At 36.8% G+C, this 144179-nt stretch overlaps 3 protein-coding genes across 5 annotated transcripts in view; 2 read left to right on the plus strand and 1 right to left on the minus strand.

The window, feature by feature from the left end:
• Positions 1–10505: 10505 nt before the first annotated feature.
• Positions 10506–28986, plus strand: ARG1 (arginase 1). The gene is made up of 8 exons (XM_027848543.1): positions 10506–10653; positions 18914–18986; positions 21118–21292; positions 23939–24098; positions 25694–25788; positions 26400–26504; positions 26891–27027; positions 27349–28986. The coding sequence occupies exons 1-8, from the start codon at positions 10597–10599 to the stop codon at positions 27492–27494; spliced, it is 948 nt and encodes a 315-aa protein (XP_027704344.1). The 5' UTR covers positions 10506–10596; the 3' UTR covers positions 27495–28986.
• An 82-nt stretch (positions 28987–29068) lies between these two features.
• MED23 (mediator complex subunit 23) lies at positions 29069–88816 on the minus strand. 3 transcript variants are annotated; one of them, XM_027848540.1, is made up of 30 exons: positions 88717–88816; positions 86901–86932; positions 86613–86700; positions 83190–83314; positions 81953–82064; positions 78657–78755; positions 77548–77649; positions 76951–77020; positions 72786–72898; positions 71956–72051; positions 71307–71324; positions 65651–65851; positions 64875–65018; positions 61863–62008; positions 60789–61034; positions 59462–59604; positions 53841–54015; positions 52997–53160; positions 51459–51583; positions 49674–49879; positions 49403–49583; positions 45031–45201; positions 44412–44628; positions 43478–43714; positions 42459–42624; positions 41972–42044; positions 39767–39981; positions 36628–36748; positions 33618–33749; positions 29069–30216 (listed from the first exon to the last, which is right to left on the minus strand). In XM_027848540.1, exons 1-30 carry the CDS (start codon positions 88762–88764, stop codon positions 30043–30045), a joined length of 4140 nt encoding a protein of 1379 aa, XP_027704341.1. In that variant the 5' UTR covers positions 88765–88816; the 3' UTR covers positions 29069–30042. The 3 variants fall into 3 exon arrangements, with proteins under 3 accessions (XP_027704341.1, XP_027704343.1, XP_027704342.1); XM_027848542.1 differs by lacking the exon at positions 88717–88816 and adding an exon at positions 88398–88668; XM_027848541.1 differs by lacking the exon at positions 71307–71324.
• A 26446-nt stretch (positions 88817–115262) lies between these two features.
• ENPP3 (ectonucleotide pyrophosphatase/phosphodiesterase 3) overlaps positions 115263–144179 on the plus strand; it is a 114700-nt gene continuing 85783 nt past the window's right edge. Inside the window, exons 1-6 of the mRNA XM_027848671.1 lie at positions 115263–115406; positions 116187–116408; positions 125075–125147; positions 140333–140455; positions 141264–141389; positions 142887–142947. Coding sequence (XP_027704472.1) covers positions 116328–116408; positions 125075–125147; positions 140333–140455; positions 141264–141389; positions 142887–142947 — 464 coding nt within the window. The 5' untranslated portion in view covers positions 115263–115406; positions 116187–116327. The remainder of the gene's footprint in view (positions 115407–116186; positions 116409–125074; positions 125148–140332; positions 140456–141263; positions 141390–142886; positions 142948–144179) is intronic.

Consider the following 144179-nt stretch of genomic DNA (forward strand, 5'->3'; position numbering starts at 1 on the left):
GTTGCTTGCCTTATCAATGAGGGTGGGTGGGGAGGGAGGAAGGGAGAAAATTTGGAACCCAAAGTTTTAAAAACACGTTTAAAAAAAAAGTTTTCACATGTAACTGGGAAATAAGAAATACAGGAAATGGGGTACAGAAATCCATCATGCCCTACAGGAAAATTGAAGGGGAAGGGGATAAGAGAAGGGGGGGAGAGATAGAAGGGAAGGCAGACTAGGGGAAGGGTATTCAGAATGCATGCCATCTTGGGGTGGGGGGAGGGATGAGATGGGGTGAAAATTTGGAACTCAAAATCTTGTGGAAGTAAATGTTGAAAACAAAAAAATAAATTAAAATTACCATAAAAAAGGTGTGACATCATCTGCTCTGAATGGCACCATGTGTTTTTTTTCTAGACCTTCACCAACCATCCCTTTAATAATGTGTTATAGAATTTTGCCAAGAATCAAACTCAAGTTCTTTTTTGTAGTCTCCATTTTCTTCTCTTTCTTGAAAATGTAGATATTTGTCCTTCTCTGATCCTACAATACCTTTCCCATTCTCATGATCCTTCCAAGATTTCCAACCATCAGTCACTCAGCAATCCCATATACCAGTTCTTTCAGTGCCTAAGGATACAGTTGTCTTGGCCTGATGACTGGTTGTATTTAGGTGGCCTAGTGAATAGAGCATTGAACTTTGAGTTAAGACATGAGTTTGAAATCTTCATTAGGCACTTACTAGCTATGTGACCCTGACCAAGTGATTTAACCTCTGTCTGCCTCAGTTTCCTGAGAGCTAATGAGGATAATGATTGGGAAAATATTAACACCTATTCGGGGTTCTTGTGAGCATCAAATAAGGTACTATTCTTAAAACTCTTTGCAATTTTTCTTTTTTTGGAGGCAACCAGGGTTAAGTGACTTACAGAGGGTCACACAGCTAGTATATGTCTGAGGCTGGATTTCCCACTGTGTGATGTAGCTGCCCTCATTTTGTGAATTTTAAAGTACTATCTCTTAAGGAGGCTAGCTACTCTCTTGCTATCTCCACATTCATTTGGGACATCCTTTTTAACCATTTTTGTTCCTTTTCAATACAAAAATGATTCTCCTTGGTCTAGAAAACAAAAGAAAATAGGAATAGAATAACTAGTTCCTTTTTTCCATCAATGGTATCCTTATCTTGAGACACTGAGCATCAGTTCTATCCCCATTTTTGACCTTCCTCTTTTCTCTTGATTAGCTAAAAACAAAAACAAAAACAAAAAAGCCTTTTGTTGTCCTTAGCTGTCATTCTGGATTGGGAATTTCTTTTTGTCATAATTAGTTTTTCCTCAACTCCTTCTAAGCCATAGCACCTTTGACTTTATTCTTTTTTTAATTTTAATTTTTTTTTTAGTTTTCAACTTTCACATTTGTAAGATTTTGAGTTCCAAATTTTTTTCCTCCCTCCCTTCCCTTCCTGCTTCCCAAGATGGCATGCAATCTGATATAAGCTATACACATACAATTATATTAACATATTTCTACATTAGTCATATTGTGAAAGAAGAATCAGAAAAAAAAGGGAAAAAACCACGAGAAAGAAAAAAAAGGAGAGAAAACAGTGTGCTTTGGTCTGCATTCAGACTCCACAGTTCTTTCTTTGTATGTGGACAGTGTTTTCCATCTTGAGTCTTTCTGAATTGATTCATGGGTTCCCAAAATGGGTGATACTGCCCTCGGGGGGGGGGTGTGCTAGAATGATCCAGGGGTTCAGTAGTAGTCTTGGGTGCAATTGGGGGATGTTGAATAAAAATAAGGGGATGGTGGAAGCATAAGGAAAGAAGAGAAGAAAATTTTTAAAAACCATTTGTACATGTTTCATTTGTTGTGTAACAGAGTTAAAGTCATAGTGATTACATTATTTTCCAAATAAATATGCAAAATGCAAGTTATAACTGATCAGTGGCCAATTCCACCACAGTCTTAATAAGCAAGTGTTGGCAGGCGAGCTTTTGGGAAGTCCAGCATGCATTGGCAAGAAAATGTGCATGTAATGACTTGTTTACAATACAATACTATGTGGTTACATGACATAATGTTGCATCATAAAAATTTCAATGCAGGAAAAAAAATCACAAATTTACAATAAATCATTAAATTTAAGATGTGTCATTTTAAAAAATTACATTTTTTAAATGATTCAAATAAAAAAACATTAAAGGGTTAAAGAAAGTATATTTTCAGGTGCTGAGTAATTTTTTTTAAAAAAGAGGATGGTAGGCCAAATAAGTTTGGGAACCTCTATCTTAGATCATTGTATGAGAAGAGCTAAGTCTGTCAGAGTTGGTCATCACACAGTGCTGCTGTTACTGTGTACAATGTTCTCCTGGTTCTGCTTACTTCACTCAACATTGGTTCATGTAAGTCTTTCCAGGTTTTTCTGAAACCATCCTGCTCATCATTTCTTATAGAACAATAGTATTCCATGACATTCATATACCACAACTTGTTCAGACATTCACCAATTGATGGGCATCCCCTCTATTTCCAGTTCTTTGCCACCACAAAAAGAGCTACTGTCAGTATTTTTGTACATGTGGATCCTTTCCCCTTTTCTTACAGTCTCTTTGGGATACAGACCTAGTAGTGGTATTTCTGGATCAAAAGGTATGCACAGCTGTATAGCCCTTTGGGCATAGTTCCAAATTGCTCTCCAGAATGGTTGAATCGGTTCACAACTCCACCAACAATGCATTAGTATTCCAATTTTCCCATGTCTTCTCCAACATTTTCATATGCATTTTTTATATGACTATATATAGCTTTAATTTCTTCATCTGAAAACTGACTGTTCATATCCTTTGACCATTTATCAATTGAGGAATGACTTGTGTTCTTACAAATTTGACTCAGTTCTCTATGTATTTTAGAAATGAGGCCTTTATCAGAGATACTGGCTGTAAAACTTGTTTCCCAGCTTTCTGTTTTCCTTCTAATCTTGGTTGCATTGGCTTTGTACAAAACCTTTTTAATTTAATGTAATCAAAATTATCCATATTGCATTTCATAATGTTCTGTATCTCCTGTTTGGTCATAAATTCCTTCCTTCTCCATAGATCTGACAGGTAAACTATTCCATGCTCTCCTAATTTGCTTATGTTATCACCTTTTATGTCTAAATCATTTCTGACTTTATTCTTACACAATTGTTACCTGCCCTGTTTTTCATCTTCTGTAATTTAAATATATATATACAATATATATACATATATGTATATGTATGTGTGTGTATGTGTGTATGTGTGTTAATTGATGAGTTGTGCTTATTTATCTGCATCTTTAGTCAATTTCCCTTGCCTGTCTTTTTTGGAATTGTTTCTTTTCATGTCTTTAGAATTTCATTCTTGAGCACTTTCCATCTGTCCTAAGTTGATTTCTCCCATAGAATGTCAGGCCATGAAAGCCTACTTAACCTTTCTCTGGACCTTTGAAATCTGCTCTCTTAAAAGCTAAGGGTACATGTTAAGCTATGCCTATTCCCTACCATCTCTATCGCAAATTCTAATAGGGAAATTTGGTCTCTCCCAAAATTCCCACCAATACTTTTCTTTTCTTAGAATTTATTCCATTTAAAAAATTCAAAACTTAACAAATCCCAAATAAAGATCATTCCCATAGACACAGCAGAACAGAAAGAGGATTTTGCATAAATCTATGAATCTCTTTTATATATAATTTGCTTTATGTAAAATAAATTCAATATGTAACTTTCAAAGCTGTCCTGCTTGTCTGTGCCTCCTCTTGGCCTTCTGTTACTTAAAAAATGTTTCAGTGATCTTTTCTTTATTTTTCTTTTTGGGAGGGAGAGGTTTCTATTCTTAGTTTCTTTCTCCCTACCACCTCTTCTTAACCAATGAAAAAAAGAAAATCAAATCTCTTGTAACATATATGTATAAAGATATTTATACATAACAAAGCAAATCCAATTCCTACGTTGTCCATGTCTCAAAATGTATGTCTTGTTTTGCATTTTGAGTTCATCACATTTCTCTCAGAAAGTCATCATAGGTCTTCTAAAATTGTAGTTTGGTTACCATCATTTCCTTTACAGAAATCAGTTCCTCCTTGTTGATGAGAATTAGAACCAGACTATAATGTTCTTTCATTGATTCCCCCAACTTTTGAAGAATAAAATTATGATAAAATGGTTTCAGAAAAACCTGGGAAGACTTATATGAGTTGATACAAAGTGAATGCGTGGAACCAGGAGAGCACTGTACATTGTACCAGTACTAAAATTGTATTATGATCAACTGTGAGTGACCTGGCTATTGTGAGCAATATAATGATTCAAGATAATTCTGAAGGACTTACAATGAAAAATGCTATCCACCTCCAGATAAAGAACTGATAAAGTCTGAATGCAGATCAAAGCATAATTTTTTTAACTTTCATTTTCTTTTTTCTTTTATATATATATTTTATATATATATATATATATATACATAAAATCTATATAAAATTACTTGCCTTCTCAAGGGGTGGGGAGAGAGGGAGAGAATTTGGGACTCAAAATTTTTAAAAAATGAATGTTAAAAAATGTTTAAAAATGATCATCAAAGCAAGTCAAGATATTTATTGTTAGCTATTCTGCTTTTGACATAATGATAGCTCTAAGAGATACCTGAAGAATTAAAGTCTCCTATCATTATTATACTGTGCTTCTGTTCCAAGCTGATGGTTTGTTTCCATCCATTCTTTCCCTCTGTCCAAGTAGTCAATAATATACTCTGAGGTCAATATCACTTCTCTTTCTGATTCTGTTGATTTTCGACAAATGCTCTCCATCATGCTGTCTCCTCCCCTACCTGATTCCTGGATCTCTTTACATGAGTATAACATTTTAATACTTATTTCCCCCTTCCTTTTTTTTTTTAAACCTATTCTGCTTTTTTTCTATAAGGTATGCATTCCCAGAACCATGTTCCAGTCATGGAATATGGTCTTATCTCACCAAGTCTCAGTAATACTTGTGGAGGTCCAATTTGCTTCCTTTCAGTAGGATCTCTGTTTCACTTAGCTTGTTTCTCTTGAACAATCTATCCCCAAATAAAACCCAACTACTGGCCATTTTCTGAGCATGTCCTTGGTTCCCTTTACCCATTCCTATCTCATAGGTGGAATGCTTCTACTCCCTTCTCCCTATCTTAGTTTGACAATATTTTATCCAGCCTTCTAGGCCCACCTCAACTGCTCTCTGCCCTCATAAAAACTTCCCTTATCTTCCAAGTCAGAAATAATTCCTTCTTTGTCCTTTCATAATGTATTATTAGTTATTGTATCTCCCTACATATCCACCATATATTTATTTCAAATGCAATAATATACAAAGTGCTTTGCATAGCTTCATATGTTATATTAACCTATTGATGATCATATCAATTTACAGACATGTCTTATTTCTTCACTAGATTTTCAGCTCCTTTTGGACAGGGACCATGCCATATATCTTGTGTAGGGTTGGAGTATAGGAAGACTGAAGTTTTTCATTGTTATTGTTTTGTTTTGCTTACCAAAATACAACACCAAAACAGTCAGATTTGGGGGCTGACAGATATGTATAATAATGTGAGCTAAACTATAGAGAATAATTGCTTTGCCTTCTCAGTTTGCCATTTGTTCAAGGTCCAAATTAATTTGCATGCTAACCCAAAACCCAATCATCTGTAACAAAGGGTTTTAACCTCCACCCTTACTTAGGGATCTAACAGGAAAAGGAAAAGACGAATCTTAACCAAGGCATTCTCCTTGGTTTTTGGTTTTTGTTAGCTGGGTGTCATAGCTATGACTAAAGAACTGTGAGCTGGCATTATCTGGTTCTAGCCAGGTTCCAATATCTATACACTAGTACACAAGCTGAGATGGTTTGACTTGTCTGAAACAGATGAGCCTGGAGACTAACTAGAAAGGAGTAATGCCTCAGAAGAATCCCAGAGCACCATTCACCATTCTGCTGGGAACCAGCGGGGCAATGCTGCCAGCAAAGAAGCTCAGAGGCCAGCAGAGACTATGGAACCAGCAGAGATCAGTGGAGTCACATGTCCAGTGGGGAACAGTCAGGTGAGAGTGGCTCAGTGACATCACCTCACAATGTTGGCATCTTGAAGTTTCAGGACTGTGAGTTGTCCTTCCATGCATATATTCCCCAAATATGTGTCCCTTCGCTGTGATCCCTGTGCGTGCTTGATCTCCCCACTAATGAGGTGTGTGTTTGTGGGTAAATGTGTCCTAGGTTTATTGGGGAAAAGAAGAGAGTGAATATTCCATTGCAAATGTCCTTACTATATTATTTTATTAAATGTCTTTTCTTTGAACCAATGATATCCTCTGGTTGGTTAGAGAAAGAGTATACATATCAGTTGGGGCTCATGAGTTTTGGTCTTGAGTAGATGTGGTCCCATGGAATATTTTAAAACTGAGATATCTTTTCTGGGGGCCCCGTGAGTAAAAGGAGAATGCCGTAGGTACTACATTTATTTCCCCACTATGCTTAAAACAATGTTTTATATATAGTGAACATTCAATAAATGCATACAGAATTGGATTTCCTGCTCTTCTTTAACCTCATAAGCTACTTAGTGCTTAGACTTAGCGTCCAGTCTTGTCCTGGCTCAGCATTATCTCAGTGGGGCTGGCAATTTGCATCTGCACCAGGGAAGGAAGGAACCAAGTCTTTGTAGAATTGAACAGTGTGACCCAGCTGCCTGGTGTAGTCCCACCAACTGACTATCCTTTAGTGAATACCAATCATGGACAACAGGGGAAGCTGTCCTTCTAAAGTGAGAAACAAGGCTCCTGAGGGATGGAAAAAGCAGGGTATCCTTTCTTAGAATTTATCTAGTGGTTTTAAACTGGCTGTTGCATGCTTCTTCTAAACTAGTTGCACGATCACTAAATAGGCCGATTCAATTAATCACATTTTTATTTATTTACTTTTGGCTAGGCAATGGGGTTAAGTGACTTGCCCAGGGTCACACAGCTAGTGAGTGTTATGTGTTTGATGCCGAATTTGAACTCAGGTCCTCCTGACTCCAGGGCCAGTGCTCTTTCCACTTCACCATCTAGCTGTCCCTATTAATTACATTTTTAAAACAGTTAGTATGTACTTCCTATGTATAAGATTGTGGGGTGAATATAGAGAAATGTCCTTGAAGTTAAGAACATGTAGGTTCAAGTTTTGCCTTTGACACATACTGGGCTGTGTAATCCTGAACAAATTACAGCCTCTCCGTGCTCTAGGCTACCCTAAGACTGCAAGTTGCAAAGATGATGATGACATGCATTGGAAGACATGCATTCCTCACCTGGAATTTCTCTATACTAATGAAATTACAAGTCCAGTCCTTATGCCTATAGATGACATTAAAACTAAGCTAATTCTAGGAGATAGTCTGGTATTAGTGTAAAATACACTAGACATGGAATAAGATGAGTTTCAATCCTGCCTCTAAAACTTATTAGTTTTATGAACATGGGCAAGTTGTCTTCTTTGAGCCTCAGTTTTGTTATCAATAAAATGGGGCTAATAAAACTAGTGCTTCTTACTTTTACAGGATTGTTGTAAAATGTGGAAATCATTTTGTAGTGTTTTTGCATCTGCCTGGGTTGAGTGAGAATCAGATAGTAAAGATAATCCTGAGGTAATTGGAAGGATGGTATTGCCTTCAAGAGTACAGGGGAAGTTCAGAAGATAGTGGGCAGGAAGAAAGATAATTAGGTCTGTTTTGGACATTTTGAGTGTGAGATGCCCATAGGATATTTAGTTGAAAGTGTCCATTAGGCAGTTAGTGATGCCACATTGGGGTTTAGGGGAGAGACTTGGGTTGGGCATGTAGATCTGGGGGTTATCTACATAGTGATGGTAATTGAATACGTAATAGCTGATGAAATCACCAAAAGAGAAAGTATAGAGAGAAAAGAGAAGAAAGTCCAACCAGAGTCTTGAGGATACACCCACAGTTAGTGGGCTTGGCATAAATGATAAATTAGCAAAGGAAACTGTGAAAGAGTAATTATATAGGTAGGAAAACAGGATGAAGCACTGTCATGAAAAACCAGAGAGGAGAGAATATAAGGTAGGGAAAGTGTGTCAAATAATGCAGGAAGGATAAAGTTAGAGAAGAGGCCACTAATCTTGGCTTCACAGAGATTCTTGGTAAGTTTGGAAAGGCAAGTTTCGTTTCAATGAACAGGTCGGTCAGATTACAAGATTACAAAACATTGTGAAGAAAGTGAGAGGAAAGGAAGTGGAGCCTTGGAGTATAGGGACCAATCTGCAGCTGGGCTGGTTCAAACAGATTTCTTGGTTTCTGGATCCTGACAGACCTGGTTGATGCTGGACTGGACAAGTGGGCAAGTTGCTGGACTCATCTGTTTTGAGTTGGGCCAAACAGGTCATGTGGGTAGCTAGGTAGAACAGTGGATAGAGCACTGCACCTGGAGTCAGGAAGACCTAAATTCAAATCAGGCCTCAGGCACTAGCTGTGTGACCCTGGGCAAGACACCTCACCTTGTTTGCCTCAGTTTTCTCATCCTCAATGAGCTGGAGGAGGAAATGGCAAACCACTCCAGTATCTCTGCCAGGAAAACCCCAAATGGGGTCATGAAGAGTTGGACACAACTGAAAAATGACTGAACAACAACAAAAACAGGTCACTTGGCCATTGACCTGATGCTAGACAGACACAAACAGGCCACTTTGTCTTTGGGTGGCTGTTGCCAGCCTGGGCCAGGCAGACCCACTCTGCTGCAAGACTTTTCTCAAGGCGTTTAATCTCTGGGAGACAATCCTTCCACTAGTGTCTCTGGGCTTCCTCTTTGATGGGCAAGCTTCAGTCTCCCACCGCCTTCGGTTCCTGGATTCTGTCATCTCCAAATGCTTTTACTGGCAAAATGCTACTGTGATTTTTCAGTTAGGACAGCAACCCCGTCTAAAATTGGCAGAAGCCTGTCTTTCCCTCCAGAGGCTAGTCATCTCCTGGTAGAATATGGAAGGAATCTAGCTTTCAAAGTCAGATTGCTCAGTAATGTATTCTTCCTTTAAGTTTGGAGATCAGTCCCAATTCAATCAGTTACCCTTCTAGATTCCTCTCATTATCTCATGCAGATGAGTCGCTAGAGACAATGATTGTGGTCTGTGCACTAGCGGCAAGTTCATTGTCTCCTGGTTCATTCAAATACAATTGAACTCTTCCTAAACCGTGGAATGTCTATTTTGTAGAGGAAGACTTGCTTTCCATTTCAATGTCTATCTTGTCTCCTTCAGCCAACCCCCACCCTGCCCCTCCTGGGTTTCCCAGCCTTGGGTTGTTCTAATCCACTTTTCACATAGCTACCAAAATAATCTTCCTTAATCCCAGGCCTAACAAAATCATTCCCTCATTCACAAACTTCCAGTTGCTTCCCGTGCCTATGATATAAAATAAAAAGTCCTTAGTCTGACATTTAAGGCCTTTCATAATACACCTCTAATTTACCTTTCTAGCCTTATTTCACATCATTCCCCTACATGCATTGTCCATTCTATTCTGTAGAAACAGATCTATTGTTTCTAAAATTCAGAAGTGCTATCTCTAGTCTCCATCTCTGAATCCAATGGTTTAAGCGGGGTACATGCCCCGCTACTCGATCCCCCTTGCGGCCCACACCCATTCTTGGAATGACTCTCTCTTTATCTTTTCCCAACAGCTAGTGATTTTTCCCAAACTACATTGCATTTAACTATTTTGTACATATCTTTGTATGTGCTTCTTGTCTCTCCCATTAGAATGTGAACCCATTGTGAGTAGGGATTATTTCATTCTTTGTACTCATATCTCCAGTACCTAATACAGTGCCCACCATATAGTAGGCACTTAAATAATTGTGGATTCATGGAGTCAGTCTCTACCTCTCAGAATCCTTCTCTTCCTTCAAGGCTTATTTCAGGGGTTACCTCCTCTGGGATGCCTTAGATCCCACCACCTAAAAATAAGTTCAGAATTTCCTAGCACATTTTGCCTGGATTTCTCCTTTGCGCCCATCACAACTTACCATGTTTTATAGATGTAATAGGAGACTGGGCAGAATGCAAGCACTTTGAAGACAACAATTTGTTTTGCTTTTGTCTTTGTATTTTGAGTATCTTGCTTAAATGAGTACTTAATGAGTATTAATTAAATTAAAATTTAATTAATTAACACAATAACTAGTTAAACTGGTTCATCAGATTCTTTGGTGCTGAACATGTGCATTCGATCTATTTGGGAAAGTATAGCTAACCATTTTGCTGGGTAAAAATGCATTAGGATGATTTAAATTAGTTAGATTCCTGCAGTTATGTTCATTCCACTCTATGGTGAGCTCAAGGACAACTAGCTGGGATTGGGGAATTTTGTTGACACAAGTGAAATCCTTCTGTTCCGGAGGCGGAGAGAGTTTCTTTCTCATCAACATAAAGGTAAACAGCCTCAACCCTATTATAAATGGAGCCTAAAGTGCCCTCTGTCACTCAGAGCTGCAGCTGGCACGGGGAGAACTACCTGTCTGTCCCTTTGGAATACAGATAGACAACAGGAGGATCAGGACAAAATGAGTTCCAAGGCAAAGTCAGTTGGGATCATCGGAGCTCCTTTCTCAAAAGGACAGGTGAATAAATAGCCCATTTCTCATTCTCATTCTTTTAAATGTAGAGCTACAGTATGGATGTTGTTGAAGGTTTTTTAACCTTTAAAATTGATGTCTGATGCTTTTGATGGTCTTTGGCTATGGATACCTGCAGAGTTATTATCAAAAAGTCACATAATTCTGTGGAACGTTGTTGGAGTTGGGTCACAGCCCAACTTACTCAGCTGCTTTTGATCTTTGCCAAAGTTATTTATATTTGAACCACTCTCTTTTTAGTCATCAGGTATTTAAAAATGGAAAATACGTAATTTCAATTCAGTTGGAATGAAATCTTAGCACATTAATTCTCCATACTAAAGTGGATTTTTTTTTAAGTTTTAGAAAATGTTGGCTTTAGTCATTTAATCAATGTCTAGAAAAACTCATAAATTAAGTCATCCTTTAGACTCTTAATTTGCATAATTTTAGAGCGATTGCTTTGTACATAGTGCATTTTTTCAAATTTAAATGATTCATCTTTGACATTGGACTTCAATGAGAATTGTTAACTCTCAGACCGCTTGTCATGTAGATGGAATCTTTTATCAAATAATAGAATTTCTTTTCAGAAAACACCAATGGTAACATAATGTTCCAGGTTGGTCATTGGGAGCTCCATTCTAATGCCTTTTGATAATTGCATCATAGATATAGAACTGGAAGGTACTTTAAAAGCCATCAGGGTCAACTTCCTGATTTTATGGATGAGAAAACTGAGACACAGAGAGGTTAATTAACTTGTCCCCTTTCCATTTTGTTTTAATAATAATAATATTTACATATTGTACTTTAAGGCTTACATTGTGGTGCATCCATTTATTATTTAAGCACCTATTAGGACAAGACACCTTACATGGACTATCTTCCCTTCCCCCATCCCCCATCCACCAGGGAACTTCAGTGCCTCCCACTTTGTAATCTATCAACAAGGTAAGAAGAACACGCTGCTGTGTGAATTTTTGAAAACACTATCTCAGCTCAGGTGGATAGTGTTATATAGACAAACCTACAGTCAGTTGTTACCTGCACTTCACCCAGATATTAGGTCACTAATTCAAATGGGAAAAAGATAGGAAAAACTGAGAATGAACAAAGAAAGAGCAAATAACAAAGAAACTTTTATGTGATGCTTTCTCTTAAAAGATATTAATGGCCAGGAAGAGGAGATGCACCTCCCATTCTCCCTTCTTTGCAAGGGTGGGGGGTCATGGGTGTGGAATTTTTTTTTTTTTTTGAATATTTACTATTCAACTCTCTTGATGTGTTGATTAGTTCTGCTGACCTGCTTTGTCTTCTTTCTTTCTGTTTTTCTCCTTTCTTTCTTTCCTTCTTTTCTTTTTTCTTTCATTCTCTCTCCTTCCTCCTCTTCCATCCTTTTTTCCTTCTTTCTTTTAAAAAATATTTAGATAAGGAATGGCTTTCAAGAGAGAGAGAAGGGAAGGAAGAGAAATATTCAGAAACTAAGGTAACATAAAACTAAAAGATATTAATAATAATTTTTTAAAAAGACATTACTTTTAGGGGTTCTTCATTCCCTTTCCCATGGCTTGATTGGTTTTTCTTGTTATCAGGGACTTTTTTTTTTTAGTTTTGATTTCTCAATCATAACTTGCATTTTTCATGGTCAAGCTTAACATCGGCAAAGATTATAAAGTGCAGAAAGCAATAGCTCCTGCTAAAGGAGTGTCATGATGGACAGTCAAAATTATTTCTATTTTTTTCAAATACCCCTATAATTCTTTTTTCAAAGGTTAGGGAGACTGACAAAGGAGAAAAAGGGAATGTTTTGCAGAACCAAGAGGGTTTCTTGAGATCATATATTTAGAACTATAGGGAACCTTAGCAGCTTTCTAGTTTCTTCATGTTAAAGATAAAGTAACTAGAGCCTGGGGTGTTTGGTGGGGGTAGAAATATTTGCTCTTGGCCTTAGCAGAGTCAGGACCCAAACCCAGGTACTCTGACTCTACATGTAGTTCTCCTTCCACCGTACCATATTAGGAAAAGTAGTAAAAATAGACTGTTCCAATGAAAACACAAAACATAATTCTGTTTCATGGAACAGTTTGTATGAAAGATTTAGTTCTATTAAATAAGCCAACTTTGGCTTCCCTGGGTGGGCATGCTGTCATAAATCTACCACAGTGCTTTGACTTCCCAATCAACTAATTAACAGGAATTTGACTAATTTTCAGATCTGCTAGTGCAGATTAGCACTAATACTAACATATAGATGATGGGCCTGGCCGATTTTTCTCCTATGCTCTGGGGGCTGCGCCCAACCTAGCAAAAAGTAGATTTATCCAATGAAGATGTCAGCAAATTGGTTGGGGAGGGTGGAAAAAACCTCTAATACAAATGGATCCAAGAGGGAAAGACCAAAGAGGTGTAAATGGGATTGATAATCTTTGAAATTTGAAAAAAAATTAAATAAGAAAAAAATCACATGCCGTATTTTAGCAAGTAAATGTGATTCTTGCCAAATTAGAAGTCTAAACCATGTAGATTGGTTCTAATAATGAGAGATGAAAAAACATTTCAGGAAGGAAGTTGAAGTTGTGACAGAGTAGCTTTCATTTTCCTTGAAAAGAAATATTAACTTATTTGAGTTCATGTGATCTAGTCCTGGGGAGAGAAGTATGCATCTTTATATAGAACTTTGCAGTTGACAAAAGTTGACAATAGTTTTCTTTCCTGAAAAGACTTCTTGGTAAACGGACTATTAAATAAAATAATAACAATTTAAGGAGAGAATCAATTACCCTATTCTTTTATCTAGGTTGTGCCATTTTGGCAGCATCGTTAAATGTATATTGGAATCTCTTATCCGTTTTTATACAAAATAAATTAAGCAAATGGACAGACTTGTGGTGTCTTCATAGCTGAAATGCTTGTGGGTGCATTCAAGCAAGTTCTACGAGTTCTGCATTTTTTTTTTCCCCAACCCTAATCCTGGGAGTGACTTGTAGCATCCTTGGAATTTGTCCTTTCTATCCCTGGCCCAGCTTCAGTTTCTGATTAATAGAGCAAGCCCTAACCCTCCCCATCCTAAGCAACTTCTTTGAACCAGTGCTAAGCAGTTAGGGTATCAAGGGTGGGTGGGGCGGGTGTCTTATCTTAAAAAGGAGGAGCCAAGAAAAGAGAAAGTGAGATAAGTGGATCTTCTTTTGTAGATCTTGAAAGCCTTAAATTGATGCAGGAAGGTCAGTTGTTCTTATTACTGCATGCTCAGTGACAGGATCCAAAGACGTGTTGCTCAGAGTTCTCTCTGCTCTCTGACAATCTACGAGTAACTTGGGCTCAGGGTCAGGCAAATTTGGGTTTGAATTCTACTTCTTATGCTTACAAGCCTGGTAAGCACTGGCAAATAAATCACTTAACATCTCTGAGTTTCAGTTTCCTCATTTTTAATGTGAGGACAATGACACCTGTGTTATTTTTATATCAGAGTTGTTTTTTTTTTTTTGGAGGTGGCATTCAAAGGCAAGTGCTTTGCAAACTTTAAAGTGTTATATAAATATTTAGCTATATTTGTGATTAAATCCTTACAGTATTTCTGAACTAGAATATGAGGGAGGTATTCACAGTTTAGCAGGGAGAGGATAAAACGATTTATAGAATTTAGAGCTAGAAGAGACTTTAAAAATCATCTAGTACATCCCTTCCTGCATTAGATGGTTAAAGTAACTGAGGCACCATTAGAGTAAAATGACTTGCCCAAGGTCTCATAGGTAATTACATAGAAAAAGGAGTGATTTGAACAAGTTCCTTTGACTTCAAAGCCAGCACTCCTATCACACCACATTTGAGCCAAATAACCTCATGTTATTATGTAAAACCAGCACTACACTCTATTTTATGCATAATAGGACTAAAACAAAAAAGAATGAGATCTTGTTTATATGACTACTGGTGAAACAAGTTGGGATGACAATCAGGGCCAACCTGGTTTTGCAGGAGCTTGTCTTAATGCTGATTGTCAGAAAGAAAATGAGTAATTGCTGTTCCTAGCTCAGTTCCTACAATATGAGTTTGTTTCTTCTTGCGTCTCAAGCCTCTTGCATGTTACTGTGTGAGCTCATTCCCCTGCTGCGTACACACCAGATATGGGAATGGTGCTAAAAGTTTACCTTCCATTAAATCAGTGTTATCATTACCCAGCAGTGAGCTTGATGGGAGAAGGTCTGAGCACCTAGTTCTGATTTGGCAGTGTGATGCTCTGGACAGAGTAGGAGGAGGCCAAAGGGCCATTGTCAGCACTTGAGATTGGCCTTATTCACCTCCACACCATTAGCCAACAAAATACACAGCTATTGATTAACTTGTCTGTTTGACCTCTACCCAATAGTGGAATAGGGTTTGGCAGGGTCAGGTGGGAAAGAGAGGGAGAAAGATGCACTATTATGAACAAAGCAGTACCTTTCTCTCCAGTGAACAAGCAGGGGTACACATTCAATCAACTGATAGTGGATGTATACAGCTTTCTTGAAGTGAACATAAACTCAATTGGAAGAATGTTGCTCGTCTCTCGCCAAGGAAAATGTAGGTGGTAGTTTTGCTGTTTAAAAAACTTAAGTCTAGAGTTGCCTTTTAAGCTTTGGGATTTCTGCTTTTGGAACTCAGAACAAGTTTATATCCTGCTGTTCCTTTTCCAAGCATGGTTGAGATGTCACTCCATAATCTACTCACTGGAAACCTGTCCCGTTCTCAATTTTCTCCCTGTCCTTAAATTACCGGAAGTTTACTTACCTTTGTACATGTTTTTGGCCTCATAGTAGTGTGCAAACACCTCAAGATTAGAGTCTGTCTTTTCATCTCCTGCACCAGTGGGTCCAATCACCAAACATAGGACCTTGGCTCATAGCACGGGCTTAGTGAATATATGCAGCATTGAGATCCGTTTAAGACAAAATTAAGATACGTGATTTTTTAAAGTTTCTTATCTTTTATTGCAAGGCACACCCCACAAAATGTTGCCCTAACCCATGCTGTTTTATAACCCTATTAACATGTTATAAGATAAACCTTGTCTTAAAATCCACAAACCCTGCTTGTTAAAAAAAAAAATTGTTAGATCAGTTGCCCAATTGTGACACTATTCTTAAAGAACTCATTGCCCCTGTAACATTGTTTCACCTAACAGCTTTTTTTCCCCAGAGCCAACGAAGGGCATGGTGTGGGAAATGTTACTATAGTATTTCTCCAGTCTGGGCAACTAGGTGGTACTGCGGATAGAGGGCTGTGCCTGGAGTCAGGAAGATTCATCTTCCTGAGTTCAAATGTTAGCTTCAGGTATGTATTAGCTGTGTGACACTGGGCAAGTCACTTAACCCTATTTGCCTCAGTTTCCTCATCTGTAAAATGATCTGGAGAAGGAAATGACAAACCATTCTGTTATTTTTGGCAAGAAAACCCCAAACGGGTCATGAAGAGTCAGACATGACTGAAACAACTGAACAACAATAACAACAACACCTTGACTTTATTCAATATATGGAAAGTAGTTTGCTCCACTATTAGAGAGAGACAAGGGATGAGGAAAGCAAAGTGCTTCCCTCAAATCCCTTCACTGTTATACTGAATGTAGTTGGTGGTAAAAGGAAAGCTTTATTGAGATGATCCTTTGAGTGATTTGAGAGGCTGAGGAGAAAGTAGTGGGTGAGAAGGCAGTAGGAACAGTTAGATAAATTGCTTTTCTTGTTTTTGTTTTTTTGGTTGGGTTTTTGTTTCTTGGTATGCCATAGGTATCAAATAAAAAAAGTTTGATGCTTAAAAAAACTTCAACACAGCTGTCGTTTCCTAATGACTTCTCCTGCTCCTCAGAGAACCCTTCCTTGTAATAAAGAGGTATACAGTATATGAACCGCTGAGGTATTTGAGTGAAATGGAATATTACCTTGCCACAAGAAATGACAAGTATCAAGAATTCAGAGAAGCTTGAGAAGACATATCAACTGATGCAAGGGAAAGGAAGCAGAAGCTAAAGAATAGATTACACATGACCACAATAATTTAAAGGAAATCAGCTTCTTTTCCTGCCATTGGCATCAGCTTTCTTCCTCTCCTTTCTCCCTTTCTTTTTTTCAGGCTTTATTCATGTGAGATGGTAGAAGAAGAGAAAGAAATTTTCCACTTTAATTGCTTTTCTGCTCCTCTCACAATCATTGGCTAAGGGAGAAAAGAGTGAAGATTGACACTTGATGGAAAGAAAGAGGAGAGCAGTAGGAAGTAGAAAGGGAGGCAAAATTATTAGATTCAATTTAGCAAACTTTTATTAAGTATCTGTTATGTGCAAGACTGAATGCGGGAATTACCAAGACAAGTAGGAAACAGTTTCTGCCTTCAAGATCTCTGCATTGTACTGGACAGAAACAGTAAACAGGAAAAAAAAATAATCAAAGAAGGGAGCTGGGAAGACGGGGTGTGTGTGTTGGGGGCAGGGCGAGTTTGGATTTATGACTATAAGTTGCCAACTGCAATTAAACTAGTGTGGTTTGTTTAGGGGATGAGAGTTTTCCTGTTGAAATGATTCATTAAGGGTAAATCTAAATTACCACAGAGGAGGACTGGCCTGCTAATTGACTGTTATTTTTGACACATTTCATAACTAAACTCCTTGAGGGCAGGGGAAATTTTAGCCTTTGTCTTTATACCCCCAGTGCCTAATACAGTGTCTGGTGCATAAGAAATGCTCAGTAATTGCTGGTTGGATGATCTGGTTGATCACTATAGTTAAGGCAGATGGTTTTGTATAAGCAAAGCCACTAACAGTAGACTGCTCAGTAGCATAGCCTCAGAGGTCTTAAGAAGCCCAAGATATAAAATAGAGCTTCTTAAATAGAGTCCTTGAACTTGCTTAAATATTTTGACAACTGCATTTCAATCCAGTTGGATCCTTTGTAAGCCTATGTGTTTTATCGTATGTATTTTAAATCAGAGGATAAAAAGCTCCTGTAATCAGTCAGGGGAAAGCTACAGGTGGAGTTTACTTTTCTGAAAGGTAAAACATTAGAGGAGTCCATAGGTCTTATCAGACCAACAAAGAGTCCATGGCAAAAGGTTAAAGACCAGGGCAGCTAGGTGGGGTAGTGGATAGAGCGCCGGCCCTGGATTCAGGAGGATGTGAGTTCAAATCCAGCCTCAGACATATAACACTAACTGTGTGACCCTGGGCAGGTCACTTAACTCCATTGCCTAACTCAAAAAAAAAAAAAAAAAAAGGTTAAGGACCCTTGATCTAGAGAGAAATCTAGTAGCAGTACCTTCCACAAGTTTTGAGGAATAAGAAGCTAGAATTCTCCTGGGCCTCAAATCTGGACTTATATCACATATAAGTGTGGAAAGGAGAAACTGATTACCTCATGGGTCCAAGAAACACACACTTCGGTTCTGCATCTCAGGGCAGGAAAAGAGGGCCCCCTTGTGGACAAAATAGCTTTGCTCTGGTGCCATTTGTTAGCATCCCAAAGCACAAAAGAATAGTTGAGAAAGTAACCCAGTGTGCTTATGATCAAACACATCAGTTTGTTACCTTTCATGACTTTCTTTTATTTACTTTGACAGCTAGAAGGAATTCCTACAGAACAGTATAATTTCTATGAAATTTCTTGAATCACCTCCAACACCTTAGTATACTGTTCAAAATGCCATTTTTTCCCAGTCAACACCTATTTGGGCTTCAGCTAATTACCTACTGAGTTGTATTTATGTATCCACATAAAATCTTCAGAGAAATTTTTTCACTATTCACTCTCCAAAAAATGAATCTTATATAGTGAAAAAAAAAAGGTCCCTCTCCTTCCTATGTAAAGGTAAGAATGCCTGTTCTGGTCATATTCTCATGATTAGTGAGTATAGAGAGAAATCTTGAGATTTCAAAATAGGGCTAACATTAAGCAGTACAGAAAATAAAAGGATCCTTTGTAATCCTATGTTGGTCAAGTCAAGTCATGTCAACATGTACTTATTAAAGGAAGCTCCTACTATGTGTCAGACTTTGTGCTAAATACCGGGGATACAAAGAAAGGCAAAAACAATCCCTAGCCTCAAGGAGTTCACAATCTAATTGAGGGAGACAACATGCAAACCTATATGCACAAGCAATAATAACCAGAATCTACATAGCCCTTTCTATTCAAGTATTTCAAAAAGTTCATATGCAACAGGTGACATCTATTTCTTTTCAGACTGATATATAAAAATGATTAGCATCTGAATAAATTCTTTTTTTTTTTTAAATCCTCAGCCACGAGGAGGGGTGGAAGAAGGCCCTGCAGCACTGAGAAAGGCTGGCCTAGCTGAAAAACTTAAAGAACAAGGTAACTGCCATCACAAGACTGAGATCATTCTGATTTACTCTCCCCTGTGAAGGGTAAACAAGTTCATGTCAACGCACGATGACTCGGGGTAGATCTGACATTTTCTCCCTTCCAGTTGAAGGGCATAGAGCCTGAGAGACTGTGCACAACTTGAAAAAGAAGTATGAACTGGGTAGAAGACAGAAGTATTCAATAAGCATGTGCTGAATGAATGGATCATCCGGGGTGAAGCCCATGATCAGGAGATGGATCCCTGAAAATGACCGTTTATCTCAACATGGGTTGAGATAAAAGATTAGCAGTGGTCAGGACATTATCTGATGCTCTTTCTGTATAAACCCACCTTTTGTTGTTATTGTTTAGTTGTTTCAGTGGTGTCCAACTCTTTGCTACACCATTTAGGGTTTTCTTAATAAAAATACTAGAGTGGTTTGCCATTTCCTTCTCCAGCTCATTTTACGATGAAGAAATTTAAGGCCAACAGGGTTAAGTAACTTGCCCAGAGTCACACACCTAAGTAAGGGTCTGAGGCCAGATTTGAACTCAGGTCTTCTCGACTCCAAGGCTGGTGCTGTATCCACTGCGCCACCTACCTGCCCCATAAGCTCACCTGTTTGGGATAGAATCCAGGCTGAAGATTGGGGGTAGATGTATTTTTCACCTAGATCTGAGAGAATCAGGTCTAAGGACAATACTAGTCTTATGCTAAACTTCCTCCTAAAGAACAATTTTTTTTTAATGGCACTAATAGGGGTTTATAAATCTAGACACTTTGCTGTATCCTATAAAGAGCTAACATGTTACACTGTAGAACTCTTGAGGTTATATAAGAACCTATATGACCTGCCCAGGGTGATATAATGCAAGCTTTCCATGCAGCCACCCCTCACTCTCACTACATGATTAGCCCCTTTTCCCCCCTCTAGTTATACATATAACTCTGATGTTATGTTTTATGACACTTCTCCTCAGCAATTCTTCATCGTTAATATGCTACAGTCTACTTGTGTCAATCATGCCCCCTAGGCCACAGTACTTACCAGAAACAGAGCTTTTATTTCGTGGTACCACTCTCTAGAATCTAAAGTCTAGGTAGAATGGCCAAGTCTATCCTCATGCTTGGGCCTCAGTAATGTGGACAAGCCAAGTGAAGTACCTAATATAGTTTTTACTTCAAATTACTCCTTCAAAGAAACAAGTCTTGGGGTTGTTTGAGTTGTGGTCTTAATTTAGTCTATGCTATGAACTTCTTTATAACACCAAAATTTCTACGGTTTAATCAATCGGGGTACTTTATTGAAACAGCTCTTCCACATAATAATTTTATGAATTGTTGTGGCCATTCTCCCTCCCCTCTGCACGCCCCCCCCCCCCACAACAAAACAAAACAAAACAAGAAGAAAAACTAATCCCTGGACACCAACTTTCTGAGGAAAGAGCAACTCAGATTTAGCCAGAGATGAAAGTCATCTTGTTCTGATATTTTGTACTAAGCAACTAGGGGTTGCAGAGGATAAAGCACTGAACTCGGTGTCAGGAAGACCTAAATTCAAATGCCACCTGAGATATTTACTATGTGACCCTGGGCAAGTTACTTAATCTCTGCTTGTCTCAGTTTCCTCAACTATCAAATGAGGACAGCAAAGGCACCTACCTCACAGGGTTGTTGCAAAGATCAAATGAGGTGATATTTGTACAGTTTCTGGCACATGGTAGATACTATTTAAATGCCTGTTCTCTTCCCTTCCCATTGTCTTTGATCATTGAAAGAAGTGATCTTGTACTGGATCTTTGGGCCCATACTCAAAAGTCTCTCCTGGACTGAGTACCTGTCAGATCTTGTACTCTAGTGACTTATTCTTCAAGATGCCATAATGAGGAATCAGACCAAGACTTTAGCTCTGTAAAGCATACATATTTAGAGTGAGCATGGACACAGATTAAAAATAATAACAATCTATAGGGGTTGGGGGAGTAATATTTCCTTATAGCATAACAAAAGTGGACCAGGTATTATTGTTTCAGAAAAAAAAAAACCCAGTGCAGTAGCCTTATGCAGTACATTTTAAGGAGTATAGGTCTAGAGTTGTTGAGGGTAACCTGCATTTTTGTTTGTTTGTTTCCATTGCAGAGTGTGACGTGAAAGATTATGGGAACTTGTCCTTTGCTGATGTGCCAAACGATACCCCCTTTCAAATTGTGAAGAATCCAAGGGCTGTGGGCAAAGCTAATGAGCAGCTAGCGGAAGTGGTAGCAGAAGTGAAGAAGGATGGGAGAACCAGCTTGCTACTTGGCGGGGATCACAGGTCTCAATTTATAATTGTCACCAAGTCCCACAGACTTAAATAGTTGTGACTCTACTATTCTAAGAAACAACATCACGTGTGGGTAGCTCTTGAAGGTTTTTAAAGTGTCGCCCTCACAACTCTGTGAAGTAGGCCGTTTCAGTATCATTCCCCTATTGTTCAGATGAGAAAAAGTGAGGGGTTGAAGTGGTTTCCTCATTGTCTCATAGCTCTTAGGTGTTGGAACCAGAATTTGACTCCATATATTTTGGCTCCAACATCAAATGCTTTTTGAGCTCTAAACATGATGCCAAGAGAAGCTGGGAAGTTAATATTGAGTAGAAATCACTAAGTGAATAGGGATGGGAACAAGCATTTATATAGCACCTACTATGTGCTAGGGCAACTAGGTGGTGCAATGGATAGAACACTGGGCTTGGAATCAGGAAGACTCATCTTCCTGAATTCAAATCTGACCTCAAGATACTTACTAGCTCTGTGACCCCGGACAAGTCACTTAACCCTGTTTGCCTCAGTTTCCTCATCTGTAAAATGAGCTGGAGAAGGAAATCTTTGCCAAGAAAACCCCAAATGGGGTTGTGAAGAGTTGGACACAACTGAAAAATGACTGAACTGAGCTTCAATGTGCCAGATACTGTGCTAAGTGCTTTACAAATAAGATCTCATTTAATCCTCATAACAACAGGTGCTATTATTAGCTCCCTTTTACAGTTGAGAAAACTGAGGCAAAGAGAAGTTAAGTGACTTGCCCAGGTTTACATTGCTAGTAAGTGTCTCAGATTGGATTTGAGTTCAGGTCTTCCTGACTCCAGCCAGGCCCAAAGCTTATCCACTGCACTACGTAGCTGCCCTAACCAGTTAATACTTTTATCTTTTTTTTTTTAATGTCCATTAGGGTTAGCAGAAAACTTTTTATTCCAATATTCTCAGTCATTTCCCCCTATTTTCAACACTTGCAGTGTTTGAAACACAGCTTTGCTACAACAGTAAGTTGTATGACTTTGGATAGGTCAATCCAGCTTTCTCAGTGTTTCCTCATCTGTAAAGTGGGGATGGCAATATTTGCATTAATAATACTTGCAATAATACCATACCTTGTGAGAATAAAATGGGATAACCTACAGAAAGGTATTTTGTAAAACTTGAAGCACTATATGAATACCAATTTGTCAGAGAACCTGAGGATTGTCCTAAAATCTTACAATGTTTGTATTTTTTAAAAGACTCTCTCAAATCTCTTGTTTATTAAACAAGCTAAAAGCCAAACCCAAGCTAGCACTTCTAAACTTTCTTGGAGAGGTGACAGTCAGTTTAGGATCATAGGATTTAGAACTGGAAGGGACTTACTAGACCAACCAGATAATTGTACAGATGAGGAGACTAAAGTCCAGAGAAATTGAATGAATTGCCCAACTTCACATAGTCAGTTAATAAAAAGAGTTGAAAGGAGACCCTGGATCCTCTGACTTCCAATCTGACTTGAAATGACCACTTTATCCTGCTCTAAATTCCTTTTGAATGTCCATACATCACAGGACAGGTGGGCTGTCCTAGGGGTTTTCTTGTCTAATTTCCTCATTTTACAGATGAGAATATTGAGACCCAGAGATGTTAAGGGACTCGCCCAAGGGTCATACAGGTAGTAAATCACAGGGATTCAAGTCCACTCTTCAGACTCCAGTGCCTTTTCCACCATTATACCCCGTCTCTCTGTTGCTGAATGATAATTGAATTGTAACAAGAGGGAAGTGGACTTGAGTCTTCTGTATTTAATTAGATCCCTTACTTTTGTCCAAGATATTTCCTGATTCTTCCATTCATATAGATGTCCCAGGACAATTGAGGTGAATAGATGTTAGAGAGATTGATTATGTCAGAGGGACAGATGATAACACCAACAATATGAACATGGCGATGGTTACCCATTGAGTTGAAAGGGAAGAATAAAAAATTTAGGCATGGAATTTCCAAGTGGAATAGGACAAGAGGTCATCATCCAAGCTACATGGGCTTTCCGGATACTCAGACCTGTCCATCTTACACTGCAAAAAGTTGAACCACTTAGCATTTACAAGGAAGTAGAAAGTATGAGTTTAATAAAAGCTATTTAGGTTTTCAAGGCTCATAACACCTATAGATTCACCCTTAGGTAACTCACATTAGGGACTATAATATTTATTAAGCAGGGTTGGATGGGATTAGACAATAAGCAAAAAGCTAACCTGAGAATAAGATTTATTCACAGAACAGTTTATTTGCATGGTTGATATTCTTACAAACCCATTTTCCCTAACTCAATTTTGCTGAATTTTAGCTGATACTATATTTGGACAGTATTAAAAAAAAACAAAAAACCAAAACCTGCCATCACACAACGTAGTAACTTCAGGGTCAACATCAACATAAATAATTACTATTTAGCACCAAGTGTCATGGGTAAATGACATTGCTCCACACTATTATAACTGTTTTGTTTTGTTTTTTTTTGATGTGTCATTTGTTGCTATGACCCACTAGACACTGCTTTTGAACATCATTGTGATGTTTAAAGGAAAGGTTAGTGGGGTCTTTCAAAAAGTAAACATGTCACACATTGTGTAAAGATGGTGTAATCTCTATACTTACACAACTTTTCTGTTTCCAAAGTTTGGCGATTGGAAGTATCTTCGGCCATGCCAAAGTTCATCCTGATCTCTGCGTCATTTGGGTAGATGCACATAGTGATATCAACACTCCTCTGACAACCACAACTGGCAACTTACACGGACAGCCTGTGTCTTTCCTTTTGAAGGAACTAAAGGGACAGGTAAAGAAATATGTTTGAATTCTGTCATCTGAATTAGTTTTTAGAAACTTGGACAGATGGAAGGGAGAACTAATTCCCCTGTACCATCTTGTTTTTTAGAAGGGCTCTTAACTACCATGGTTTTTACAATGAGACAGGTGGCATAATGGTGGGCCTAGAATCAGGAGGTCCTGAGTTCACATTAGCAACGTAACTCTGGGCAAGTTAATTAATCTCTGCTGCCTCAGTTTCCTCATCTGCAAAATGGAGATAATAGCACCTATTTCCCAGTGTGGGGATCAAGTGAAATAATATTTATGAAGTGCTTAGTACATTGCTTTACACATAGTAGTTGCTTAATAAATGCTCTTCCTGCACCCTGCCCCCAATGTTTAATCCAGGTGGTTGAGATTTTTACAAATCCAGATGCATCCTCCTAAGTGCTCAGCCCTTTCCATGAGATCTGTCTCAGATGATCCACTTGGATTAGATGTATGTAGATTTATATTAAGGTAGCTTTAAGACCAATTGTGTGTTAAGTCTCTGGAAAGTGTTATTCCTAGGAGGAATTATTCCTTCTCAAGGAACTTATGAGATGGAATTACATATAGATTTAATTTTTTGCTGCTAATGCCAATTAAAACTTCTATTACTTAAATATTAATGGTACAATTATTATTTAATTTTATACTTCACATGAAGCTGGTCTTAATTCATTTAACAGGTTGGCTATTGCTGGCTGAGTATTTTCTAATAATACATTGATAGAAAATGTAGTGATACTCGATGCCCAGAAGTGAAGTCTTATAAACTGGCAACCAAGTGTTCGACCAAATCTGCAAAACACCTGATTAATGGGGCAGCTAAGTGGTGCAGTGGATAGAGTCAGGAGGATCTACCTGAGTTCAAATCCAGCATCAGACACCTGACACTTACTAGCTGTGTGACCCTGAGCAAGTCACTTAATCCCACTGCCTAGCAAAAAAAAAAAACAAAAAATAAATAAATAATAAATCTGATTAACATGGATGAAACCAACTGATTGTCAGGGCAGGTCTATGCAGAATAGATGACTTTCTATAAAAAATGCTTTTAAGGACCCCCAAAAAACCCAGTTGCTTCAAAATAGCTGCCATACTGCTTGGATTCTATTAATCATTATTTTTTTGGTTAAGGGATTGTGCCCAGAAAGTCCAAGTTTAAAATCCACCCTAGAGGGGCAACATTTTGGACCCTTAGCAGTAAGACATTCATATGGACTAGATGATAAGACTGAATGGGTTAGTTTATCAATCCACTAGTTGTCACATTGGAAAATAGGTGCCTGAAGGAGATGGGATGTGTAAATTTTGATGAGGGTGACAAAGTGTGTGGGATTCAGAATAGTTAGTGCCACAGAATTCCTGAAGTCAGAGTCCATGAAGGAGTTAGAGATATTTCTCACATACTATTGTTTAGGACCACTTCTTTTATACATACATACATACATACATACATACATACATATATGTAGCATTTTTTGCATTCTAAATGTCATCCTGTCTATTGTACTTATAATAGTAAACATGCTTGATTATGAAAGAATAAAAATAAATAGAAGCATCATTTTTTTTTAGATCCCTGATATTCCAGGATTCTCTTGGGTGACACCCTGCTTATCAGCTAAGGATATTGTATACATTGGGTTGAGAGATGTGGATCCTGGTGAACAGTTAAGTGTATTTATTTCTTAGTCCTACTATTTATCATAGTTTTCTCTACTGATAATTTAATAATTCCAATTTAGCCAGATAAAACAATTCATAGGATATAAATGTTTCATGTTTTTAATTGCATGGAACTTCAAAAAACAAAAACCCAGGCAAAGGTGGAAACAATCCTAAGCCATCCTTCTATGTAAAGTAACTGTTAAAATTTTTCTTGAAAATGTAGATTTACTTCTATTCAGCTATTAAGAGAACAAATGCTTCTGGGATACTTGGATGAATCTGTGATCTTATTGTATATGCTCCCTCTAGTGGTGCAGTCTTCCCATTCCATGTGACAGGCCCATGACCAGTAAGTTTCAAATAGGACTCCACCTAGCATGCCGAGCATTGCTCTCCTCTATCCTTCATTGTCTGAAGTAACAGTGGAACCCAAGACTGGCTAGTGGCTTCTCCCTCACTCTTGCTGAATGACTGGCCCCATTTTTTAACATGTCTGATGATTATTTAATGCCAGTGCTCTAGGACAAATCTTAATTGGTAATACGCTGTAGCCCACTTGGGCCCATCATGAATTTCTCCATTGACCTAGATCAATTATCTTTTTTTTTTGCAGTCGCATCCTTAAAGATCTGGGTATTAAATTTTTTTCAATGACTGAAGTGGATAAGCTTGGAATTGCCAAGGTGATGGAAGAAACACTAAGTTACTTAATAGGAAGGTAAGACTTCAGTTTTTTGTAATGTAAATACTATTAATGATGTTGTTACACACAGGAACTGCCATTATTAAATACACAAGAAATCAATACAGAAAATCCTCTCAGGAAAACAACTTTTGGGGCAGCTAGGTGGCGTAGTGGATAGAGCACCGGCCCTGGAGTCAGGAGGACCTGAGTTCAAATCCGACCTCAGACCAAACCCTTGACACTTACTAGCTGTATGACCCTGGGCAAGTCACTTAACCCCAATTGCCTAAAAATTTAAAAAGAAATTAGAAAACAACTTGACTTCAGATAAAGGTAGTGAACTGTAATGGGCTAATAGGTACAGTTCCTTATCTACTCAATGTTAACATCTTTCAACGTTTTTTTTCTTCCACTTGAAGGAAGAAAAGACCAATTCATCTGAGTTATGATGTGGATGGACTGGACCCATCGATGACACCCGCTACGGGCACACCTGTCCCTGGAGGTCTGACTTACAGAGAAGGTCTCTATATTACAGAACAAGTCTTTAAAACAGGTATGACCAATATCTGAGAAAATAGAAAATGTAAACTTAAGACAAATAAAAACCTCTAGGGGAGAAAGGGGTTAAAGTTAACTTACAGAAAAGGTATTAACATATTTCTCCACTTTAAAATTGTCAGTATATTAAAAAAAAATTCAACATCTTATGTATGATACTTGTAAGAATACTGTTATAAAGATTGTTGAAGTATGCAAAAACTTGGCAAACTATCCTTTTCTTGTTTTTACTCCCTTGGGTTAGTCCCCTCAGCTTTTTATTGAATTTAAAATCTTGACATCTTATAAAATGTATTTTTACCACCTATTGTTACAGGGCTCCTCTCGGGATTAGACATAATGGAAGTCAATCCATCCCTTGGGAAAACACCAGAAGAAGTAAAGCGGACAGTGAATACTGCTATTGCATTAACTTTGTCCTGCTTTGGAGTAGCTCGAGAGGGCAATCACAGTGCCAACTGACTGTAAATAAGTCTCAATAATTCTGAAAAGGAATTGGGGGGGGGGGGGCGCGGTAGTAGGAGGGAAGAGAATTGATATTCAATGCCTGGCTAACAATGAGCAACTCTAAAAATTGTGCTTAAGCTTACACTTTCCCCAAAGCCTTTTGCCAAATTTTAATAGGTAAATAACTAAAGTTCTAATCCCTTCTTTAATGTGAAATCAAAGTATTTTTGCTTGCCCTTTAGCTGTAATCAAGGGGAAAGACTTACAGTGACTCTGGGGAAGAGAAATGTAAACTTGAGGCTAATTCATTAATTTGCTGTTAGCTGGTTTAACAACATAAACATGTATATAGTGAAAACTGGTAACAGGAGGCAAACAGCATTAATCTGTTGTTTGCCACGTGTGCCTGTACATGAAATATAGCTAGAGACCAAACTTAAGCTAATACTAACAGGTAACAGCAAGGACCACGTTCATCCATCTGAGTTTTTAGTTCTTTTTATAAGGAACAATAGCTGCATAGACTCTACTATGCCTTCCCATTCTTCCACCAGTAATGCTGAAGATTTATTTTTATGAGAGATCTTAACCTTCTGAAATATTTGACTGAATAAATTTATGTCACTAAGTCTGTGTAGGAAATGCCTTGTTATGAAGTTTCTTTAAAATGTCTGACTACTAATAAAAATACTTGGTCAAATTTATTTTGACACTGAAAAGTAAAATTTACTTTCATCTTTGAAAACTGGGGACAGAGAACTTTTATGAGAACATTTATGTTTGGTAATATACATCCATTTAAAGTAGAGTAAACACTCTGAGGAAGAACATTCTTCCCATATTATCATTTTCATTTTGTCTTTATTCTACTCAATGACTATGACATGTAAAGGATTGTATCATATCAACTTTATCACGAGTACAATAAAGTATCATCTCCCACCAAAACATCACTCTTGAAGTATCATCAACTGAAAAATACCAAAGATCTTTTTTTTCCCCAAAGAAAGATTAACAGATTCCTTAACATAGGTTTGAGTAAAAAAAAAAAAAGCCCAGATTCTACAGTATAAATACCAAATACTTTGATGATTTCACATGAACTTCAAACGTTTGGGGAATATGGTCATTTTTGGTATCCTAAAAGGTCAAACTCCTGGATGCTAAGCCTGTGGGATTCAATCTTATGATTTCACTATAAAAATCTGTTTACTTTTTTAGAGGCAAAATGGGGTGGCAGAGTTCTGAACTTGTTGTCAGGAGACCTGAATTCAAATTCTGGCTCCAATATTATCTAACAGTTACATGGCCGTGGGCAAATTGGATCGTCAGTTTCCTTCGAAATGAGAATAATTCTTGTATACTACCTGCTTTAAAGGGCCATGACGGAAAAAACAAAACAAAAACCTTTATAATCCTTAAAGTATAAGTATATACAAGTCATCATTATTATACAAAATAACCTTGGGGAAAATTGAGACCCTATACAACACATACAAGAATGTCTTTTTAGGGTATTAGATTCTGTTTCATCAATGGTTCTTTCAAATTTAGTCACTTTGCACTAAGAAGTAAATTCAAATCACCAATTATTAATAAAATTTCTTTAATTAAACAATATTTTACACTTCTTACAAGTACTGGTTCCATTGTTTGCTTGTCAAAGTTAAACTGCATACAGCACAAAATCCAACAAAATTTTCATCATACAAATATAAAGGTTTCAACATTATACAAATTTAATTAAGACTAGGCAGGACAGTCATACCATTATCCAGTTGCGTAAGTCAACCTCGAAACTTAAAAGCATGAATTATTCCTCTTTGAAACATGATTTTATTTGCAACGTCAATGAACCTATTAGATTTTATTCTCTTTGGTGCCTTCCAATCACTCATAGAATAACTTTGGGTCCATGGATAACATTTTTACCAATCTATCTTCTTTATTGGAAATAATAGAATATACAAATGGAAATTTACAATGATCTTTTTTTTAAAAAATAAGAATAAAAAACTTGTTAACCCCTCCTTACCAAATACAATTAACCAGAAAAGGAGTTTATACAATTACCAATTAAACCAGTTTAGAAGACTAAGGGGAAGGAAATAAGAATTTATATAGTGCCTACTATGTTCCAGGCACTGTGCTAAGTGCTTTACTGTTGGGTACCCCTTCAGACAATCCAGGTTTGAAGACTGAATATGACACTGAATATAAAAATTAAAATAAGCAACCAATAAATGGAAGACTTGAAGATCCTAATAAATTAAATTCAACTCATTATTATCACCACTATGTTCCCACTGTGCCACTGATAAATTATTCTGGATAGCATAACATGATTCTTCCTCTATTCTCTTGAGGTAAGTCCAGATAAGGAGGTGGTAATGATAGATGTCCAGTAGATTTGCCACATGAATCAAAATTAATATGATTTTGAATTTGTTTTACTCTCTTCTAGTATGGTGCTATGCGATAGAAAAGTGTTCAGACCAACTGGGTTTTTCTCACCATTTCCAAAGTAATCAGTGCTCCAATTTTTACCATGGGGCCATTGGCTTTACTGAGTTACTGGCAAAGCCACATTGACTGTCACCTGAGTAGGCTGAGGTGCTGGGGACCCACTGTTTATGGTTTGTGGAGGTACTGCAGCCGGTTCCATTTTGCTGATATGTGTTATGAATCGCAGTCTAAGTTTTAAAGCCGGTCTTAAATTGCAGATAATTTTCTCTACCTAAGAAAAGGGAATATATACAAAAACATTAGATGTCATTTAGACCCATAAATTTTAGACAAAGAACTACAACCTATTAAGTAATATATTTTAAGAGGTTAGATCTGTATATATCCTTAATCACCTGACCAGGAAGAGGAAGGATGAAAGTAATTTTCTCTCCAAATAAAAGCAGAGAGAAAATATTCTTCTTGCCTCCTAAAGTACTAAAAAAAAAAAAAAAAAAAAATCTAACAATCAAAGACCAGGCAAAATTGCAAGAGACTTTATTGTCTATCAGGTTTGTCTTTTTTGTAATTTTTATGTATAATTTATAATTTTTAATAATGCCATCTTCCTGAGAAAACGGACAAGGCTTCATATTCTACAAGGTTCCTAATAAAAATGTATCATAAACAAAATTTGCTTAGCAAATTATTTATTTGGTGTTGTTTTGGCTTAGTATTTAAATGAAATGGGAAATTTTTATTCATAGCACTATGCCACTGTGTCAAAATTTTGTCTATTACTACTCTTTAAATCCAACTCAAACTCTTTTCCTTATGTATTTAGCTCAACTTCCAATTACGTTTAGAAATATGCTCCTATCATATTTCTCCCTTTCTCCTATCCATCTTTTCCCTAATTTGAAAGAAAAACTACTTCTAACCTACTTTAGAATATAAAATCAGTTTCACAGCTTTTCTCAGTTTTAATGGCATTTGCTTAGTCTTTAAAAAGGCAGACAGATAAATAACAGTGAGAGGGAAAGAGATCTAGACTCAGCTTAATTACCACTCTCTTCCTTCTTTTATATGTCTTCCATCCCTGCAAGAAAAGACACTGCCAGAAAATAGTAAAAGAATGAGTCAACATTCAATTAAAAAAACTATGTTAACTGGGTACATATACAACATATGCAGGCTTTGAGAGAGATACAATAATAAGATAAAGACTCTACCCTTGAGAACTTAAAATCTAACAGACAAAACACATAACAATTACAGTACAAACTGAAGTGTGGTAGGTGCATAAGAAAGAAATAATATGACTTCATAGCTCTCAACAGGCTAGGTAGAAGGGGCTCTAACAGAAGCAGAAATCAGGAAAAACTTTTTTGAACTGGGGAGAGTGAGATTTGAACTGGTCTTTGCAGATGGATAAGATTTTAGCAAGTGCAAAACTTGGGGGAGGGCATTCCAGGTATAGGAACTAGAGATTCAGATGTGTTAAATTAAGTAAGAGTGTTTGGATGACAATAATTCATTTTGGCTAAAGTTAAGGTGAGAAGTACAAAGTCAAGGAAAGGAAGGTTGGTGGAAGACTCTGAATTAATGAATTCAACAATTACTAAGTACATATTGTATATAAGGACAACGCAAAATCTTAACAGTGTTTTGGGAACAGGAGAAAGAAGAGATCAAGACACATACAAATCAGTCAGTTCCAGGCACTGCTAGGTGCTAGGGATGTAAAGAAGGGCAAAAATACAATCCCTTCATTCAAGGAGCTCATATTCTAATAGAGGAGATATCATGCAAGTAACATTATATACACATAAGATACATGCAGTGGAAATGAAGAGTCTCAGAGGGAAGGTGGAAATAAGGAACATACATGGGATATGGTGTCAACACAGAAACAAGACTTGACAACACACTGGATATGTGAGATGAGTATGAGTGAAATGGCAAAGGAGAGATCCGAAAAAAAAGTGATCTAGAAACATTTGAGAAGAGATATTTAGCTGTGGTGGGGAAGAAAGCTTCAAAGGACATAGCACCTAAGCTGAATGTCATCTGGTTCAAATGTAGGGTGTAGGAAGGGGTGTAATCTAAAATGATCGGAAGTGGAAGTTGAAGTTAGATGACCAAGGGACTTAAACATAAATCTACGGAGACAATATTTTATCCCACTGAACATTTATGATGAGGAGAATGACACAGCGAAGGTCAATCTTCCAGGATGTATCTAACAGAAGAATTAAGACCCGAGGCAAGACAAAGGGGTTTGCCCTTTGATAGACAACAGGAAATCAGTCAACTTTTTTTTTTATTAGTGGAATGACATGATTAAGGTTGTGCATTAAGAAGATTAATCTGCCAACAATGTATAGCAATAACCAGGGTTGGTGGTGGGGACAGACTGAAGGTAGAGAGATGTATTAGGAAGCTAAGGTAATGCTAGTCTGAAGGAGGATGACAGAGGGAATAAAACAACAGATGAAAGATAGGATTTGAGAATGTATTTATGGAGAATGAAATAATAGGACTTGATATGACAGAAAAAGAAGAGGAAGGAATCAAAGATGACAATCACGGATGACTGAAAAAAGTTGCAGAGCACAAAAGAGAATCCTGAAAAATAAATAAGCCCACAGCAGTCCCTTTCCCTTCCCCCAAGCATTTAGTAGCAGCTGTGAGACCCTAAGCAATTTCTTTAACATCTCTCAGTCTCAATTTCCCCATCTGTAAAATGAGGATAATAACAGCACCTACCTCACAGGGTTGTTGTGAGGATCAAATTAAGTAACACATGGACTTTAAAGTGCTATATGAATAATAGCTATTGGGGCAGCTAGGTGGCGCAGTGGATAGAGCACTGGCCCTGGATTCAGAAGGACCTGAGTTCAAATCAGGCCTCAGACACATAACACTTACTAGCTGTGTGACCCTGGGCAAGTCACTTAACCCCATTGCCTAGCCAAAAAAAATAAAATAAAATAAAATAAAATGAATAAATACTAGCTATTATTATAATTATTCTCCTCTACCTACAACTGGCTCAAAGGTGATTAAACCTAAATCTGAAACCAGAAAAGTATTTCTAAATGTAAAATACTATCTTATTTTGTACCATTTCCTCATCTAATACATTTTCTGGGTCACAAAGATATTAGATTCATGTTTTCTATTCCTCTCTAAACAGCTTAAGACTAGTGTTATGGTGACAGAGATGCTCACAAAATTCACTTTCTCCTTTTTTTTTAGTTAAAAAGAAATAAGAGGGAAAAATAATAAACAGCTGTGGATATTCTGCACAAAACAAAACAAAAACCCATACCAAAGCTTCCCAAGCACATTCTACCTCCCAGTTTTCTTACACCTAAATAATTTCCTTAAAATTTCATTTCAACATAAACTAATTTGCTTTGGACTAATAGTTACTCTTTTAATAAAACAATGTGGAAAAAAAATTTATATTAGCATACTTCCCTAATTCTGCACAGCAGACATTAGAAGGGAATACAACTCTCTAGGGAAGGCAGAAAGCCAGAGCAAAAGCACTAAGCTGGAAAGTCCTGTGTAAAGTACTAGTAAGAAAGCCAGCTGGGCTAGGTAACATAATCTGCACTGCATTACAGAAAATCTTTTGTTTTGTGTTCAGTAGTCCAGAAATGATTCACATAAAATATTACTTACCTGGTCTTTCACACTGTCACCAGTAAACATATACTTCATATGATATAAGAAATCACAGATGGGATCCATGTAGTGTAAGTGGGTGCTACACTGGTCTACATTCAGAAGCATATCATAAAATGCCACTCCAATCTGTTTAATAAATAAAGATAAACTGATAAAATGTCTTGAATTATCTGACAGATCTATTTATTTCAGCTCAATTATAGCATACATGAGATAAAATTCATGTTTTAGAATGTCTGTATTCTAGTGAGAGTTGAATCTACACTGTGATAATTCCAAGTATCTGTGATCTCCTCAATACGCAAACTCCCTTAACTGGTACAGATCACTACCCATTCACATGTCATTCTATGTGTCTTATTCATGTTCATCCACAAGGGGTTCCAGTAACATAACCAAAACAACTTCTTTTCCAGTCTTGATATAACACCTCACTTCTTGGGCAAAATTCCCCATTGAAAGTATGCTGTAGCCTACCCACACACCTACATGCAACCCACTCCATTTCCTTTTGGCTAAGTTGCAACTTTAATTCTTTGGAGACTGGTATTCCACGGCTTGTAGTCATACATCATCAGTGATGCTGAGAAGACAGCTCTTTCTTTCAGTGAGAAACAAATCTGACCCAATAGGATTTCATGTTATGAAATCAATGATGGACAATGGCTCTGGAAAGGTATACATTATTTGAAAGAAAAAAGAATATAATTTGAAATGTAGTATAAGTGCATTCATAGCACTACAATACCATTTATGACAGGACTTGGCTTTATTTCTTTTTGTATAATATTTGTCATTTCCCCTATTTTTTCATTTTAAAAAGTACTGTAAAATTGTTTTCTCACATTTCATTACATGTAATTTTAAAAAAATAGACCAAGAAAACTTTGGTAAAATAATTACAGAATCAAAGAATCTAAGAGCTTGATGGGAACTCAAGACTTTATCTAGTCCAACTTGTACCTCTGTGAGAATCCCCTCCACAACATCTGATGAGAAAATATCTAATCTATGCATGTCTGCAGACAAATCTGAAGACATCGCCAACATCTCCCCTTAGGATAAAGCAAGCTGGAAAGGTCATAGAATATTCTTGCCAACCAAATAATAATGTAGTGGATTAGGTACAATGACCTCAAGTCCCCCTTCCAGTTCATGTTAATAGTTCCCCATTGCTGGTTCAGGCCAATCATAGTTCCTCCATGTACTTTTTTGGTTTTGTTTTACAATTTCTTGATTTCTCATAGAATCATTAGTGTCCATGTGCTCCATTCTAAATTTTAAGGAATTATTTTCTTCAGTGAGCTTTTGGACCTCCTTTTCCATATGGCTGATTCTACTTTTTAAGGCATTCTTCTCACTGGCTTTTTGGATCTCTTTTGCCATTTGGGTTAGGCTATTTTGTTATTTAGGCTATTGTTATTTTCTTCAGTATTTTTTTGGGTATTCTTTAGCAAGCTATTGACTCATTTTTCATGACTTTCTTGCGTCACCCTCATTTCTCTTCCCAATTTTTCCTCTACTTCTCTTACTTGATTTTCAAAATCCTTTTTGAGTTCTTCCATGGCCTGAGACCAAATTCATATTTTTCTTGGAAGCTATGGATGTAGGAGCTTTGACTTTGTTGTCTTCTTCTGGTTGTATGTTTTGATCTTCTTTGTTACCAAAGAAAGATTCTATGGTCTGACTTTTTTTGCACAGTTTGCTCATGTTTCCAGTCAATTACTTGAGTTCGAAACCCTTTGTTAAGGTGGGGTCTGCTTCCATTGTGGAAAATGTACTGTCCCAAAATTCAGGCGTTTTGTGCAGCTGTTTTCAGAGATACTTCTAGGGACCTGTAAATTTTCAGTTCTTCCAAGGTGCTATGATCAAGGGCTAGGTGTTTACTCCTTTCCTGGTCTGTGCTCTGGTCTATGAGTGACCACAAGCACTCTTTTCTGTCTTGGAACTGTGAGGAGGATTTCCTCTCCACCGCTACTACAACCTCTACCACGCCAGCATTCTCTTCGCCCCATTTGGCCAATTTTGCTTTTCAAGGCATTCTTTTCCTCATTGGCTTTTTGGACGTCTTTTGCCATTTGGGTTAGGCTATTTTTTAAGGTGTTATTTCCTTTAGTATTTTTTTGGGTCTCCTTTAGCAAGCTGTTGACTTGTTTTTCATGATTTTCTCACATCACTCTCAGTTTGTCCTCTATTTCTCTTACTTGCTTCTCAAAATCCTTTTTGAGCTCTTCCATGACCTGGCACCAATTCATATTTTTCTTGGAGGCTTTGGATGTAGGAGCTTTGACTTTGTTGTCTTCTTCTGGTTGTATGTTTTGATCTTCTTTGTCACCAAAGTAGGATTCTATGGTCTGACTCTTTTTCCGCTGCTTGCTCATGATCTCAGCCAATTACTTGAGTTATAAACTCTTTGTTAAGATAGGGGTCTGCTTCCAGTGTGAAGAATGTACTGTGCCAAGCTTTGGGGGTTTTGTGCAGCTGTTTTCAGAGATACTTCTAGAGACCTGTAAGTTTTCATTTCTTCCAAGGTGGTAATGATAAGGGGTGAGGTGTTTACTCCTTTCTTGGCCTGTGCTCTGGTCTATGAGCACTCTTTTCTGTCTTGGAACTGTGAGGAGGGTATACTCTCCATAGCCACTACAAGTTCCACCACGTCAGGGCTCCTCCTTGCCCAGGACTGCCACCCAGAACTGTGACCCAGATCCAAGCATGGGTAAAGCAAGAGAATCCTGCACCAGCAAAGAGATCCCTGCAATCCCCCTCTGATCAGCCACTTGATTCTCCCTCAGTCTATGGGCCAGGAAGTTCAAGAAGCAGCCACTGTTTGTATTTGGAGGGGTTTGGGGGTGAGCTCAAGCAAGTTCCTGCTTTTACTCTGCCATCGTGGCTCCGCCCCAATTACTCATGAACTAAGTGACTATCCTGATGCCCTCTAGCTCTGATTCTAGTTTCCTAGATATCATATATGCAAGAAGAAGTCGAGACAAAAGTCACATATTACCTCTATCATGCACCGAGTTCTCTCTTGCTGAAATCTTTGTAAAAAAGGTCCTACAAGGTGATACACATAAAGTAACTGGAATTCAGTCTTTACTATGGGAAGGAGTGCTTCAGTGAGGAATCTAGAATTCAAAGATAAATCGACAAACATTCATTAAGTGCTTGTTATGTGCCAGGCACCATGCTCTGTACTGGGGAGACTTTGGGTGTATAGAATATACGCAAAATCAACACAAGGTAGTTTTGTCACAGGAAGCACTAGCAGGGCATGGGGGTAGAAAAACAACAGTAAAGGCTTCATGTAAAAATTGGTGCTTGAGCTGACTCTTTAAGGAAACAAAGGATTCTGTGTAGCAGGTATTAGAAAGGAGTACCTACTCCAGGCATGGGAGAGAGCAAAAGAATAAAGGCACTGAGCTAGACTGTCGTGAGTAAAGTACCAGTAAGAAAGCCAGTGGGGCTAAGCCAGAATGCAGGAAGGGGAATGATGCTTGATAAGGCTGGAAAGAAAGGTTGGGATCAGGTTGTAAAGGTTCTTTAATGCCAAACATTGGAGTTTATATTTGAGTTTACTGAAGTAGTGTAGTGACTGGTGAGGCATATATATTTAAAGGAAAAGTGACAGTTATGAGGAATGGAAGAGGTAAAAAAAATTGAGGTAGAGAGTCCAATTAGAAGTTAAGCATGACTAAAGTGGTGACTGATGAGTACTAAGAAGGTGGATATAACAGATGTTGCGGAGGTAGAAAGATAGTCAAGATTTGGTGACTGAATGGACATAAGAGACAATAGCCAGTGAGGAATCAAGAAATGACAATGAGTGTTCCAATTTTCCCACATCTTATCCAACATTTATCATTATCCTATTTTGTCATGTTGGCCAATCTGACGGTTGTGATGTGGTACCTCAGAGTTGTTTTGATTTGCATCTCCCTAATCATATGACTAAAGATAGCTTTAATTTCTTCATCTGAGAGCTGCCTTTTCCCATCCTTTGACCATTTATCAATTGGGGAATGACTTGTATTCTTATAAATTTGACTTAATTCTCTATATATTTTAGAAATGAGGCCCTTATCAGAGACACTGGTTGTAAAAATTCTTTCCCAATTTTCTACTTCCCTTCTAATCTTGGTTGTATTGGCTTTGTTTGTGCAAAAACTTCTCAATTTAATGTAATCAGAATTATCCATTTTGCATTTTGTAATGTTCTCTATCTCTTGTTGGGTCACGAATTCTTCTGTTCTCCATAAATTTGATAGTTGAACTATCCCTTGCTCTCCCACTTTGCTTATAGCATCAGCCTTTATATTTAAATCATGAATCCATTTTGACTTTATTTTGGTATATGGTGTGAGATTTTAGTCTATGCCTAGTTTCTGCCATACTCTTTTCCAGTTTTCCCAGCAGTTTTTGTCAAATAGTGAGTTCTTATCCCAGAAGCTGGGACTTTGGGGTTATCAAATAGTAGATTACTATAGTCACTGACTACTGTTTCTTGTATACCTAACCTATTCCACTGATCTACCACTATTTCTTAGTCAGTACCAAGTAGTTTTGATGATTGCTGCTTTATAATACAATTTAAGATCTGGAATAGCTGGGCCACCTTCCCCTGCATTTCTTTTCTGGGAAAATTGGAACACTAATGCATTGTTGGTGGAGTTGTGAAATGATCCAATCACTTTGGAGAGTAATCTGGAACTATGCCCAAAGAGCTATAAAAAATGTGCATACCCTTTGACTCAGCAATAGCACTTGTAGGGCTGTATCCCAAAGAGATCACACAAATGGGAAAAGCACCCACATGTACAAAAATATTTAGAGCAGCTCTTTTTGTGGTGGCAAAGAACTGGCAGTTGAGGGATTGCCCATCAATTGGGGAATAGCTGAACAAGTTTTGGTATACAAAGGAAATGGAATACTACTGTGCTATAAGAAATGATGAGCAGGCTGACTTCAGAAAAACCTAGAAAGGCTTGTATGGACTGATGTTGAGTGAAGTGAGCAGAACCAGGAAAATGTTGCACACAGTAACAGCCACATTGTGCTATGACTAATGTTGATAGACTTAGCCCAAGTGCTAAGACATCTCCAAAGGTCTCATGACGGAAAATGCTATCCACCTCCAAAGGAAGAACTATGGAATTTGAATGCAGATCAAAGCATACTATTTGCTATTTTTTTCTTCTGTTTTGTTTCCTCTTTCTTGTGGTTCCTCCTATTGGTTCTAACTCTTCCTTACAACATGACTAATGTGAAAATATGTTTAATAGGAATGTATAAGTATAGTCTATATCAGATTGTGTGCTGTCTTGGGGAGGGAGAAAAATTTAAAACTCAAATGCTTATGAAAGTGACTGTTGATAAATTAAAATAAATTAATTAAAAAAAAGAAAAAAAAAGAAAAAAAGAATTGACATTGAGGATGCAAACCAGGGTGACAAGAATGGTGGTCCCCTCAACAAAAATAGAGAAGTCTGAAAGAGGGATAGGTTTTGGGGAAGAAAATCGGACTTCAAATTCAAGAGAGATCTGGATTAGAATTTCAGCTAGCTACGTATGACTTGATGAGTCACTTCAACTCTTTGAAGTCTCCGTGTCCTCACCTAAAAATGGCATTAATGCCAGCCTTGCCACATTCAAAGGGAGCCTATAAGTAAAACATTTTACACACTCTGAAGTGCCATAAAAATAGCAATTATTATTTTTAGTTAATGGAGGGATAAGGGCAACTCCAGAGATTAGGTGCTCAAATCAATTTCTGATATCTCAGCACATTTAGTACCTTATATATGAAAACGGGTTGAAAGAGGACTCAAGGGACTGGAAAACCTGAAATATCACTAAAAGAATTATATTCAGTTATATCAATCTATCTATATCTATATTTATATCAGGAAAGTTAGATAAAATTTTGACACTTTCCCATGTCAATTTAAAAATATAAATATATTTTAAATAATATAATAATTTTAAAAATAGAAAAATATAAATACATTTTCATATGTAAAACTTTTTGGCTAATATGAAAATCCAATTCATCAGTCTTCAGAACACTATGTTCCCAGTTAATCAGGTTTTTGCTATATGCCTAAACAAGACTTTTACTTAACTACTAAAGCAGTTAGACCACTTACTTGGGAATGAGAGAAAGTTGTCCAATGCTAGAATGATGCCACACGGCATGTGCCAAAGCCAAAGTGTAGCTGCAGCTCATCTCAGAATAAGACTGGTGACAAGCAGTAAAGTCAAAAAGTTGAAATGGGTATCCAACCCATTCAGTCTCAGAGATGAAGCTTGGGCTGTTAATAACACTCACAATTCGAACATGAAGGACAATCCAATATGGCTCCTTAAAAAGAAATACCATGAGAAAACACAAACACATTCCATGAACAAATAATTTACTCTAATATTTCATGCATTCGACACTTCAATCCAAAGATCTTAAAAGACATAATCCTTATAAAATCCCTCTAGCTTTCCATTCAGTCTGAATGTCCTTAATAAAAAGTTCATGAGTTGGAATTCCTACGGACACACAAGTCCTAAAATGACTTTTGAAGGACTGTCTTAATGGTCACTGATATAAAAAATATCACATCTTTCTATCATCAAAATCCATTCATAGTATTACATGATGATGAATTATGAAATACCATGATTTCTGAAGAATTAAAATTGTAGGTGACCCAAAAGACAAGAGAGATGCATTGTGGATATGAATAGCAGATCCCCAATCATGACTCTTGCTGAAAAAGCAGTATGAAAGATAACATACAAGAAATATGTAACTGGAAAAGGAGATGGGATAGTCATGTAGTGAGAATAAGAAAAAGGATGACTAGCCAGAGTGCTATACTGGTTCTGCAAAGACAAAAGAAGCAGAGAGGCACCCAACATTTTGGTTGGATAGAAGTAATTAGCTGTAACAGTGTTTCTGTTTTTAGAGGTAGTAGAGCATAGCGGGAAAAATTCTGGTCTTGGAATCAGGAGAGATTTGTCCCTATTTCTAATCCATGTCTCCTATACTTACTAGTTGTATGACCATGGGTAGTTATTTACCTCCCTAAGCCTCAATCCTCTCATCTGTAACATGGAAATAATCACAGTACTTTAACTTTTATTGGTTAATTTTAAGCATCAAATGACATAATGTTAAGTGATATATACATGTATGTCCCTCCCAGGTAAGCTCCTTGAGGACAAGGACTATTTCATTTTTCTTTCTTTTTTTTTTAAAGGTTATATATGTGCAATTAAGTAAAACATTTCCATATTAGTCACTTCATACAAGAAGACTCTAATAAAAGAAAAAAAATGAAAGAAAGTGAAATAGAGTACACTTCAGTCTGTATTCAATCATTATCAGTTCTTTTTCTGGAGATGGATAGTATGCTTCATATTAGTCCTTTGGGATTCTGGAATCATTGTATTGCTGAGAATAGCTAAGTCACAGTTCTTCACCATACTATACTACTATTGCTATGTACAACATTCTCCTGGTTCTGTTCACTTTGCTATGCATCAGTTCATGTAAGTTTTTCCAGGTTTTTCTGAAATCATCCTGCTTGTCATTTTTTATAACACAATAATATTCCACTACAATCACATATTATAGCTTGTGTAGCCATTCCTCAATTGATGGGCATCCTTTTGATTTCCAATTCTTAGCCATCACAAAAAGAGCTGTTATAAATGTTTTTGTACAAATAGATCCTTTTCCCTTTTTTAGGATGTCACAGTTTTACAGCCATTTGGGCATAGTTCCAAATTGCTCTCCAGATCAGTTCACAACTCCATCAACAATGCATTAGTATCTTAGTTTTCCCACATCCCCTCTAACATCCAACATTTTCCTTTTTTGTCATATTAGTCACTCTGATAAGTGTGAGGTGGTACCTCAGAGTGATTTTAATTGGCATTTTTCTGATCAATAGTGATGTAGAGCATTTTTTCCCATAAAACTATAGCTAGCTTTGATTTCTTTGTCTTAAAACTGTCTGTTCATATCCTTCGACCATCTATCAATTGGGGAATGACTTGTATTTTTATGTCACTCGGTTCCCTACATATTTGGGAAATGAGGCCTTAATCAGAACCAAAATTATCTATTTTACATTTTGTAATGCTCTCTATATCTTTTTTGGCCCTAAATTCTTCCCTTATCCATAAATCTGACATATAAACTATTCCATGCTTTCTTAATTTGCTAAAGGTTGGATAACCACTTGTCAGGTATTTTGTACACAGATTCTTATTCAAGTACAAGTAGTGCTTGATATCCTTTTAACTTTCTGATCTATCTCGCTGATATGTACAAATTAAAAACATTAACTCACTGGTAAAGCAGTGATGATCAATCCTATTGCATTCATCCATGCAGTAATGTTCTCCCTTCGTACTAAAGGCTGACTGTAAGCAAAAAAAAAAAAAAAGAAAGAAAAAAAGACAAAGGTAAATTTTCACCTATGGAACATTTCAGGAATAGGAGAATGGCATAGTCTAAATATCTATCTGATCACAGCCTGAAAAGTAATCTATGTCAATCAAAATGAGATTATTTTATTAGATTACAATTTCTTTTTTGGTATATTCTTTGGTAGAATCACCTGAGTGGAAAAATAATTGTGACAGTTACTTGCACATTTTCCCCTGCCATTAGCATCCATCTTATGACCATCATTATAAAGGAAGACTAGATAAATATTGACTTTGGTAGGGATTATATGTAAATAGTACTGGTAAATCAGGCATGCAGACTTAACACAAATGTTATTTTATTTAGAAACACTTTGTGCTTATTGAACCATACAATAATTTACTTGCCTCTTCAGGACAACATTGAGAAGGGCATTTCCAACATCTTCTCCTGGAACAGCCAAAGCCATTAGCTCCACACAGGTTACGTGAAGAGCATGGGCAGCTGGATTGGGAAACTCATTGAATCTCCAATCACAGTTTGGAAATGGACCAGGAGATTTGCCAGCCATAGGTGTGATCAGTCAAGGAAATAATACTGGAACCCAGTTTAGTAAGACTCAGAAAATGTGTTTAATACATATAGACAACATACAACCAGGTCGTTTTTAAAAATAGGTCTGTTCAATAGCATAGAACAGGGGTAAGAGAACTGAATTTGGACCTACAGTACACAGGTGTGAATCCTGGCTCTGTCACTTACAACTTATATGATTTTACATAAGTCACTTAAACTCTCTGGGTCTATAGTTAAATTAGATGTGGATGGAAAAAAATACAAAACAAAACCACACGTTAACTTCTCCAAATCAACTTTAAGGAGTTCTGCCACAATACTAGAGTCTTACTATAATGGGAGAGGTATTTATTCCTTACAAAGAAGTATTAGATCAATGAGACACATACACACCTGAAGCTCCCAAATAGCATGGAATTTTTTCTTACCTATTTATCGACTACATTATTTCCTAATGCTCTCAGATGAAAACTCAAAAATCTATATAACACAATAGCTTATTTATTCTATTCCCTGGTACTAAAGAATATAACAAACAGAATGAGCCTATTTGGAAATAAAAATAGACTGTTTGATATAAACCTAAAAATTTCTATAAATCTACTTTTAAATGCATAGTTTTCTAGCATGAATTTAATGTTATTTTTCAGAGGATATTACCATATCAGGTTTTCAAAAGGAATTCAAAAACTGAAAAATAAGTAGATCACTCCAGAAATTCATGCCTTGAGAATAAGTAAAAATATCTCCTTGAAAAAGGGGAAAAGGCTTTTTTACAACTGAAAACACTACTACCCCTACTGAAAAACACACACATACATACACATAGACACATCATGAAAAAGGATATTATCTACTAGTCTGCCAATAAGTCTGCAATAATAAGAGTCATCTGGGATCCACGGGTTTTCTTCTCGTGTATTCATAGCGAATTTGAGATATGTATCACTTAGACACCAGCCTTGTGGCCGATTATCTTTTAGTGAGCCAATGATAGCATGGACAAGCTTCCGTTTGAGGGGTGTGCGGTCTCTCAGGTGCCTCTCATAGTAATGCAAAGTGTTATACAAGTAAGTTACCGGACGATCTGCCAAGAAAGAAAAATGTAATCACAGCAGCACTTCCACTTAATTAATGATTAATGACTGAGAAAAAGCTAATTGTTCTGCTTAAGGCAGCACTTTGAAAAAAAGAGCTCAGAAGCAGATAAAGTAATTTCTGGGAAAAAAAAAAAAAGGAACATAGCAATGGATGGTTTTTAATCATAAGGCAAAGCAATTATGTCCCAGTGAAGAAGTGGGAAAAACAAGATTGTGGTATCTATTTCAGAAGGATGCTAATATCCATTATCTTTTCAAATAATTTGTTTTACTTCTCATTGGAACTGGAAACCAACTCCTCTTCTAAAACTGTGTTATATGAAATATTTGCCCATTACCATGAAAAAAGACCATTTTGCTAAATTAAAGTTACTCTTTCTGTTTGGCTATGCCTGGCCTACAATGTTTATGGACTCAGAAAGGGAGAAAGACTGGACTTGTGATTTCACTGATAGAGAAAGCTTCCAGATGAGGAAGCTCCCTCTACTCATGCAAGTTGGCAACTTCGCTGCAGCTTGCTCTGAGAGGTTAAGGGATTTGCCCAGAGTAACAAAGTCAGTCTGTGTCAGAAGTGAGACTTGAACCCAAGTGTTCCTGGCTCCAAGGTCATCTCTTTATCAACTATAAAACACTTGCTCTTGCTATGGAACTAATAAAATACATTTACAAATAAAAAGAGCTCACCATGAAACTTGTATAAACCTCCCAAGTGATCCAGAAGAGTCTCCAGTGATTTGGATACGGGCAGCAATTCCAAAAATCTGTGGATAACTATATCAAATACTGGCAGGAATCGGAGACACACATTTCCAAAGTAGATTGGAAGATAGGGGAGTTGTATCTGCACAGGAGGATTGACCTGTTCTGCTAGGCCCTCAAAATACAGCTTCTCTGGATATTTCTGCAGGAGTTGAATAAATGCTCAGATTTTCTCTTTTAAGAAAAGACTGAATAAACTCAAATATATTACAGTATTTAAGAATCTAATTTGCTTAAGAAAACATTTTTAGTTTTATTCAAGGGTAACCAATTACTTTTAGTTTAGTTTTAAAGAGCTCTGTAATCTTATTTCTAACATATATGTATGTATATGTGTATATGTATATGATAAATATATTTGAAATGCTAGCTCAATTTCTTAAAAGTCTATAAAACAGATTAACTCTCAAAATTCTTCAAGGTATCATAAACTGATTATACGGAGGGAAATGATCAGACCATACAGCAAAGAACACCTTTACTGTTTACAAAATGATGAATTTGAGGCTTTCATTTAAAATGAATAACACTGATTAAAATGTACCTTGTGATAATTCATATGCTTGGTATGCCAGTCATTCTGCAGCCAGTGCTCTGGAGAGTTCTCTTTCACAAAATCATTTACTCGATTTCTAAAATCATTTGGCTTCAGCAACAGCAACTGAATTATAAAATAACAGACCTGAGCTTCATTTCCTTCATGACTACGCATGGCCTTTGGTGAATCAAAGACAGAAAAAACATCGATAAAAGGAAGATCTCCAAATATCATGGTTCAAGAAAGTCATTTGAAAACTCAAATTACAGAGAAACACACCTTAAATATGCAGGCTAATGATGGGAGAAAACTTGCCTAGAATATTCAATTACTTAAAGTGAAGCTGTACAATAAAAAACCCCTCACTTTATTTTTTATTACTTTCAAATATTTACATATAAAAAGTATATGATATATGTGTTTACACATTTCTATACGTATATAGTAACTAGAATTGTTCCCAAATATAAGTTGGAGTACTAGGCTGCTACCTCGACGAATATGACCCATCAAAATCAGTAAGATTCATTTTCATTCAATGTACTAACAGACATTAAGTTTCTTTTAAATTCAACTCTGTTGATCTTATTTGCAACATTAATTGTAGCAAACTCTCTCTATCTAAATAATGCTAAAGCAAAAAGGCAAAGGATCACAAAGTCTTAGTTAAAACAAACAGTTGCACTTTCTAATCTTTCTAACTCTGGCCTTCAGGTGAACTAAATGTCTACTTCCTGAGACTAAATTCACTTCACACTGGTTCAACCTGCATAGCACTAAAAAGACTGGTGTTCTTAAGTTATGAATTTGATTATGTCACTGTTATGCAAAAAAGCTTTCAAAGGCTTCCTATTACCTTTCAAATAAAGTCTGAAATTCAAGGATCCCCAAACTGGTAGTACCAAGGTACATATCCCCCCCGTCCCTTATGTAAACCATAAGCTTTCAGCCAAAGAAGACTCAATTCTCTGAACAGTCTATGCTTTCCCACCTCTGTGCCTTTTCTCATGACATTCCCTGACTGGAATGAATCTCACTTCCTTTTATATTTGTTAAGAGCTAGCTCAGATATCATTTCCTTCATGAAAACGTCTCTGATCACACGTGTATGAAGTATTCTTTCCCAATGAATTCTTGTAGTACTTTGTACCTTTTTCATAATACTGTTTAGATACTGATTATATAACATCACATCACATCTCATCTTCCCTACTAAGATGGTAAATTACCTGAGGGTAGGGACTTTTTCACTTTGTATCCTGCCTAGTGCCTATTATAGCCTATAACACATATACCTTATTATAGGTGGTCAATAAATGTTTGCTGAATGAATGTATGAAAGAATACTGCCAAATCTCTCTATTTCTTTTTAAAATCAACCAAAATGTATTAAGCACCTACCACATGTGAGGAAGGATGCTTGATAGGCTCCTGTGAAACAAATGCAAAAAGGGAATACAGTCCCTACAATAAGAAGCTTACAATGAATTGAGGGGGCACAATAAGAACACAAATCAAGTACAAGGAAAACTTAGGAGATTTGTTATAAGAAATGGCTCTCTTGGGAATGGAGAATTATATAACTGGAAGAGAAGGTGATGGAAAAACAAAAGTTATGATTATCTTTAAAGAAATTTTAGGGAGAATGAACCAATATGGAGAAAAGGAGAATCAAGGAAATCTTTATGGAAGAGGCATTACCTCAAATAAGTCTAAAAGGAAGAATAAGATTCAGGGATAGAAAAGAAGAAGGTGTGCATTCCAAGCAAGGAGAACCATATGTATGAATAAACAGAGGTAAAGGAAGAAGCAGCACATTCAGGAAACAATTAGTACCCCAATTTGGCTAAAACAAAGAATACCTAAAAGAGAATAGTATGAAATAAGGATGAAAAGTTAGATGGGAAATTAGATTGTAGAGGGCTGTGGAATTTGTATTTCTTAGATGAGGAGCCATGGAAGGTTTCTGAATACCTTAGGAAGATGATCTTGACAATATGTGGATCAGAGAGTAAAGACAGTAGAAGCAGGGACACCAATGAGAAAGCTGTTAGAGTCTTTCTCCCTCTCTCTCCGTAAGAAATGATGAAGCCAGAACAAGGAGATTGGTTATGTTAAGTGAAAAGAATTGAATAGATCAGAGAGATCTTTTGGGGAAAAAAATCAATAACCCTTGGCAAATGATTGGTAACGGGAGGTGATGGAAATGAAAGATTTAATGATGACTTCAAGGTTATAAACCCGGATGACTGAGAAGTTAGTGAATTAGACAAAAAAAAAAGGCAAGTTTGAAGAAAAGTTTGGGAATGGGGAAGCTAATGAGCTCCAGTTCAAATTCAGTATGAGTTGCTAACAAGACATCCAGGAAACATTCAGGAGAGTTGACAAGAGAGGAACAAGACAAAGATTTGAGCTGCACATACAGATATGGAAGTCATCTGTATAGAAACGATAATTGAACCTATGGGAACAAATATTAGTAAGGAAAAGAAAGTAGTAGAGAGAGAAAAGGGTCTAGCCTTTGTGGATTATCAGTCCTAAAGGAGCAGCAGATGGATAATGATGGATAATTCGATAACCCATCAAAGAGTGAAGAAGAAGAAGAGTAAGAAAAATAGAAGAACTAGGCGAGAACATTGTCACAAAAGCTGAGGCACAAGAGAGTAACGGTCAATAGTATTAGAACCGAAAAAGACGAAAGAGGATGAGGATTGAGAAAAGGTCATCTAATTTAACAAGCACTGGTAACCTAGCTTCAGTTGAACAGTGGGATTAATCTGCGCAGTAAATGGATGATAAGGAGGTAGAAGCAGTAATGTCTGATTCTTTTTGGAATTTAGGCAATGAAAAGGAAGAGAGGCTTGGGAGGATGCTATGAAAGGTTGGCAAAGTCAAATGAAGGATTTTTTTTAAGGATATGGTAGACATGAACATGCTTTTAGACAACAGGGAAAGCACTAATACTCAGGGAGAAAATGAAGATGATAATGAGAGAGGGAAAGGTTAATGGAGGCAAAGTCATGGAGGAAATGGGAATGGGGTGGGATTTGAGGTTACAGGTTAAGTGGTTAGCTTTGGCAAGGAAATCAACTCCCTCTTTTTCCTTTTTTGGTTAGGCAATGGGTTAAGCGACTTGCCCAGGGTCACACAGCTAGTAAGTGTTATGTGTCTGAAGCCGGATTTGAACTCAGGTCTTCCTGAATCCAGGGACGGTGCTCCCACTGTGCCATCCAGCTGCTCCCCCAACTCCCTCTTTTTCAGAGGCAAGAGTATAGGAAGATGATAGGTAGAGAAGGGGAGATGAGAAGCTAAAAACAGTCTCAATTTTCTCAGTAGGGTAGTGCACAAGATAGCTACTTGAGAGAGGATTGTAGAAGACAAATGAAGATGAGGGCAGGAAATTTGATTTTAGAATGGTTGCTGAGGAAAGTGGGATAAAGAATCAATCAAGGGAGGACAAAAGGACAGTGAGGCATCAGTTGAAATCAGACAACATGATTTAGTAGTGGACCCAGTTCTTCTAATATGACTACCAAACAAAACAGTAATTAGAGATAACCAAAGTTAAAGTATTAAGGCTGGCTAATCTAGTCACCAAAATATGATCACCAATGTTTAGGAAAGTTAAAGTTCAATAAGTATTGTTTATCACTGACAAGGCAACATCCAGCAGGCAGGAAGTAAACTCAGGCTCTGCCACCCTAGCCAAATACTGCTTCTCTACCTTTCAGGGAATGAAGAAAGGTGGGGTAATCTGACTGAGTTTAATTCTGAGATATGAGTGACTAGAAACTACAGCAAAAATGGATAAAATAGTAATAAGCAGTAATTCCTTACTACTACTACTACTACTACTACTACTACTACTACTACTACTACTACTACTACCACTACTACTACTACTACTACCACTACTACTACTACTACTACTGCTACCACCACCACTTCTTGCCCCACCAGCAGCAACTTGTAAAGAGTGGTAAGAAAATAAAATTACCATTGTTTAAGTTAATTAATGTGAAATTTCTAATTCTTTAGAGTAGTAAAGCTAAAGAGTTGTCATCTGGATGCAAACAAGTACTTGATCATGGGATAAATAATAATAGCTAGGCATGTATATAGAACTTTTTAATCTATCTGACATTATCTCACTTGATCCTCCTAACAACTCTGTGAGCAAGATGTTATTGTCCCTTTCCATGCATGAAGAAACTGAAGATCAGAAAAGTAAATTGCCTGGGCTCACACAGTTAGTTTTGGAGGCAGGACTTGAAGTCTGGGCTTTCCGAATACTGAGACCAGTGCTCAAACTATCAGAATCTATACTAATTAAGGGTGTAATCTGGGACAAGAAGAGATCTTAGAAATTTATACTTACAAGACAAAGAATCAATCGGTCCAGTGTAACAATATTATACTTCCATACCATATCGTTGAGGATCTCAATGCATTTGTTGAGTTGCTGACCTCCAGCTGATGTGGAGAACTCATATACCAGGAAGTCTGCAAATGTTCTGACATGAGCTACCAAGGCTCTGGCCCCAATTCTCTCCAGTACTCTACAAAGCAGAGAGAAACAAATAATTTTATTACTACCCAACTGTACACGAAATGGAACTCAGTTACAGTAGATATTCCTACTAGTTCACCTATAGCCAATTTGATTAATGTGATCTGTTTCCAAGAGCATCTTCCAAAGGAGGCAAAGGAAAAGGGGAGGAGAGCCTTGTATAGAGAAGTGAGTAATGATGTCATTTTCATTGCTCATAGATTTCCACTTTCTATATTCCTCCTCCACATTCTTTTTTAGGTTAAAACGACTTTCTTGAGGTACATTATTTTGCTTGAAGAATGCCTGAAGAAAGAGACAATATAGTAACTATAATTTTGTATAGTGGAAAAAGCAATGGCTCGCTAGATCAAGGATTATTGTGAGAGCTGTGAAGTTTTTTAAAAAAATATTTTGATAACTGCATTTCAATATGATTGGTTTCTTGGGTAATCTTCTGCATTTAATTTTATACATTTAAAAATAATATTCTGAGAAGGAATCCATAGGCTTCACCAGTACACAGCACAAAAAACGTTAAGAACCCCTGATGTACATGAAGATCATTTCTAACTCATTGGTCTTCTCTCAGTCATGTGACTGAGAAGTTGTTTAACCCCAGCATCTTTAAGATGACCTCTATAAAGTATCTTCCATTTCTAAAAAAAATGAAAATAAACATAAAAAATATAATGCTCCTATAACGAAATGAGGGGGAAATTCTTCTTTCTTTAAAAGTCAGTTTCTTTTGTTTTAAACTGACCTCTATTTCCCCTATGATTTTATACACGCACACACACACATATATACACATATATGGCTGAAAAAGCATTTAAAAGATTAATTCTCTCATGCTAGAGTCTAGGTATACTTAAATTTTAAGGCTCTTTAAATGATACCTTCTGTCTCTTCTTTCCCAACAACACTATATAATATTCTTTGATATAAACAATAATTCTTTGAGAATATTCTCTGAAATCTGAACACATTCTCTCTAGCCTTGTTCCAGAGGAACATCAAAATTACAATACCTCTTTATAAACCAGATAGTTAATTAAGCTTTCCTTAAGCTTTCTTTCCCTAGGAATGAGTATGAACACTCAAATTTGAACTATTTAAATCAAAGTTCTGGACCTGTTCAATTGCCATTTCTCATTTGGTTCCTTAAGTCTTTCCTCATAGAGTCCATTTTTGTTTTTCTTATTTGAACATCTTAATCTGTTGATCTTGATTTAAGAAGCTAAACAATACCAAATTTCTCTCTATTTCAGTGAAAATCACACAGGGCTTATTTGACAAATATTATGTTAATATTTACAAAATGACCCCACAGAATTCTGTAACTACTTATTGGCTATTATTTCAGAAACATATGCAGTTATGCATAGTAGAGAAATGCTGGTTTTGATACCAAGAAGACCTAGATTAAAATACAGCCTTCGACATATACTGGTTACGTGACTCTGGCTGGGCAAGTCATAACCTCTTAGGCCCCAGCAATACTCATATTATATAATGTTGCAAAGAAGGTGCCATTCTGCACTGCTAGAGAGAGTTTCTTCATTTGGAATTCCCTATATGAATAAAAGCACAGGTTTAGGCCAAAAAAAAAAAATCCAGCCACGTAAAAACATGACTTGATTATGTTTAACAAGTCTTTTGGAGCAAAAAACTGGATTTAAAAATTCAATTTAAGCATTTACTAAGCAACTATTGTATGTAAGGCACAATGCTAAAGACAAAAATAATTAAACAGTCTCTGCCTTTAAGGAGCTTACAAATCAACCTACTTTCTTGTTCAACAACAAAAAATTCTATGTATAAGATGTTATAAAATGGCAAAATAACATCTTTTTTATACAGTGGTGGTTCATTACAGAATTACCTGCAGAGGAGCTGGAAAGCAGCTAAGAGTATGAGAAGCCCAATTGTGAGGTGTAAAACTCATGATAGTCTGAAGTATATCCTTGCACCAAGTTCCCTGAATTGAATCAGAGCCTGTGAAAAAATCTAAACAAACAGACAGCTATTAAATACAATTCAACTAAAATTTGAGAAACATTTATAAGTACTCAAGAACTATGCAAGATGCTAGGGGTAAAAAGATAAAACAGTCCTTCCCTGCCCATCAATGAGCTTATAGTCTACTGATGGGAGGAAGGGACAGAAAAGGGAGGCCTAGAATAATATGGATACAGATACATAACTATAAGAAAAAGAATATTCAACTCCCCAAGGATCAGGAAAGATTTTGCATAAGAAGTAGCACCCTACTTGAGTCTTAAAAGAAGCTGAGGATTTGAAGAGGCAGGGATGAGAGTGTATTTCAGACACAGGGAACAGCCTTTGAACAAAAAATATTATGCTGAATTCAAGAAATTACTATTTTTGCTGAAATGAAGAGGACATGAAGGAGATGTAAAATAAGTTTGGAAAGGCAAGTGGTAGTCACATTATGAAGGGTTTTAAAAGATGGATTGAGGAGTTAGTATGTTATTCTAGAGTCTATAGTCTACTGTTTATAGTTTATAGGTATTAAACAGAAGACAGACATGTTCAGATCCATGCCTCAGGAAGATGGTTTTAGTAGCTTTATAGGATAAAGAGTCAATCTTTCAGGTAATCAAAAGCAAAAAATTTAGGAGTAAGATAGAATGATTTTGTTCTTATATACTAGTTTGATTTCTACAGCTACTCAGAGAGAATATTAATTCAAGTGTTAAATCAGGAGTGCCAATTTCAGCCACAAGTGCATTCTTTCAAAAATTTCACAAAGGTGTTTAAATTTTGGTTCATCTTAATTTCCCTTTCAATTGATAGCAACAGTAATTTGATAACTGGTAGGTATTCCAGTGGACTGGAAACCATGTTTGTTCATTCAAAGTTCCTAAGGGTCAAGGGCAAAAGCTCTGTCTCTGTAGGATTAAGGCAAAAAAATGTACTAAAGTACATTTAGTGGGGCAGCTAGGTGGCGCAATGGATAGAACACCAGCCCTGGACTCAGGAGGACCTGAATTCAAATCTGGCCTCAGACACATAACACTCACTAGGTGTATGACTCTAGGCAAGTCACTTAATCGCAACTGCCTCACCAAATAAAATTTAAAAAAAAAAAAAAGTACATGAGCACAATTTTCCAGAATAAGGCTGTTACCAAATGAGAATAATTTAATCTGAACAAAATTCTTTAGATTCCCATGTTCAATTTTCATGCATTATTTCTCTAAAACTTATTAACCAGTCTGAAAACTAAAACATAAATTGGTCAAAGTTATAATACCCTGTGAAAATAACAGGTTAGTAGTTAAGATTTTCAAGTATAAATGAAGATAATTTTTCAGAAGGTAAGCTTCAGTGATGTAATATAATCAAAATTATCTTTAATATACTTTCTTTTTTTTTTTTTGAAAAATTCATTGTTACCTGTCACATGAGTTGCTCTGGCTAAGGTCAAAATTAAGGCCCGGTTCAGTTCTTCAGACTCTGCTGAAAGCACAGTTTTGGGGTCACTAAGGAAACGTGTAAACTGTGGTTGCACTTCAGAGCTGCCAAGTGCTGTTATGAGTCTTAGAGCAGTGCTCTCAGCACTGAAAAGGTGAAAAGAAGAGTCATTCAGGTTATGACATTTTAGAAAAAAATCTATCTACAATTCTATAGTTTTATAAGGTAGACAAAAAAATTAAACTTGAAAGTGCTTTAAAATTTTTCTTTGGAAGTACTGAACTAAAGGACAGTATCCCATGGTCAGCTTTTCTATCATTTCCCAAATTAAGAAGCTCTTACCATGTTTCCGGACATTGCTGACTTTAGTCAAAGCTACTAATTCTGTAGAACATGGAAGTACAAAGTTCTTTCATCTGGATACATTGTTTTGAAAACTGCATACATTTTTCTACATGTTTTCACTAAGGGTACAATAAAAACCACATCTGGCAACTTACCTGAAACAAAAAATATTTTTGTTTTTTCAGCCCTAAATGGCGGAGGTGGAAGACAATGATTGTAAAGCTTTGTTTAAAGACAAAATATTTAAATGAAAGAACTTTCATTTAAGCAACTTCTCTAGTAAATTTTTGCCCCATGTTATTTTTTAATTAAAAGGCAAATACTCAAAGAATAGAGAAGAAATTTATGCTAATGTGAAGGAACAGGGGAAAAAAATATATATTACATATATGCTGATGCAGACTAAGGACTTTTCAGTAGAAACAAGAGCTCTAATGAACCATTCAGCACACTAGAATAAAGGACAATGGTAAAGGCTCACCAGAGATGGAGCTGGTTCTGATTGGTTTGGGGAACAGCAGCAAGAGAGTGAAGATGGCTCAGTAGTTGAACTCGGTAATGAGGCTGGATGTGGTGCATACGGTAGCTGAACATCTCCAGGAGTGTGTGTAAAATTCCCCAAGCATGAGACTTGAAAACAGTAGGCAAGAGTTGACCTTGTGAAAGGATATAATAAAGATATATAAAGGAAAGTAAGATTATACAAATATCTGCCAAAATAAGTTTTATTTGTGATCTTACTTTCCTACATTACCATATAACTTTTTTGGTTATAAGTTATTTGGTTGTTAGCAAACCTTACTAATCTCAGTTAGGAGAAAGATTAGTCTGAATTATGGAATATTTTAAAAACAAAGCTACAGAATTTTCAGGTATATACAGTAATCTAAATGAGGCTATAAAACCATTGAGATTAGTAGAGGTAATTAAGAGAGGATTAATATTTCACATAGGTGGCACAGCTGATGTATATAGTTGGACTTAAGAGACAGGACTTTAAGCTTAAATCCTAACTCAGATACTCACTAGATGTATGATCCTGGGCAAGTCAATTAATTGCTCTCAGCCTCAGTTTCCTCATTTGTAAAATGAAGACAACACCATCTACCTTACATGGTTGTTGTAAGGATCAAATGAAACATTTAAAAATAAAGAATATGTAAAGTATTTTTGCAAACATTAAGACATATATAAATGATAGCTTTTATTACAGCAATTCAACTAAGGCAATGAGTCTTAGGATACAAAGATAAAAAGCAACAAAGCTGTTGCCTCATAGGAGTTTTGAAAAAATACACAATAGCAAGTGATAGGGTCAAAGGAGGGATCAAGAGATCCAGGCAGAGGGGCAGCTAGGTGGTACAGTGGATAGATACCAGCCCTGGAATCAGGAGGACCTGAGTTCAAATGTGGCCTCAGACATATGATACTTACTAGTTGTGTGACCCTAGGAAAGTAAAAAAAAAGATCCAGGCAAAGTGTCCCAGGAAAATCTGAGGAGATAATAGTTACTTTCAGTTAGGATGATGAATAGGGAAGGCTTCATGGAGGAGGTGGCACCTAAAATGGATTGTGGAGGAAGAGAAGTATTGCTTCAACTATCACTAGCTAAAACAGAAAACTTCTTGATATTTGATTTATATTCTGAAAGGGCTGAGCTGGAAAAGTTTGTTTAGTAGGGAAAATAATCTTCCTTTAAAATCATTATTTACACTCTTGTTTGGCAAGCTCTCTTTTCACATATTTTACAAAGATATTATTTCAGCTTTGAGACCACAAATCTAATTTAATGAATCAATTCTAAATATATGAGGTTTTGTTATATAAAAATCATTCACATTTTCATTGCGGTTTAAAGTTTATAGAACTTTTTTTTTACAACATTCAAGAAATCAAGAATCAATAAAACAAAACCAAAAGAATGAAAAAATAGAATTCAATGTGAAATATCTCACTGGAAAAAAATGACCTGGAAAATAGATCTAGGACAGATAATTTTAAAATCACTGGACTACCTGAAAGCCATGATCAAAAAAAAAGAGAGCATAGATATCATCTTTCAAGAAATTACCAAGGAAAACTGCCCTGGTATTATAGAACCAAATAGAAATTGAAAGAATCCACTCATCACCTCCTGAATGAGGTCAAAAAATGAAAATTCCCAGGAATATTATAGCCAAATTCCACAGTTCCCAGGTCAGGGAGAAAATACTGCAAGCAGCCAGAAAGAAACAATTCAAGTATTGTGGAAACACAATCAGGACAACACAAGATTTAGCAGCTTCTACATTAAAGGACTGGAGGGCTTAGAACATGATACTCTGGAGGGCAAAGGAGCTAGGATTACAACCAAGAATCACCTACCCAGCAAAACTGAATATCATTCTTCAGGGGAAGAAATCGCTATTCAATGAGGTAAAGGACTTTCAAGTATTCTTGATAAAAAGATCAGAGCTGAATAGAAAATCTGACTTTCAAATGTAAGACTCAAGAGAAGCATAAAAAGGTAACTAGGAAAAGGTAATCATAAGGGACTTAATAAAGTTAAACTGTTTACATTCCTACATGGGAGGATGATATTTGTAACTCATAAGACCTTTCTCCTTATTAGGGTAGTTAGAAGGAGTATATTATGTGTATATATATACATGTATGCATATAGGCACAGGTGTGAGTTTAATATGAAAGTATGATATCTAAAAATTAAAATTAAGGGGTAAGAAAAGAATGTACTGGTAAAAAGAGAAAGGGAGAAATAGAATAGGGTAAATTATCTCACATAAAAGAGGCAAGAAAAAGCTTTGACAGTGGAGGGGAAGAGGGGAGTGAGTGAACTTTCCTCTCAGAATTGGTTCAAAGAGGGAACAACATACACACTCAATTTGGTGTGGAAATCTATCTTGCCCTAAAGGAAAGTAGGGGTGGAAGGGGACAAAAGGGGTGGGGGGAGGTGATGGAAGGAAGAGCAGATTGGGGGAGGGGATAATCAGAAGCAAAACACTTTTGAAGAGGGACAGGATGAGAGAGAGAGAATAGAATAAACAGGGGTAGAGGAGGGGGAAAGGAAGGGCTATAAATAGGATGGAGGGAAATACTGTTAGCAATAGTAACTGAAAAAAAATTTTGAAGCAAGTTTCTCTGGTAAAGGCCTCATTTCTCAAACAGAGAAAACTGATTCAGATTAATAAAAATAAGAGCCATTTCCTAATTAATAAATGATCAAAAGATATGATCAGTTTTCAGATGAAGTAAAAAGCTATCTATAGCCATATGAGAAGGTGCTTTAAATCGCTACTGATTGGAGGAATGCAAATTGAAACAATTCTGAGGTACTACCTCATACTATTAGATTAGCTAATAGAACAGAAAAAGAAAATGACAAATGTTGGAGGGAATGTGGAAAAATGAGACATTAATGCACTGTTGGTGGAGTTGTGAACTGATTGAACCATTCTGTAGAGCAATATGGAACTATGCCCAAAGGGCTATAAAACCAAGTATATACCCTTTTGACCTACCAACACCACTACTAGGTCTGTATTCCAAAAGAGATTAAAAAACAAAAAGGAAAAGGACCTATGTATACAAAAATATTTATAGCAGCTCTTTTGTGGGGGCAAAGAATTAAAAGTTGAGGGGATGCCCACCAATTGGGGAATGGCGGAACAAGTTGTGGTATGTGATTATGATGGAATACTATTGTACTATTAAGAAATGATGAGCAGGATGCTCTCAGAAAAACCTGGAAAGGCTTGCATGGGCTATGCAAAGTGATATGTACTGTGTACAAAGTAACAGCAATATTCTAAGATGGTCAGCTGTGAATGACTTACCTATTCTCAGCAATACAAGAATCCAAGACAACTCTGAAGGACTTATGATGAAAAATGCTATCCATCCCCAGACAAAGAATTGTGATAGTGTCTGAATACAGACTGAAACATGCTTTTTTTTCAAACTTTATTTTTCTTGAGGTTTTAAAAAAAAAATCCATGTTTTCTTTCACAACCTGACTACTATGCATGACTACACATGTATAACCTATATCGAACCTTCTCAATGAGGGAAGGAGAGCGGAAGGGCGAAAATTTGGAACTCAAAGTTTTAAAAATGAACGTTAAAATTTGTTTTTACATATAACTAGGGAAAAATAAAATACTAAATAAAAATAAAGTAACCGCAGACAACATAAAACGCAATTACAAAATACTTTTTCACACATATAAAGACAGATCTAGACAATTGGAGAAATATTAATTGCTCATGGGTAGGCCAAGTGAATATAATAAAAATGACAATTCTACTTAAATTTACTTATTCAGTGACAAACCAATAAAACTGCCAAAAATTATTTCATAGAGCTAGAAAAAAATCAAAACAAAATTCACCTGGAAGAACAAACAGTCAGGTATATTAAGGGAATTAATGAAAACAAATGTAAAGGAAGGTGGCCTAGCCATACCAGATCTTAAAACTGTATTATAAAGTGGTAATCATCCAAACAATCTGGTACTGGCTAAGAAATAGATGGATCAGTAGAATAGGTACATAAAACACAGTAGTAAATGATTATAGTAATGCAGTGTTTGATAAACCCAAAGACCCAAGCTTTTGGGACAAGAATTCACTATTTTTCAAAAATTGCTGGGAAAAATGTAAAGTAGTTTGGCAGAAACCAGGTACAGACCACTATCTTATACCACAAACCAAGATAAAGTCAAAATGAGTACATGATGTAGACATAAAGGGTGATACTATAAGCAAAGTAGGGGAGCATGGAATAGTTTACCCATCAGATCTAAGGATAAGGGAAGAAAAATAAGACCAAACAAGAGACAGAGAGCATTACAAGATGTAAAATGGATAATTTGCATTATATTAAATTAAAAAGGTTTTGCACAAACAAAACTAATGCAACCAAGATAGAAATCAGAAAGCTGGGAAACAATTTTTATAGTAAATGTCCCTGATAAAGGCCTCATTTTTTAAATATACAGAAAACTGAGTTAAATTTAAAAGAATACAAGTCATTCTCCATTTGATAAATGGTCAAAGGAGATGAACTAGCAGTTTTCAGAAGACGAAATCAAAGCTATCTATAGTCATTTGAAAAAATGCTCTAAACTACTACTGGCTAGAGAAATGCAAATTAAAAATAACTCTGAGGTACTACCTTACACCTATTAGATTGGCTAATGACAGAAAAGGAAAAGGAAAATGATAAATGTTGGAGGGAATGTGGGATAATTGTGACATTAATACCTCTTGGTGGAGTTGTGAACTGATCCAACCATTCTAAAGGGCAAATTGAAACTATGCCCAAAGGACTATAAAACTGTGCACGCTCTTTGATCCAGCAAAACCACTACTAGGTCTATATCCCATTGAGATTAAAAAAAAAGGGAAAAGGACCTATTTGTACAAAAATATTTATAGTAGCTCTTTTCTGTGGTAGCAAAGGAATTGAGGGGATCCATAAATTGGGGAATGGCTGAACAAGTTGTGGTATATGATTGTAATGGAATACTACTGTACTATAAGAAAAGATGAGGAGGATGATTTCTGAAAAACCTGGAAAGAACTGATGCAAAGTGAAGTGAGCAGAACCAAGAGAACATTGTACACGCCAACACCAACGTTGTATGATGATCAACTTTGAATGACTTAAGCTATTCTCAGCAATACAAATCATCCAAGACAATTCTAAAGGACTCATAATGAAAAATGCGCTACATCTCCAGAGAAAGAACTGATCGGTGTCTGAATGCAGATTTGAAGCATACTATTTTTTCACTTTCTTTTTTTGTGGTTTTTTTTTTTGGGGGGGGGTGGTGGTGGTAGTCTGTGTTTTCTCTTACAACATGATATACATATATGTAAAACACATATATGTATATATACTTATATAGAGATATAAATATTTTGCATGATTCTATATATATCACCCACATCAAATTGCTTATCACCTTAGGTAGCAGTTAGGGGAGGGAGAGAATTTGGAACCCAAAAACTAAAAAAAAAATTAATGTTAAAAATTATTTTTACATGTAATTTGGAAAAGTAATAAAATATTTTTAAAAAGAAAAGAAAATTTGCTCTTACTAATAAATCCTTTAATGCCCAACGATTCTATTTCCATATAAACCAGTAAACGACTGTAGGTTTCCACTAGGGCTGGGGCCAATGCCACGCTGGATTTTGCATGCGCCAGTTTTATTACCCTGGTAGCAATACTGTGAATTAAGCTGTGGTAAAGGGAAGAGAGGAAAAAATAAAGTTAAATTTTAGATATGACTGACAATAATAGTTCAATTTATAAATAAAAAATTTAAATAAAATTTGCAAAGCACTTTCTTCACAATAAATCTGTTATTATCCCCATTTTACAGATGAAAAAAAAACTGAGGTCCAGAGAGGTTAAACAATTTGTACATAATCATTCAGCTAATAAGTTGCAGAGGTAGGATATGAAACCATGTCTTTACTTCCGACTTTGGCACTCTTTCCACTATACCACTGTTATCCCACTGTCAAACAAAAATCTGAATCAATTCCTTAAGCTATTATTTAGCAGTATTTGAGTGAGCTAAATTGCTCATATCTGCAGCCATGTAAGTATACTCTTGATACTAAATAGTTTTCAATCTAATAATAATTAACCCTTTACTACATGCTTACAACATGTCAAGAATTGTGCTTCAGCAAACTCATGGAAACACTAAATTTGGCGATTTTCTATTGTTAATCTCATGAAGACATTGCTTGTATACTCTGAGAATCCAATTTTGTAACACGTATTAAATGCCTGCTCTAACCAAAGTATTATGCTGATTGCTGATACAAAGAAGGAATAAAGTTCCTGTCTTTAAAGGGATTACAAATAAGAGGCAGAAGAAAGGATTCAAGACATGTACACAAATACATATAAGTTAGACTAAAATAAATACCTAAGGGAGGTTAATGAGAGAGGCATAAGGTAGGTATGCCTTGTGTGGGTGGAAAGAATCAAGACAAGCAACACGAAGAAGTTGGTATCTTAGCTGAGATTTGAAGAAAGGGAAGAATTTCAACAGGTAAAGATGTGGAAAGAGTCTATTCCAGGCATGGAAGATAGTGTATGTAAATACATGTTGGGACCAGTGGAGAGCAGGATGAGATTGGGTATGGTTCGTAGTAGTTTAGAATGCAGGGTAGTGTGAAAAAAGCTAAAAATAAAATGAAGCCAAATTCGTGCGTATGTGAATGTGTGTGTGCGTGTCTGTGTGCGTGCGAGACAGTAAGAGTGAGAGTGAGAGTGAGAGAGAGAGAGAGAGAAAGACAACGTGTGCGAGTGCGAGCACACACGTATACAAGGCACCAAGACAAAAACTTAACCTGTTGATAATCAACTGAAAACAACACTGGACCCAAAAGAAATGAAAGAACATACCTCATTTTGGCATGCACTGTAAGGGAATCCAATAGGTTCATTGGTAAAGGGGTAATAGATCCTGATGCCATGCAATTAATTCCAGGGAGTGAGATTCTCATATTTCCATTGCCATAAATAGTCTCTACTAGAACTCCCATAGGTAATGTGAAACATTCTGAATTTGTAGAATATGCGTTACACAACAAGGCAATCTTATAGTCATTCATCTGCAAATTTTTATTTCGAAGACTTTGTTGCAAGAACCTATGAATATTAAGTTAAATTTAATATGAAAACAGATGTAATATACCACAAAATACAGCTGCAATACAATTTAATTTTTTTTCATTTTTCAATCTTTCAATTTTAATCTCTGAACAAAGAGACAAAACTTTAGGTCCTGAAGGTGCTATGTTTGCCTGTCCCAAAATACACAATGGCAACACACATATCCGATTCTAGGTAGACTCTAACCAGAATCTTTGTATATTATTACACAATTCCTCAAGAATCTCAAAAAATAGGGACACCGGGAATTCAATCTTGAAATACAGAATATAATGCTATTTCTGAACACATAAAGAATATGCTCCATATACACATAATGTTTTTAAAAAGATGTTATCAGTAATAGCAGCATGTAGGCTAAATGAATCAATCAAAGTATATATGCATAGTATGTAAAGACTAGTATCAGAAAGGAATAATTTGCAAATTCATGAATTATAAGTCAATTTATTATTTGCAATCTTAAATAACACATTATACTTTAACAATAGATATCATTACAAGAACGTGCTACCTAAGCCTTGTTATTAAAAAGGTAGGATGCATGGAATTATGAAATACCTTCATTATTTGTGAATACTAATAACTTTAATGAGACTACAAATGATTAATTTTGAAGATATAAGCATTATTGTCATTCTAATTAAGAATGTTAGTTCTCTGCTGGAGACATTAGCCAGTCTTTCAACTTCAGCTATAACACACAGTATCACAGAAACAGAACCAGTTTCAATAGTTACTCCCAAATGTCATAATTTCTATAGTAATTTAAAAATCAATAATGACATGAAGCTATCGACTTACTCATGGTGAAGTTTTAGGGAGTGAGGTATAGGAATCTGTAGTTTGGAATTGTCATTTTGGGCTTTTCTGTTTAGATGTATCCAAATACACGTCATTGCAAAGGCATGGGTTGATTGAGGTTTGTTGATATCTGGCACAGGAATACACTAAGAAAGAACATATTTGTATGGTATTACAAAAATAATGGAGCAACATGTTCTAGGTATTCCTACAAATGAGAATCATAGACCTAGGGCTAGGACACAGAAGTATTCTAATCTAACTCCCTTGCTTTTCATATAAGGAAACTGAGAGGATGGAGAGGTTAAACGACACATAAGTCAGAGATGGAACCCATTTTTGAGTTTTCCCTTATAAAACACAAATCCTAAATTCATTTAACAAAAGAAGGAGCATTTATTAAGCACCTATTGTGTGTAGATTATACACAATTATATAGAGCTTGTACTATATTCTGGGGGTATAAAGACAACAAAACAGCTCCTTTCCAGAAGGAGTTAACATTCTCTGAAAAGGGAGAAAATATGCACACAAATAACAAATTGTCAATTGAAAAGGGAAAAGAAATATTAAAAATAACCAAAAGGCATTCCCCAAATAAATGTGTAGTTAAAAGATATAAATAGTTCTCAAAAGATGAACAACAAACTATTGACAACTCTATGAAAAAATGCTTCAAATCATTAATAAGAGACATGCGAATCAAAACAACCCTGAAGTTTCACTTCACAATTTGCAAAATGGCAAAGATGACAAAGGATGAGAATAGTCAATGTTGGAGGGGATGTGTGGAGGGGTTATGTGGAGTTCATAAATACACTGTTTGTGGAGTTGCAAACTGATCCAAACATTCTAAAACACAATTTGTAATTACATGAAAAGGTACTGAGTTGCTCATACCCTTTGACCCAGAGTTCCCACTGCTGGGCAAACACCTAAAAACAATTTGGGATTATGGGAAAGTTATTAATTATGAAAAAAGGTATTATATTTTTAAATTTCCTTTGACCTGGAGATTCCATTATCAATCATATCTGCCTCCCTCAGAGGTCAAACAGAAAAAATCATACATATATATATATGTATATGTGTATATATATATATATAAAATTCACAGCAGCATTTTTAATAGAAAAAAACTAGAAACAAAGTGTGAACCCAATCAATTGAAGAACTACTGAACACAGAATACTCTTAAATAGAATGACAATAGAATATTATCATGTGTTTAGTCATTCTTCAACCAATGGGTATATACTTTGTTTCCAGTTTTTCCTATCATGCCAAAAGAAAAGAACATGAGGAAATGGGAAGTCTTGCTTGAATTGATGGAAAGTGAAGTGAGCAACATGTTACATTGTAGACCATCCCCCTTCCCTTTCTCCTTGCATACTATCTCTTCTCTGGGTTTTCCTGACAGTAACTCCCTTGGTTATCCAAGAGTACTCCTGGTTTATTGTTTATAATCTGTCCCCCTAACTGTGAGCGTTCTCTGGTCTCTTCTTTAACTATACTCTCTCAGTGATTTCAATTTTTATGGATTCATTATCATTTCTACAAAGGTGACTTCCAAATCTACCTATCCAATTCTAGCTCTCCTGAGCTCCTCCCACATCACCAAACACCTACTGAACATTTCTAATTTTATGTTCCATAGGTATCTAGACACATCCAAACCAGAATCATCTCCTACTCCACCTAATCTATCCCTCATCCTAATTTCTCTATCTCACTCTTCCTCATTCCACATATCTGATCAGTTGCCAAATCCTCTTGCTTCTACCTCCATAACATCTCTCATTCAGATCCCCTTCACCTTACTTACAAGGTACCACCCTAGTTCAAGGACCTAATTACCTCTGGACTGGACTACTGCAAGTGTCACCTAATTAGTCTCAAGTCTCTTTCCATTACACAGCTGCCAAACTGATATTCCTAAAGCTTAGAGGTCCTACCATGTCACTCCCCTATTCAATAAACTTCACTGGTTTCCTGTTTCCTCTAGGACAGTGAGGTGCAAGAATGGATAGAATGATGGACTTGAAGATAGTTCAAAGCCTGCCTCAGATACTTAACTGTGTGACCTTGGGCAATTTAATTAACCCTTCTCTAGGTAGCATTTAAGACCTTTAACAACTTGGCTCCTAACTACTTTTCCAGGCACATTACACATTATTCCACATTATCCATTATTCTCCTTTGAGGATGCTGCAGTTCAGTAAGCTGCCTCATAAATGATATTCCATGTCCCATCTCTGTGTATTTACAAAGGTTGTCTCCCATGCCTGGAAGGCACTCTTTTCCTCACCTCTGCCTATTTTCCTTTAAGATATCTCAGCTCAGCTTCCTTTAACATATCTCCTTGAGACTTTTCCTGATTCCCCCCAGCCACTAGTGCCAGCCCCACCCCGTCGAAATTATGTTGTATGTACTGATACTTGCACATGATTCCTCACCTCCAAAATGTAGTCTATGAGGGCAGGATCATTACATTTTTGTCTTTGCCTGCCTAGCATCTAAACACAAAGTAAATACTTAATAAGTACTTAAGTGCTTGATATATATGGAAATGACTTTGATGACGAAAACAACAAAAAAAAAATCAATAATTTTTTTTAAAGGGACTATGAGAATTTGAAGATAAACTGTGTCAAAAGATATAAGTGGTCAAATTTGCTCTGGACTAGGTTATATTCTAGTATTCTAGTTATTCTAGATTATAGTATTCCCTCTATCATTAACCAGTTATATAATCTTGGGCAAGTTACAATCACTTTATGTTTTAGTTTTCTTACCTGTAAAACGGCCTTGGAAATCTAGTAGTCTATCCCTTCATTTTACAGATAAGAAAACTAAAGTCCAGAGTTAAACAGCTAGTGATAATTGGAAGTCAAAAGACCTGGATCCTGGTTCTAGTCTGTGTTCTTTCCATTACTGCAATACTACCTCCCTTATACCGAACTTTTAATATAAAGTCAATTATTTTGTTTTCCACTGAACGGTCAAACTTACCTCTTTTTCTGGATAAAGAAGATCAAAGAGCTTCATAACAGGGAGAAAATCAGCTAATGCATTTTTCTGAATACTTCCAGAAATGAACTGTAGCAATACCCACATTAGATGGTCTCTGCCTTTAATGAGACCTCGCCCTGCTAACTGTAAAAGACGTTTGAAAGCACAGATTATTAGTTCTCAGTTCATCAATACTGATGGGAGCTTCCAGTACAAAACAAAAGAATTTTGATTGCAGAATCTGTGGAATGTAATTTCTACTCAGAAAGCTCATGATTTAACGAGCATTTAAAAAGTATTTTAATTCTTCAAAGGTCCATTATTTCAGTGGTTTGTTGATTCATTCCAATGACACAGATTACCATTTCTGTGTCTCAGATGAATGGTTCCTGTGCTGTAACTAAAAAACCTGATGACTTCCTGTCAGTCAACTTTCTGGTGATGGAATTTTACAAAAATCTACTCTAATAGTTATTTTTGCTGGAACACATGCATTTCATAATAAAAATTATAGATGTAACAATGATAAAGTTTGCTTTATTATTTATTTATCATCTGAGAGACAGAATTTTAACTCACCTTATCATGTAACAAAAAAAGTTAAATAATCTGCCAAAGATCATGATAGAGTTGAAATTTAGTCTCAGGATTTCTATTTGTCAACACTAAAACCACATCATTGGTCTTTGAAATTACAACGGCCATTTTTTTTTTTTACAAGAAAACTACATCCTAAAATCAACAGTCCCTACTGAAAAAAGAGGACTAATACATACCTTTTGATGAAGAGATAAAACCATATGAGGAAAACTTGCAAACTGGAAAAGTACAAAAAAAATGAGCTGGCTTGAGAGGTGCTGCCACAGAAGCTGACTGGTTCCCCCATCATCAAATTTCTCCTCAGTCTCTGAACGTTCCATGGCATAAACCACCAGATCCACCAATTGGTCCTCCAGCACTGGGCAGCGCTGTTTGTGCTGTAGGACAGAGATTAGATACAGTATTCCAAAAGCCTCTTGGTTAGCTTTAGAAGTAATTAGGTAACAGACAATATTAAACAAGAGGCTGGGAAGCATGAAATGAAGTCTGAACTTTAGAAGTTAAAGTTAGGCTGGTTTATTAAAGCTGCACCATGTTATGTCACAGAAGACAACTTCTATTAAAAAAAAAAAAAGCTCTACAACCCTTCCACCAGACTTTCTATGGCATTTTTGATTTAAGTTCAAGCAAAAAACTTACTTTAATTTGATAAATGCTTTTGTTCAAAATTAGCTGGAAACTCTTGGTTGTTAAGAAGAATCAGAATTCATAGAAAAAGCTAGGATTTCAAGGCCCTTGGACGGTTCATGATAGGTTAGTAAAGCACAATGTGAGCCATTTGCCTTAAAGTTAAAAGGCCTTTTGTTTTCTATTTAAACCTTTGAATACATTGGTTTACTTAGAAAGAGTCTAAGTCTTTTTGTACAAATTACCTAATTTAATTAATTAATTAACAAAAGACATTTTCTCTACATTGAATTAGCCACACTTCTGCCTCCCCCTCAAAAACTCCTTTGCAAAAATTTGGTCAGAAAATTGCTAAATGTATTGCTTTCCTCTTACAACCCAAACATAATGCAGCTTTAATTGTAAAACAAAGCAAAAAAACTATTTTTAAAGAAAAGAACTGAGCTTAAAAACTAAAAATGAAAATGCAATTTCCCTTTCTAGAGGCAAAAAGATTTGTGCTTTGTTTTTTCAAATTGTTTTTTTGAAAACATACTTATTTAAAAAAAAAAATACACCCACGTATCCACAAAATTTGTTTTAGTTGTTCTTGCATTTTCTTAACAAACAAGTTATGTGTCTTAGTAGCCAGGCAGTTGACACGACAGCCTTTTTTAGTAAATAAAATTGTTAAAGGAGAGATGCTTTTTTCCCTATACTTTAAAGATGCTATTATTTGCCTTTTGCCATGAAAAAGGGATATGATTTCTTTGATTAAGGAAAAAAGTACAAAAATGGGGACAAATCTGAATAATATACAATGAACAGCATATCCTCTTTTGCATGCTTTTTGCCAGCTCAAACTTGTAAAGCTACAAATCTAGCTGCACTTTAAGGCATGCAAAAACAAAACAGTTAACCAAAACAGTAAGCATCAACTGCTGTTCCATGTTCTCTCCAAAAACACAATGCCATGATCACAGTTCAACCACATTACAGGTTTACAAATAGCAATATTAACACCACCAATTGAAAATACAGTACTTTTTCCTCCAAAACTAATCATTATGAAGCAGAGCAAAGTGCAACAGACAACACTACATACTATTTTGTAATTCAGCATGCAAAACTACTGTGTACAGGGCTTGAAATTCACTAGTTCTGCTAACCACCAACAACCCAAGAAGGGTGTCAACACAACACAAATTTAGAGTGAAGTCATTCCAAGTATAAAAGAGTCAGAAAATTTTGTGAAAAGAAGTGAAGCCAGGATTTCCAGTAGGAATTTGTCATTAGTAATTATTTTCTTAGGGAGCAGAAACTGACCCAATTGATGATCTATTCCTCCCTCCCCAATGATGGTTCCCCCCATCAACTTTTTTCAATCAACAAAGAACAAACTAAACGAAATCTATTTTGAAATCCTGAGTCAAATTTAGAGCTCTTTAAATGTCTATGATCTGTTAAAAAAAAAATCAGGATAATACTTACCTACCTATTTCTCAGAAGGGTTGTGGTGGTAAAATAGTTAAGGTCAGTAGAATGATTTAAAGAGGAAAGCCAAAATGTTCATTATTACTGTGAATAATAGGATTCTAAAAGTGAGAAATACTAGGAAGTTCAAAGGGAAAGCCAACATGGTTTTCCAACTAGTGAAATCTAGAACAAAACAAGCCAATACCCAAAGACTTTCTTTGATGAGGTCAAAGTGCCTGTGATTTTCTGAGAACTTGATACCATAGTGCTTTATAGAAGAATATTCATTAATATTAACTTTAAATCTCCCAGCTATTATTGGTCCAGACTGCAAATGTTTCTAAAAAATTTAAGTACATTGGTTTTGTTATTCTATAAAACTTCACACAGAGCAAACTATATAGTATATGCATTAAGCAAGAGACTATGAATCAAGAACTGAATTTTATATGTATTTGTCACTGTATAACTAATATAACACTATTTAGGCATCAAATTTCACTATAAAATAGGAATATTAATATTTATCATCTTGCTACACTGCAAAGAATCTTGAGAAGTATAAGAAATTACCACTTACTAAAGCATTTGGAAATCTCTGATTTAATATTATTCATCACTAGGCTAAAGACAAGTTCTAAAAGATTCACTGAAAAGAGACATCTTACTTTTTATTTCACTTCTGGAGCTTATCATTTCTAAATTTCTGAAGAACTTAGTAATATTTAAGCTTAAAAATATTTACTTAAGTAAAACATTTAAGTGTCTACTATGTGCAAAGCACTCTGTCTTAAACATGGAGATGCCACGCCATCAAGGAACTTAAATCACCTTCATTGAAAGCTAGATTTTAGTAAAGTACATACTTGAATATCTTAACATATTTTTCATTGAAGTGGATTTTAACCCTAGTATCTCCATTTAGAGCTCAACATTTTAACTTCTACTTTTAACAGCTTAAATTTCAGGATATCTGGTTTTAAACCTTTAACTTAGAAAATCAAGTTATAAAAGATTAACAGAAACATTTATACATTTGCATTTTTCGTCACTCACTGAAATGACTAATCATATGAAGCTTATAGGAGCAGCCTTTCTTCTATGTTAAGACGTGGTACCTGACAATTTTCATATTATAATAATCCTGTCAATGTTCTCATTATGACATTAAAAAAAAAGCAAAAAAAAACTTTACTGTGGGAAGTGAGTGACCTTAAAAAATCCCAAGATTCATTTTGAAGCTAGGAATTAATTCAACATTCTAGCCACATATCAAGTTAAGGCAAAAGCCCTTTCTCCACCATGTTTCCCGCATTTTATTTTCTGATCAGGAAAAGAACCAGTCTAATGAATCATCAGGCACAACAAAAAGGTGCTTCCCTGGCTGCTATTCAAGACTGTTGCAGGGATAGTTGAGGACTGTCTACTATTAGAAAACGCTATAATAAATTCAAGTACTGTGGTGTGGCAGAAAATGACTGGGCGTCAGACTCTTTTGAGAAGACTGTTCTCTTGTATTTACTAGCTCTATAATCAAGGGGAAATCACTTAGCCTCTCTAAGCCTCAATTTCCTGGTCAATAATAGAGATATTTACACTAACTATATCAATGTTGTGAAAGAAGCACTTTGCAAACCACAAATCATATAATTCTGAGCTACTTTTATTACAACTTCTAATAACAGAAATACATCTGGTTTATGTAGGTCTATTTAGTATAGATTATCCTTTAACCTATATCCATCCTGACCTCCAACTTGATGCTATTAGCTGGAGTCAACATCACTGATCTTCAGGGTATTGTGTGAACATTTTATTTAAAAAAAAAAAAAAAAAGAAGAGTAGTCTAATTCCTACTGGAAAATGTAAAAAGGATAGCTCTTGAAAGATATTAAAGCATTAAGTATATTTTTGTAAGAACAGAGGAAGGACAAGAAAGTACAGTATAGTGTATAGTACTATATTGCTAAAAGAGGACACTAATTGACCTAATAAACATTTTAAGTCACCTGATTCATGGAATGTATACATCCTTATTTTTCTACTCTACTTTTCAATGGTTAAAAACATACTATTATAAATCAAATTAGCATGTTTGCTTCAATCTCATAGTTTCTACAAAGCAATTACTGATGAAGTATAAAATTTTGATGATGCATATGCTACAGTAGGACTGATGTGGTAAATGTTCTGTCAGCATTTCCATTATAAACTTTATTTTTTATGGAATTATTTCTTAGTCATAAAATTTTTTTAGGTTGAAACTTGGTACTGAAATGATCAGCCCATGACTATACTTGTTTTACCAACATTTTTGGAACTGTTTCAAGCAGTTTCTGGCTTGAGAAAAGCTGTTCCCCCAAAGGAAAAGGCTAATAGAAGTGACTTACTATAGGAAAATCACATGCAGATTAACTATCATTTGTATCATATGTACAAGATCCAGGAAACTGTAAAAAAGGAGGTAAAGTGTAACTAAAGCCTACCACAAAAAAACTGGGATTTAGGCATTGTTTGACCATCTTTTTAAAGTCCAATAAATACTTACCTCTGTTCAAGGGAAGGTTGATCAGAGTTATTAAGTGGTTTAGTGTTGAAAGTGTTCAATGGGAATATACAATGAGATAACTATCATATACTGTAGTGTGAAAGCATTTTAGTTGCACGTGTACAAAAGATTGTCCAACAGAGGAAACTTGGTAAAATTTTACTAATCATAAAAAAATTAAAATAATAAAAAAGATACTGCTACTAGGGTGAGGTTTGGCATGCAAAGTTTCAACACTGAGCAAGTTTTATGGCCAAGCTATATGTCCTTAAAAATAGGGTTTTATAAATGGAAGCACTGGCACAACCTTCACTATAGTATTGCAAACAGTAACGCTATTTTATATATCCTAGACAATAATGTCTTTTTAAAATAAAAAAGCAGGTTTTTCAACTGGACTACTTTAATATGTTGGGCTCAAAATTTTTAAACAAAAACAATTGGAACCACTATTTTCCTTAAAATTTCAAAGGTGAAAAGTCCTGGAAATAGACTTGGGACAGTATAAGAGTTTGGTTGATAACAGTTAGGCCACAGTGTGTTTCCCCCATGACAAGTCAGCTTTGATTTCAGAGAAGCTTACTCTTAGAGGAGGACACTTTTGGCAAAGACTGACACAGAAGAATATTGGTCAAGTAGGTGGGGGCTACCTAAGAATATTACCTTTCTTAGTAAAGCCCCATATTTCCAAAAAAGCCTTCACTGCATCAATTTTACCACTCCAGCTTTAAAGACAGCATTACTCTATTAAAGTGTTTCATTAACAAAGCAACAGAAAGATATGTTTTGTTTTGGGGTATGGCTTTTTCAATTGACAGGAAAAGATGAAGGCCACCACAAATCTATCCACTAGGCTAGCTAAAACTTTAGCTCAGCCGTGGACTTTGAAAAATAAGATGGAGTGGGAAGGGAAAATAGTCCATCAAAAAAATGACAGACTTGAATGAGTAATGATTGTAGTCTTTTAAAAAAAGAAAAAAAAAATAAACACCAAAAAGGAAAAAAAAAAACCCCACCAAAAACCAAAGCTATAAAAAACAACTCTCACACCCCAAGAAGAAATTTTTTTAGTGGCCCTGGTCTCAGCATGGTCCTGCCAATTTCAAGCCCCGACCATACACGTATTCTCTAAATGGAATCAGTGGCTACAAAGCGGCCAGCGTATCGTTAGTCACAATACAACAGTAAGGTTGTGAACATACCTGAGCAATGTTCAAGGTCTAGAGCATTGGAGGATGGGCAGGACAAGACAGGACAGAACAAAAATAAAGGAAGAAAAAAAGAAAAGACAAAACAGTGACTATGAGGCCAGCCTCAAGAAACCCAAAGTCAGAACAAGCCCTCCCACATGTCAAGCTACTTTAAAAGAAACAAAACAACTAAAAAAAGAAAAAGGAAGAAAGAAAATTCAACTTTCCAATGATGTAATACTGAAAAATGACAAAGGTAATAAGGCTGCAAAAACTAGAGACCCAAACGATAGGGAAAAAAAAACAAAACCAAAACACAGCACCACAACAGAATGAAAACCATTAAGAACAAACTATTAGGAATAAGTCATGTGTAGGCTTATCTGGCAAAAGGTATACTTGAGGCTGGCCTTATAGAAAAAAAAGCAATGCAAAAAAAATCAACTTTCAAAATATCTACTTTTCAATTTAAACATTTCCAAAGCAATAATAAATGATAGGAACTATATAGTGTTCAATAAACCTAATATTATTTTAAATCAAAAAGAAAATCATTGAATAGTCCTAAACTGTTTTGCTCAGTTAGCTATAGCAAAGAAAAGAGAAAAGAATAGTGCAGACTCTATGCAGAATTTACTAGGTTTACAGCATAGTACAGTACCTGCTTATTTAAACCTAGCATATTGCAGACCATGTCTCTGGAATAAGGTTGCTCCAACACATATCTCAACAAGGCAGTCTGAGGTTCGAACAGATCCTTTAAAAAATAAAGAAAATTGTTGCTTCAAGATCAAAATTAGTTTTAACTTTAAATGATTTGAAAAAAGGTTAACAATTTGGGATATTTTTATTACTTTTGAGTAAGCAACGTTTAGTAGAAAGTAAACCAGATTGGGAAGGATGATACCTATTTTATTTTTAATTTAACTGTGTATCTTAAGCAAGTACCTCAATCTTTATAATTTTTGCACTAGAATAGTTGATTCTATGTTGATGATTCTATGTAATAGTATTAAAGTTACAGCACTGCTAACCACATTATTAGTTTATTTGTTTTTATGGATTTTTGCCTCTGACACATCAAAAGACAAAACAACAAAAACAAACAAACAAAAAAAAACCCTGCTCCTTTTTCATTCAGAATGACTGAAACTCTTAATCATCTCGTGAAAAGTTTTTAAGATACTATCTGAAGTTGTCTCAGTCCCTATTATTTGCTTGCCTAAATGGCCCCCAGAAAGAAAACTAGCCTATTACCTGAAAATGCTCTGCCAGAAAAGGGCCTCTAGCATAGAGGCAGCAATACCATACACAATTTGAATATCTTTTGAGTAATGTGGTAATCTGATTATGATTCATCACTATCTTTAGCTATATATGTAATGCCTGGGACTACAAAGATGGCAATTATACAGAACATGTCTTATGATTAAAGATTACTGGATGGACCAAAAGTTGGATTAAATTCAATTTCTTACGGTAACAACATACCTTATCATATGGTAAAAGGCCTTTCAAAGGAAAACGAAGTGTTGTAGGATCCAATTTCCAGGAATTACATATGGCACCAGAGTTATTTACCACTGGCAGGAGACTACAGCGCCCTGCATGTATTACACAAAACGCATGTGAGTGAATGCAATGCTTGACAAATGCATGGTGCCTCACCTCTGAATGCCACAAAATTGAATCTTGTTATTTTAACCTTAAGTTACAACTTATTTTCTTGAAAACCATCATATAAAACCTTTTAAGAGAAGTTGTGGGAGTATTCTACAGTCATATTCCTTGACTGCTACTACCCTTTGTTTCAGATGTTCAGGTGGATACCTTAGAATTCTGCTTTATTTGATGAAAGAAAAACAGCATGTCAAATAAAGGATGAGGAAGGAATTTGAAGAAGAACTGAACTATTCACGCACAGAGAAGCTACAAAAAGTCAGAACACTCAGAATCAAAAAGTCTCGTAATAAAAAATAAACAGAAAAAATTCTGATTCTGTTTTATTCTTCTGTGTATAAAAAGGTCTGGAAGACAGTGTAGATGACAATGCTTCTGTTACGAATTATTTTCCACACAGGAAATAAAAAAGCCAATTCACCCAAAGAAACAAAGTGATGGAATGCTAAGTGATATATGCTATAAGAAATGATGAGCTGATGAAATGATAATACCCAAATTAACTACATAAAGGCCATATGAAGAAAGACACTGTCTGAATCCAGAGAAAGAACTGATAAATAGAAGTATGTATAAAATGATTTTACATACATATACCTATTTGTGTCTAATGGTAGCCATCTCTAGGGCGGGGGTGGGAGAGAAGGGGAGGAAAAAAAAATTTACATGATAATTTTGTTGTATATTTGAAAGAAATAGCAAGTTATGCATAGTAGATTTACGGTTTCATGTGCAATCATCTTTTTTATTGTACTAGGTTATGGAAATTCTTACTTTATTCCATAAGTGAAAAATAAAGTTTAATAATGAAAAAAATGATGAGCTCAATGATCTTAAAAAAACACGGACAGAGTTGCATGAAATAATGAAGAGCCAAATGAGCAAAACTAAGAGAACATTGCATAAAGTAACAGCAATACTATGTTAACAAAAACTCAGTAAATAAGTGATTCTGACTATTATAAATACCCAGATTAACTACAAAGGATATACATATCATTCTATACATACTTCTATTCATCAGTTCTTTCTCAATGCAGATAGCATCTTCCTTAGTATATCTATATATATATACTTAGTATATATATATCTATACACACACACACACCCCTGTGTCTAAATGGTAGCCATTTGTGGGGAGGTAGAGAAGGAAAAAAAGAAAAAAAATTTAAATAACTATTATATATTTAAAAGGAATAAGCAAGTTGGACATAATAGACTTGCAGTTTCATGTACAATCATTTTTTGGGGGGGGAGGGGGGGGCTAGGCAATGGGGTTAAGTGACTTGCCCAGGGTCTCACAGCTAGTAAGTGTTACATGTCTGAGGCCGGTTTTGAACTCAGGTACTCCTGACTCTAGGGCTGGTGCTCTATCCACTGCGCCACCTAGCTGCCCCATGTACAATCATTTTTAAAATTATACTATGTTACAGAAATGCTTGTTTTATTTCACAAATTAAAAATAAAATAAAAATTTTTTAAAAAAGAATGTAAGTAGCATGAGTGTAGAGACTATCTTTTTGCTAATGTTTGTATTGCCAGCTCTCAGCACAGCCTGACACATAGTAACTGTTTAATAAATGCTTGTGAACTGACAAAAATACAAAAAGAAAAAAAAAAAAAGGAAAAAGTAGATGGAAATTAAAAAATTTTTTTTCTCTTCCAAAACGAATAATTACTCTAAGGTCATACCAAATTAATTTTAAATTTCAATTCTTAAATATTATCTATTCCCCAAACCAAAAACAATGGTAACTTCCTTACACATTCTTAAAAACTATTAATATACATATACAGTTAGCTGTCTTCATTTCGCATGTAAAGGACAGAATACTCTTCTAAGACAAGTCCTACTAAGAGGTCATACAAGCTCAAGCATCAGAGGCTATTTTTGTGCCAAAAGTGATCAAAATTCACTGGGGGAGGGGGTAAATATCTGGAACTGTATTTGGGTTTTGGGGACTGGCTTTAGTCCTGATTCTGACACTTCACTGTGTGACCTTCAGCATGTCACTTCACTTGTTTGGACTTTAATTTCCTCATGTATAAAATAAGGGAGTTGGATTACATGACCTCCCAGGTCCCCCTAGCTCTACATCTCTAATGTTATGATGATGACGACGTTGACAATGTCTGCCCAGCTTTTAACTTTTCTAAGAAAATCCTGTATGTACAGAAATAATAGATAATTCATTGATATGAAATTGATATCAGTGAAGAATTGTGAGAAGAGCACAGGACTGAGAGGCAGAAGACCTATCTAACTGTCACCAGACATCTTCCCCATCTGAAAATGGGAAAAATAATAGCACTACTTATCTCACTAGGATATAACGATCAAATGACACAACATGTGCAAGAGCTCTGTAACAGTACAGCAATACATTAGTGTACCTATTATTGATATTTATTATTATTACCATTAATCATCATAATTGTAATAATTTCACTAAACCTCTCTTCATTGTCAATCCATTTCCCATACCAGATATTGTCTACCAAATGATGACTGAGGGAAAGAGAGAGCAAGGGTGGAGGGAAGGAGGCAGGAAGTCAAGCTAAGGACATAGTGGAAGGAAATAAATAGAAAAGAAAAGCAATCTGTTCAAATGTGGAGAATCATCCTTTCACCTGTCAATTTACACTTACTGCCTTTCTACTACACTAGCTCTCTACCTTTATGAATGCAGGAAAAAATGAGACCCATGTTGGAGTAGAAGAAGTATATCACTTATCTGGAAAATAAAGTTAAGGGGTGAGAGAGGATTATAGTAGGAGAAGGAGAAAGGGAGAGGTAGAACGGGGTAAATTATCTCACATGAAACAGACAAGAAAAGGCTTTTACAGTGGAGGGGAAATGGGGGAAGGGGAGAGGGAATGAGTGAATCTTATTCTCATAGGATTTGGCTTAAGGAGGGAATAACATACATACTCAATGGGGTATGGAAATCTATCTTACCCTACAGGAAAATAAGGGGGGAAGTGGACAAGAGAGCAGGGGGTTGATAGAGGGGAGGGCAGATTGGGGGAGGGGATAATCAAAAGCAAACACTTCTGAGGAGGAACAGGGTCAAAAGAAAGAATAAATGGGGTGTAGGATAGGATGAAGGGAAATATACTTAGTTTTTCACAACAGGACTACTACGGAAGGATTTTGCATGACTACACATCTATAACCTGTATCAAGATGTTTGCCTTTTCAATGAGGGTGGGTAAGGAGGGAAGAAGGGAGAAAATTTGTAACCCAAAGTTTTAAAAAACACATGTTAAAAAAAAATCTATTAAAAAAAAAAAAAAAGTATATCACTGACATTTCAGCCCTCCTCTGCATGCATCCTGATAAATACTTCCGAGTCCCTGGGTGATAAGGTCTAAGAAGGCATGTCATTTCTGCACATACTGGACATTTGGAAAACCACTGGCCTATACTTGAAAAGCTAAAGTCATTTCTGAAGGAAATGTGATCCCTAAGAATGTCTCGAAGTATATGTAAGTATAGACAAACTGGAAAACCTTAAGACTACACAAGACACCTAACAGACCGTGTCAAATCAGAAGAGTCAAAGAAGTGGATAAAGGTACAAGTTCGACTTAGAGTGGGTTGGCAGCCTCCCAGGAACTTCCCCGTGCTTTGGGATTCTCTGGAAGTCTTATTAACAAACTTGTTTCTCCATGCCACCAAGAACAAAATCTTCCAAAGTGCCTTTGAGCTGAAGCTAATAAGAAAGACCCAATCTAAAGAGGTGCCCTCTTCCTTCTTTTCCTCTCACTCTAAAACAAATAGTACTCCTTACAACTGAACATATACCTTATATTAAATCAAAGTTTTTATGCTCTCAAAGACGCTAAAAAGTCAACATCAAAAACCAAATGCTTACAGAGAAACAGACTTTCCTTCTGCTGCAATTCAAAAGCTACACAATAAATTTGGAAACTAATTTAGATAGTAACATTTTACCTTTTAATTTAATCTTACCACAAATGGAGTTTATTCTTGCTGTGGGCCTGAAGGTATCCACAAAGTCTGACACAAGGTTGCCTAATAACTTAAAAAGAAAATAAAAACAAGGCAGATTTGGCATATAACGTTCAATCTCAAAGAGTATTTACTTAAAAGATTTATCACTTTACACTTTCCCGAATTTAGTCAAATACATAGCCACATGTATAAGGCTAGGGATGAGAACTTGTACTTTCATTGTTACAGGAATTGCTAGGTGAGAAAACCCCCACTATCAATAAGTTGCCTAGGGCTCAGGGTCACAAAGATAGCACATGTCAGTAGAAAGAGTTTCATTCAATTTTTCCTAGTTTGAAAGCTGGTTCTCTAACTACATGTTACATCTCTATTTGATTTTTAAAAGTTATGTACAGTTTACTTTGTGGCAAATGAAACTCTTAAAGTCAACTGACAAAATTAATTTTCTATCCTCTATGATCATGAGAAGAAAAAGTATGGGGGAAAAAGTATTGGAAAATAGTGTATTTATGGCAAATACTTAGTCTATCCAAATTAGTATGGCAATATCACAATTAGCTGCTAAAACCTAACCATGGAATTAATAAAACTTACCCAGTGTGGAAGTTTCCCCTCAGGATATAATTTTCTGATCTCTGTAACTGCAAAATAGGCTGGTAGTAAACAGGCATTTCGTTCCAAAATATAAGCTATAACCTGTGATGACAAGATACCAATTTGATTCAAGCCAAATCAAACATTCTTGGACAGAATTTTCATTGTCAAATCACTGTCAATGATTTTAAGAGGTATAACTAGTAACAATAGAGATTAATTTGTGCATGAAGGATTTAGTTTAAGTATAAAGAAGCAGTTTCCACATAATGAGGATTATTGAAATGCTGGAGTAGGTTGTTGACAGGTTGATTTCCTGCTAGGGAAAGCCTTTAAAATAGGGCCAATGACTGGGAATACAGGTATAGACCTGTGTTTTCTACTCTGGGGGAGGCTGAGGTTGATGGATTGCTTGAATTTGGAAGTGCTGAGTTGCAGAAGGGCTAAAACCAACTGGGTGTCTGAAATAAGTCCCATACCAATATGAGCTCCCAGGAGCAGGGGGACTAGCAAGCAGCCTAAAGCAAAACAAATTTCCACCCAAAGTAAAGTGCAGCAGGTCAAAAATTCCATGCCATTCAGCAGTGGGATAGGGCCCAGAATGGCTGCTGTACTTCCAGCCTGAACAAGGTAGGGACACTCAGTCTCAAAATGTAAAAAGAAATAAATAAAGAATAAAATAGGGTCAATGATGAAGGCAGAGGAAGATGGGACTAGATTACTGGTCTCTAAAGTGTCAGTCTGTACAGCACAGAGTCCATGAAGGTATTCTAAGTCCTTAGGCCTGATATGTCATTAATAATATACCAATAGCTAGCCTTTACCAAATATTATTATTATGTTTAATAAAAATCAAATAAATCATTGGATTTCATAATAACAATTATTTATTAAAGTAATACAATTCTGTTAGTATTAATGAGGTTTTTCCCCTCCCTCTTTTTTTTTTTGGTGGTAAGTAAAAAGAATACAGAAAAGTAGTCTAAAAGATTTTTTTTGCTCCCATGATCCATGGAGCCCAGAAATCTGAAAACTAGTAGACTGAATAGACTAGAAGAGTTCTTTGGAATGATAATTAGAAATAAAATTCAGGTGCATATGTAAGTTACCTCTTTTGCTGCTAGAAGTTGCTGTACCACAGCTGAGCTCACTGTATTTGGTATTGTTAAGATTTTCTCCAAAATCACTTTTAAGAGATCTCGTACACCCTAATGGTTGGAAGAAAACATAAGGAAAAAAGAAAAACCAAGTTAAAACCGAGAAATCTGTACTCAGTCTTTCTTTTTTTGAAAAAGTAAAAAATATAGAAAATTTCAGAATCAGAGACTTTACCTCTTGGCCCACATTTTTTTAAACCCAGTTAAACATTAACGCTTTAAACTATGGTCTATTCAAATTCAAGAAGTTATCTATAGTTTAACAAAAATAATCCAATATTTGTTAAGTAGAACAAACTACTTAGATAACTTAGAGGAAAGAAAGAAAAAACAGATACCTCTATGCCTTACAATATACATACCTAACACTAACTACTCTGAATTGCAACTCAGGGTTATATTTTAAGTTCAATCTACTTAAAAAGGCCTAGGTTGCTGATCTGATAATGTTGCAGAGAATAAAAATTTTAAAAGAGCCTAGAAGAGGGGCAGCTAGGTGGTACAGTGGATAGAGCAATCGGCCCTGAAGTCAGGAGGACCTGAGGTCAAATCCGGCCTCAAACCAAACACTTGACACTTACAAGCTGTGTGACCCTGGGCAAGTCACTTAACCCCAATTGCCTTTAAAAAAAAAAAAAGAGCCTGAAAAAAAAATCATTTTCTACAAAAATTTTATCAAAAAAATGCAATGTACTTGAATGTGGCTGAAAAGTTTAAAGAACAGATAACAAACTATCCTGCACTCCTCCATCAGTGATTCTTTCCACTATTTAACAATCAATTTATTTCCTGTCCTCTATTCTAATTCTAAACTAATTCTAGTTTCTTCTTTATTACTTTTGCTTACTCTATTCTCCTCACATGAGATGCTTCCCTTTCTTTCAATTCATATCCATTCCCTGCCCATGATTTGTGAGGCACTTAATAAATGACCAATGACCATTTGGTCCAATGATCAAAATACAGCTCAAAATTTACCTATAATGAAGCCTTTTCTGACTAACCCTATCCTATTATGCTTACTCTTTCCTTCTAATTGCCTGAGGATAGAAAATACTCTGAGAGAAACCGGAATAAACAAGTCAAAAGAATATTAGATTCTTATTTTTAATCACATCTTGTGCTTGTTCATTTGCTCTATAACTGTTCTCAGGATGATTCAAGCCTGTGTTTTCTTTCTCCAACTATACAAACTCATTAATAGCAAGGCCTTTCTTCTAAAAACTTTCCCAGGGTCCCTAAGATTCTGTTCAAGAGCCTCCTCTTTTTTTTTCCCCACTATACTCTTCACTTGGGGACCTAATCAGATCACGTGGTTTTAATTGTAATCATGATTCTGATCACTCCCAGAACTATTATCTAGTGTCCTGGTTTTATTCCTGAGCTCTAGCCAAAATTGGGTATTTTAAAAAGGATGCCCTGTAGGCAGCTCAAACTCACCATGTCCAAGTCAGAATTTACTATATTTTCCTTCAAACACCCTTTAGTTTCAAACTTCCTATTTCTGTAAAGGGTACCACCATCCTTCAAGTAATCCAGGTTTGAAATCTTGAAATCAACCCTGAATTTTCATTTTCCCTCACCCCACATATCTATTCAATTGCCAAGCTTTGTTATTTCTATCTCCATGATATTTTTCACATCCAGCTAGGCAAAGCATCAAGCTTGGAGTCAGGATTGAGTTCAAATCTGGCTTCAGGTACTTACTAGCTGTGTGACTCCAGGCAAGTCACTTAACGTGGCACATAGTAGACATTTAAAAATTCCTTCCTTCCTCTCTATCCCTTCTGTCTACTCATATGACCAACATAGGTCAAGCCCTCATCACCTCTTTCTCAGACTACTGGAACAGCCTCTTAATTGGTATTTGTGCCTCATGTATCTTCCGCCCACATTCCAATCTTCCACAAAGCTGCCGAAGTGATTTACCTAAAGTACAGGTCTGACCATGTCACTCCTCCACCCAATAAACTTCAGAAGCTTCTTACTGCTTCTAGGATCAAGTATGAACTCATCCCTTTCGCATTTAAAGTCCTTCATAACCAGGACCTGGTCCCATAAGGCTTTCCAACTTTCCAATGATTTTACATCATTCTTCTTTCCACATTCTACATTTTATCCAAATTGACCTTTTTGCAAATACTCACACAGAACATCCACTGTCTCCAGGCCTTCGTACTGACTATCTCCCTGGCCTGGAATGCATTCCCCTGTTATTTCTACCTCCTGGAATCTCTTGCTTCCTTTAGGACTAAGTTCAAATACTACTTTGCACATTAAACCTCTCCTATTTACCCAGCTTCTAATGCCTTTCTCCAAAACCCACCTGGCATTCTGTATATTTTCTTTACCTACTTTTAAGGACTTATTTTCTGCTCTAACTCAATGTAAGTTCCTTAAGGGCAGGGACTGTTTCACTTTTGTCTTTGTATCATCCAGTGCCCATCACAGTGTCTGGCACAGAGAAAGCACTGAATAAATGCTTGATGGTTGATTGACAATATAAAAATGGTTGTCAAAAAAAGCATTCAGCAGATTGAGGGAGGGGGTAATCAGAAGCAAACACTTCTGAGGAGGGACAGGGTCAAAAGAAAGAACAGAATAAATAGGGGGTGGATAGGATGAAGGGAAATATACTTAGTTTTTCATAACATGGCTACTATGGAAGTGTTTTGCATGACTACACATGTATAACCTGTCTCGAGTTGCTTGCCTTTTCAATGAGGGTGAGTGGGGAGGGAGGAAGGGAGAGAATTTGGAACCCAAAGTTCTAAAAACACATGCTAAAAAAAAATTGTTTTCACATTAAAAAAAAGCATTCAAACACTTGCCTCTGTATTTATTAGGATTTACTTTTATATAAAGGCTAACAAAAATAAGAACATTAACTCAGTTGAATAGATTCTTCTCTACAAAACCAGACCCCTCTGCAGAACTGTGGGAGTTGTAGCTCATAAGATCAAAGACACTTAGAGCACAAAAGGCATTATAGCCTTGTGTACTGTATAATGAGCTGAAAAAAATTTACCAGGCACAACAATCAGAATATACTTTTGAGCTCACGGTTTTAAAATATAACACTCCTTTAGAGCCCCCTTAAGGAATTTAGAAAATAAACTGCCTTATAATAAGCACATAATTTTAAAGGCACCGAGAATACTTCCACCGTGAAAAATGAAGTATCTATATTAAAAATGCTTATCACTTTAAAAAGCAAAAATCACTCCAAGTAAATAAAAATATACTACCTTGTAATCCACACCACCAATTATTTTCCGAACCAGTTTAAATGTCAATGCCCAAAGTTGTGTTCTTTCCCATTCAAGTGTGTCAGAGTTTATCAGGGATTCACAAACCATCCTACAGAAAAGAAGCACCAGCTTTGAGACAGAAATATATATTTAAGAAACAAGACATATCTAACACAAAGCAAGGCTAAGGGCGTAGGCCTATCGTGACCACTGTTGTTCGTCATGTCTGATTTGCAATTTTCATAATCTCTGCGTATGTGTACTGTATAAAGATATTTTTGCCCAACTACACATACTGTCTTCCCTCAAAAAACCTGTTTTTAGACAAGTAAATCTTGAGTTTCCTTTGTTTTCCCTTTAGAAGTGTGGATACTAGATTACTGCATAATCACATTTTTGGAGAGATATTTGCTAAATGAAGAAACTGAAATAGTTGGGGGAAACTGATGAAGTTTCCCTCTCAATTTTAGCCTATTTGAATTCAAAGAGCTCTCATTCCAACTGCTACAGTGAGTGGCCCTAATTTAATGGTATACTAACAAAAATTTTAAAACTTAGCAATTTTTTTTACAAAGTGCTTTCACTTAATCATATGAGAATGGTTGTTCAGAAGTGTCTATAATAACACTTTATACTCATATAAATGCAATATATATATATTTAAAACTTACTAATTACTAAGTACTAAGCAAATTAAGTTTTTGAATAGGAGATGAAAGTTACAAGAAGCTACAAGGTAGATTTTTGTCACTAATCTCCTGTAGATAGAAAACATACCCACAATGAAGGGCAAAGCCAGACAGATTTTAATTCTAGGAATTTACCCAAGTAAAGCTCCACGATGATAAAAATGATGGCACCTGGAAATCAAATATTGGCCTCTCATATAGTGATTAGCATCACTGAGGTAACAGGGTAATTTAAGAGTGATGTCCTTTATGTGGATAAGACAGTTACAGTTGTTACTGAGCAATGTTTTCTAGCAATGAAGCTGAACTTTATATGAAGAAACCAGGATTCGTCATTACTGAGGAACTGTGGACCTAGCTGAAGGCTTTCTTCATGTTGTTTTTCCTCTAATAACTGAGGTTTACTTTTACCAAAGTGCAGGGAGAAGTATATTTATTTTATCAAAATTTCCCACCCAAATGCCTTATGCTAACAATATCATCAATAATAAATATTAATGTAGGCAAAAGCATCCTGGATTGTTCTTTCTTAATACTGGACAGACCTGGGTGGAAGAAGACCAGTTTCCACTGCCATTGCTAAACAGTCATAGAGAAAAGATATTCTCTTAGGGCTATGCTGGCTATGAATGAACCGAACAATCCACTGGACGCACTGTTCGTGAGACTCCTGGAAAAGAATGCAAATGTTTACAGTTATAATTTGCTACAAGTCCATAAGCAAATGAAACACTCAGCTATAAAGATTAAAAGGATAAATTAATCAAGATAAAGCATAAGATAAAAAATTCACAAATATCTTATTAAATGAATACATTGCTAGAAAATATTCTCATGATCTGAAGGAAAAGAGTCTTCATCTAGTTTCTCTGTTGTAAATTAGCAAAGGAAAAGAAATACTTGGCGACCAGTAAGGCAAAGAGAAATGTTATGCACATACCACTACTAACCTTTTTCTTTTCAAAATACCAGGATCTTTTTTGCAAGATGTGCTATTTTGAGGAATTCTTTGGGAGTTTATGTTAGGAACTTTAAAAAAGAAAGAGGTGAATAATTTTGAAGGGTAATTGCTACTTGAAAGTAGGGCAAAAGACTTGATAGCAGTCTGGCTAAACTTTCCCTAGTTATAATTCAAATACAGAAACAGATATTTTCATTATAGAAATGGACAGAGACAAGAGGAAGCTTTGTAGCTTTAACAATCTTCAGTTTCTGTGGCTGTTTTTTGTTATACCTTTGTTTCCTAGCACTAAATACAGTGCTTGGCACAGAGCCAGTGCTTAAGAGATGATTTGTTGGATTACAAGCTACCACGAGAGAAAGCACCTCCCCTTCAAATGAAATAATTGCCCTGAGTCTCATGTCTTTCCCCACCCAAACGGGGACATATTCTTGTCTCTCCCGTACCTACACAATTTCTAGTTTCAGCTATGCCCAACAAATGGACCAGGTTGAATAGTTTTGTCTCAACTTTGTATTGGCAGAAGGGAGCATATCACTCTGGGAATGGGGCATTTCAGTGGATTGTCTTGATAACAAGAGGATTCTTGACATTCCACCCCAAAGGCAGGCACCAGGTCTCAATATGTCTTCTAGGCCAGATCTTGTCCCATCCCCCAACCTCATATCTTCTATCTCAAGCCTGTCATTTGTTGGTGAGGTAATACTCTTATCCTTTAAAGATTAGATATCCCAGGGGGCAGCCAGGTGGGGCAGTGGATGGAGCACCGGCCCAGGAGTCAGGAGGACCTAAGCTCAAATCAGGCCTCAGACACTTGACATTTACTAGCTGTGTGACTCTGGGCAAGTCACTTAACCTCACTGCCTAGCCAAAAAAAAAAAAGATCAGATATCCCCTCCTGGCTTTAGCTTGGAAGGAAAGCAGCTAGTTTTCTGGAGTCATGTTAAATTGTAGGAAGGGGAGATGTTTAGTTCTGACTCCTTGGACCCTAGTGGAGGAATAATGATAAAAATATTTCTTCCTATCCCTCTATTACCTTCTTTTGTGGAGTACCTTATGTACTGGAGTGTATGGAGTGTTCAGGCAGGATTAGCACTTCCAGTAATAGAGGCTTGCTGAACCATTTTCAGGGCTGCTCATCCACCTTTGGTGTCTATTTCACCCAATTCTCACCTGCAGGTCCAAGAAGCTGTAGCATGCACAGTGGCCACACCCTGATGAACGTCTCTGCAGACAGGTTAAACTAATCTGAGGGTAACTGACAGGCCTCAAACCTATAAGTGAGTTAGGGGAATGTTCACCCGAATGTGACTTTCCCTGGTGGAATGGGTAGACGGGAACAATTTGTTCCAATAGCCATGAAGGTGGCTGAAGCAGGAACTGTGGAATGTTTAGAGTGAAGAGAAGATGCCAAGGTCATCCACTTCATCCTGAGCCATTACCAGTTGTCTTCACTTTTGTCCTGCTACTGGACTTTGATGACTCAAGAAGAGAGAGTGAGGCTGATAACTCTGTGCAACTCTACCTCAGTTAAATCTAATTTACACCCCAAGTCAAGACATCACCAGTGATCATTAGTCCCTTTGGAAAATGAAGGATGAACAACTATACATATTGCTCTCACAACTGTGGTATCAATCTGTTGCCCTCTGTAGTTGGCCCTGTCTGGGACGAAGATCTTTCACTATGTGCTGGTTATACTTTTAACAAGAAAGAAGATAGGAAGAAATTTGTTTGCCCCAGTTTTACAGATAAGGAACTTGAGGCACAAAGTGACTAAGTGGCTTGCCCAAGCTTGGAAGTATAAGAAATAAAACTTAGGTTTGTTACTATTTTTCATATAACATCCTTTCTCATGACAAACTTTGTTAATTCTTGTTTTATTTTCTCTTTTTCATAAATACAATCCATGATTACTTTTAAGCTTTTACTGGGAGAAAATTAGTTAAATTTATACCCATACATATATAGTAGGGGAAGTCAATGGCTAAGCAAGTAAGGCTTAGATGATCAGAGAATGTTGGAGTGACAAAGGGATATTAGAAATCATCTATTCCAGGTCTTAAAGTCTTAACTTTGTGTCATGAACCCCTTTGGCAGTCTGGTCAAGGCCACAGAACCCCCTTCTCCCAATAATGTTTTTAAACGTCTAAAAATAAAATACATAAGCTTACAAAGAAATCTATATCAAAATATTTTTTCAAAAACTAGTTCACAGAGTCCAGGATAAAAAATTCTTATCTAGTCCAACCCTGTTATTTTACAGATGATGAAACTGAGGATCATAGAGGGGGCAAGTGATTCACCAAAGGTCATGAAGCTAATCCATGGCAAAGCTAGGAGTAGAAGTCAAGCTTCCTACCTTTAAAATGGATATGATTCTACAGATAATCTAAAAGGAGTGAGCTCCTGCCTCTACTTCCATCAGTGTTCCTGTCTTCCCTCATTTCCCAAATGAAAGTGTCTTTACTATCTTTTGTATCTCCAGGCACAAAAATTCTTACTTAGTGTACTGCTGACTCCTGCTGTTTCTGAATGCAAGGAAATGAAAAGGATGCTTGGTTCATATGTTGTAAATTATAAACTGACTTTCTGGTCTTCCCAAGTTTTATAGGAAAGCTATTGTATGGATTTTGAAGACATTAAAATGTTGTTGTTTAGTTTGACATAATGAATCTTACTCCTACCCACCACCATCAAAACATGGTTAAACACAGGAATAGGCTACAAAATCCCTATTCCTTGAATCTTTAAAAACAATATGGAGGGCTGCTTATATTACAGCAATATAATGAAATGTGTAAGAGTTTTAGTCTTGGTTTCATTATCTAAACCAAGTAACTATATACATACTGTTTTCTCATCTGCCAGATGACATTTGACAAGAAAATCCTTGTTCTATAGACCTCGTAGGGTTCATAATGATTAAATACAATAGCATGTGTAAAAATATTTTAAAATCACAATACTACACATGAGATGTTATTATTTAAACTTTAGTGCTCACCTGAGAAAGGCTACTCCAAAACTGTCTGAAAGCTCCCAAACAGCTGATAAGTTTTGTTTTTTCATCTTCTGGTGTATCCATAAACATGCTAAAGAAAGAAAATACTGTTATCATCTGACACCAACTGCTACAAATGGTCACCATCATAATTAAAAGCAACCATACACAGGTCCCTCATTATCTACCAACTATGATGTTGATTAAAGTATATCCAGGATGACATGAAACTAAAGGAAAGAAAAAAAATGGATACTCCATAAAAGGATTTTTATCTTGCATTTTACTTACCCTGGAAATGCTTCTTCTATGATTTCTGTTTTCTGTAAAATGAACAAGCAAAAAACTCCATTAAATTTTAAAGGATTTAAACACACTCCCAATTTGTCTGGGCTTTCATACTTTTATTTGTTATGTGACCTTCAATAAACTACTTAACTTATAGTTTTAGTCAAACTGAACCTTTTTCAAAATAAAGGACCAAAACTAGCTTAGAGTGAATGAATAATCAACTGATCAACAAGATTTATTAAGCACCTACTGTATTAAGTGCCAGGTACTATGCATACAAAGAAACAAATGAAACAGTCCCTGTTCTCAATTTGCTTACACTCTATGGAGGAAATAGTCCTGTGACCTAAGGCAAGTCACTTAAGCTTGCCGGGCCTCAGTTTCTTATCAATAAAATAAGAGACCTGGGGTTAGATGCCTCTAAAGTCCCTTCTTACTCTATGATCCTATGAATATATTAAAAATGTGCACAAATACGAGATAATTTTGCGGGATTAACACTAACAGCTGAAAGAACAGGCAAGGCCTTATGTAGTGGCACTTGAGGAGCTCTGAAGGACTAGAAACTGAAAGGGCAGAGGGCAAGAAGACCATCTAAGGTATGAGGGAACTTGTAGTATCTGAGATTGGTGGGCAGGCAAAGGATTTGCTTCCTCAGCCAAGCTGCAGCCCGTGGCTTCTCCCATAAAGGGAAGACCTCATCTCCAAGTGCTCTAAGCAAAACAAGTGAAAGCTCCCACTGAGGCTCAGAAATCTTGGCCCAGAGTGCCCTTGGCAGAAGGCTGCAATTGCACATGAACTGGCATGAAAGTAGATGGCAGATATTGGATCTTTCCCCAGGCCTTTTTACTTGTCATCAGGCTGACCCCTCAACTGGTCACAGCATCAGTTGGGGCTGCCCCAACTTTTGTTCTGCAAAAAATTCTAAGTGAGCTCAATATGATGAGTCTACAGTTCATGGGATTTTGGATTGCATTAAGAAAGACCTAAGCTTTCCAATAAGAGGTGAAAAACCCCATGAACTCTGTCCTCAAACTTCATATTTGGAGTACTGTGCTCGGTTCTAGACACAACAGGTCTGACCCTGTCAACTCCCTATTCAATAAGCTCCAGGGGCTCCCAAGCAATTTGCCTCTTTGGTCTTCCAAAGTTCTACAAGAAAGTCACTAGTCGGATTTTGAAAACATTAAAATAAGTGGCAGTTACTTAGTTTGACATGACGAATCTTGCTCCCACCTAGAGGTCTAGGATCAAATATAAAGTCTTATGCTTGGCATGTAATGCCCTTCACAATCCTGCCCCTTTTGCTTTCCAATCTTCTTATACTCTGCTTCCCTCTGTGTATTCTACAATTCAGAGATACTGGGCTTCTTGCTGGTTCTAGCACAGGATACTCTATCTCCAGACTCCGTGCCTTTGCCAGGCTGTCCCCGTGCCCGGCATGCTCTCCCTTCTTTTGGTCTCCTCGTTTCCTTCCAGACTCAGCTCAAATTCTACCTTTTGCAAGAATCCAGCGCCTTCCCCCTCAGAGATTCCCTTCTATTTGGCCAAGATAGCTTGCTTATGTCGTTTGCGTGTGGTCTTCCCCGTGAGATTGTGGGTCCCGTGACGGCAGGGCCTGGTTTTCCTTTTCTTTGTATCTCCAGCGCTTGGCCCAAGGCCTGGCACACAGCAGGCGTTTAATCAGTGCTTGTGGAACGTCAGGATAGGAGCCCAGATTCTCCGGCTCTGCGCCAAAGCAGGGGAAGGAATCTCCCTCCTCCCTCCCACGGCGGGCTCGGACACTGCGGCCGGTCAACACCGGCTCCGGACTCACCACGACCTCCTCGAAAATGCTCTGCAGCTGCGTCTCCATCTGCACCATGGCGGCGGCCGGGGCGGCGGGGCCGGGCCCACAGCCCTCTTCCTCTGATCGCGGCGCGGGCTCCGCGGCCCCCCAGGGGGGCCCGGCTCGAACGCGGGCGCAGCGAGCTGGGCGCCGCGCGCCTGGGCCCCTCCCTCGGCGCCGAACGCTGGGTGAGACCCCGCACAGCCGGGTACCCAGCGCGGCGCCGAGGGGACGCCGGCTCGCTCCCTCCCGGAAACGCCGGGCGGACGCGCGAGCCAACGACCGGGCACTTCCGGCAGGCCAAGGAGAAGCGCAGCGCGCGCTCCCGGCCAATCACGCGGAGGCTCCGCCCCCCGCCCCCAGGAGTCTCCTCCTTCCTCCCCACCCCCAGCAACCTTCCTAACCAGTTCGCCTGCTCTGAAATCCCCCCTGCTGGGCTCCCTTAGGCTCCTTCACCCCGCCTCCCACCTCCAGTCTCTCACTGAATAGTTTTCATCCTATTTTAGGCAGTGGGAAACAGTTTGCACATTTCTTTATGTCCCCAGAGCTTAGCTTAGTGTCTGGCACGTAGTAGGGGCTTAATGAATAATTTAACATCTGTCAGTTTTAGTCAAATTGACTAGTTGACGCCGTTTCTGTTCCTTCATGACTTGTCATGCACCTTTGTGTAATGTTAATTTTGAAAATTAATTTTATCCTTTTTTTTTATTGATACTTGGCAGCAAGGTGGCACACGGATACAGCGTAGGGCCTGGAGTCAGGAAGACTTAAGTTCAAAATTGGCCCCAAACGCTTACTAGTTCTGTGACCCTGGGCAAGTCACTTAAGGTTATTGTATCAAAAGAGATAATAATTGTAAAACTCTTAGCACAGTGCCTTGAACATAATAAGCACTGTATAAACTTATATATTATAAAACAATTACATTTCACACATAATATTTATATCATTAAAACATAACATAAATGTTATGTATCAATTGTGTATATATGTATGTGTGAGTGCATGTGTGTATGCACACACATACACACACACATAAAATCACAGTTCCTTTTGAAAATAATAACCTTTTCCTCAGCTATACTGTGCAAAAATTAATTTCTGTTTTGCATGTGTTGAGTTTGAAATGCCAATGGGAGAGATATCCAATAGGCAGTTTGTGATAAGGCACTGAAACTCAAATATGCCCTTCATTGTTTTTGCCAAGAAATTCAATTAAGTCCTCATCAAGTTTCCTTAAGGTAAATCTGGAAAGAACTTTAAACTGTATAGATACTTTTTCTTAATATTTTCAGTTCAATTAAAAAGAAGGTTAATATGTTTCTACGATTTTTACATTACAATCATTTCAGAATGTATCCCTTCCTGTTTGGATAGAAAGAGATCTGGAGGAAAGATATTTCCACATGTTTCTGAGACCTATTTTGTTTTTCTGGGTCTGGTGGTGTCCTATGCCCTTTCTAGTGATGTATACTATGTATCTCTCTCTACTAATAGGAAACGCTACCTGTGCATATTATGATGTTACCATTGCTTTCTGCCACAGTCTCAGTGATATAAAGTAGACCTGGGTTCAAATTATAACTTTGGGAGACTCTAGGCAAACCCCTTAACTTCTCAGTGTGCCCAGGCAACTCCCTAACACCATAAATTGAAGAACAAGTGCAGATATGCATTGGTACAGGGATTATCCTGATCCAGAAAGGAGCTCACTATACCAGTGAAATCACAAATCTGTTCCCCCTCCCACTGACCCTGAAACCAAAATGGAATTACATAAATTATTCGAAGAACATATCTTGAGTATTTCCTTTACTATATCTAAATTATTTAAATATAGAAATGGAGAATCTAAGAAATATAAATTAGAATTATTGCATATTTCTCTAAAAATAGAAATAAAAGTTATTTTCTTTTCTAAAAAATATTTCCCTCACCCACTCAAAGAGCCATTCCTTTGAAATGAAAGAGGAAAAAATAAAGTAGCTCAGCAAAACCAACCAACATATCAACCATATCAGAAAGTAATGCAATATTATACACCTATAGTCCAAAATTTCTGCAATGAAGGGAAGTAGGTACATTTTCTCCATTTTTATCCATGGCCAAACTTGGTCATTATATTTTTACAATATTCATTTCCTTTTATTGTTTTTTTCCATTTACATGGTTGTAGTCATTGTGCATATTTTTACCTGGTTCTGTTTACTTTGCATTAGTACATGGTATTTTTTCCTTTGTTTCTCTGAATTCTTCATATTCATCACTGCTTATAGAATAATAATATTCTTTTATATTCATTTATTACAATATGTTTAACCCATTTGTTCCCATTTGATGGGCACCTCCTTTGTTCCCAATCCTTTGCTACCATAAGAAGGTTTTGCTATTGACTATTTTGGTATAAATGTCACCATCCTTTCTGTCTGACTTTTTAGCTGGAGCAGTGGAACCTCTGGGTCAAAGAGAATGGTCATTTTAATCACTTTTTTTTGTTAGCATAATTCCAAATTGCCAACAGACACTTATTTGTTAAGCAACTATTTATGTAGAAGGCACTGGAAATAAAAATGACAACCTGACTCTATATATGCAAACAGATAAGCATATACAGGATAATTTATTTATGCACATGATGATTTAAGGCAGAAAATAGTAAAAAATAGATGGGAAAGATTTCTCTTGGGGTTTGGCACATAAAACTGAACCCTGAAGTAATGCAGGGAAGGAAGGAGAAAGTACACACCAGGCATGAGGACAGCCTGAGATGGAAGACGGGAGATTTAGAGCAATATTCTGAGTTTGAGAAATAGTGAGTGGGTTTGTTTAGCTGTAATGGAGACTATAAGAAGGCATTTATGTGAATTCAGTCTGTAAAGGTAGACTAGAGATCCTGAAAGGCTTTAAAAGTGAAGTTGAAGTTAGTACCTGATCCTAGAGGCAATAGGGAATCTCTAAACATTCTTGAAAGGGGAATGCTATGGTTAGATATATTTTAACAAGACAATTTTTTTATCTGTGTAGATTGTGATGAATTGAAGATGGGTGATACTGCAAGCCAAGATCCCAAATAGAAGGCTATTGTAGTAGTTCAGATCAGAGATGAATGTCTGAACTTGAGTGGTAACCATGAAGAGGTAAAAAGGAAATGGTAGGATCTATGAATTTTTAACCTGTGTAAACAGAGGGGTGATAAGTGTCTCAACAGAAATAGGAAGGTTTGGAGAAAAGGTAGATTTAGGGTAAACATAATTATTTCTGTTTGGGATATGTTGAGTTTTTGAAATGCCAGTGGGACAGAACCAATAAGCAGTTTGTGATAAGAGACTAGAAGTAAGGTGAAAAGGGCTAGAGAGGCAGCTAGATGATACAGTGGATAGAATACTGGGTCCTAAATCAGAAAGATCCTAGTTGAAATCTGGCCTCACATACTTTCTAGCTGTGTGACCCTAGGCAAGTTACTTAACCTCTGCCTGCCTCAGTTTTCTTAACGATAAAATGAGATCATAATAGCATCTACCTCCCAGGGTTGTTGTGAAGATCAAATCAGATAATATTTTTAAAGTATTTAGCAGAGTGTCTGGCACATAGCAGACCCCCAATAAATGTTTGTTCCCTTCTCTTATAGATATAAATATAATCATCTACTTAAAGGTATTGAGAAGTGCATGGGTGCAAATGAGATCGATCACTGAGAGAGGGTATCTAGAAAGGAAAGAAGAGGTTCTGAAATAGAGTCTTGAAAGACACCCCTCCCCACCTCTTCCCCACCCCTGCCCATGGCTAGAAGGTTGGATGTCACTTAGCCAAGAAGATAGAGGACTAGATATATTGAAAGAATCCATAGATTGTCTCCAGACCTAAAATCACACCAACAAAATAGCAAATCTGCAAAGTGAAACAATAAAAAGAATAATCAGAACCTATTACATAGTTATATGCTAACAAAACTGGTTCTGTTTGGAAAGGAGTGGGGGTTGGGGCTAATAGAATAAATCTAATCTTTCTGTACCCTTCAAATACTTGAAGAGAGCTATTCTACCCTCCTTAAACCTTCTCCAATGCAAAAACCCCAGTTCCTTCACTTGTTCGGTTATTTCAGTTGTGTCTGACTCTTCATGACCCCATTTGGCAAAGATATTGGAGTGGCTTGCCATTTGCTACTCCAGCTCATTTTACAGATGAGGAACTAAGGCAAATAGGCCATTTGGGTCATAGAAGTTATTTCTTTGTAAATTATCAAATTAATCCTTCTTTATTGGTAGTGAGTCAATAGAAGCAAGGTTGACCAAAATACTATTTTTATAATATGACAATCTTTTTACATCACTACCATTTCCCAATAGTACCCTCAATACTCTACTGTCTTTTGAAACAAATGAAAACAAACAAACAAAAAATCACGACTTGACCATGTCTGAAAATTCAGTACTCTGCATTTTTCTGGCTTATCCAAGGCATTAAAAAAAATTAAATGTATAGATAGGAGGAGAATCAGATCATGAAAACACAATCTGTCATCACAACCATTTCTGTTAAAGTTTTTTTGCAACCAAGTAGAGTTAATTTATAATCTTACAATTGGGTTCAGAAGACAAAGAATAAATAGAGTAAGCACAAAGTTACAATAGTGGGAGAGGAAATAGAACATTTAGTGAATGATGATGAATGGTTAGTAGGTCATAGTGACCTGAATTGTGATTGTAACATTTTCAAAGCAAGTACTGCAATTTGAACAAAGTGCTTTCTATTGTCATGTCTATTTTCCATGTTAGCAGTACCTAGTTTTTCTTTTAAGTAATGATGTCAATCTCACAAGAAACACCACAAAATAGGAGAGGCCTAGGGTCCTAATTCCCCATACCCTATATGTGAATCAGTTGAAGGAAATGGAGAAGTCGAACATAGTGAAGAGAAGCTTTAAGGAGAACACAACCTCTGTCTTCAAATATTTGAAGGACTATCATATGGAAGAGGGATTAGATTGTTCTCCTTGGTTCCACAGGTCAGAATTGGGACCAATGAATATAAATTACTTAGAGCTGTCCAAAATAGAATGGGCTGCCTTGGAAAGTAGTGGATTTACCCACCCTAAAGGTCTTTTGCAGAGACCAGATTACCACTTACAGGGTATGTTGTAGTGCAGGTTCCTGTTCAAGTATGGGTTGAACTACACAAACTCTAAAATCCCTTCCAAATCTGAAATTAATTGATTGTTGAAGAAATCATCAAGTGATTTGGGGTTATTTTTAATATCAGGAAATTTATAACCTTTACTACTGTAATATGCACAAACTACCACTATGTGTCATTGTTGCCACACAGATAAAATAAACCCTGGGAAAGGAGACTGAAAGACTAGAATTTTGTGTTGATTAATAACATTTAGATTTTGATGGATATTTATCTTACTTTATCATAATAAAAGTCCTAGCTAAAGGTAACTAGTGAGTAGAAAATACATGTCGATTTGCAAAAACTGCTGATAGAATATTGTAGAAATCCTTTTGTTTAGAATTAACAACTGAATCTATTAAAGACATACATTTAATGAAGCATAATCTGTGATTAAAACTTTTTCCACATTGGGCAGAGAACAAGTTGAGTGTCTGATTTTGGCCTTGCCAAAGAGCAAAAGACAGAGTTGGGTAATTTGCCTACAGTATTTGTGCCCCAAATGAGAACACTAGCTCCTTCCAGTTCATTGTAGCTCTCTGCAGGGTGTAGGATATATCATATACAATCAACCTGTGGAGTACGTCATCAAGAAGACTGTACATGTTTGTGATTATGGTAAGCAAGAGCCCTGTTTGTATCCTCCCATTCCAGCTATATTGTAAATTAATTAGACTCTGTCATCATACCAGAATAACATATATTGTTCAGCTATATCCATCTCCCTGCTTCTGGAACTTCATGTGAAATTGGTGTTTCCTTTCATTAGTCCAATCCAATTTAATTAAACAAATACTAATTAAATATGTACTGTTTGCCAAGTGCTGCTCTAGGTGCTGCTTGAGATAAAAAAAAAGAAGCATAAGGATATTGTTCTTTTACTGAAAGAACTTACAAACTAGCTGCAAACAGACTGGGCAATTGGTGCTATGCCTCAGATCACCATAGAGGACAGCCCTTCCACAGCACAGAGGGGAAAATCCCCAGACTTTAGCAACTAGTTAGCATGAATAATTAGTTAAAGTTGGAAGCCTTCTGATGATGTGAGGTAAGGTCCTTTCCTGCCTCACCCTGATCCTCACTAGTCCCAGGTAGTGGTCTAACTATCCAGAGCCCAATGATGTCTCTATCTAACCACTAGAGGTGCTGGATCTCTGTCTAACCACTGGAGTCAGGGTTGTATCCCTTTACCCCTGTTCTACAATTAAGGATGCACTCCACATTGCTTTCCTCAGGTGTGCTTTTTGGTTCTTGTAACTGGTGCAATGATTATCATTGTGGCCTCTGACTCTTAATTTTATCAGGGAAACAAGAATTGCACACTCAAAACATTGGGAAAAAAACACATAGTCAAGGGCCAGAATGTTCAATTAAAAAAAAAATTAAGCAACATAGGGGTTCTGTTTGGTAGAAATAAATGGGGGCCAGCGTTTTTTGAGATAGCTTCTTAGATGACATAAAAATTGAGATGGGCTTCAAAGAGATAAAGGTTTCAGTTATAAGGAAAAGTATGAGAAAGACATTTTATGTTGATAGAAGAGTCTAGAGCAGGGCTTCTTAAACTTTTTCCACTCATGACCCCTTGTTGCCTGAACAATTTTTATACAACCCCAGGTATGTAGGCATATAAAATAGGTATACAAATAAACAATTTACTGATAATAAATCATAAAGAAATTTATTTTAAAACAATTCTGTAGTATACATATAATTTTACCATTTATTAAAGAGGAAAGCAAATTTGCATACTAATGAGATGGATGTGCTTATTTTTATATAAAAAATTAAATCTTGGGAATATTTGAACATCTTCAATGTTTTTCAGAGTTGATTTATATTTTATTTTATAATCATCAATGCTGAGAATACTACTTTATATAAATATGTAGTACAAAATGGCAGAAGTATGTTTAGGGCCCTTTCAGAAATTGTTGGAAATTCTGTCCTAATTCCAAACCAAAATTCTTTTAATAATTTTTTAGGAAACTCAAGTTTTAAACCTGTGTCACTTGATAACTCAGTAAATTCTTCTTGAACTTTTAATGACAGATGACTGACGTTTTTTATTTCAATTGAGTATGGTTTATGAACTCAACTTAGTTTTTTAGAATCAAAATTTGAAGGGAAACTGTGTCTCCAGGTACTTCAGATGATCAATTATAAGTCTTACAATTAAGTTTTTGGGAAGGTATTTTCAATTATAAAATCATCTGTAGCTGTAAACATTTCTTTCTTTCTTTTTTTTTTTTAGGCAATTGGGGTTAAGTGACTTGCCCAGGGTCACACAGCTAATAAGTGTCAAGTGTTTGGTCCAAGGCAGGATTTGAACTCAGGTCCCCTTGACTTCAGGGCTGGTCCTCTATCCATTGCACCATCTAGCTGCCCCCGTAAACATTTCTAAAGAACCATTTTCACCTTATTCTTCCATGTTAATTTTTTTCGTAAAACTTTCAATTTTATCTTTCAATATAAATGTTACAATTTTTTTCTTGAAGCAACATGTTTAAATCATTGAACTTTTCAGAACATAGCTGACAAATAACACAGTCTTGAAAGCCAAAAGTTATTATGAAAAAAAATGAACAAAATTAGATTTCTGTTCCATCAAAATATAACAAGTTTGTCTTTCAATTTCAATAATCTGTTTAAACTTCACCCTCTTAAGAGCCATCTTACCTCTTCAGGTAGTCATAAGCTTTTAGAATTAGAGTCCATGTCTTTCCAAAAGTTTGAAAACAAATGACTGTTAAGGGCACTGCTTTTAATGAAGTTAATGATTTTTGGCATTATCAGAAGCACAACATCTAACTGGTGATTTTTTTTTTTTTTGCTACAAGTGCTTCTCAATGAACATACAGCGAGTAAAAGTGATATGTTCATTGCCACCAGCTTTAACTTTTGCTACAGTCCAACATTCTCACCCATCGTTGTTCCAGCACCAGCTGTACAGACTCCAATGCAATTTTCCCATTGTAATCTTCATTTGTGAAAAATCTGACTTTAAGAAATATATCTTACCCTCTTAGGTGCCTTTCCAAAGGACAACAAAACAGTAATTCCTCATGGATGCTTCCTTCATAAATGTATCTTATATAAAGTAACAACTGTGCCATGTTAGAAATATTAGTTGTTTCATTTAACTGAATTGCAAACTTTGGGCTGCCCTTAAGCCTGGTAATAAGCTGTCAGAATTGATTATTATTAATTTCAGAAATTCTTTTGGAAACAGTTGATAAATTCGATAAAGGAATTTTATGAATTTCATACCTATACTTTTTCCCATGAACTATTTCTGACATTTTAGTAGCAGTAGGTAATAAGAGATCTCCTATTGATGGGGTTGAGATCTGGACCCCAGAAAGGAAAAACTCTAGACTTTACCACATGACCAAATCTCTGGCACTCTCCTGAGGCTATAGTCTCATCAATTGGCCTTTCATTGTGGCTACACCCAGTCTCCCAATTCTCTGTTACCCTTAACCTAGCCTAGCCCTCCATTGTTTTACCTCCCTATCGCCTCCAGCCACTTACAGCTCTTAATCCTAGGTAGGCTCCATTCTCCCTCGGTCACATGGTCCAGATCCCTGGCGTTCTATTACCTCACAGTCTCTGAAAACTACTCTCCTAGATCCCTCCTACAGTCTTTCTGTATGTAAGGTCCATCTTGTGTCCATTAAGGTGCTGAGATTCTTATAATCTAGCCAGCCACTACTCAGATTTTTACAATCTAGCCAATAGCTCATAGATGTTCAGATTCCTCAAGAGTCTAGCCAATATGGCAGATCCTTAATAAACCTTGTCTTTGGGTGAAAGAAGGCTTGAGTCAAATTTCTTCAGGCAGGACCCACTTGTTGTAATCTCAAGGTCCCAGCACCCCTCAACCTCTAGACCTCATCACTATCACATAGGGCTTTTTGGTTTTTGCAATTAAATAAGAAGTTTCATAAGCTGCAAGTAAATACTTTTTGTTGATAGTAACAAACTTTTCAAAACATTGTTTTTCTTTATTTGAAGATTTTAGAAGTTGTTCAAAATATTCATTTGACTTGTTGTAGTACACTGCATGCTTGGTATTAAGGTGTCATTTTAGTTTGACTGGTTTCATGCTTTTTGCAGCCAAAACTTCTTTACAAACTAAGCAAAAAGGTTTTTCCACACCATTATTAGAAGTAAATCTATATTGCAAAAATGATTGAACATATCTTCTTTTTCTTGTCAATTTAGGTGTACTACAACCTGGTAGCAAAGACTCTGGGGCATTGTCATCAGTATTTCTACCTCTTCTGTCTAAATTTAGCCACTTATCCATAACTGAAAAATATTTTTGCCCTAAAGTATAAATAAATATTGCTAATAATTTCTCAATAATACTAGCTTTAGTGTATGAAATTACATTTCTTTATGCTTAATTTAAAAAAAATTATATTCACACTTAACATACACATACAGCAGTGATGGTGGAGAAATGTTATCAAAGGGCTTTTGTCTTTACTTGCTGCAATTAAATATTTATGTTTCTGTAAAAATAAAGGAGATAACAGCAATTTTTAAAAAATCAAACATTCTAGTTATAATACAATCCAAAGATATACTAATTTGATATTTACATGCTGAGGAATAATAGTAGGAAAATATTAAAAGTCTTTATTTTCTATAATTAAACTACTATGTTTCTGTAAGAGCATAAAACTTCATATGCATAGTAAAACCACTGCAATTCATAACATACTTGAATGTGAGCCCAGGTATTTCTGGTAGTGTTTATTGACACTTGGTGTGATGGCATGTGCATTGCAAAGTTCTCCTGTTGTGTGTTAGAATTAAAACTACAGCAAAGTCATGCTTATCACTTTAAAAAGCAAAAATCATATAAAGACAAAACAAAAAAACTAGTCACTACTTTCAGGGAATTTACCATTCTCCAAGGGAAAAACAACATGTAAACAGAAATCCATAGCCATGATGGTTACAACAAGGGAAAACAATACTAGAAGCTAGTGGGGAGAGGAGGAGGAGAAAATTAGGAAAAGTTTTTCAGAGGTGTGTTGGAAGAACTTAGGCTTTCAGGCCATCAGTATTCTAAGAAATGGCAATGAAGAGGGAGTGCATTCTCGATGTTGGGATTAGCTTATGCAAAAGTATGAAATTGGGAGCTGGAATGTTGAGATCTGGTAATAATAGTATACAAATTTAATTAGAATGTGGAGTATGTGAAGGGAAACATTATGAAATAAGTCTAGGAAAACAGATCAGAGTAATATTATAGAGGGCTTTAAATGCTAGGCTGAGTTTGCATTTTTTTTTTTATCCAAAGCTATAACTAGCATGGTGTGACAAGGGCTTTAAACCAGCATGCCAAATATTAGAGGATGCTAACAGCACTTATGCTCTTTTTTCAAGTAGAAACAACTGATTTTTTAGCACCTTGTTAGCAAAAATTAGTTAAAACAGAAACCTATCTAATACTGTGCTGGCACCAGTCTATATCTGCTTGAAAGAAATTATGACTTAAATCTAAATTTTCAATGTGAGCATTTTATTTAAACTTCAGAAATTGGCAAACACTACAGATCAAAGCCTGATTTATTTCCTTGATTCTCTAAATTCAAGGAAGTTATGAAGTAAATGTTAATAATGCAGATTAAATTTAAAAGCATGTTGTGTATAATTTTTTTTATTTTTGGAGAGACAGTTACATTTACCATCACTCCCCTTAATCTCCCAGGTGAAAAGTTTCCTTTCTTTCTCTCCTTCTTTCCCAGGCTATATCCTAGGTGAGTTCCTTTCTAGCCTTGTCTTACTTTCTCCCCTTACCAGTGGCCTCCCCAGCAGTTTCCTCATGATTTCCCAGTATCCTGGGGTCTGTCTCAAAATAAAGCTTTGTCTCAAGGTCTGTTTTTTTTTTTTATCTTTCCAGGTTTCCTCCTCTCATACTCAATTATAATTTGTCTTAAAAATCCAATTTGATGATGTCTTTTGTATTGCTTTTGGGCAGGTAGGGGCACCATGGATAGAGTATAAGGCCTCTGATGACTCATTTTCCTGAATTCAAATCTGGCCTCAGACACATACCAGCTGTGTGACCTTGGGCAAGGGTTTCCCCACTTGTAAAATGAGCTGGAGAAGGAAATGGCAAACCATTGTAGTATCTTTGCCAAGAAAACCCCAAATGGGGTCACAAAAAATCAGACACAACTGAGAACAACTGAACAACAACAAATTTGTATTGTTTGTATAGGATCATGTTTTACAATGTTTACCATATGTGTGGGACAAAAGACCACCTGCCCAAATTTGAATCAGAGTCTTGACAAGTATTTGCAAAAAGGAAAGCTGCTTTATTGGCTTTCTCGATAAAGGATACCCCCGTGTTGCCCAAGATGGCGTCAGCCAGAGAGTGCAAGAATGCTTTGTTCAAAATAGGTTTATATAGATCCTAGTGCAGTAGCCCACGCTAACCCCCTCCTTTTGGCCCATTGGCTGAGCCTCAGGGGCACAATCTATTCTGGTAAATCTTCCCCAGCAACGAAGAGAGCAAAGGAGTACAGTAACCACAACAGGTTCCCGTTTTGGGGCCTTATGACTTCAGTCTACTATCCAAGGTCACGTAACTAGAGGACAAGATAAACAGAATACACTATAGTTCAGGAATTTCTGCTTACACAACTAAAGAAAAGAAAAAAAGGGGGGGGAATCATGTCCTGAGGGGTCTTCACTGATATTGGTAGCCACGTACCACTCACCATAGGTGCCAGAAGTTCTATTTATGGTCCTGAGTTTATCTCAGAGGCAATAGGAAACTACTGAAATTTTCGTAGTAGGAGAGTGATATAGTCAGACTTGTGCTTTGGGACTATCAGTTTGGTAGGAGAATGTGATGGTAAACTGAGGCGGAAAATCTGGAAGCAGAGCAATGAAGAGGCATAGCAGTTGTCCATAAGTAAGAGGATGAAGACCTAAACTAGAGCAGTAAGTTGTATGAAAGGAGAGAAGGGAAAGGTAGAATTGACAAGACTTGACAACTTATTACATATGGGGGTGGGGTCACAAGGTAGACATATACATTGTGGACTTGAGTGAGTAGAAGCATGGTGGTGCCCTCAGGAGAAATAGGAAAGTCTGAGAGGGGATAGCTTTGTCAATGGAGCCCAAGTTCTGGCAGAGCCTTCCAAGCTGCAATGTCTCTGAGTATGGGCCTCCTGAGAGTTTGTTATCAGAGGAAGACTCTATCTGAGTTTGATAAGATGTATCATCAGAAGGCTGACTACAGACTGTATGCTGTGCTAACCATAGTACATTTAGTGTGTGCTGTGCTGACCACAGTGATTCACAAAGACTGCTGATGTGAAGGCAAACTGAAGGCAATAGAGCCATAATGACAAATTCTTGAAGTATTAAATCACTGAAATATGATGTAGATAGTACTGAAGTAGGTCATGTATCTTGTGAACCCTGAACCCCATGAACCACATGAACCTCAATTTGAAACAGAGTCTGCTCTAAGTTGGGGTACATGTATCCATGGTTTAATTGCAGTTTTATATTTTGCATTTTTTTGCATTAATTCATTATTCATTCTTATTCATATTCCTCCATCAGGAGGATGAGATTCCTCTAAGGAATTAATAACAGACTCTAATACATACATAAATACATTGAGTAATCAATTTAAAAACAGTACATATCAAGTAATAAAACAATTTCAACTTCTGGTCATGTACAAATAAATAACCCATAATTAAAGTGGATGCTTCTTTAAGACATTCACAAGATAGACCACAAGCCATTCTTCCTTTAACATTAAGTAATTGTAACAAACTGAGACAGGTAAGATATTCACTAAGTAACAGAATAATATCCTGGTTTCACAAGCCCTTGGCCTAATTATCCCCATGCCATTATGAGGAATTAAAGGACCCTAACTTATACAGGAATATACCAGTAATAGAGGTCTAGGTTAAATACTTAATTCTAAAATTCTGAGCCAAATAGCTCAATCTGATAAGTGCATCTTACTATAGGATCCTCAGGTGTTCCAGCATCAATCTTTTATTTAATAAATTTGGTAATGTGCTTACAAAACTTTTTGATTATAGAAATTTGTTATAAAAGAATAGGAACATAACTAAAGTAAGGGAACAATGCTTCCCTAACTTTGGGTCAATTCCAGGCAGAAGTTATATAATGACCAACTGCATTGAGCCAGGCTTTAAGTCTGCCAGGTGTCAGAATAGGGAAATTGAGTCAGGAGAATCCTACCTCAGCTCATGCAGAATACTTGTTCTTCTGACCTTCCCATGAGAACACCCTCTGCAGTTCATAGATGCAGCTCATAGACTCCCCACAGGGTTGCTGGCATCATGGGTCAGTAGCTCAGTCAGTTCCTTGATAACCATACCTGGAGTTGGACTCAGAATAATAATCCATTAACAGCCCCTAAGATCTTGGATAGCAAATTCCCATCATCAGGGTTTCAGGTGTGATTATAATCTCACATTAGTTAGGGAACATCTCTACAGGGAGCCCCAAGTAGCTTACATGCATTCCTACATATGTTCTAGTTCCTGATTAAATAACATCATGAGCAAAATTCCATTAAGATCATAAGTTGCCTCTCTAATAGATTTGCATCTCTGATTCTCAAGCTTATTTATCCTTCTTTAACCATTCTCAATCTGAAAGAATAAGACACTTTCAGGAATTGAATCTTATACATGTGAGAAGTTCAAACTCTAATTCTAACCCTTGCTAGGCCATGGAATGAATTCAGATCAAAACAACAAGATCTTCCCCACTTACAGCTCTTTACAGTAATTGTTTTAGTATTACTACCTCTGATGCTGCTTCCATCGAGCTGCTGACTCTGACTGTTTCTTAGAAAGCACCCATTAAGTCCAGTCCAAGGACACCACAAACCTAGGAAAACAAACTCAAAATTCACAGTAGGTTTGGACATAATTGTCATCAATCTGTAAGAGACAAGCACATTTTACCAAGAACTTGAACAACGCACTGCTGAAGCCAGAAAAGAAGTTTATTTAGTCTTGCAAGATTAGGTATCAAACAAGTAGGCACACCCTAAGAACACAAAAGCACAGCCTTTAATTCCCTGTCCCAAAACATTGAGTCCCTCTCCCATTTTCCCATTGGCAGGGTGCTACAGAGGTTACAGTCTATCCGAAGCGCCTAATTTCCCTATTATGATCCCTGCCCCTGTTTACATCTCCCACTCTCCATATTGCAGTTACCCTGGCCCATATTTTCTTTTATCCTTGTTTGGTCTTACTCCTCCCCTATATATGAATATGCTAAGCTGCAGAGTTTCTTTTCTAAAATATCACATGACTTCTGTAGAAACAAAACCTAATCTTGAATCCATTTCTCACAAATATCAAATTATTATTGCAATAAATTGGCTTGCAAATGGAAATATAGTAGGTCTTCTAAAAATCACACAAAAGATTTTGCAAAATATTTCTTCATAAAAGTATTTCCCTTTCTTAAAAACAGCTTACAATTTATCCTATTATTATACAAACTAAATTAACTACAAGGAGATTTTACAAGGTCCTTTCTTCTCACAATTACCAAGTTTCTTTTCACAAAAATACTTTTACAAATATTTGATTTAAACAATAACTCCAAATAGCTTAGTTAACAATCTTAAATTTCATAAGTGAGAACCAAATAATTTTAGCTGAAACTTCCTTTTAAATATAGACAAAACTTGGAAGTTTATTATTTCTTAAATTATAATACCTCAAAATGTTACAACACATGGTCAGATAGAATGACTTAGCTTCTTAACTCATTCATTCTTTTTCTGACAGTATAATTCTTAATGTAACAACATCTAGATTATAAGACAAATGGCTTTTCCAACTTCATAGATGATACAATTGTTTACCAAACCGCACAATTTAGACATATGACAATACTTTACACATTTTAATGTATTTAAAACTTGAAACAACCCATTATCAATTTAGGTAAATACATTTCTAAATCACCTTGCACAGAGAATCATTCATCTCATCATTAATATATTGAAACTACAAACTGAAACCACCTTATATATTTTCATAATAGCCAAAATTTCAAATGAAAAATCTGCTCTCATACTAAATATCAGTATTATTATTATTACTTATTTATAACCAAACATACTTTATTAATTAACACTTTTCAAAAAAAAATTTTATCACATCTTTTTTAAAAGTTCATATTCATATGCAACAAAAATCCAAATTAAAAAATTTTTAATACCATTTTTACCTTACAATGGCCTCTTAAGTTTTTACAATGTAAGAGAATTTTAGAAATACAATACAATTTAGAAACACAAACAATAAACTTCAGACAGCATCAATTGCATTTTCAGATTATCACATATAGAAATTATTGATCTTATTACTTTTGGTACTTTAACAATTACATTAAATTAGAGAGAGAATAATAATATCATATCTAGCATATGCCAGTCATTTTAAAATCAGGTGATCCTCACAATATCCCTAGGAAGTGGATTCCACTATTATCCCCTTTACAGGACAGTAAACTGAGGGACATAGACTTAAATCACATCAAATCTGGATTTATAATCGCTAATGATAAACACTTTAAATATTTTAAAATCTAATATTCTTGGCCATTTAAAAGGAAATACTATCCGCAAATTCATATATTCCCTTAAAAAGACATGTGGAACAGTACAAGGAAAAATCTCAAGATTTTATGTAATAACCACAAATCACAATAACCAATATCTTTACCATAGCCAATATTTATGTAAGGTGAGATTTAATAAACCTTCCTACAAGTTTATCCTAAAAGGTAGGCCATCTTCTAACCCTCCATAACTTTATTGGTTTTCAAATCAAGTTACAAAATTTTCATTTTCAATCTTTCTACTTAAAACAAAATCAAACTTCCTCATACCTTCTCAACATGCTTAAACCATCTGAAGCTGGTACAAAGGCACCCAGAACAACCATCCAAGGATGGGGCTTAGAGCACATGGGCTTCCTGTGGACCACCCCACTCCCATCTATTCCCAAACCCTTTTTTTTCCTACCCGTCATATTTTTGCTTAAATCTTTATTTCTCTTTCCTAATCTTTCAAACCCATTATTCAGACTACCTCTACCTTCCTTCACATTACAAATTAAGAATTCATACTCACCCCACTTTCAGTCCTGCTTCTTTTCACTTGTCTTTTCTAGTAGTAAGAACAAGTGCCTTGTGAGATAGGGGGTTGGTAGGAGCTTATGAAGGCTGAGTGCCTTGCATGGGATGCCCCTTCTGCCCAATTTTCTCCCCAACTGTTGTCCCTATTAGGTGTTAGGGTGCAGTGTTCTGGTACTGATGCTTCTGCCCCACCCCAAACTTCCCATCAGCCTTGAAACAAATTCCTGGGTCTTGCCGAGGATGCCATGACTATCTGAGCAATAGACTTTGAGGACTTATTAAACTTACCACCTACTAAGCTGTCTCACCATAGTGGGAAAACCTGCTTTTCCCAAGACAGAATGGTATAGTGGATAACATGCTGGACTTGAATTCAGGAAGACCTGAGTTAGAATTCTGACTCAGACCCTGGACAAGTCAGTTAACATCTCTGAGCTTCAGCTTTCTCACCTGTAAAATGGGATTAATAAAAGCATTTAGCTTATAGTGTTGTTGAGATTAAATTGAGATAATATATGTAAATAACTCTGAAACTTATTTAAATGTTAGCTGTTATTAAAATAGAGATCCATGCTCTCTAGAAGAGGGAGATAAGAAGAAGATAGGAGAGGCTAGGTGGGTGGTAATGACGGTGGTGGTGGAGAAGTGTATCTTAATACCTGGACCTATGTGGTCTATCATGTAAACTGCAAGAATAATTAAATCAAATAGGGAGCTACCATATGATTTCTTAGGGTGATTTCCCTTTTATGTAACTCTCAGCAGCAGCTTCACATTGGTGTCCAGGGTTTCTGTCTTGCCACTTGTTTAGGTTTAGATGTTATGGGTCCTGGGATGCCAAAACCACAAAACATGGGTCCTGCCCAAAATAATTCGACCCAAGCCTTCTTTCAGTCAAAGACAAGGTTTATTAAAGATGAACCATATAGGCTAGATTCTTTAGGAATCTGAACATTTGTGATGCTCATAAGGATGAGTGGGCATGAGGAAGTCTCAGTCCCTAAATGGTGGCCAAGATGGATCTTATACACAGCCGAGTAGTTCGGGGTGACTGCAGGAGGGGCTGGGAGGAGGATCTTGAAGCTGGGGTGACTGCAGAAAGGGTCCTGGGAGAATCCTGTTGGGAGTGTCTGGAAGGTTGAACGAGGTTTGGATAAGATCACTGAAAGGCTATTAGGCCAGTAATCTTAATTAGGATGACAAAGAACTAGGAGATAGGGCCTAGGCAATAAGGAAGTGCCAGCTGATAGGAGTAAGAATAAGAATAACTTCTGGGGACTGCTAGACTTCCTTGACAAAGTGAAAGTTCAAATAGGGTTCAAGGATTTTCTGGGGCCGTAGACAAATGAGACCCAAATTCTTTTTGGGGTGAAGGGCAAAGGTCTTAGCTTAGGCCCGTACCCCATCACCACCACAAGGTTATATTCTATTCCGCTCCCATGCTCCAACCTGAACCTCTCGCCAGTGATCTAGGCTACAGTAGCTTAGGAGATATCAATAGTGCAGGTTTCTTCTGTTATGGGTAAGTAATGGGGAGCAATGGCCCATTTGAGAGGCTTGGGCTCAATAATAGAAATTCTGGTGACTCGAGATAAGAAGTCGGCTTGCTATGCGGAGGGTAATTAATACAGGAACAAGCTTCTGTGGCCTAGGAGAGGACCCCGGAAGCCAAAGTTTTCTTTGTTCAAGAGACACACTTCGTTCAGTCAATATGGTTCAATGCAGAATGTAGTGGTGGTGTCTGGAGCCCAGCTAATTTAAAAGCGACTTCACAAAATGTGTTTAGCATTGGAGGGGATTTGAGCAGTCATCTTAGGATCATAAAATCATAGATTTACAACTCGGAAAAACCTCAGAGGTCACTTAATCCAACCAGCCCTCATTTCACAGATGAGGATACTGAGTACCAGGAAGGTTTGACTTGCCCAAAGTCACCCAAGCCATAGGCATCTGAGTGAGGATTTGAATCCAGGTCCTTTGATCTTGTAGCCGGTGCTCTTTTCCCTTTATCTCATACCCCAAAGTAAACCCTGAGGTTTGAGGAGAGGGGTATTGACTATTGAATATGTCAACAGAAAGGCTAGGCTTTTGAATCTAAGTGTCTTTGGTGGTATTGGAGAAGTGTCCAGAGGTGGTTCTTTAAGAGAGTCAGAGACAACATCAGGCTTTTGAGATGAAAATGATGAGATGGTTGTGGTGAGGCTGGGAGTAATCAGAAGCTCTTGACACCCAATGAAGTCATCAGAAACAGGCTTCAGTTACTCTCTCAAAAAAAAAATGGAGCAAAATTTTATTGATCTCATGACACCTTGGGTTTCTGGTCCCCTCCAGATTTTGCCCAGGGGACTTTGGGGAAGCTATCTCCAAATGTCTAGGACTTAATATACAGGAAGCAGTGTCCTGGACACAGGATTTGAAGAGAAAAATGGGATGCGTAAAGGCTGACAAAGGAGGAAACCGAAGTTCAGGTAACTGAGGAGTGGCCTTTCCAGACATAAGTGATAATAGATGATGTGTTCCTGTGTTTCAAAGTCTAAATCAAATGGAATAAACAAGGGCAGTAAGTATCTAAGGATACAATGACCCAGAAGGCATAAATCCAAGATTCAGATAACAGAAAAGGGACTGAGATTTGGATTTGAGGTAGGAGAACCACTAGAGCAAGGAGAATGTTAAAGGCAGGTTAGTGATAGAGGGATTAGGAACAACTGAAATTTCTCTTTAGGATTTTAACTATATGACATGCAGGTTCATCCACAAGGTAGCTTGTTCATCATTTATGTCTCAAAAAAACAAACAAATAGCATTTCCCTAAGGATCTGGAGGATCATGGTTTCTCTGAGTTACCTAGTATCTTAAAATTTTAGAACTGACAGGGTTAGCAACTTGTTATCTGGTATCTCCTCTGTCCTTTCCATATTTGATAATGTAGCATGCATGCATGATGTTAGACATCTTTGATCTATCAAGATGTGGAAGTGTCTTGAGGTTTCTCCAGCTTCCCCCCCTCCCATTTTCCTTAGTTATATTAAAGTTACTAAATTGTAGCTTAGAGCTATGTTTTCAGTTTCTCCTATACTGGGTAATATGGTAGGTATGAGGATGGCTATCAGTGACTCATCAACTAAGATGGGGTGTGTGTGTGTGTGTGTGTGTGTGTGTGTGTGTGTGTGTTTAGTAGGTATTCTCAGGTTCACTATTCTTTGAAATGTCATAGATATCCTATAAAAGCTTGCTCTTTGGGACTACCCCTCCCCTACTTGGCTCCTCTCAGTGCAGGAATGATCTCCAATGAATCATGCACTAGGTGATGTCAATATCAGCGGAGAGAAGGGAACATATTGGAGAGAGGTTTCCAAGGTAAAATAAATAGGCCTTGGCAAAAGATTGGATTTCAGGAGTTAGAGATAGTGAGGAATACAAAACGTCATCTAGGTTGTGACGCTGGGGGACTGGAAGAATAGTGGTACTCTTTGCAGTAATATGTAATTTTTTTTTTGGTGGGGGGGAGCTGGTTAGGGAGAAAGATAGTGAGTTCTGTTTTGGACATATTAAGTTTAAAATGTCTACTGGACATCCAGTTTGAGATGACTGAAAGGCAGTTGGAGATACAAAACTGGGAGTCATTAGAGAAATGAGGGTAGGATAGATAAATTTGAGAATCATTAGCATAGAGATGATAATTAAATGCATGGGAACTGATGAGTTTACCAAGTGAAATAGTATATATAGAGAAATCCCAGGACAGAACCCTGTGGGGTACCTATAGTTTACAGAGTGTGACCTGGATTAAGGTCCAGCAAAGGAGCCTGAAAAGCAGTGGTTAGATAGGTAGAAGAGAACCAGGACAGAGAGGTATACTGAAAATTGAGGGAGAGGAGAGCATCTAGAAGAAGAGAATGATTAATAGTGTTAAAGCCTGAAGAGGTCAAGAAGAGAGAGAATTGGGAAAAGGCCATTGGATATGACAATGAAAAAATCAGCAGCAACTTCAGAGATAGAAGTTTTGGTTGAATTATTCAGTCAGAAGCTAAGGGTTAAGAAAGGAATGGGAGGATAAAAAGTGAAGGTACTTAATAGATGGCCATCTCTAGGAGTTTAGCTACAAATGGCAGCATGGTTAGCAGGAATGGAAGAATCAGGTGAGGGTTTTTTGAGAATGGAGATGTTTATGGATAGTAGAGAAGGAGCCAGTAGACAGGGAGAGATTGATGATAAATAAATGAATAGGGAAATGGGCAATCTGTTGGAAAAAATGAGATCGTTTGAGTAGGAGGAGGGATTTGCCTTGGTAAGGAGGAAAGCCACCTCTTCATGTGTGTGAGATGGGGTAAAGAGATTGTGTCAGAAGGTACTTGAGTGATATGAAATGAAGAAGAGAGGAGAAGAGGAGTTCATGATGAATGGCCTCATTTTTTCTGTACAATATGAAGTAAGATATGTAACTGAGAGAGCAAGGGAAGAGGGAACCATGGGTGGTTTGAGGAAGTATGAAAAGGTTTGGAAGAGCTGCTATGAAGAATGAGATTGCTATTGTTTGTCTTTCATTCTTGAAGACCATGACATCAGGAATGTGATGCCATAACTTGCAAGCGAAATGGATTTAAGTAAGAGAGAGGGTTGTGCAAAGTCACTAACCTCATTTTCTTTTGGTCCAATGGCAAGATATAGATCAAGACAACTGGAGATGGCCCCTGGAGAGTGGAATAGTGAATTAATAAAAGGAGGTATAGGATTGTCTAGCAGTAGTGAAAGCTGAGTTGAGGTTGAGTAACATAAATTTGTAGTGGACCCAGTCAGAAAGGTAGTGTGATTTTCTTCACCTTTGTTCAAGCAGTATGGGATGCCTTTGTTCAAGGCAGAGAATGGTGGGACTCATCCAAGACTGAGGCAAGCAGGGCTCAATTGGTAGTTTGATAAGAGGGCCAGGGACTCAAGAGAAGAGGACAGTGTAGAGCTGAACTGATTCACCAAAGGGTAAAGATGGAGAAAAGAAGAGTGAGTGGCTAGTACAGGAGTGAATTTAGATGGGGAATTGGAGATTATATGATGAACAAAGAGCAGGATTTGGTTTGGGAACCCAGTAGGAGGTGGAAAGTAAATAAATTATGGTCAGATGAAGGGATTTTACAATTTTTGAACACAAACGTGGTGCATTTGTGGGCGATAGCAATCCGTATTTTATTCAACAATAAGATTATCCCACTAATTCTCTCTTGAGGGAGGTCTTCCCCAAATTTGCCCCCAAATTACCTGACATCCTGTCCCTATTACTCTACCTCCCCAAAAGGAAAGTGGCTAAGCACCTTTCCATAGCCTTTAATGTTACCCCTAAGGATTTTTAAAAAACCTGTGTAAGTGCATAAGCTCATCCTTAGATGCTATCTTTTAGCCTTGCCTCCACATTTATTGACTTCCAGTCAAAGTGCCTAATGGAGGGGAGGAATTACTCTTGGGAGGATCTTAGGACCTCAGGGTTGAGGAATTCCAAACACCCTCAAGGATCAGGAACTGGGGAAACAGTAGATACATATCTAAGCGTATATATTGTAGCACTCCAAGGACACTTTCCAAAAGTCCTGGGGGGAGGGAGGGCGGAGCCAAGATGGCGAAGTAAAAACAGTGACTTGCTTGAGCTCTCCCCCAAACCCCTCCAAATACCTGTAAAAAATGGCTCTAAACAAATTCTAGCAGCAGAACCCACTAAAAGACAGAGTGAAACAAATTTCCAGCCCAAGACAACCTAGATGGTTGATCAGAAAGGTATATCATGCCAGGCTGGGAGAGGAACACAGTTTGGCGTGGGCATGCAGGCCTCAGCGAACCTGGAGCAGCCCTCAGAGGACTGAATCATGGGCAGCTCTGGTGGTTTCCAGACTTCTCAACCCATGAACACCAAAAATAACTTAGAAGGTCAGTGGGAAAAGTCTGTGACTGCAGTGAGAGAGAGAAGAGTAGTCCCAACCATCCCCAAACACAGCCTCGGGGTGATGGTGGCCTCTGGAGCTTCTGGCCCACAGACTGAGAGGGACTCAAGTAGATGATCAGAGGGGGATTGCAAGGTTCTCTTTGCTGGTGCAGAATTCTCATGCTTTGCCCATGCTTGGATCTGGGTCACAGTTCTGGGTGGTGGTCCTGGGCAAGGAGGAGCCCTGGTGTGGTGGAACTTGTAGTGGCTGTGAAGAGAGAATCTTCATAGTTCCAAGATAGAAAAGAGTGCTTGTGGTCACTCACAGACCAGAGCACAGGCCAGGAAAGGAGTAAACACCTTGCCCTTGATCATAGCCCCTTGGAAGAACTGAAAACTTACAGGGCCCTAGAAGTATCTCTGAAAACAGCTGCACAAAACCCCCAAAGCCTGGCACAGTACATTCATCACACTGGAAGCAGACCCCTATCTTAACAAAAAGTTTATAACTCGAATAATTGGCTGAGATCATGAGCAAGCAGCGGAAAAAGAGTCAGACCATAGAATCCTACTTTGGTGACGAAGAAGATCGAAACATTCAACCAGAAGAAGACAACAAAGTCAAAGCTCCTACATCCAAAGCCTCTAAGAAAAATATGAATTGGTGATGCAAGAAAATCATGAAAAACAAGTCAACAGCTTGCTAAAGGAGACCCAAAAAAATACTAAAGAAAATAACACCTTAAAAAATAGCCTAACCCAATTGGCAAAAGAGGTCCAAAAAGCCAATGAGAAAAAGAATGCCTTAAAAAGTAAAATTGGCCAAATGGAAAAAGAAGTCCAAAAGCTTACTGAAGAAAATACTTCCTTAAAAATTAGAATGGAGCAATTGGAAGCTAGTGACTTTATGAGAAATCAAGACACTGTAAAACAAATCCAAAAGAATGAAAAAATAGAAAGCAATGTGAAATATCTCATTGCAAAAACAACTGACCTGGAAAATAGATCCAGGAGAGAGAATTTAAAAATTATTGGACTATCTGAAAGCCATGATCAAAAAAAGAGCCTAGACATCATCTTTCAAGAAATTATCCAGGAAAACCAGATATTTTAGAACCAGAGGGCAAAATAGAAATTGAAAGAATCCACTGGTCTCCTCCTGAAAGAGATCCTCAAAGGAAAACTCCTAGGAATGTTGTAGCCAAATTCCAGAGTTCCCAGGTCAAGGAGAAAATATTACAAGCAGCCAGAAAGAAACAATTCAAGTATTGTGGAAACACAATCAGAACAACACAAGATTTAGCAGCTTCTATATTAAGGAACTGCAGAGCTTGGAATATAATATTCCGGAGGGCAAAGGAGATAGGATTACAACCAAGAATCACCTGCTTAGAAAAACTGAGCATAATCCTTCAGGGGGAAAATAGACATTCAGTGAAGTAGAGGACTTTCAAGCATTCCTGACAGAAAGACCAGAGCTAAATAGAAAATTTCACTTTCAGATACAAGACTCAAGAGAAACATGAAGAGGTAAACAGGAAAGAGAAATTGTAAGAGACTTATTAAGGTTGAACTGTTTACATTCTGCATGGAAAGATGATGTTTGTAACTCATGAGTCCTTTGTCAGTATTAGAACAGTTGGGGGGATAATTATATGTGTGTATATATATATATATATATATATATATGAAGATAGAGAGCACAGAGTGAATTGAAGATGAAAGGGTGATATCTGGAGAATAAAATTAAGGGGTGAGAGAGGATTATACAGAGAGAAGGAGGAAGGGAGAGGTAGAATGGGGTAAATTATCTCACATAAAACAGACAAGAAAAGGCTTTTACAATGGAGGGGAAATGGGTGTAGGTGAGAGGGAAAGAGTGAATCTTATCTGCATTGGATTTGGCTTAAGGAGAGAATAACATACACACTCAATTGGGTATGGAAATCTATCTTACCCTACAGGAAAATAGGGAGGGAAGGAGACAAGAGAGCAGGAGGATGATAGAGGTGAGGGCAGATTGGGGGAGGGGGTAATCAGAAGCAAACACTTCTAAGGAGGGACAGGGTCAAAAGAGAGAATAGAATAAATGGCAGGTGGGATAGGATGAAGGGAAATATACTTAGTTTTTTACAACATGACTACTATGGAAGTGTTTTGCATGACTACACATCTATAATTTGTATCAAGTTGCTTGCCTTCTCAATGAGGGTGGGTGGGGAGGGAGGAAGGAACCCACAGTTTTAAAAACTAAAGTTAAAAAAAATTGTTTTCACATGCAACTGGGAAATAAAATATACAGGAAATGGGATATAGAAATCTATCCTGCCTTACAGGAAAATTGAAGGGGAAGAGGATAAGAGAAGGGAGGGGAGAGATAGAAGGGAGGGTAGATTGGGAGAAGGGGTATTCAGAATGCATTCCATCTTGGGGTGGGGGGAGGGATGAGATGGGGAGAAAACTTGGAACTCAAAATCTTGTGGAAGTGAATGTGGAAAACTAAAAAAAAATTAATTAATTTTAAAAAATTAAAATTAAAAAAAAAAACTCCCAGGGGGCAGTCTTCCAAAGAACAATTAGCCAGTCCAGGATCCTCTGTTGGTCCACACTAATAAAACAATAGTTCTCAACTCCCCACCAACATGTTTACCTTTAATAGTAAGCCAGAAGACATGAAGCTCAAAATAAAGGCATTTAATGAAATGTCATATTAAGAAAAATAGCAACAAAATGCTTCCCTCATGAATCTAGGATTTGGTCTTCCCCATCTAGCTACATTTAGCATCAATAGGAAGAGTGGGTGCACATAGAGAGCACAAGTGGAAAGGCACACATGTAGGGACCTTGTGTGGCCAAGGCTGTTCCATGGAAATGTAATCAAGGCAAACACATGAATGGGCAGCTCATCTGTAGGGATTCTACTGTCTGTGGGTTACTTACTCTGACACTGTTCTCATAGTCTTTGCTGAATGGTCTTGTTGCCTGTTGGTCTAATAATTCTCAGGCAGAGACCACTTTATTGTTGTTGTTTGTCCTTTGTTCTCAAATAGGACCATGACATCAGGAAGGTGATGCCATGACTTGCAAGTGAATTGGATTTTTAGTGAGAGAGGGCTGTCACCAGCCTCACTTTCTTTTCCGGTGCCCTCTGGGTCCAGTGGCTAGATATAGATCAGGATGACTGGAGATGGCCCTGGATACAGTGGGAGACCTTGGCCTTTTTAAGTTAAGGTCTTTAGCAAGTCTCAGTTTGAATGAGGCAATGTCTATTCAGTGATTAAGGCTAGGTAAGAAATGAAGCAAAGAATAGCCTCTTTTACCTAGTTTAAAAAAAAAACCAAAATGATCTGGGAGGGGAAGACCCTCAGGATTTTTGGCCCAAACTGAAACAATTGCTGTTTACACTCACTCTGAGCCATCATGGCCCAACCACTTTGTAGAGTCTGCTGGATGATGTATTGTATCCAGCTTCTGACTCTGATGAAATTCTCAGCTAGAGTGCTCTAATAATAATAATACCTAGCATTTATATAGCACTTTAAAGTTTTATAAATCCCTTTACATCTATCATCTCAATGCTCACAACAATTTATTATCCCCATTTTACAGATGAAGAGACTGAGACTGAGTGAGACAGGCTAACTTCTTCAGGGTCACACAACTTGTAAAGTATTGGAAGCAGGATTCCAACTAAGGTCTTCCTGTGTCCAAGCATTCTATTTACTACACCACTTAGGAATCTCAAAAGAACATGCTATGTTCTTTTTAACCAGCTTTTTTTCCCCTTAGGGGAAAAGCTGCAGCAACACAGTTTTGTTCCTTCTAAGTATCAGCTTTGAGGTTTCACTTCATTTCTATAAAGCCCCAGATTCCAAGCTCTTTAAAACAAAAAACAAGGTGGTTCCAGCTAGCTAGTGTTCTTCAGGTCTCAGTCTTTTCTCTCCATAACTCCTTCTGGTAAGGGATCAAAAATCTCCTTTTAGTTTAGGGTGACTGTTTCAAATATTTCCCAAATTTTTGTTTCTGTAGAATAAGCTATCTAAAACCAGGAAAGATTATTTGCCTGATAGTTACCAAATAGCCTAGCATTTGGGAGAATGCAAACTTTGAAAATATCAAGTTTCTCTTAATTACCAATGTAGGAGAAAAAAAATGTAAGAGAAAAAAAAAGACACACCAGAGGCAAGGCATTGTCTCTACCCTGCCCCACCCACCAGCAGCTTTCCTGGATCTTTCATAGGCAGATGTCCTTGTACTAGTCCAAAGAAACTTCGCTTCTCACTGTTAAATAGGCATTCCAGATGGGAGGAGGCACCCACAATGGAATGAGAACTGGATAGACTTCTGGTAGGAAGTGGCATTGGAACTGAACTTTGAAAGAAGCTAGGGATTGTCAAAGAAAGAAAAGGTAAGGAGGGAGTGAATTTGAGAAAAGGGGCACAGCCTGTGTAAAGTCAAGGAGATGCAATTACCTTGATGAGGAATAAGGGCAGTAAATATAACCAGGGAAATTGGCATACCTAGAAGGGGAACCAAGGACTGGAATAAAGGCATCTGCCGATCACAAGTCATAAAGGAAAACAGTTTTTAATGTGCATATTCTTAAGGGAGTGAATGTTTGTAATAGCCTTAGGGATTTAGGCTGAAATTTGAAGACTTCCTGATTGGGTATTACGCGAGACACTGAATTCTTGTGTCAGAAATTGTTACTTACTTTAAAGAGCAGCATAAACACTTGTTTGAGATTGATTAGGAGCCTAGATTAGAAGACCTCTAGAGGTATCCAGAGCATTGCAAACTTTCTAAATTTGAGCATTTTCTTCATTTAAGAAACAATATTTCCCTTCATAAGCAAATTAACTTTAGTAGATAACTTCTATCCCAAGACTGTTGCTGATTTGAAAGAAATTAAGATGGTTATCATAATTGTTTTTACTGTATTTTAGATTTGTAGGAGAATAGAAAACACTGAAACAGGTGTAATTTAAGCTATTTCTTTCATTCTCCTCTGGGCTCCTTTCTCCCCCAAATAAGAATTTCATTCTCATTAAGAGAACAGCACATGTAGAACAGAATGTAGTGACATCTAGTTATTGTACACACGATGGGGCTATCTGCAGTACATTAAAACTGGACTTTTATCTTTTGACAGCCATGTGTAATTGCTTTTTTTTTTTAATGCTTTTAGATTGCCCAATCACTGTAGGGCCTCAGTCCTCCACAGATCCTCACAAGCTGTTGCTATTGATCTGCCTTGTAGCATTTTCTGTTAGCCAACAGAGGGAAAGGGATACAGCTCTCAGTACCCTCTCTCAGAACAAGCAGAATAATGGTGGAATCAACACTGGATTTACAAACAGACTACCCTGTGAAAAGAAGCACTCTTAAGAGATATAAAATACTCTCTGGGGTAAGTAGCACCCACAAACAGTTTCAGGATTTGTGTTGATTCTTTGCCATACGATGAATTGCATGTATATGATTTGTTATGGGTATTAGCATATTTGTTCACATTTAAAAATATTTATGCCTTTGCACTGTAGTAATTTCTTATTCATGTTCTGTATTGAATCCTACCTCGTGGCCAAATTCTCTGGGCTCCTTTCTCCCCCAAATAAGAAATGATTAAGCAAGATATTAGTCTGGTACATTGGTAAGAGCACCGGCTCTGGCATCAGAGGATCTGGGTTTGAATCTCTCCTGATACTTTCCACCTCTGAGACCTCGGGTGAATCAATTAACTTCAGTTCTCTCATCTGTAAAATGAGAGGAATTAGACTAGGTGACCTCTGATGATCTTCTTCCAGGTCTAGATTTATGATTGAATACGGTAGCTTCACCCAACAATTTATAGAATAGTCTATACAAATAATTCCCTACCTCTCTGCCATCAGGGAAGAGCTATGTTCTATTATTTCTCTCTTCTCCAGGACAGTCACTGGTTTCTCCTTCACTCAGAGTTCAACTTTTTTTTGGGATCTCATGTTGCTTTTTTCTCTGCCATTATTCCTCATTTACTTATCTGAAAAATGCCTCAGTATTACTCTTTGCAACAACTGAAATGAATGTTAGATTCTTTTAGCAACATTTTACAAATAGGTTTCAAAAAGGTGAGTTAGGATCAGATTCCATTATAACTATATCTAGACAGAGATTCCAGAAAGCTTGAAGAGTGTTTCTTTAATCTAGCTGCACTGGCATAGAACATACTTGAGCCACTCTTCAAATGCCAGGGATATTTCAAATATAACTGAAAAGAACTACAGATTTGTTTATTTTATAATTAACCAAGGAGTTGAGAAATTCTTCTTTTGGAATCCAGTATGTAAATCATGATGCAAAGTCTTGGTTATTCATTCACTGGTTATTTGGGAGGCAAAGTGCTTTAAAAGTCTGCTTTGGAGACTTTCTCCTTAGAAGTAAACACCCCTTCCAGCCTTTCTGCAGAATCTATGGCAAGACCCATAAGGCTGCATCTAATACTATTTTTATATGTGTTATCTGTGTAGGAAAAATTTTAGTCAGATTAGGTCATATCAGATAGATTCCTAACTTGTGGGTGGGCAATCCCTCCCTGTCTCTGATCTCACCTTTTTGAAACATGAGGCTTCTGTTCTATTTTCCTGGCTAAAACCCACTCTCTTTCCTTACTGTCCCAGGGGAGTAAGACGTATCGCTGTCCAGCTAGTCCAGTATTTTGGAGCTTGTTCCTAAACTCTCCTTTAGCCCACCTGGAAATCTGGCAGCAATTCTGCTACCTGATGGACCTGATGGATTTCTTCTCTTTTTCTGAGAAAGGTTCTAATAACAGACAGCAGGGGGACAAACCGCCCAAATATTTCTTTCTCAAAGGAGATGAAAAATAATGTCGTTTTCTTCAAACAACCTTTTCTGAAATTGTTGAAAACAGCCCTCTTATTTTTTTTTAATCCTCAAAGGGAATAATCCCAAATCCTCAAGGCTATCAATTTTTCATCCCATTTATTATTTTCCTCTGAAATTTTCCAGTTCCCTGAACCAGCTTCTTAAATGTATAAGCCTCAAATGATGGAAACTCTGGACTCTTTTTCAGCTTGTGTTCTCAATATTATTCTTATTCTATGTTCTATTTTAATGCCTATTAAAAGTTATAGTATTGTTATAGTATGTTCTGTTTCAATGTCCCCTGAGGATACTCAGCTAACTATCACTTTTCACTGTAGCTCCCTCCTGGGCAGAGAAATAAATGTAGATTGTGGTTAGAGTTTCTCAGACATCTGCTGTAAATTCCCAAGTGTTTGCTCTGGTGAAAATGGTGACCCATTCCAAAGCCATCCCCTCTAACAAGTCCCTGACATCATGGTGTTCTGGCCTAGTGCACCCATCTGGAATATGCACATAGTGTAGAGAATTAGAAATTCCATGAATGTGTCAGTAGTTGAAATGGGATCATAGGATTATAGATTTAGAATTGGAAGGAGCCTTGGAGTCCAAAATTTTCACTTCATAGATAAGGAAATGAGACACAGAAAGGTTAAGTCACTTGCCCAGGGTCACACAGCTAGTAAGTGTCTGAGGCAAGGTTTGAACCCAGGTCTTTCTTCCTTGAAGCCTAGTGTCCTATCTACTATACCACCTTGCCTCCTTATTTTGTAAAACACATTCTGTTTAAATTACTTTGATCATACAATTAGATCACAGATTTACAGCTAGAAGGGATCATCTAACCCAAATCCCACTCTTGAAGAGTGTTTCTTTAATCTAGCTGCACTGGCATAGAACATACTTGAGCCACTCTTCAAATGCCAGGGATATTTCTAAGAATAACTGAAAAGAACTACAGATTTGTTTACTTTATAATTAACCAAGGAGTTCAGAAATTCTTTTTTTTGGAATCCAGTATGTAAATCATGATGCAAAGTCTTGGTGACTTATTCACTGGATATTTGGGAAGCAAAGCACTTTAAAAGTCTGCTTTGGAGACTTTCTCCTTAGAAGTAAATACCCCTTCCAGCCTTTCTGCAGAATCTATGGCAAGACCCATAAGGCTGCATCTAACGTTATTTTTATATGTGTCATCTGTGTAGGAAAAATTTTAGTCAGATTAGATCATATCAGGAAACTGAGACTCAGATTAAATGATTTACCTAAGATCATACCGGGTAGTAAGTGGCAGTTTGGATCTGAACCTAGGACTCTAGCTCCAAATCCAACATTATTATCATATTTCTCTCCTATTAATCTTGCTACATGTGAGGTATCTCCTACCCTTCTCTCTTCCCTCCTTCTCCTTTTCATTATCAGCCTCCTCTCAATTTGTAATGGTTCCAAGAAAACCTAGCACTGTAGCATTCTAGGTGGCCTTGGATTTCCAGAGAGCCCATCAGAATATACATCAGGGCCAGAATGGGATAAATCTTCTTTCCTCTTGAGATTGCCCATATCTCTGGGACTAGATCATAGAATTTATTTTTTGTTTCCTTTTTTTTTATTATAACCTTAACAAACATTAACATTTCAATAAACAAAGAACAAAAAAGAAGAAACTGTCAGCTTCTGTTATATACTCTTTCTTGTACATATTAAAGTTAATATATAGCGATAAACCCGTCCTGTTTTTCTATGTCCCTTTCTGAACTTTCTTCTGGGTATTTCTTTTTAATGCTTCACCAATGATCTTTTTTTTCCTTTTTTTGATATCACTTTCACTACCTCCTGATTCCCCAGGTCACACACATGTCCCTTGTAACCAGTAAGTACAATTAAGCAAAACAAAACAGCATTAGATTATGTAATTTTATATTAGAGATAATTTATGATAATCCCTTCGCTTTACAAATAAAGAAACTGAGAACCATAGAGGTTAAGTGACTTGTCCAAAATTCATTCATTCTTCTTTTTTTTTTTTAAATTTTTTTTTGGGGTGAGGCGATGGAGGTTAAGTGACTTGCCCAGGGTCACACAGCCAGTAAGTGTTAAGTGTCTAAGGCTGGATTTGAACTCAGGTCCTCCTGATTGCAAGGCAGAGTTCTATTCACTGCACCACTTAGCTGTCCCCCAAAATTCATTCATTCAATAAACATTTATTCAATAAACATTTATTAAATGCCTGCTCTCTGACAGACACTGGGCTAAGCTCTGGATCATGCAACTATTTAGTGATTGAACAGAAACTCAAAACTAGCTCTCTTAGAACTCCAGTCCAGAGTTCTTCCCATTACACTACTCTGCCCTGTAGCTGATGCTTTCCTGGGAGGAGCCATGGGTCAAGTTGGATACATGCTGAATTGGCTAGAGTTCTTAGTTCTTCGAAATCCTGTAACAGAATTAGACAATACTGTATAGTTTCTTTGTCCTTTGTTTTTTAGCTTCCTTGAAAGACATTAAGTGTATCTGGCATAGTATTTTAAAAAATGCTTTCAATGTCCTATTTGAGAGGCAATGTTGGGTAGAGGGCAGGCCTTAGTGTTGCTGAGAAACTTAAGACCTTCCTATGATGGGCAAGTTACATCCTCTCAATGATCCAAGCAACTCTCTCCAGGTGACTTTCAAAGGCATCCATATACTTGTTTGTTTGTTTGTTTTGATAATTGTATTTCAATATGATTAGAACCTTTGTAATCCTATATATTTTATTGCATAAATTTTAAAAATTGTCTTGAGAAGGGGTCCATGGGCTTCAGCAGAGTGCCAAAAGGAACTATGATACACAAAAAAAGATTAAGACCCCCTATAGTAATCATGTATTTTGTATGACTTTACTTATCACTAACTACCAAAGTATTTGGTATGTAGCTCACCTAAGGAGGGGGTCCTGCTCTCAATCCAAGCCTAGCTCACTTTGTATATATCAGGTGGCTTTGACAAACATAAATATACATCCAATTGGACGTATAAGAAGTCTCACTTTTATCCTTGACCCACTCCTGCCCCATAGTTTCATATGACCTTTTTCTTACGATATGCACTATCTAAAGGCAGAGAAATACCTTGGCTGATAGGTTTTAAAGCTTCTCTCTCAGTCCCAACCCATCTCCCCTTCTTTTACTCTTTGTGCTACTATTCTGTCAAAGCTATTTCTTCATACTGTGACCTCAAGGTCCAACTCTTTGGCATACATTGGTTTCTAACCAATCAATGAGTGTTTCTTATCTATATGATCCATAAGATTGAGGTTTGTTGAGCAAGCAGTTCTCAAAAAATTGACAGATACTGTTTATCTACTGTCATGGTTCAAACTGTTTATTATTGAAAACTCACCATTCTCTCCCAACATTTACCTACTTAGATTCTTAAAAACTCCTGGTTCTCCTAATATGTTGTTTTAATATTTGTTTTGGGTCCAACATTACTCTTCAATGTTTGTGCAATTTTGTTTTGTTTTTTTTTTGGCTGTTGTTTCTTTTATTTACATTGTCATAGTTATTGTGTGTATTTTATTTTCCTGGTTCTGTTTCTTTCACTTTACATCAATTTAAATAAGTCTTTTTATGCTTCTCTGCATGTTATCTTGTTCATTGTTTCTTATAGTATAGTAGTATTCTATTACATTTATGTGCCACAGTTCGTTGAGCCATTCCCCTATAAATGAGTATCTACTCTTTTTTTCTGATATTTTCCACAGAAAATACTGCTAAAATAGTTTGGTCTATTTGGGACTTTTTGAAACTGATCATTTTTGGGTATATACATAGCAGTACAATCTCTGGGTCAAAAGGTTAAGCCATGTTAGTGATTTTCTTTGCACAATTCTAAATTGCTTTTTTGGACAATTATACCAATTCAGCTCTGCCAACAATACAATATTGTTCTTGTCTTTCCAAAACCCCTCCATAATGCCTTTTCTCATTTTTTTTCTTATCTGCTAATTTTCTGGTTGTGAAAGATTGCTTTTTAATGTTATATTTTGTGTTTCTGTCATAATGTGAAATTTGTATTTCTACCTTTCTGTCTTTAATCTTATATTTGATTTCAATTATCTTCCATGGATAACTATATATGTGAATATGTATTGTTGCTGCTCAGTCGTTTTTCAGTCATGTTTGACTCTTTGTGACCCCATTTGGGGTTTTCTTGGCAGAGATAGTAGTGGTTTTCTCCAGCTCATTTTGTAGATGAAGAATTGAGGTAAACTGGGTTAAGTGACTTGCCCAGGGTCACCTACCTTGTCTGAGGATCATCTTCCTGAATTCAGGCCTGGTACTCTATCCATTGTGCTACCTAGCTGCCCTGAGAATATGTATTAACTGTAGTAATTAAGGATTCACTAACTACCCCTGGTATGGAATTAATTGAATATAGGATGGAAATTAAACACATAATTTTTTTTTAGTGGTAGTAGAAGCAGGAGTTCTTCTTGGAACTGCTCATGTGAAAGGAAAAGATAAAGATACCTGGAAAAAGATAAGATCTAGATTCAGAACCTACCTCATATACTTGTCTGTGCCTCAGTCATTTTACCTGTAAAATAAGAATAATAAAACTTGTAATACCTATGTTGTAGTATTTTTGTGAAGCTTAAATGAAATAATGTTTATAAAGCACTTTATAAACCTTAAATGGCTATACAAATGTCAGGTTTTTTTTTCATGATTGCAGATTTTTATGATTTGTTCCGGGTAGTTCCCTGATCCATAAGCTTCTAGGGCTGTTAAGTCTTTGGACTCCCAAAATAATCTATCCTAAGTCACTAAAACCAAAGGACATACCAAGGATTATGTTTCTATTCTCTATAGGAAGATATAACAAAAAATTCTGACCAAAAACTCACCTCCCTTTAAACTTATCAAGTTGATCATATTCCCTGATCAAACCTCTATAGTACAGACCTGTCATTTCAGTATTATTTTTAAAATTTAACAACTAAAATAGAAAAATATATCAAGTAGTCTAGCAAAAGAATACAAGAATTATTTTGTTCAAGTGGTTCAGTGTCATTACATAAGATACAGATTGCTTGTTGATATTTCACATAATTTAATGTATTATAAATTTGAGGCATTTTCGCTTTCAAGTAGCAAACTTTGCTAAAACAGGAAAGATCCAGTTATTTCCAGGATCCAAGTGGGGATCTCCCAGGAAACTCCATTTATCTAGCAAAGCAGATTGCAACCTGTCTATGACTTAGTAGGTATGTCCAAAGGAGTTGCCTGAAGCACATAGTAGTTGAGTGACTTGCCTGGGTCACACAACTAATAAATGTTTGAAAAAGGATTTGAGCCCAGGTCTTCCTGACCCCAAGACCAGTGCTCTATTCATTGTACCATGTAGTTTCTATTCCCATAAAATACTTGAGTCATCATATGTACCTTAAATAAGGTATTTTTTTTCTCTCTTCCAATTGTGCATAACTTATTTGTAAGTTTGTAAGACGAGTTCATTTTCTTACTTTTTATGTCAAGCTTCAAAATGAAGAGTCTCTGAATAAACCTTTGTGATACCTATGTTTTCTTTCAGGAAGGTGGGCTTTGTAATTTCCTTTTCTTTTAACAATGGACAAAAGAAACAGGTTCTTCCTGTTTAAGTAACTGGCTCATTTGTGTTATTCTATTCTTAGCCTTTATGATAAAAGATAGCACCCAATCCCTCTCACCCCCTTAATTATTGAACTTGTTGGATAGGGTAGAGTACAGAGGAGAAGAGATGAATCTCTGTGCTATGTTCTTATGATGACCTTAAGTCCAGGAAAAGAGAGACCTTTGTCAGTTGCTTTGATGTGAAGAGCTTATGTTTGGAAGGCTGCTGAATTAGCCAGAATGATTAATTTGAATATGAGCAATAAACCAGATCTGTTGGTGAATTATCTGTAGGCCATACACTCCTTCAACATCTTGATTTCTCTGTCCTATGGTGAACAGGTATGACTCAATTGCTTTGTAGAAGAGAGGTAATTTCTTGTTAATTGATTGGCAAATGACCTCTTTCAGACAACAGAATATGACACTAGAAAGGGAAAAGGATTAAGCAGGATTAATGCTACTAGTCAAGCATTGTTTTGAATAAAGTAATTTATCTTCCTTAGGCTCAGTGTTAGGTTAAACTCATAATATTGAGCCAGGGCTGATGATATTGAAAGTACAAATTTAATGACCCAACAATGAACTATCCTTGTGTTTTCAAGACTAAATGTATTAAGCACCCATTATGTGAAGGGCCCTGTGACTATAAGGTAGAGTAAGCAACTCTGTCATAGCTCCCTTTTGTTTTGTTGCAGTGAGGGATCTGTTTATTTAGAGTATTTGTGCATTGCATAAAGAAGCTATTTCCTGGGGCAGCTAGGTGGTGCAGTGGATAGAACACAGGCCCTGGATTCAGGAGGACCTGAGTTCAACTCTGGCCTCAGACACTTGACACTTACTAGCTGTGTGACCCTGGGCAAGTCCCTTAACCCCGTTGCCTAGCCAAAAATCTACAAATAAATAAATAAATAAATAATTGAAAAAAAAAAGGAAACTATTTCTTCACAGACAGGATCACAAATTTAAAGTTGGAAGGAACCTCGGAGGTCCAATACCCTCATTTGACAGATAAGGTAAACCAAGGCCCAGAGATGTTAAGTAAAAGACTTAGGAATTAACCTTGGATTGTCTAACTTCCCTTTCTATTATGTCACACTGCTTCCACTTCTATGAGGAAGATAAAAGTAAATAAAACGCATATATGATAACTTGTGAATTAAACAAATTGTTAGCGTACTGGGGCAGGGCGGCTAGGTGGTGCAGTGGATTGAGTGCCAGGCCTGAAGTCAGGAATACTTATCTTCCTGAGTTCAAATCTGGCCTCAGACACTTACTGGCTGTGTGACCCTGAGCAAGTCACTTAACCCTGTTTGCCTCAGCTTCCTCATCTTTCAATTGAGCTGGAGAAGGAAATGGACCTCTGTCTTTGCCAAGAAAACCCCAAATAGGGGCATGAAGAGTTGACACAATTGAAATGACTCAACAACAACAACAAAAATAGTGTGTTGATTAACTAGTATGCTGTAGGTATTCAGTAAAACACATTCATTTGGGAAGGATGATGCCAAGCATCTGCATAGATTAAAGTCTCTGATTTTATTCATTTTTTAAAAATTACTTTTTTTTTTTTTGGTGACAGGTTCTTTGTGTTTTGTTGGTGGTTGTGTTATTTGGCCTAGGCCTGGCACTTGGATTAAGACCACAAGAGCAAGGTATGGACTGAAGCTTTCAGGAATCTCTTTCATACAGTGTTTTCAAGGACCAAAGGAAGCTGAGGAATCTCACAGTATAATTGTATTTCTGTAAATTAAAAAGTTAATTTTCATAAAGTTTTCTAAAAGGAAATTGTGATTCAAGAGATTCCAACTAGTTCAATCTTCTCTTTTACAGATAAGGAAAATGAAGCCCAAGGTCATATAAATAATAAGTTTTAGTTTGGATTTGTACTCAGGTCCTCTGAACCCAGATCAACCCTCTTTTCATTATATTGCCAGGATTTCCATAGCAATTGACTGGATATGATGGATGAAGATCACTGAATCATAGGGACTGATTCAATTTTTCAACATTTCTCATAATGCCTGCCCCCCCCCCCTTTTTTTACACTGCCCCTGGTATAGCCCCTCATCATATCATGCCTAGACTATTGCTGAAAATAGTCTTCTGGTTGGAATCCCTGCCTCATGTCTCTCCCCTCTCTAGTCCATCCTTCAGTCAGCTACTGAAGTGACTTAGGTTGGTCTCACCAGCACATCCGTGCTGTGACCCATTCAATAAAGTCTATTGGTTTCGTATCACCTCCAGGGCCAAACATAAACTATTTTTTGTCTTTTAAAGATATTCATAATTTAGATCTTTTTTACTTTTCCAGTGTTCTTACGCCTTCCTCCCTTCCATATTTTCTGCAATATGGTGACACTGATCTTCTTGCTATACCTCAAACAAAACACTCCATCTCCTGTCTCCAAGCATTTTCACTGACCATCTCCATTTCTGAAGTGCTTTCCCTACTCATCTGTGCCTCCTAGCTTCCTTCCTTCCTTCCTTCCCTCATTCATTCCTTCATTCCTTCCTTCTTTCCTTCCTTCCAAGTCTCAGATAAAATCCCAGCTTCTATAAAAAGCCTTTCCTGGTGCCCCTTTAGTGGTAGTGCTTTCCTTCTGAGATTACTGTCCATTTACCCTGCACCTGTCTTGTCTGTACATGGTTGTTTTCATGTTGTCTTCTCCATTGGAATGTGAGTTCCTCAAGGACAGTGGCTGTTCTGGTTTTTCTTTTCTTTTCTTTTTTTTTTTTGGCTTTGCATCTCCCCAGGACTTAGCATAGTGCCTGGCACATAGTGAGCAGTTAATAAGCTTGTTGACTAAGTGGTGGTAATGAGTGTGGATAGCTTTTGCTCTAAATTTGCCTATGAAAGGGAAGATGGATATGGGATAGCATGATCCAGTGAAGGGTTTTTAATGATTGGGAGATCTGGGCTTTTTCATAAGCAGAGGGGAAGAAGCCACTGGGTAAGGAGAAATTTAAAATTCATGAGAGAGAAGACATAATTGAAAGGAAAAGCACCTGGATAAGACAAGCAAGGATGGGATCAAGGGCATAAATAGAGTGATTGGCATTTGTAAGGAAAAAGTCCACCTCATACTCTGAGACTATAGCAATGGAGGAGAGGATGGGGTATAAGGTAGAGATAATTTGAAGTATAGAAATGGGAGGGAGCTCATGATAGGCGGCTTCAACTCTTTTTTTAAAATGACATTTTATTTTTTCCCAAATTACATGAAAAAACAATTTTCAACATTGATTTTTTTTAAAAAAATTGAGTTCCAAATTTTCTCTCTCTGTTCCTTACCTCCCCTCTCCCTGAGATGGTAAACAGTTTGGTATATGTTATATATATGCAGTCATGCAAAACATATTACCATAATATTGCTATAATATGGTCATGTTGTAAAAGAAGACACAGGACCCGAAGGGTGAAAAAAAATGCCATAAAAATAAGGTGAAAAATAGTTTATCAATGTTTATCAATTGGGCAATGACTTGTATTTTTATACATTTGAATCAGTTCTTTATGTATTTGAGAAATGAAGCCTTTATCAGAGACACTTAGTGTAAAAATTGTTTTCCAGCTTTCTTTCTAATATTGCTTGCATTGATTTTGTTTATGCAAAAATTTTAAAATTGAATATAATAAAAAATTTTCCCATTTTACATCTAGTAATGCTCTCTGTCTCTTGTTTGGTCATAAATTCTTCCCTTTTTTATAAATTTGACAGGTCTCCTAATTTGCTTATAATTTCACTATTTATATTTAAATCTTGTACCCATTTTGACCTTATCTTGGAAGTTTTTGTCAATTACTGAGTTCTTGTCCCAAAAGCCGGGGTCTCTAGGTTTATCAAATGCTAAAGTACTATGATCATTTACTGCTGTGTCTTATTTATTTTATCTATTCCACTGATCCACCATTCTATTTCTTAGGCAGTACGGGATAGTTTTGATGATTACCACTTTATAATACAGTTTGAAATCTGATATGGCAAGGCCACCTTCCTTAACATTTGTTTTCATTAATTCCCTTGATATTTATGACCTTTTGTTTTTCCAGATGAATTTTGTTATGATTGTTTTCTAGCTTTATAAAATAATTTTGTTAGTTTGATTGGTATGGCACTGAATTCATTTTTATTATTGTTGGCTTGGCCTACACATGAGCAATTAGTGGCCTCAGTTCTTTAGTGAAGTATGTGGTAAAAAGTTTTCTGGTGAAAGGGAGGCAGTAGGTGGGATTGTAAGTGATTTGAAGAAATAACATAAAATTTGGAATAAATGCTATGGGGTTGGGGTAGTCAGTCAGGACAGAGTGAAAAGGAGTGGTATATAGCAAGTAGTTAGCCTTTACATCTCAAGATGCCTTGACATTATCTTCCTCACCTTATTTCCTCTAGTTTCTGATAGAGGAGGCCCTTCCTGCCAAAGTTAACCCCTCTAAATGTGCCTTTGATTCTAACTCTTCCTATCTTCTTCAGACTGCATCCTAAATCATCCCTCCTATCTCTAGAATCTTCAACCTTTTCTTCTCAACTGTTTCCTTCCCTGTTGCCTTCAAATATACCCAAGTGATGAGGTTCAGATTTGAGATTGCATCCCAAAATATTGAGGTGCAAAGTTGTCCTGAAGAAATTCACTCAGGCTATCTCCATAATACAACACACTAAGCAGGCTCCTTTGCCCCTGAAGGGAGACACAGTTAAAGGGAGACCCCAGCTTAAGGGGGATGCCCTCTGCTTAAAGAAGATGTCCCAGTAAAGGAGATGCCTGAATAAGGGAAGATGCCCCCCCACTTAAGGAGGAGGCCCCCTAGCCAGGAGAGGCTAGGGATTCTTATAGAGTAAAACCTGCCTTGAGATGAGATAACTAGAAAGTTTCTGGGCATTATCCATTCTTTTGTTAACCCCTGAGTGAGGGGCCCCAGTTAGTTTCAGTATTTCATCAACCAGCCTACTTGAATCTCATTGTCTCCTAAAGTGGCTTTAAGTTGTACTTGAGATAATGGGCTTCTCCTTGACCACTCCATTTATATGTAATCACAAGTTTCTTCCATGTTAAAAAAAAAAAAAACAAAAAAAAAATTCACTAGACCCTGCCATTTCATCAAGTCCTCTCTTCCCTTTCTTAGTCAAACTCCTTGTAATTTATAAATATGTCTCCAAGACACAGATTTCCAAGAGAAATAATTTTTCACAATACACATATATTGAAGATACATTGCTCAAAAAAATTTTAGTGATGGAATGAACAAACAAAACAGTTTGGAAACCACTAGTCTAATTTATGACATGCAAATGGATGGACAGACTATAGAGATGGTCTATTAATATATATCTCTTAGACTTCAACTCATGATGGGACAATGAGCTGAACTAAATACAAGAGAGAGAGCAGGCTGGATTGCATTTGGAAAATATTGCAGTGATTTTTAATGACCCCAGTCTTCACTCTTTTTAACATCACAATTTTTCCAGTAATGTGAGATGGCTTCAAATTGTGGAAAATATCAATCTATGAAGAATCAAAATTCAGCTGACCCAAAGGGTAATGAAAAAATGTATGATGGGTAAATGTAGGATGCAGCATATTGTGATTCATAGATTTTGTGGTGGAGAGAACTTTAGAGGTCATCTAGTCTAACCCCATACAGACTTGAAAAAGTAAAGTGACTTGCCTCCAGGTAGCATCATAGGTACTAAGTAGATGAACAGAGATTCAAATCCTGGTTCTTGAACTTTAAATCCAGTTCTCTGTACCTCTGTACTCTACTTGAGAATTGTCAGCAAAAAGATGACAATTGAAATCATAAGAGTGAAGGTATTCTCTAAGGAAGAGTGTTGAGAAAAGAGACAATTGAGAACAGGATCTTGAATGAAAACTCTACCTGGGAGCAGGATGAGGAGTCATTAAAGAGGTAAAGAAAAATCACTTAAATTTAGTAGGAGAACCAGAAATAGGAAGTGTTATAGAAGCTAAGGGCAGAAAGAATTGTCAAGAAGGAGCAAATGGTAAATTATGTCATAAATTCAAAGAGTCTCTGAGCTGGAAGAGCTCAAAAGTCTAATAGTTTAACATATACTTATTGAAGGGAGTCAATGGAGTCTAATGCAACACAAAGGTCCAGAGGATGGCTCAGGATGCAGTGGGTGACTTTGGCCTTTAGAAATTAAGGTCTTGGGGTGGCTAGGTGGCACAGTGGATAGAACACCAGCCTTGGAGTCAGAAGGACCTGCATTCAAATCCAGCCTCAGACCAAACACTTGACACTTACTAGCTGTATGACCCTGGGTAAGTCACTTAACCTCAATTGCCTAAAAAAAAAAATAGAAATTAAGGTCTTTCCCAGGTATCAGTTTGTCTGAAGCCATACCCATACAATGCCTTAAAGTTTAGGTAAGAATTGAGACAAAAGATGGCCCAATTAATTTATCATCTCAAAGATATCAGTCTAGGAGGGAAAGACCCTTGGAGTTTTTAGCCTATACAGAAAACAATTTCCATTTACACTCATTCTAAGTCATGAAAACCTAAACAATGAGCCACAGAAACTTGGGCTGGGCCTAATATTGGCCGTTCAGTTCAATGGAGGCCAGCTTGATAGCTTGACCTTAATAATTAACCATGTTAACCTTCCACTGTCTTCTACACTGGAATCCACCCTTTTTTTGGGGGAAGGGTAGGCAATGGGGTTAAGTGACTTGCCCGGGGTCACACAGCTAGTAAGTGTCAAGTGTCTAAGGTCGGATTTGAACTCAGGTCCTCCTGACCCCGAAGTTGGAGCTCTATCCATTGTGCCACCTAGCTGCCCCAGGAATCCACCTTTGATGTCCACCTGTCACTCAATTCTCCCCTGTGGCTCCAAGATGCTGTAAACATGGCAGCAGACACACCCCAGTAAAACCATCTTGGCAGATGAGTTAAATCAGGTTGAGGATAACCGACAGGCCTCAAAACCATCTGTGAATTATGGGGATGTCTACCTCAAGCATATGAAGACTTCCCCTGGTGGAATGGGCAGATGAGAACAATTTGTTCCATTGGCCATGGAGGAGACTGAAGCAGGCACTGTGGAGTGCTTAGAGCTCAGTTAGATGTCAAAGATGTCAAGGTCTGCATCCTGGGTCATTTTGGAAGAGGTGACTTTGAGCAACTCTGCCTCACTTAAATCCAAATCACATGCAAGACATCACCCATCATTCACTATTTTACCCAAGCATCATGATGTCATTGATCCTCTTTGAAAATGAAGGATGAATAACAAAAACAACATTGGAATCCTTTCCTCTCTTGTACTATCATCATTACTCACCTCTTTCTATACCCTAACCCTGGTTTAGGCTCACCATCCATCTACTACATTTTACTTACATCAATCAATAAACATTTATTAAACATCTGCTTTGTCCCTGGGATTGTGGCAGGCATTGAGGATAAAAGTTCAAAGAATAAAATAATCCCTTCTGATGACTTTAGTAGGCTTACATTATAATGGGGAGGCAACAGGAACATAAAAAATAAAGTTAATCGAAACATACAAATATATACATATATACATACACACACAAAGTAGTTAAATAAAGTAGTTTTGGGAAGGAGGGCATTAGAAGTTGTTGGGCCTGTATCAGCAAAGACGTTGTGCAGAAAATAGTGTCTGACTTGCATCTAAAAAGAAGAGAGGAAAGCTATGAGTTAGTGGTAAGAACAGATATATAGGCTTTAACTGTCAACACAAAGCATAAAATATTCTTTTTTTAAAATTTAATTTTATTGGTTTTCAATTAATAAGCACTTACTTTCTCCCTCTCGTATCACTCTCCCCTCCATATTTGAACAATAATAAAAAAAAAAAGAAAAAGATAATCCTCATAACAAAAATATAGAGTCAAGCAAAGCAAACTTCTATGTTGTCCATGTCTAAAAATGGGTGTCTTGGGGCAGTTAGGTGGTTCAGTAGATAGAGCACTGGCCCTGGAGTCAAGAGGACCCAAGTTCAAATGCAGCCTCAGACACATAACACTCACTAGCTGTGTGACTCTCGGCGAGTCACTTAACCCCAATTGCTCTCACCAAAAAAAAAAAAAAAAAAAAAGAATGTCTCATTTGACATCATGAGTCCATCACCTTTCTGTCAGGATGGAGGAAGCAAAAGCATAAATTTTTCAAAGCTTTTGGCTACCTAGGCCCCCACAGTTCAGTGATCCAATTAGTGATCCCTAATTGGATGGGACTATCATTGTCTTTAGAAGGTTTGTAAAGGAAGTGTAGAACCAACAGGACATTTCCAATTATACTAAAGGTCTATATGAATTTATCTTTTCATTGGTCTATCATATATGGCTTCTTAAACTTTTTTTTTTTTGTCAGTGTGATCCATGACTCTTCCTGAACATGGCAGGAACAAATTTCGGTTGACAGAGGAAATCAGCTAGTCTGATAATATTCATTGCAACATTAACTCTGCTAGATCATATCATATTGTTCAGTTGTTTTTCAGCCATGTCTGACTCATCGTGATCTCATTTTGGGGTTTTCTTAGCATATAGGATGATGGATTTAGAGCGAAGAAGAACATTAAGTGACATCTAGTCCAATCTCCTTAGTTTATAGATGAGAACCTGGATCTAGCCAATAGAAGTTAAATGATTTTGCCCAGGATAACACAAGAGCAGGACAGGAATTGAACCTAGGTTCTCTGATCCCAAGTCCAGTCCACTTTCTACCATAGCACACTATCCTCACCTAAAAAGAAAAGCCTACAGTGTCACTGTTTACCTTCTGAGTGCATATGAGATTGGGCACATTCGAAGTATAGAATGGCTGTCAAGAAGATAGACTCTCAGCTGAGAGTGGATGATGATAAAAATATCCAATTAGCTGAATTGTGAGGTAACTCCAAGAAGAGAAGGGATAGAGAGGAGCTGAACTTGTGATTTCATTCATGCACGGAGCTTCCCAATGAAGAAATTACCTTCACCAATGCAGATTAGCATTTTATTCATAATTTGTCATCTTCAAGTTGCCTTGAGTGTTGAGAGGTTAAATGACCTGTCTACAGTCATGCAGTCATTATACGTAAGAGACAGAATTTGAACCCAGCTCTTGCTGGCTCCTAGGCTAGTTCTCCATCCATTATGCCATGCTGCCTCTCACAAAGAGGGAAAAAATGGGAGAGAGATGCTTTAGTGTTACACAGAAACAGAGCTTCAGACCTTGTGGAATGATCCTGAATTAGTAAAAATGATTAGCAGCAGACAGAGCAGTGTGATGTGGAGCACAACACAGAAATGAAATAAAGCTATTTGAATAAGGACTCTGGACCAACTTTGAACCTTAGAGGGTGAGAATCATAAATAATTTTAAATATCATCATGGTGTGGCTATGGTTCCAAGACAAAGAGAAATTTTTCCCAGACAAGCAGTGAGAAAAGAACATAGTGAGGTTCATGAAAAAAATTTTAATATTCAGTCACATCTACGTGTACTAGTAGTAGAGATACTGGCAGATGGGAGGATCAGGGACTTGGACAATATTTACTATGTAGATTAGTTCATGTGCTTTTGTTTTAAAATATGACTGTTAAAACTGTGAAATGACAAAAAGAATGAAATTCTCCAGCTTTCCCTGCCTGTTTTTTTTTTACTCTGATAGATAATTTTTCTTTTTCTAACATGAAGCAGCTTTATAAATCTATGTCTTTTTGGATATTTAGTGCAGATGTGTTTACACATAATATTGATGCAAAGGCCAGTTGCATGGCATGTTGCAACATCATGGGAGTAATAAAGCTTTATTCCTGAGGTCAGTTTTGTCTTCCTGTTGACTTGCTGTTAGATTACTTAACTGGAAGGTTGCCACTTTCAATGTTATGAATAGAAATGAAAAAAAATGTTGAAGTGTTAATCTGACCTTATTTGACTCTTATTTTGACCATGAAGCCTTCAGAAATGTGTCTATTTTCCAGTAGAACACCATTGTGATGGTTCAATCATTATGACACAAGTTTGGAAACAATTCAGGCCAAGACATTTTCCCCAAATAAATCTATACACATAGAAAGACCAACATACTACAGTTCATCTTTAGAGGGTTGGGATGGGAAACATATTGTTATTTATGTACAGTCTCATAGTAATAACATTGTAAAGAAGTCTACATGTAATCATGAATGGGCTTGGCCAAGACTCTTTACCTTTTTGGCCTTACTTTCTACACTTGTAAAATGAAGGGGTTGGATTAGACTAGGGGTTAGTCATAGACTACCTTGGGCAGTCTGGTGAACCCTATGGACCCATCTCAGAATATTTTTAAATAATTGTAGGAAATGCTGAATTTCAGTTAGATGTTAGTGAAAATAAAGATGTATTTTTTTTCCTCATTCAAGTTCACAGACTTATTGAAATCTATCAGTCCATGAACCCCAGGTTAAGAATCTCTAGAGAAGATGTTCTCATGGTATCTTCCAACCCTCAATTCCATCTTCTCAAAACACTTCCTAGACCTCTTATACATTTATGTAATTTTCTAATTTGAATTATATTTATTTATGTGCCTTACTACACCTACTAAATTGTAAGAGGGCAAAGTCTGTGTCTGACTTATATTCATAGTTCCTAGTATAGCATAGTGCCATTGCAAATAGCAAGTAATTAACAAATGTTTATGGAATGAATAAATGAAACCTCATTTGAACATCTGTGTTTCCTCTTATGAAATGTAATTCTTTGGTTCATTGTTTCAGTCATTCTAAGTACAAAAAGGTCTGCATTTGCATTTAAAGTTGGTCTTGCCAAACTAGTTTTGGTATTTATTGAGAATCCAAGTATTTCTTCAAGCCGACTAGAAGTAAATCTTCAGAAATCATTCATGCGTTAACTTTAATATATTTGCCTAGTTACTGACATTTTGTACTGTCAAGAATGCCAACTCTATATTGAACAGGGTCCGGTTCTTAGACATCAATTAATGGTCTAGCTAACTCAAGGCTATTGAGATGATATGGGAAGCTTGGACTTCATATATTTAAAGGATTTTTTTCAGTTTAATTTCTTAATTAAAAAAAGTTTATATCCTTTGTTCTTGTTGTTCAGTCACATCTGACTCTTTGTGACCTCATGGACCATTGCACACCAATACTGTCCATGTAGTTTTCTTGGCAAAGATCCTGGAGTGGTTCGCCTGTTTCTTTCTCCAGTGGATTAAGGCAAACAGAGGTTAAATTACTTGCCCAAGGTCACATAGCTAGTAACTGTTTGGGGCTGGATTTGAACTCAGGTCTTCCTGAATCTAGACCCAATGCTCTACCCACTGAACCTCCTAGCTACTTCCTTTGTTCCTACATCCCATGCTTAAGTACCTTCTGTGGCTGTCCTTTGTAAAAGGCTTGGACTATATAATTGTAAGATTCCTAAATCTGTTAGCCTATGATTCAACTTTTATGTGCAAAAATGAAATGTGGCTTAGATAATAATAATACAATTCAGCGGATTCAGAATTGTTTTGTCAATGGACAAAAGAATAATCATTAATGGTGATTAATTAAGGTACAGTTTCGGCCTGAAGAGACAGGCACAGTTCAAGTGCAAAAATGAAAGTGTTTAGAAAATGTTTATTGAGCGAGTCTGGTACATGAGGGAAAGCAGTTAGACCTAGTCTGGGCCCCTCTGAAGATTGGGCTTTAGGAAATGGTTTGCATATGGTTTTACAACAAAGGGAGGCAGGACATAGGGAGGTTCTGGGGATGTTTTCAGGGCATTTTCGGGAGGAGAGTTCCAGGATTGGGAGGAGATTAGGGGGAGTACAGAGTACCTGGAATTTGGATATTTGTGCAAGCTCTGTCCATTGGGGGCTAGTATGAATCACTTTAAGCTGGCCCTATGGTTGCTGGCATGGCAGAGGTGTCCTGGATTCACCCAGTGAACACTGTAATGGATCACTGGTAAGTCAAACTCGAGCAACATTCTTTTTGCCTCCTGACTGACTGATTCCTATTTCCTTATTATTTTGGCTTTTCCTGGATAATAAGGGAGCTCAAGCAAATCAAAGTGATTAGTAAACTCATTATTCATTCCATCACAATAGTTTGATGCCATCCTGGAAGCAGGACTTTAATGGAATGTCACAGGGATCTATCCTTGACTATTAAAAAAAATTATTATGTATATTTCTAATTATCAAATATTTGTTTTTCCCCTTTCTATAACCCACTGAAAACATCAAGGAAGGAGGAAAGGAAGAAGAATGGATAGAAGGATAGGAGGAGGGTGGGAGGGAAGAGAAAAAGAGAGAAGAATGAAGGAAAGGAGGTTGGAGGGACAGAAGAAAGAAAAGAAGGAAGGAAAAAATGAAGGAAGGAGCAAAAGAAAGATGGAAAGAACAAAAGAAAGAAGGAGAGAGGGAAGGAAGAGAAGAAGAAAGGAATGAAGGAAGGAAAGAAGGAAGGAGGGAAGGAAAGAAAAGAGGAAGGAAGGAAGAAAGTAAGCATCCAGTTTTGGTCACCAAAAAAAAAAAGCTACTATAAAAATGAGGGAACGAAAGAAAGAAGGAAAGAAGTTTCCAGTTTTTGCCACCCAAAGAAAAGCTGAATATTTTTGTATATAAAGGATAATTTCCTCCTTTTTTAATATATATATCTTCCAAGACAGGACTAATAGAGTATATCTGGGTCAAAGGTTATATACTGTTTAGTAACTTTTCTTGCACGTTCCAAAATTGCTTTTCATAATGGCTGGACTAGCTCATAGTTGCACCAACAATGCAACACTGAATGATTTACCACAGTTCCTCTAATATTTGCCATTTTCTTCTTCCTTTTTTTTTTTTGGTCATCTTTTCCAAGCTGATGAGTAGAAACTCAGAGATGTTGTCATGTTCATTTCTTTAAGTATTAGTGATTTGGAGTACTTTTAAAAACATAATTATAGATAGTCTATATTTCTTCCCTTGAAAACTCCCTGTTCATATCCTTAGATCATTTATCAATTGAGAAATGGCTCTTAGCCTTACAAATTTGAATTAAGTTCTTACTTTGAAAATGAAACCTTTTATTGAGGAAACTTGCAGTGAAGAATTTTCCCCCAGTTGTTTCCTTCAGTTCCTAGGCTTATTGGATTTGTTTGTACAAAAATTTTTAAATTTTATGTAATAAAAATTATCCATTTTATCTTCTGTGATCCTTTCTATCTCTTATTTGTTCATAAACTCTTTCTCTGTCCTTAGATCCGATAAGTAATTTATGATGAAACTTTTTATATCACTTCCTCCCTTCCTCATTAGAATGTAATTATTTATCCTCACAAAATCCCTTCTGATCATTTACTTGTATTTATTTTTTAATTTTTTTTCTTGACTCAGTGTTTCTATTCAGCTCTCTCGCGCTCTCTCTCTCTCATCAGGAATGTTTGAAAGTCTTCTATTTCATTCAACGTTCATTTTTTTTTCTTTTGTAAGATTATATTCAATTTTGTAGACCTTCACCTTTTGGAATATCATATTCCATGTTGTCTGGTCCCTCATAGTGGCAACCACTAAGTCTCTTGTGATCCTGACTGTGGTTCCTCAGTATTTGAATTTTTTCTTTCTGGCTGCTTGTAGTATTTTGTCTTTGATCTATAAGCTCTGGATTTTAGCAGTGACATTCCAGGAGTTTTCATTTTAGGATTTCTTTTAGGAGCTTATTGGTAAATTCTATTTTCATATTGCTCTCATTCTAATATGTCTGGGTAGTTTTCTTTAATGATTTCTTGAAAAATAATATTCAAGTTCTTTTTTTTTTTTTGGTCATGGATTTGAGTAGTACAATGATTCTTAAGTTATCATTACTTGAGCTGTCTCACAGGTATATTTTCTTCTAATACATTATATATTACATTTTCTTCTAATATTATTTTAAGCTCTTTCTAAAGATTCATATCATTTCTACTAGGAATTCTAATTTATATTGTAGGCAAACTTTTTTTTTTCTTAGAGGTTTAGATTGTAGGTGTTTTGGGTGTTATTCTTCCCTTCTGGATTTCTGTCTCTGGCATTCCTGGCATCATAAAAGACTTTTATCATTATTATTTTGTTTACTTATTGAGATGTTGAGACCTCAGGACCTGAAATCCTAAATTTCTCCTAATCAGCTGATTAGACTAAACTGGAGCCCTTTTCTTTGCCCCGATGTTCTTTCTGTGGCCATGGGAGTCTTTCCTTCACTTTGACTCTCCCTTTCCTCAGGAATCACACTAAATTAAGTCATTTGCCTACAGCTCATACTTTTTCCTTTACCTGGGATGCCATGGTTGACTCCTTCTAGGATTGGCTTTAGTTGACGCCCTTTTCTTAGAAGGGGAAAAGGAAAGAGAGGACTTAAAGAAAATCCAAGGCTTTGTCAGAAATTGCCCATCCTCTGGTGGAATAGACCTAGTTGAGTCCTTTTCCTGGGGTTAGGGAGAGGAGACTTTTTAAGTATCTTATTACCTTGAGGTTTTTCTTCCTTAACCAGATACAGCTACCTTTACCTTCCCTCCTCTTTGCCCTAAAAGCAAGGAGCAGCTGGTTCTGAGGTTTTTTTCTTTGATGAAGTCTTTGACTTTCCCTTTTGTCCCTCAGGGAATCTGGCTTTCAGAATCCTAATGTTATAAGAAGTTATGGAGGTACTCCAAATATATCTGCCCTTCAGGATTGCTATGAGGCTGAAATGCGTTAATGTATATAAAGTGCTTTGCAATCCTGAAAGTGATATATAAAGGTCAGTTATTATTGTTGTTATTTTCACATCTTGAAGACATTTAATATATGTAAGCTGACTATGTCAAAGATTTCAGCATTTCTAGTCAAGTAAACAAGTGTTTATGAAGTACCTACTATGCACCAGGCTGGCAATACGAAAAAATAAAAGGCAAAAAAAATCTTTGCTCTCAAAGAGTTTGTGATCTAATGAGAGACAACATACAAATAACTATGTACAAATGAGATCTGTCTAGAATAAATTGGAGGTACTCTTAAGAGAGAAGGCAGCAGTATTAAGGTAGATCAGGAAAGGCTTCTTGCAGAAGGTGACATTTTTGCTGGGACTTGAAGGAAGCCAGGAGACAGAGATGAGGAGGAGGGGCATTCCAGGCCACAGGGGATAGATCTGTTATTTTGAAGAGAGTGATAACCCTTGTTTGGTGCCCTACTTCTGTTCTCTTAGATGATAAAACAGTAGTAAGGAGTTCTGTTGTGAGGAATATTTTTAGCTAATGTTAAAGCATTATAAATGTAAGTTGTTATTATTGTTTTTGTTACACTTACTCCTTTCTATTGTCACTGCTGAGCCATTATGGATGTCTACCTGCACTATCCCAATAGCCTTCCAGTTGGCTTTCCCATCTCTAGTTTCTCAGTCCATTTTTTGCACTACTGCCAACTTAACCTTAATTATTCTAAGATCTGATTTCACTAGCTTGCCAAATTAAATCCAAATTTTTAGTCTGACATTTTTTTTTGGTCCAGATATGTGATTTCATTGGTGTGGAGAGTTCTCTAGATGGGAAAAATCCCCTTCCAACGTAGGTCAGCAGTTGCTTGCAGCTTCTAGTTTTGGACAGTTGCCAGGGCACTGGAAGGTGAAGTGATTTGTTCATAGTCACAAATATCAGAGGTAGTACTTGAACCTAGATCATCCTGACTTGGAGGCCAGTCTTCTATCTACTACCTCATATTGTCTTTCATTTAAGACCAATCTGTTGCCAACCTACTTTTCTTTCACTGATCCTTAGAAGTAAAAAAGGAATAGGAAGTGATCAGCCCCACTTTTCCCTTTGGTAGCAGTGATGCCAGTGTTGGAAAGATACAGGGCTGCTCTTTCAATTGCTATAGATGTAGCTGAGAGGTTTCTTCACTGCTGTTTCTATAGCTGCTTCCCAAATCTATATACAGTGACCATATTTTAATTTTTATTGTATCTCCCTGGGTTGTGCATAGTCACAAACAATGGAGATGTACTTGCAAACATCATTAATTGCACATTGGTCAGTGTATTGTATATTTTTCTTATGGAGCTAAAACCATGGAGTAAAGAGCCCTAGGTCCTTCACTGGCATTTTATTTGTCTTCTCTTTATGTCAGTGTCACAGGGCTTCACAGACCCTCTGTTGCTTTTTTTGGGAACATGGCAGTACTTTGATAGTCCACCCCAAATGAATGGGTGGAAAACATGGGTTAGAAATACTAAGGAAGGAGCAGACCAAGAGCCTCTATCAAACCTAAGAAGGGGTCTTTCCCTAGAAATCAGTGCACGTAGCCAAGAAGGGGGGGAGAACAGGACAATTCTGTGGACTGAGCAAATAGAAGAGGTACAATTTGCTTGATCAAAAGACTTTTAGGAATCATTTGCTTTTCAAGTCTAAGTTTCTCATGCATAGCTGATGAATCTCTCCTGGTATCATCTGACAAAACCAGGAAAAAGATGAACATTTCCCCGTTGTAAAAAAAAAAGCAGTATGAGAGGTATGACTATAGCATATGAATGACACTGAAACCAGAGGAGGTTTTAACAGCCAACAGAACTGTATTTCCTTTGGTCCATTCTTGCTGTTCCCACATCTATGAAAATGCTTATTCTGCAATCTGTAATGGAAAATCAGTGGAAAGATAAAGATGCACTTGACAGTTTTTTTCTGAGATTTTTTTTCTGGACTAGATTTATTTTGTTAAATCAAACATAACCTGTAATTAGGAGATTCTAGTAGGTTCAAACTCTAGATTTGTTTTTATTTATTAAGCCAAGGATGCATTGTGCAACAAGAGGCCAGGGAAACAGAATAACTTGAAATTCTGTTTGCCCCTGTAATGTGTTCCTCTGTCCTTTTTGTTTTTCAGGGAGTTGTAGAAACAAATGCTACGAGCAATCCTACAGAGGTCTGGAGGGCTGCCAGTGTGATAGTGGCTGTAGAGACCGGAAGAACTGCTGCTGGGATTTTGAAGAAACTTGTGTGGCATCAAGTATGTGCAATAACATTGCATGAGTTAGCCTATCATTTGCTTTCTGGAACAATAATGATATGGAACTCATTTTGTGGTAATCAGTAGTCCTGTCAATGGACTGCTTCTGCGTTTTAGCAGTCCAAGGCCTTCTTCAGCGTATATCTCCAGAAGAGGCTGAGCCTCTTCACTGGCTATCTCCCATGCCTGGAATGTTTTCCTCCTCACCTCTGCCTCCTAGATGTCCCCAATTTCTTCAAGACTTAGCTCACCTCCCATCTTCTTTAGGAAACTTATAAAGATTCTTTTACTGCTTTGTAATTATATTATATATTTTGCATGTACCCAGTTATTTGCATATTGTTTCCCCATTGAAATGGGGAGACAAATGCCCTTTGAGGGCAAGGACTGTGTTTTTGCCTCTCTTTATATTTCCAACATCTGGCATGGTGCTTGACACATAGTAAGTATTTAATAAGTGTTTGTTGACTGACTGACTACACTGGATGAGGCTTCCTTTGAGTAGCCATGCTGGAATCATAAAGATTCCCCAGAACCAATTTCCTTATCCCTACCTTGAGAATAGATTAGTGACTAGAAGGTTACCCAACGCTCATAAGCTTGCCTTATAGCAAAATAGAGCCTTTCTCCTGATATCTATGCCAATGGAGAAGATTAGTGAATTAGTAGTCCTAGTAGATGAACAGTTCTGCATTATCTTTTGTCCTTAATTATTGTAGATAATTAAGTAATTATTGAAATAAAATTCATATTTTCTTATAGTGAACTTTAATTTATTAAATACTCAGTTGAATTATGAAATTTGCAGCTCAGATATGGAAATGTAATGTATTTCGTTGTGGAGAGACTCGGCTACCTCACAGTCACTGTTCTTGCTCTGATGACTGCTTGCAGAGAAAAGACTGTTGTACTGATTATAACAGTGTTTGCAAAGGTAAGTAAAAGAACAAATAGGAATAATTTTCTTCTGTTTTATCCTAAAAAAAAGATCGACACATGAGAGAATCTTAGTTTAATAATAAGATATGAAAATTAGGACAGGCTGTGAAATATTTGAGTACTCATTTGGAATGAAAAGACATTTGGCTTTTCATTTAATTTTTGGAAGAAATACAGTATGCAGAGTTATAACTGGAGCAGGGAGACCACAGCTTTGCTCTATGCCACTGAAATTTAAAGGACATTCACATTACTTAAATTCCTTCAGTAATAAACAATTGAATTTAGTAACTAGTCAACAAGAACAATTAATTAGAATAGGAAGCAACTAGATGGCATGCTGGTCACCTCCTATCATCCTGTAATCTGTCCTTTGACTGCAACTGAATTTGTCACACAAAAATTATTTGAGGCTACATCTTTATGGTATCTTGGGATCTCTCTTCTTCACCTCCAAACCTCATTTGACTAAAAAAAATTGATTTGAGGGTATATTTTATGCTGTTTTTTCTTGGAATGTTTAGGGAAGCTTGCCCTGGGCACCAAATTGGTGGTGGTATAGCTGACAGTGTGTATTACATAAGCTTTTTCTTTAGCAGGAAGAGGCAAAGTTAGGAGGTTAAGACTTATTGTTAAATTCTCCATTCGACCTCACCCATTCTTTCCTTTTTCACACTAACTCCTTTTATTCTTCAATATACTTTTAAAGCCATTTTCTTGGTGGTTAAAATAACCCAGTACTTTAAAAATCAGGCATACATGCCAGCTCATTATAGTGGAAATCTTCTTGAAATAAAATTTAGCCCTTGTATTTCCTCAGAACTGTTTTCCTTTCAAAACTGTTTCTTGATAGGTAGTTAATCAGATAAGGTGACTGATCTCTGCCAAGCCATTGTATGCCATGCAATAAATTGTATGTTAATAATTTAAACTGCATTCATTTTCTCTGGAAAAATTGTATCCTCCTCCATAGTTGTAACCAGGAGTTCCGGCTCATGGAGATCACTTGGAGGGTGGGGAGGGGAAGAGGCACACAAAAGACAATCATTCCTAATGGGATACAGCTAGCCAAGGGAGAATCCAAATCACATCCCTTGTGTCATGGCTAATGAGCCTTGACACCTCAGAGGAGGTGTAATGTTGTGGGAATGGGTGGAAGTTGGGAGGGGATGTGATGGGAAAGCAGATGGGGAGAACATGGCTGTAAGAAAGAGAGGAAGATGGACTACAGCAGAAAGGTGGAATTGGGTGGGGTGGTTCTGCATGGCATAGAATGAGCAAAGAACAGTGAGGCACAGAGTTGGAAATCTCCCCTTACCCAAGAAAAGCTCCAGTTGTTATATCCTCATTATAGCTTTGTAGTAAAATACTTTATTCTTAGGGAGTGCCCTAAATAAAATAGTTCCATCTTAAGATGAAGTATGCTATCTATGCATTTGTGTTTTAACTTCTGCTTTTCTGATATCTAAACATTTTGATCTCACATTTTTAGGAGAAAGCCTCTGGGTAGATGAAGAATGTAGCGCTTCTCAGGAGTCTCAGTGTCCAGAGGGGTAAGATTAATTTGAGTATTAGATTCTCTTTTAGCAGTAGGAAGACTGAATTGAAACAGAAAGAAGTAGGATATGGGAGTTTGTGGATGATACTTTTTAGAATAGAAATGAATTAATAATTAATTATAACTAATAATTAATTTTAGAATGAAAGGAGTTGCTTGTATTATTGAAGTTTGAACTTTTGAACATTCCTTAAAGTAGGTTGACTATTAGCAAAAAGTAAACATTTGAGATAAAATATTATGAGCTTGAAGAAGTAAACACAGTTAAATTGTAGTGGATAGACTGATAGATTGAGAGTCAAGGAGACCTAGGTTTAAGCCTTGTCTTAGACATTTACTAGCTTGGTGACCTTGTCAAGATATTTTACGTCTCTTGGCCTCATTTCCTCATCTATAAAATAAGTGAGTTGTATCATCCAGCAATGAATCCATAATGCTATGTATGCCTGCCTCACTTTAATTAGCCTAAGAAGCTTCTCGCTATTTTGTCACTTACAACAAGTTTTTGAAAAAATGTTTCATCTGAGTTTATAGGTAATATCTTAGTGAGAATTTAACCTGATGCTTATCTAGACTTTTGCTTACTGACCCATCTTTCTCTGTAAATGGGAACCAGAAGCCAGCTTCATAATTGTGCTTCCACTATGTATTGTTAGACAGGTTTTACCAATTGCTGCTATCATTGCATATGTCCCCAGCTCTAAAATAGGTGAGTGCTGGTGATGAGGATGGCACACTTTTTTTCTTTTTTTTTATTAATTAATTAATTTTTAGTTTTCAACAATCACTTCCATAAGCTTTTGAGTTTTAAATTTTTCTCTCCCTCCCCACCTCCCTCTCCAAGATGGTGTGCAATCTGATATGGGCTCTACACATTCCTATTAAACATATTTTCGCATTAGTCATATTGCAAGGAAGAATTAGAACCAATAGAAAGAGCCACAAGAAAGAGGGAACAAAACAAAACAGAATTTTAAAAAATAGCAAATAGTATGCTTCAATCTGCATTCAATCTCCATAATTCTTTCTCTGGATATGGATAGCATCTTCCAACATGAGACTTTTGGAGATGTCTTAGATCCTTGTATTTCTGAGAATAACTAAGTCTATAAAAGTTAGTCATCACACAATGTGGCTGTTTCTGTGTAGAATGTTCTCCTGGTTCTGCTTACTTCACTGAACATCAGTCCATACAACTCTTTCCAGGTTTTTCTGAAGTCTGCCTGC

Source organism: Vombatus ursinus, unplaced genomic scaffold, assembly GCF_900497805.2.
Source record: "Vombatus ursinus unplaced genomic scaffold, bare-nosed wombat genome assembly UNPS02006779.1, whole genome shotgun sequence".
NCBI lineage: Eukaryota > Metazoa > Chordata > Mammalia > Diprotodontia > Vombatidae > Vombatus > Vombatus ursinus.

What these genes read in the sequence shown, in the direction of transcription:
- MED23 (XM_027848540.1), bottom strand. Translation starts at nt 88,764, where the DNA reads ATGGTGCAGATGGAGACGCAGCTGCAGAGCATTTTCGAGGAGGTCGTG. An exon ending in TTGGTGGTGTGGATTACAAG is followed by an intron (nt 78,756 to 81,952) that starts GTAGTATATTTT and finishes TCCAACCATTAG; the next exon opens with GGTGTACGAGATCTCTTAAA. An exon ending in TTTTATCTCTTCATCAAAAG is followed by an intron (nt 65,019 to 65,650) that starts GTATGTATTAGT and finishes CGTCTTTTACAG; the next exon opens with TTAGCAGGGCGAGGTCTCAT.
- ARG1 (XM_027848543.1), top strand. Translation starts at nt 10,597, where the DNA reads ATGAGTTCCAAGGCAAAGTCAGTTGGGATCATCGGAGCTCCTTTCTCA. An exon ending in TGAAAAACTTAAAGAACAAG is followed by an intron (nt 18,987 to 21,117) that starts GTAACTGCCATC and finishes TTTCCATTGCAG; the next exon opens with AGTGTGACGTGAAAGATTAT. An exon ending in GATGTGGATCCTGGTGAACA is followed by an intron (nt 25,789 to 26,399) that starts GTTAAGTGTATT and finishes TTTTTTTTGCAG; the next exon opens with TCGCATCCTTAAAGATCTGG.